At 42.7% G+C, this 144,179-nt stretch overlaps 4 protein-coding genes across 9 annotated transcripts in view; 3 read left to right on the top strand and 1 right to left on the bottom strand.

The window, feature by feature from the left end:
• The window catches only part of MAU2 (MAU2 sister chromatid cohesion factor), a 23,998-nt gene extending 16,895 nt beyond the window's left edge, over window positions 1–7,103 (top strand). For both annotated transcript variants that reach the window (XM_072155792.1, XM_072155798.1), the window contains 3 exons: window positions 189–279; window positions 1,484–1,611; window positions 2,422–7,103. In XM_072155792.1, coding sequence (XP_072011893.1) covers window positions 189–279; window positions 1,484–1,611; window positions 2,422–2,496 — 294 coding nt within the window. In that variant the 3' untranslated portion in view covers window positions 2,497–7,103. The remainder of the gene's footprint in view (window positions 1–188; window positions 280–1,483; window positions 1,612–2,421) is intronic.
• A 59,552-nt stretch (window positions 7,104–66,655) lies between these two features.
• On the top strand, window positions 66,656–109,826 carry GATAD2A (GATA zinc finger domain containing 2A). 5 transcript variants are annotated; one of them, XM_072155758.1, is made up of 12 exons: window positions 66,656–66,994; window positions 93,049–93,302; window positions 94,894–95,011; window positions 96,967–97,107; window positions 97,216–97,332; window positions 98,404–98,592; window positions 98,966–99,227; window positions 100,251–100,540; window positions 102,706–102,741; window positions 102,846–103,029; window positions 104,087–104,155; window positions 108,038–109,826. In XM_072155758.1, exons 2-12 carry the CDS (start codon window positions 93,058–93,060, stop codon window positions 108,163–108,165), a joined length of 1,779 nt encoding a protein of 592 aa, XP_072011859.1. In that variant the 5' UTR covers window positions 66,656–66,994; window positions 93,049–93,057; the 3' UTR covers window positions 108,166–109,826. The 5 variants fall into 5 exon arrangements, with proteins under 5 accessions (XP_072011859.1, XP_072011878.1, XP_072011883.1 ...); XM_072155777.1 differs by lacking the exon at window positions 66,656–66,994 and adding an exon at window positions 67,015–67,036; XM_072155782.1 differs by lacking the exon at window positions 66,656–66,994 and adding an exon at window positions 67,957–67,981.
• A 12,058-nt stretch (window positions 109,827–121,884) lies between these two features.
• On the bottom strand, window positions 121,885–126,334 carry TSSK6 (testis specific serine kinase 6). The gene is made up of 2 exons (XM_072126551.1): window positions 125,598–126,334; window positions 121,885–122,190 (listed from the first exon to the last, which is right to left on the bottom strand). Exons 1-2 carry the CDS (start codon window positions 126,138–126,140, stop codon window positions 121,921–121,923), a joined length of 813 nt encoding a protein of 270 aa, XP_071982652.1. The 5' UTR covers window positions 126,141–126,334; the 3' UTR covers window positions 121,885–121,920.
• A 4,909-nt stretch (window positions 126,335–131,243) lies between these two features.
• Window positions 131,244–140,430, top strand: NDUFA13 (NADH:ubiquinone oxidoreductase subunit A13). Its single transcript, XM_072126550.1, has 5 exons — window positions 131,244–131,400; window positions 133,011–133,089; window positions 135,755–135,826; window positions 139,132–139,201; window positions 140,250–140,430. Exons 1-5 carry the CDS (start codon window positions 131,307–131,309, stop codon window positions 140,367–140,369), a joined length of 435 nt encoding a protein of 144 aa, XP_071982651.1. The 5' UTR covers window positions 131,244–131,306; the 3' UTR covers window positions 140,370–140,430.
• Window positions 140,431–144,179: the final 3,749 nt, after the last annotated feature.

Here is a 144,179-nt window from a genome sequence, read left to right as displayed (position 1 = left end):
TTTTTTAATTGCACTGATTTTTTCTAATGAAACATCTTTTCCAGTGCTGAGTATCACAAGTTCTCATATCATAACCATTCATTCTTAAAATGTAACTTTAAATAAATTACACATCTGTAAAATGTATCAGTCAGTACATAAACTGCTATCTATAACTTTTTTTTTTTTTTTTTTTTTTTTATCCTCAGGAGAGCAACAATATGGTTGTACCAGCCATGCAACTGGCTAGCAAAATCCCAGATATGTCTGTACAGCTCTGGTCATCAGCACTGCTTCGAGGTAAAGTTATACCCTCTCCAAGGCTTGCAGATACATATTACTACTTATTTTTTCAGATCAGATAATCTCAATTATTAGAGGCTTATGGGGGGGGGGGCTGATATATTTTTAGTAGAAATGGATATTTATGTAGCCTCACAGATAGATAGATTTTCCATTTTTTTGTTTTATTACTTTTACCTGGGGAAGAAGGTAGCAGGGAGCATTTCATGTTCTGCATTTCACTGCTGTTTTTATACACAGATGACATGTAGCAGTAATGATATCAGCCCATTACCAGTGATCTGTACACAGACCTGCAGAGAGCATGCACATGGCTTCTGCCATACATGTCCGTTATATACCCTGATTTAATCTTTGGATTGACCAGAATTGGCATGCACAGCACTGGGACAGGGCACTGATTTGTCAGCCCCCTCTCATGGTACAAGATCGCACCATCAGTGATTACACCAGACAGGGATGTTTCTAGGCTATTTGGTTTACCAACAGGGCTGCTTACAATGTTGATAAACTTTATTACATACTGCAAAACCTCCTTATAAACTCAGCAGCCGCCACAGATGTAAGATGGGCCACAAACATTGGGACAAAGCCGTTGCTTGTGGCCCGCAAAATGCACACATATTCATGTGCATGTGGCCTAGTACTGAACACAAACACATGCAATACACTCGACACACAAAAACTGAACATACAGTCACGTGCAATACAATACATATAATCCACTAATAGTTACTATACCACACCTGTGGTGGAAACGGAGATCTACTAAATGGTTGCCAAATCCCACAAATGTCAGTAAAGGTGTCTGTACTGTAAAACAGAGGAGGCTGCAGAGGAAGCAGTGTCTCCACTATGTGACCCAGGCTGACATGAGACCTGTGAGCCCCTAACACATCTGAGCTCCAGCAGTGTCTGAGGCTCCCTCCCAGCAGATGTGCTGTTTGGTTATGTGACCGAAGCATTGTGTGTAAACATTTATATCTGCGGTGTGGCCAGGGCTGCCTAAGGTGAAAAGTACAACTGCTTGTCTCCATCCAGTACCTCTGGTGTCTTAGCTAGTTCCACACACATATACACACACACACACACCCCTCCCCCCCCTAATATCTGTAACGGTAGTTTCCGTGAAATCCTTTTATACACAGAAGTGAAATCCTTATTTATGCCTTAAGTTGAATGCTTTTTTTTTATCTTATAGACCTGAATAAAGCATGTGGAAATACAATTGATGCCCACGAGGCTGCACAGATGCATCAAAACTTCTCCCAGCAGCTCCTACAGGACCACATAGAAGCCTGCAGTCTTCCGGAACATAATCTCACAACGGTTAGTGTTTTTCATGTGCTCTATTCAAGCAAGAACTGCTTCACCCCCATTGAATTCATTATAAACCATTTGTTGATGACACTACATGGTTGAAGCTGTATGCAGGTAGCTTGTAGAACAAACTTTAGTGCATACGTTGGCCCGCACACCTTGCCCAGGATGGGAGTCCCTGCATCATACAGAAATATAATGCAAGGGCTTCATGTTTCCAGGCGTAAACTAAGAACTACCAATGTAACCGTTAACACAGTGCTGGCGCTGCAGTTTGGCAGGCAGACAAGGGTAGGCTTTGCTTCAGATTTCTGTATGGTACATGTGCAGTCTGTGGTGGGATCAGGCCAACAAATAGGTCAATCTCCAGAGGCTGCACATGTTCGTGTGCAGGTAGCCTTACAAAAAAAAAAAAAAAAAAGATTTAATTGTCTGTATGACTACAGCATCTTGAACTGGCCTCCACTAACCTTCATAAAGAATAAATTCTTGGGTATTACATTTGTAATGCAATTGTTTTTTAGAAATATAAAAGGTATGAAGGTTTTCCATACCACTGTAAAGCAGTGATCATTTTTCGAGAGTCTAAAGAAAACCTTATTGAGGTAGCCATTTTTACCACACTTTGAAAAGCTTCTTCAATGGATAGTGCAGTACCAGAACATGGTAATGGTGCCTGTTCCGGTGGAACACCAAGTGCATAGTTGTTTTATCACTTGTTGGACCACCACCAAATTGATGTTATTGGTAATGGTATAACTTTGTTCATAACAATTCAGACAAAGAGTTCACTTGGAATAATAATTGTTTACTTTGCAGTGGACAGATGGGTCACCACCTGTACAGTTTCAGGCTCAGAATGGACCTACTACCAGCCTGGCTAGCCTCTTGTGAAGAAAACAAAGCCCTTCTTAAGAACACCATGGATAGATCCAGCACTCACTGTAGAGGATTAAACTTTCTGCATCCAAAACTTTGGAGGGTCTTCAACTGCAAGAAAATGCACAATGCAGTTAATGCCATCTATGGAGACGGAGGGATTTTGTGTTCTGGACAAGCTAAAGGATGGAGGGAATTCAAAGTCCTCAGTGACTCCAAAATTTGGAGACCAATCGATCTACTTGCTGCAAAATGTTGACACTCCCTTGTAATATCTACTCCCTCCCCATGTGTACAGTGCGTGGAAAAGGTCAGACTTTCCCTACAGCACGATGAGGGGTTAAATTACCTTGGAACAATATTTTTGTGCTATATTTAATAACTGCCTTCAGCTTTGTTTCCCTCTACTGAATAGATTTAACAGAGAAGGGCATTTTTTAAATTTTATATCCATAAATATTATATATATATAATACTTAAGTTTATCAATGTTTTAAAACTTTTTCTGTGCACAAAAATACGGTTTTGTTGGGGTAGGGGAGATTAATTTGTTCCCTCTTTCATTCCCCATTTTGGATAAATTATATTTTCTCGGGAATGGTTTTGATATTTGATATAGTTTTGTAGCCAAGCATTACACAGCCCCTCACTACAGCAAGGAGGTGGCCAGAGGATTAGCCATTAAGTCATGTGATGCAACTGAAACTGATGTAGGCATGTTGTCTTTTTAATTCTACAGAAGTATTTTAAAGCATTTTATTTTTCATGCTAATATTCTAAAGTATTCATACCCAAGCCATGTAGAATCCTCCCGGTCCTCCACACACTAGTAGCTATCCAGATGAGTGTATTTGATTTCTAGGCTCTCTGCCCCCGGCACAGTTTCAATCCCTCGTTTGCCTAGAATAAGATGTGTACTCTTCTCAATATACTCGTATATCAAGTGATGACTTGTGCATAATAAGCTCAGTTGGTAGTATGTTTTTATTTTCTTACTATTCTAAAGGGGTTTTCTCCTCAAAGCAAGTTGGGCCCTATCCACAGGATAGGGCTTAAGTTTCTTAATGGTGGAGGTCTCTGTGATGGGCCCCTCACTGATCACAAGAACAGGAGTCTGATGATCCCAGATCGTGCCTGTGCGGGCTGCATTGTTCATCTTTATGGAGCTGACAGATTGCTGAGCATGGTAATTTCCGTCAGGTACATGGAGACAAACATGGCAGCCCATGCATATGCGACAGGGGTACACTGGACTTGTGATTTGTGAGGGTCTCATCACTGAGACCCCCACCAATCAGCAAGTTAGGCCCTATACTGGGGATAAAATAAATTGATACTGGCTGAGAGTTTGGTGAAAGCTGCAACAAGTCCTATAGTATTTCACTGGTTAGAGTGGTGCCCTTATTTTCCTCTATAGAACCCATGTACAATACTGGATTAACCCTTAAGGTGAACACCTTTTCAATATACATAATTTTAGTATAGCTGTGTGTGGCATTCAGGAATGAATCTGTAGCTCAATGGACACACACACCATTATATATGGACTCCGCTTGCAACTTATAGTTTCCATTGTTGTTTTCTGTAATGGGGGCAGATCAACAAAAATGAAAGTAATGCCAGATCTTTCCCAAGACTGACCATGTAACTGTTTCCACCAACCTTATTGTGTTATCTGCCCTAGCAATGTTTTTATGCCTTTAGACTTCACTTTACACCACATTCCCCAGTAACACTACATACATTTTGAGGGACTTTGCTAATGTTTTGCTTTACTTGTCTATTAATGATTGACATCTGCCTGTATTCATATTTGGAGTTGTTTCCTTAAACGGATTTCCCTGACTTTTTCTGAAAACCCCCTGAAAACTTTCCAGTGTGACTTCTGATTGATAATGTGACAGCTGGCACAATGTGTTGGGGTCTGTGGGCATGTGTCTGCTGCGGTCAGTGGTTTTCTCAGCTTCAATCTAGACAGTTTTTAAATGAGGCCAACGGCACTGGGGGACGGGGGTCTCAATAGTTTCTCTCCTTCTTTCTCAGCAATCTTGTTCACCTTTGTGTATGAAGACCTTCATGTTTCCTAACAAGTATACCTTAAAGGGGTTGGCCACTACAAGACTCTGATAGTCACCCATGTTGTACTTGCCCTGATAAAGTTTCTCCTTGGTCTGTAGCATTCTGACTAGCAGTAAGACTCAGAACTTTGTGTGATGTCCTATATTCTTTTGGTGGATTGAGGGGCCTGTGCAAAAAATGTTGGGATAATCACTCCCATCTCCAGTGCTTGGAGGAGCGTGCAGATGTCATATGTCCTAATATGGGAGTGGTGGCGGAGATGGCATGCATACAGTAATGCCCCTTCTACGCCTCCATCCACTGGAAGCCTGCAGGACATGGGTCTTCTAAGGAATCCAGAGTCCTGCTGCCAGAGGGTCTGTAGACTGTAGACTAACTTTACCAGGTAATTACAATTTGTGTGACACTTAGGGTTTGTATTTATGCTGTAAAGTTGGTTTTTTTTTTTTTGTGTTGGTGACCAACCCCTTTAACTTTACTACTCTGCTGGCGGGAAAGAGATTACTAACTGAGCTTTGGATATGAATAAAGAAGAATACAGAGTAAAACAAAAGCATAGTGTTTGGAAAGTTCCTATTCTAGAAATAGATTTCATCATGGGAAGTTTTGTTGTCCAAGCATGTACAAACTATTGAAATATGTCAAGTGCCTTAAAGAACTTTAGGCACCTCCAGATTGTAATTGCATCCAAAGCCCATAGGAAAACGGCTGTGTTAGACACATAAGATTTATTTATTACAAATGTGTGGAACCTACAGTCCCATGTGAAGTGAGATTCTTTTGACTGATGTGTGACGCCCCAGAATTGGCATTGCCTCCCAGGCACAGCCACTGTAGACAACCTTTTTGAATCCCATGTGACTGCAGTATATTAATTTATCTTGCATTACCTTAATTTATAGCGCATGGACGTAGTGCAAGTTTCCAGGATAGTGTTACTGTATAGTGTGTGTATATAGTCTCTGCTGTACCTGCCCACTCCTGGCTGAGTCTTTCTGCTCAATGAATAAGGCCTATACTTCAGAGAATCTTGCTGGGTCTGTTTGATTTATTCTTGTGGCTCTCTATGTAAGTTCTGCAGCTTTTAGAGTGTAGTTCTAAAGGAGCTTATAAAGGAGTGTATATGTTTCTGGAGGGTCTTAGGGCTAGGGGCAGAAGCCTTCCTGGATGTGTGGGTGCATACATATAGCGTGCATATTGATTGCCATTGATGGTACTGTGTGTCAGCAGATGAATGCACTGCAAGGCAGGACATTTTGTAGATATGTTCTGTCATCTGATATAATAACCTCATGATATTAGGTTGGTCACAAGAGAATACTGTACAAGTTTTAACCCTGGCCGCCACATTTTATGCCTATGTACATAAAGTAGACAAATGTATATAAACCAATTTTCATAGGAAATGTATTTTTATAAGTCATTACTTTTAAATAAGTGCTATCTATGCTTCAGGTTTAGTCTGTACAAGAGATCCTAACTCACTTCACCTACATTTGTGTTTGGTGAAAATGGAATTGCAGCAGGTAGGACACAGAACTTTGTAATATTCTTTCTGGCTCCTCAAAAGACAAGAACTGCAACATAAACCTGCACAATAAAACCATATCACAACTAATAGTTTTGATGAGAATGTGTGAACGCACCCATACAGGTAGTAGGTTTGGCTCCTCTTGTTTAAATAGGAATGGGGTGGAAGCCAACCTAATATCTCTAATATGTAAATGGAAAGCACTCTCCATCCTAACACTTAGAAGATCATAAACACACACTAGATCAGTGATGGTGAACCTTTTAGAGACTGAGTGCCCAAGCTACAACCAAAACCCAATTATTGATCTCAAAGTGCCAACATGGTAATTTTAAGCAGTTAGTAATTGCTACCTGCTCTGTCACAACTTTCAATCGTACCGGCCTCTTGAAGACACCCATGCAATTAAAAGATGAAGGGCAAATTTGGATTGTTGTAGATTCTCTCCAGGCTCTCTCTCTACAGGAAGAAACGTTATCCAAAGATAATCCACACCCTTTCTAACTTTCTGTAGATCCAAGCAGTTAAGGATGTGTGTCTTTAAACGGTGAGGGCAGCATATCTTGAGTTGCCAGCAGGAAGTCCTGTCGTGTGAAATTGATGGCTTAGGTGCCCATAGAGAGGACTGAGTGCCACCTCTGGCACCCGTTCCATAGGTTTGCCACCACTGCTCTAGATGATTGGCTAACCATTTAATGTGTATACAATAAAGTAAAAGGAGGAAGTGCAGGAGGAATCTGTTGGCCATATAAAGTTATGGGCACTTCTAAATGAGGATTAGTTTTTCTGGTGATAAGTCGCTCAATGGTTCAATGACAAAGAATAGTCTAAAGGGTTTTGGCAGCTTCGCAGAGATTTAAATCTGATCAAAATTTTTGATATGTAAACCAATCCTTATTGAATAGAGCAGAATAATTTGGGTGCAATGTGTATTTCAGCTACAATAATTGGTGCAGACCTGCCACTGTAAGTGAATTTGTTTGCAATGCGTAGTTCAGCTACAATAATTGGTGCAGACCTGCCACTGTAAGTGAATTTGTTTGCAATGCGTAGTTCAGCTACAAAAATTGGTGCAGACCTGCCACTGTAAGTGAAATTTCACATCTTCATAGTCTTAGTTCACTTTCATGTGCTCCTCTTAATTAAATCCATTGAAAGGCTGATTCTGGATAGAAATTGGGAATTTTTAAGCAGAAAAGTAAAAGTGTAGTAATACTACCCCTAAGCTGCTACCCATTGTAATATAAGAATAGAATGTGTTAAAAAATTCCTTATTTTGTAGAAGTAAACTAAGGGCATATCTGATACTGGAGCCATACATTCTATGACCGGAAGAAGATCAGAACTTTCCATGGAAAGGGGCTTTGATGTTAGTTTTTTTTTTTTTTTACCATTTCCTATTAATGTCACACAACTCTTCTGTACAGAAAGAAATTATCTAAGGGGGCATTGCCTGACTTTGAGATTTGCTGTTGGTTTATAGTGTACATTCATAATGGGAAGTTTTTGTGCATCACAGGTGCCATCAAGAGGGAGTCTACCAGCTTTAACACCACTAGGTGTGTAGGGACTTAATAAGCTTTCCATGCATGCCTTTCCACAGTTTTCATCTTTATACAAACACACTAAGTGTAATGGCCACAACTACTGGTGTAGTGCCATCCCGCACCATCACAATTTGCCTCTCCTCCAACACAGAGAATGTGTACTGGACTGAATCTGGACAGAACAAACCTGCTTGTGTGCAACCTGCCTTTTTACATGACCTCTATATTAAGAAAGTTTATGAAGTTTCCACAAAATTTTTGCAGGATCATTTAAGCGCTGGTTGACTTCCTTAAATATTCTCCCTTTTTAGAGGTGACACATTAACAAAGAAAGCAAAAATTAGCAACCTATTCTTTTTTTGTGGATGGTCTTTTTAGTGCCATGGCATCTGCTCATTTACTAGCCATGAATGTCCTGCTAGATCTATTAATATAGATACTGCTAGACCACATACTCTTCAGAAATGTTTATGCTCCCAAAGCATCAAAAGAAAATCTGATAAATCTCATAAAAAACACCATTGTGAACAGAACCTAAGTGAAGAACTGGTCTTGGAAAGAATCCTCCTTTCAGGCGGTAAAAATGTGTAAAATGCACTTGCACTGTCTGTAACTTGCCGATAGTCCCCCCTCTATCTGCGCCTGAGGCAGCTTAGAAGGTTTTATTTGGTGCAGACCTTGTACCTACATTGTTTGCTTCTGAAGACTTCTGTGCACAGCCTACTACAGTATTCAAATAAAGCTAGACATGACGGGGGTTACTACATGCAACCATGATGTGGAATTATACTGAACTGTACTTTTTCATAAAATTTTTATTTAATAAAACTTCTGTCCTTCCTTTCTGTACAGTTTGCATTTGTCATTTTTCCTTTAGTGCTGTTATGGAATGAAAACTATATTTTCTTCTGTAGATAGTGTAAAGATGTTTGTATAGAAAATAAAGATTAAGTTGTATCTTTAACTTGCCTTGGTGTTCATTTATATTACAATGTGTTTTAACCTCTGTTCACCACTGGATGTACCTGTGCATCATTTAGACAATTGTCATAGGAGCCTGTGTCAGGATTGTCTCTAATATTAATACTGACAAAATAAGGAAAGGCCACAGCATCCAATGTAGTTTAGAGAAGGCTGGACGCCTTTATTCACATGGGAATGAAAAAAGCAGCAACGTTTCGATTCACCATGAATCTTTGTCAAGCAATCTTTGTAGTAATATTAATACGGTTCATCTGAACACTATGGATGAGGAGACTTCTTCCCCATTGGTATTTCCTGCACTGCGATCGTCATGATAGTCGGGTCGACAAAAAAGGCTACCATCATGGCTGCATTTTCTGCTAGGCACTGAGATTGCAGTGCTTAGGGCGGCTGACAAGAAGCTGGGGAATTTTTATTTGCCCAAAATAAAAATATTGTAATTTTTATTTGCTGCTACTAATACTGGAATGACCCCTTTTGGCTTGAGTGTACATGCACACTTTCTTTAATGGGATGGTGGTCGGTTCAGGAGATTTGGCAAACTGCGGGTATTATGTGAATAGTACAGAACCTGCTGCTGCGTGGGAACATTTGTTGCTGTGCTCCCTCCCCCTGACTGCACTGTCTCACATGTGCTCCCTAACATTTACAGGCAGTCCCCGGGTTACATACAAGATAGGGTCTGGAGGTTTGTTCTTAAGTTGAATTTGTATGTAAGTCGAAACTGTATATTTTATAATGGAAGTTCTAGACAATTTTTTTTCTTTTGCCCCAGTGACAATTGGAGTTTCAAAATTTTTGGTGTAATTGGACCAAGAATTATCAATAAAGCTTCATTACAGACACCTTACAGCTGATTACTGCAGTCTGGGACTATAGTAAAGCATCCAGAGAGCTTCACCAGAGGTCACAGTGGGCAGAGGGGTCTGTCTGTAACTATGGGTTGTCTGTAAGTCGGGTGTCCTTAAGTAGGGGACCGCCTGTACTGCTGTTTCTTGATGTAATGGCTCTAAATTCATTTTGAGCTTGGTTCTGTCACCATATCTATACGATAAGCTTAGTTATGTTTTCCTATCCAATAAAATAAACTTTATAGATCGTAGATGGTTTAATTGCTTCAGGTCTTTTATGATAGTGTGTATTAGGTTGAGGGGGTCACCAGATGCCAATTTTCAAACTGCAAATCACTGTCATAGTATACTCGAATTTCAAACTACTTGTGATCCAGCAAACAGGACACTCTGAACCCAATTTTTAGATAAAACTTCATGCTTTTATTTCAAGACCATAGTCACAAATTTCCAGTTCCCACATACACTCACCGGCCACTTTATTAGGTACACCCGTCCAACTGTTCGTTAACACTTAATTTCTAATCAGCCAATCACATGGCGGCAACTCAGTGCATTTAGGCATGTAGACATGGTCAAGACAATCTCCTGCAGTTCAAACCGAGCATCAGTATGGGGAAGAAAGGTGATTTGAGTGCCTTTGAACGTGGCATGGTTGTTGGTGCCAGAAGGGCTGGTCTGAGTATTTCGGAAACTGCTGATCTACTGGGATTTTCACGCACAACCATCTCTAGAGTTTACAGAGAATGGTCCGAAAAAGAAAAAACATCCAGTGAGCGGCAGTTCTGTGGGTGGAAATGCCTTGTTGATGCCAGAGGTCAGAGGAGAATGGGCAGACTGGTTCGAGCTGATAGAAAGGCAACGGTGACTCACATCTCCACCCGTTACAACCAAGGTAGGCAGAAGAGCATCTCTGAACGCACAGTACGTCGAACTTTGAGGCAGATGGGCTACAGCAGCAGAAGACCACACCGGGTGCCACTCCTTTCAGCTAAGAACAGGAAACTGAGGCTACAATTTGCACAAGCTCATCGAAATTGGACAGTAGAAGATTGGAAAAACGTTGCCTGGTCTGATGAGTCTCGATTTCTGCTGTGACATTCGGATGGTAGGGTCAGAATTTGGTGTCAACAACATGAAAGCATGGATCCATCCTGCCTTGTATCAACGGTTCAGGCTGGTGGTGGTGGTGTCATGGTGTGGGGAATATTTTTTTGGCACTCTTTGGGCCCCTTGGTACCAATTGAGCATGCTTGCAACGCCACAGCCTACCTGAATATTGTTGCTGACCATGTCCATCCCTTTATGACCACAATGTACCCAACATCTGATGGCTACTTTCAGCAGGATAATGCGCCATGTCATAAAGCTGGAATCATCTCAGACTGGTTTCTTGGACATGACAATGAGTTCACTGTACTCAAATGGCCTCCACAGTCACCAGATCTCAATCCAATAGAGCATCTTTGGGATGTGGTGGAACGGGAGATTCACATTATGGATGTCCAGCCGACAAATCCGCGGCAACTGTGTGATGCCATCATGTCAATATGGACCAAAATCTCTGAGGAATGCTTCCAGCACCTTGTTAAATATATGCCACAAAGAATTGAGGCAGTTCTGAAGACAAAAGGGGGTCCAACCCGTTACTAGCATGGTGTACCTAATAAAGTGGCCGGTGAGTGTATAACAGCTTAAAAATAAATGTGAATCCGCAACGCGTTTCAAACGCAGTATGCATCTTTCCTCATGGCTGTGTTACAAACAATAAATCTACACATTATAGTATACATAGGGGCTGTTAGGTGTTCTCAATTGTAACACCTGTTCACTAACATTAAGCCCTCTTTTTCATACGTCTCCAATAGAAATCATTATACTAAAAGCAACACTGTTACTATTGTAAAAACAACAAAAATTACCAACAAAGTACCTTTTCCAAAAAAATATACATATAAATACTACATCATGAATATTATTTCATTTCCTCACCAACACCATGGTCCCTGTTCACACACAAGTTTCCGTGGATTATCATTTCTTAAATGAACCATCACCTCATATAGGGCTATATATAGCGGATACGAGAATAAAAAAAAACTGTATATCAAAGAGGTTGTATGGTATTTGTTAGATCATAATTATTTTTTATTTGACAAGTATCAGGAGTATCTGTGGGGTCTAAGTTTGCACCGTCCCTGGCCAATTTGGTCATGGCTTTGTGGGAGGAGTTTACCATCTACACCAGGGGTCTCAAACTCAATTTACCTGGGGGCCGCTGGAGGTAGATTCTGGGTAAGGCTGGGCCGCATCAAGTTTTCCACACAAAATGCGCTTACAAAATATCATTATTCAGATTCAAATGTCATGGCGTCTCCCAGCGCAAGGAAAGCCCCGAGCGGGGAGACGTGTTCTCTCTATGAACGCGTCCTGTGCACCGAGGGGTCCCAAGCTCCTACCGCACTGAGCCCAGGACACTCCATCCCCCCCTCCCCCCCGGTACCTGCCTCCCATCGAAGAAGATGAAGTCGCCGCTCTGACCTGCACCAAGGGCGTTCAGAGCGGCGACTTCATCTTCTTCAAGTACCGGAGGGAAGGGGATTAACCGGTTACGGGCCCTTTCCTGTTTTTTCATGTCCATTTTTCACTCCCCACCTTCAAAAATCTATAACTTTTTTATTTTTACACGTAAAGAGCTGTGTGACGGCTTGTTTTCTGCGTAACAAATTGCACTTCATAGTGATGGTATTTAATATTCCATGCCATGTACTTGGAAGCGGGAAAAAAATTCCAAATGCAATGAAAATGATGAAAAAAACGCATTTGCGCCATTTTCTTGTGGGCTTGGATATTACGTCTTTCACTGAGCGCCCCAAATGACAAGTCTACTTTATTCTTTGGGTCGGTACGATTAAGGGGATACCAAATTTGTTATAGGTTTATAATGTTTTTTACAAAAATTAAAACCTCCTGTACAAAAATTATTTTTTTGATTTTGCCAACTTCTGGCGCTAATAACTTTTTCATACTTTGGTGTACGGAGCTGTGGGTGGTGTCATTTTTTGCGAAATTTGATAATATTTTCAATGATATCATTTTTAGGACTGTACGACCTTTTGATCACTTTTTATAGATTTTTTATATTTTTCAAAATGGCAAAAAAGTGCCATTTTCGACTTTGGGCGCTATTTTCCGTTACGGGGTTAAACGCATTGAAAAAACGTTATCATATTTTGATAGATCGGGCATTTTCGGACACGTCGATACCTGATGTGTTTATGATTTTTACTGTTTATTTATATTTATGTCAGTTCTAGGGAAAGGGGGGTGATTTGAAATTTTAGGTTTTTTTATTATCATTTTTTTTTTTTTAACTTTTTTGTATTTTTATTTATACTATTTTTCAGACTCCCTAGGGTACTTTAACCCTAGGTTGTCTGATCGATCCTATCATATACTGCCATACTACAGTATGGCAATATATGGGGATTTTCCTCCTCATTCATTACAATGTGCTATCAGCACATTGTAATGAAGGGGTTAAAACGAAATAGCCTCGGGTCTTCGGAAGACCCGAGGCTACCATGGAGACGGATCGCCGCCCCCCGATGACGTCACGGGGAGCGGCAATCCCAGGTAAGATGGCGGCGCCCATGCGCCGCTATCTGTTTGAGGCTGCCGGCAGCTTTGCCGGCAGCCATCGCTATGAAAACACCCGCGATCGGTACTAACACCGATCGCGGGTGTTACCGGTAAGCCTTTGCTGCAATATGCAGCAAAGACTTACCGGCTATGGAGGTGGGGGCCGCAAAATATTGTCCCGCGGGCCGCAGTTGGCCCGCGGGCCGCGAGTTTGAGACCCCTGATCTACACAATCGATAATCCGTTTGGGGGAGACATCTTCTGGTACGGCAGGTACATCGACGACATACTGATAGTGTGGGTCGGGCGATGTGCCTGCCGTACCGGAATTTGTCTCCTACCTCAATAATAACTCCATCAATCTCAAATTTACTTATAACACATATCAAGTATGTAAATGAGAACAGAGAACACTTGCAGGGTGCGTTCACCTGTCCAGTTTTTCAAATGCAGTTTTTGATGAGTGGCGAATCGCAATGATATGTTCTCAACCCATTATGATCCAAACCTGCTTTTGACTTTAACCCCTTAACGCTCTACGCCGTAGCTCTACGGTGCAGGGAATGTATGAAGAGGGCTCACGGGCTGAGTCCTCTTCATACAAGGGTGGGGGTTGTTGCATATTGCAGCAAACCCCCACCGCTAATAACCGCGGTCGATGCTTGCACCGTTTCCGTTCCGCCGGCAAAGTCACCGGCGGCATTTAAAAGACGCCGGCATGTGTGCGATTGGTTGCCATGGTAGCCTTGGGTCTTCGTTTGACCCGAGGCTACATGGCTTCTGCAGATTCGTTACAATGAGCCAGTGGCTCATTGTAATGAATGAGCTGCAAAAATGCCATATATTGCAATACAGAAGAATTGCAGTATATGGTAGGAACAATCACCCCCCTTTCACTAGAACTGATATAAAACATAATAAACAGTAAAAATCACAAACATATTAGGTATCGCCACGTCCCAAATTGCCCAATCAATCAAAATATAAAAACGGTTAGTGGCGGCGGTGACCTCCGAGACGGGAAATGCCGCTCAAATGTCCAAAATGCGACTTTTACACCTTTTTACATCACATAAAAATGGATCAAAAAGTGATCAAAATGTCGCACAGACCTCAAAATGATAGCAATGAAAACGTCGGCTCATTTTTTCAATTTTTGAAAATGTATTAAAACGCAATAAAACCTGTATAAATTTGGTATTTATACCGAACCAACGAATAAAGCTGAGGTGTTATTTGGAGCGCACAGTCAAAGACGTAAAAACTGAGCCCACAAGAACGTGACGCATGTGCGTTTTTTAGAAAAAAAATTCCACATTTGGAATTTTTTTCCAGCTTTGCGGTACACGGCATATTAAAATAAATAACATTATGGGAAAGCAAAATTTCTTACGCACAAAATAAGCCCTCACACAGGTCTGTACATGTAAAAATGAAAAATTTACGGATTTTTGAAGGTGGAGAGCGAGAAATGAGCGAAAAAACCCAGCGTCCTTAAGGGGTTAAAAACTGCATCTGAAAAACTGAATGTGTGAATACACCCACCAATGCCTGCAAGTTATTAGCACCTGATGCTAATTTCCTTAATTATCTACAGTCATGGCCAAAAGTTTTGAGAATGATACAAATGTTAGTTTTTACAAAGTCTACTGCATCAGGTTTTATAATGGCAATTTGCATATACTCCAGAATGTTATAAAGAGTGATCAGCTTAACAGCAATTAATTGCCAAGTCAATATTTGCCTAGAAAATGAACTTTTTCCCCCAAAACACATTTCAACTTCATTGCAGGCCTGCCTTAAAAGGAGCAGCTAACATTGTTTCAGTGATTACTCCAGTAACACAGGTGTGGGTGTTGATGAGGACAGGGCTGGAGATCAATCTGTCATGATTAAGTAAGAATCACACCACTGGACACTTTAAAAGGAGGCTGGTGCTTGGCATCATTGTTTCTATTCTGTTATCTCTAAAGAAACACATGCTGTCATCATTGCACTGCACAAAACTGGCCTAACAGGGAAGAGTATCGTAGCTAGAAAGATTGCACCTCAGTCAACAATCTATCGTATCATCAAGGAATTCAAGGGGAGAGGTTCCATTGTTGCCAAAAAGGCTCCAGGGCGCTCAAGAAGGACCATCAAGTGCCTGGACCGTCTCTTAAAAGTGTAGAGCTTGCTCAGGAATGGCAGCAGGCAGGTGTGAGTGAATTCAATTGTGAATTCTTTCAAAATGGGAAGGAAACCATCACCCTTTACATTGGCCGTTAGTAATTCCCTCAAAAGTGAAAATGTCATTAAATTGGTGGAAGAATCCCAAGAACCTATAGAAAGGAGTAGACTGGGTACAGTAGCACAAAGGTGGGGGCAAAGAGCTGAGGAGTGAGCACCACAGACAAGTCACATGTAGCTTTTTGAAATGCATCTAAACCAAAGTCCAACCCCTGGGACTAACAGATGATTTTGTCAGAGTGCAAGGTAAGTTATAAAACACAATTATATTGTAATGCAAGTGCTTAGAAAAGGCAGAAAGGCATATTTGCAATGCCTGTGATGGGCTTCTGTAACCTGTCTTTAGTGAAAATGAGGTCCCTGCTGACAGATTTCTTTTGACATCATAACAATTACAATATCTGAACAAATAGATATTCATTGTAACATGTCATTCAGCCACTTCACTACTTTTTCACATTTTATACTACCGAGACCCAAGTCCGAAATTCAACTGAATCCCTGAAGGATGTCCACGGGAGCCATATAGTATGAAACTTATAGGCTGCTTACACTCTGTCCCATCGATAGCTATCATCTCTTCCATGCACATGATAAACCCCAGCTCCTCTTCCCAAAGCCTCCTGGAGGAAATAACCCTCAGTGCCGCTATCACAAAATGTCTTGCTAGTCCTCTCTTCACAGATCTATATATCCCTGGGAAGATAGACAATAAGGCCACCTCTGGTGTACACAAAGAGAATACAGCATTTCACAAACGATTGACCAGTGGAGACTCCCATCATATGTGTAAAATCAATTGGCTGGCATCTAGGCATCTGAGGGGTAGATGCTATGCATGAATTTAGGGGTCCTATACCATCTCTGCAAAATCTTGTAATTTGTTTCCTTTAACTGACAGGACACTGAAATTTTGTGAGTGAATATATAAGCCTTTTCCCATTCATGCTCAGAGAATTGTTTCTCCGCTCCCTCTTCGAAGCCTTAGAAGATGAGCAGTCAGTCGATATCATCTCTTCCTTTAGCAGCAACCTGTAGATTAAAGATATAAGATGCCGGGAGGATGATTAAGAGGCACACCATTTCTCGAGGAGTTTGCATTGCATTGGTAATGTAAAGCAATAGAAAATCCCCAAAGGCTAATAACTTACTTAAAACTTCAACACCCCCCACCGTCTCGTTCGCTAGGGACTCTATTGTCAAGATTAATAAAATGGGCGACATCCCTGCTAATGTTAATTGGACGCAACAGTAACCCATTAACCCGAAATTGAACCTGAGAATTGTCATATAGTGCCATATTTCTAGATAACATCTATCCAGCGGAGGGTAGCTCCGAGATAGCCTCACCCCACTCTGTCGAATGCCTTTTCGGCATCGATGGTTAATAGACAAAGAGGGATATTTCTAGTTTGGGCAAAGCTGATAATGGACATTGTTTTGATGGTATTGTCTTGTGCCTCTCTACCAGGGACAAACCCCACCTGCTCCTTGTTAATCATGTTTGGTATTAGGGATCTTTTCCTTAAGGCTAGAAGCTTGGCGTACAGCTTAAGGTCGATGTTAATAAGAAAAATCAGCCTAAAGTTTCCGCAATGGGTGGAGTCCCTCTCCGATTTCATGAGCACTGTGATATGGGGTGGGGATGCTGAGCCCCTGGCTATTGCATTAACAGCAGCTAACAAGGGTTCCTGTAAATTGTGGCCAAACCTCTTAAAGAACTGCGGCGTAAACCCATCCAGACCCGGGCTTTGACTTTCTAGCTATTAAATGTAGACAAAAATCTACAAAAAAAAATGTTCACTCTATGCCTTTAACCCCTTATACGAGGTAAATATGACCAGGGGCGGGAGGTCTCAAATCCCTCAATTCCCCCCAGCCTCAGCGTACTTCGCCTAACACTAACAGACTAATGGGTTATACTGAAGGAGGACTGGTGGCAGCTTTATTTGGTTTGTTAAGATTCTTATGCTAAGCACATACACTCATTTTTGAGGTATGTGGACGATATTTTCGTCATATGGTCAGGGACAGAGGCGCAATTCCAGGAATTTATTACCTATATCAATAATAATAACATGAATATGTTTTTTACATTCAAAACCTCTAATACAGAATGCGAATTCCTCGACGTCCTAGTCCGGGTACAAAACTCTGCACTAACCACCACGGTCTTTAGAAAGAGTACTTCGACTAACAGCCTTCTACATCATAACAGTTATCACCCTCAACATGTTAAAACAGCGGTCCCGTACGGACAGTTTGTACGTCTTAGACGGGTTAATAGTGAAGACGATGCCTTTCTGTCTCAAGCGGAGGACTTAAAAATAAGGCTATTTAAAAGGGGTTATCCCCCTCAAACCATTAATGAAGCCTTTCAAAAAGCAGCTGCCCTCAAACGCGAAAATCTTTTGCACCCCAAACATACTAGACACAGACATAAGAACCACGAGCGTTTCACCTTCACTTTCAACTTTAACCCCATGGCCCAAAGAATTAAAAATGCAATTTATAAAAATTGGTATATGCTGACCGAAGATCCAGTGCTTAGGGACTTAATCACTGCACCCCCCCCCCCCCGATCTCCTTTAGGAGAACCAAAAGTATCAAAGATCACTTAGTACGCAGTCGTCTACCCCCCATACAAAAGAACTGGCTTGATAGAACAATTCCAAATGGTAATTACTGCTGCGGTCACTGCAAATTTTGCCCCCAAAATGTTAAAAAACGTGAGCTGAGCATCGGAGGGGTCAGAATAGCTCCGCGACAATTTATCTCTTGTAAATCACAATATGTGGTGTATGTGGTTCTCTGTCCCTGCGGCCACTTTTATATCGGTAAGACCATTCGCCCCTTGAATATCAGATTTAGCAAACATTGCCAGTCAGTAAAAAGCGGCAGGGGTGCCCCTAGACTTATCGAGCATGTCAATAGGGCACACGGAGGAAATACCGGCATTCTCCGCTTCGGTGGCATTGAATATGTTCCGGTACCACCTAACGGCGGGGATCGCCACAGGGAACTCCTCAGGAAAGAGGCAAGATGGATTCTGAGAACCAATGCCATGGGCCCCCTAGGACTAAACGATAAGAATGACATGGGGGTGTTCTTGTAAACCTATTTTTTACCCTTTGTAATTACCGTTTCCCTGCGACTGCGCATATTAGCGCGCACACTCTGGTTCATCTCTCTGCTTATATCAGGCCAATTTTATGCCGTCATCTTACCATATGTTTCTTTCTGTGTTTTCTTATGCATGATCCAGTAGAAATATGTTTACCAGTAGAAATATGTTTACCGTCTGAGTAAATCCTGCTATGTGTTTTTTAACTTTGTATATGTTGCCTTGTCCGCACAGCGCCTTAGTGCATAGTTCGGCTCACTTCCGGCCGCTATGCCTAACAGCGTCCCGGTTGCTGAGCAACGGGGGGGGGTGACGTCTCGCCGGCCGCATTAAGAACCAGGTGAGGACGCCACACCCCACAGGCTAGAGAAAGCACCAGACGGCGCGAAACGGCTGTCGCCTCTTTTTGACCCCCTGCTCCTACCTCTGCCCCACTTTGGCTGTATTATGTCGGACTGATCTTATGTGAAGACTACAATAAAGAAGAATTTTAACGGGTGAGTGCTGCAGATGTCTCTTTTTTCATGTTATCTTTGTTAAGATTCTGTTTCACTGAGGCTAGTGATATGGGTCTTATTGCCATTCAGGGCTGTGGACAACTTTAAATCACTTCCTGCGCCTCTCAGAACCCATGCGTTCTGGGAGTGTCTTAAAAAGGGTAACTAAGTGACCTTGCGTACCCTTCAGGGGTCCAAAACGTCATGGTTTCATTTACACCAACCTCATATACAGAGACCAGGTGCAGTAATCCTTAAGGCAAACCCACGCAGGGTGGGCTTGGGACCAAAGATGCTCCAGGGCATCAGACATCTCTACCGTGATCCCACAACAAGAATTCAGACTAACAGATTTCTTTCTGAACCCTTCCCCATCACTAATGTAACTCAACAAGGGTTTCCTTTGCCATCATTTCTTTCCCTCTTGGAGATGGAAATGGCTGGCTACCGCCATTTATCAAACTTCCAACATTCATGGCCTCAACAACCCACCACAAGCTCTCACTATTTGTGTATGACCTCTTGCTGTAGGTAGGTGGGAGTGCACACTGTACCAAAACTTTGGCACTCCGTTTTCCAACAATGTAATGATATTTGTCAGCAATCCAAATTCCCATCCTCAAGCTTGGCTTATCGCTCACGTTTCCTTGTCCCTTCAGAAGTATATAACTATATAAAGCAGATGGAAGAGCTAAAAGTTTAAGATAATATTTAAACACTTTCATGCTATCTGGTCCTCCTAAACTACATTTAGGTTGCTTTCAAACTTATGATCATGGCTGACTGCTGGCAGCCCCAAGTGCTAATATACACTCAGTCTTTCCCAGTGATCTGTACTTTCTCCCTATCTTTCTTCATGTGGTATCCCCTCCGTCCCACCCCAGTTGTTAGTTTCCTTAATATTTTTTTTCTGCTCCCCTGTTAAACCCATGTGCTACTTTGATAATCATGTTCACTTGGTCAAAAGGTGAATGCACACACTGGATCATTGCTCATGGCCTTTATTTTAACAGACCGTGGGACCAATACCCTAAAGCAGGGGTCCCGAAACTACAGCTCGTGGGTCACATGCGGCCCGCGGACCGTTTCTGTCCGCCCCCCGTCCCATCCAGCGCTTGGAGCGCCGAGCCCCCGGATCCGGAGGGCTCCAGTAGAGTCAATGATTAGGCCTTCGGCAGTCGGGCAGGGGCCTCTGTCCGTACAGAAAGCTCCTGCCAAGAAACGGCCGCTCGAGCACTATTATTGCATGTGGAGTGATGTGGCCAGAAGACAACCGTGGCGCACATCGCTCCTTGAACCTGGATGCGCGGCCACGTGATTACGTCATCACGCAGCCGCCCACCCCTTCCTGTCCGGCAGCAGCCAGAAGAAAGAAGACACGGGAGCCAGAGGTAAGTACAGGGTTTTTATAAAAATTTTTTAAACAGCAGTAGAAAGATTGTGGTGGCCCTAATATATGAAATAATTAATTATGGGGCCATTATATGGGTATTCCAATGAAGACAAGTTTCTTAAATATAGTCAGGATCAGGCTTGGCGCCAGCACCCAGCTTACCCAGGCAAGTGCCGGGAACCACAAAAAAACAACAATAGAAGCACAGTGTAACAGTGGTAGAATCTAGTGACAGTAATATCGACCAATGTAGCCAAAGGAAGGCCTCTTACTGATGAACTACAAAATACCAAATACATGAAAACAAGAGGAAAGGACAAGGCTTCAATGTAACAACATAAAAGGGAAAATCTTTATTTAATAAACAACAATAGGAATGCATAAAATATACTGAGAAGCATCTCAGAACAGATACAAAAAAAGCATGCCAGGTAATATGTCCTAAAATACATGAACAAATGTAGAATGTACCGTATAAGGGACCCAGACATATAATGAACAGTAATGAACGACAATGGGTGTAAAGTAATAATGAGGTAGAGCCCTTATGTAGCTGACAGGTATACTATAATAATAACAGGGGTCACGGACGCCAAATGATACACATGGATAAACACATACAAATAGTGCAAAATAAGTGGAGGCTAGTGTGACCAAGAAGAGGACATGATATTACCTGGTGTGCGCCCCGACGCGCGTTTCAATCGCAACAGGTCTTTGTCAAGGGATGACGCCAGGAAGTAAGAGACTGGTATATATGCAAGGAGGGGGCCAATGAATGGTGCGGGCTGGAAATGAGCCACAGACACTCACCTGTGTGCACAGCACATTTGCAGACAGTGGACGCCAGCAACAGACGGAAAGGGGAGGGGTCAGGACACCAGGAGGGTGTGTGCGATGGCCAAATGAAAAAAAAAATTCTAAGGGGCTGCTCCCCTAGCACATCGGAAGGAGGAGCAATGTGGAAACAATAAATGTGTGTGGCAAAGTCACAAACCAGAGGCGGACCCGGGAAAGCACATGACGTCACAGGGGGCTGGGAAGGTACCTCCCATAAGTGACGTCAGGGGTATGACCGCGGCCGCAGCAGAAAAGGAAAAGGCAGTGTTGCCTGTAATAGCATAAGTTTGAACGCTGCCATAAAATAGTGGCCAGTGAGCGTGACCCTAATCAAGTATGATGGGGAAAGGAGGATGCCGGTACCCTGAACTGGGGAAGGAGGGGGCAGGGAAAGAAGAGCCAACCCCTGTGTAGACGTAACAACAATATGCATAATGGCAGTATAAAAAGTGTGTATACGCTAACAATAAATGTGCATCAGTATCATGTGACACAAAAAATGAATGGTAATAAATAAATAACACATAATACATACGAAATGGGGGGATATTTTGGTCCCAACCCTGCAATGGACTGTATTGGAAACGAGGTGATAATAGCAGGATGCTGAGAAACAACATGGTAAGTATAAAGTGTAATGATAATTCTTACATACAATAAATATGACAATAAATGGGGTGAAAAATAACTTAACAGATGATGCATACCGTACAATAGATACACAATTTGATAATGACAAACCCAAATATATAATAAAAGTAAAAGAGAATAAATGAAAAAAAGGGGGAAGGGTGAAAAAATGGTGACACATGCAGTGCAATGAAGAAAAAGTGCAAGTGCAAAGTGCTGGTGCAAAGTGACAAGGTGATGGAATAAGTATTTAATACAAACCATGGAAGATATCATACGATGAGAAGTATAAAAAAATGGTCTAAAAATGCAGCATTATAGTGTTAATACATATTTATAGATAAGTACACAAAAAACATGGTAGGACCACACCCCTGAAAAAATGTTTTGTTAACCTGAATAACCGTAATGCAAAACAATTGAAAATGCCATAATAATGATGCAATAGCAAGACTCATAAAGTGCCATATATTAGTATAAGTACTGAAGGGGGGGGGGAGAAAGGGGGGAGAAACCCAATACATAGTATGTCAGGGGTACTAAAATAACAAAGGTTAAAAATACAGTCGATGCATAAGCAGCAATAGTGAATAATAAAATATACCAGACATATAATGAAATATGTATAAGAGCAACAACATATACATTTATCTATATACATATGTGACACACAATAAAAGGATGAATGATAAAAAGGAAATAAAAAAAAAAAGAAAAAGATAGCGTCAGAATGTTCATTGGTGAGGCCAAGAAGAGTAAAAGAGGCAACTCGGCAAATGGTGAAAGCTACAAAAAGGAGGCAAATCCAAAATTCTCATTGAGTCCGAGTGGATGAACCGTATTAAGTGTCCAAGTCCATCTTGATTCTGTCTGAAGTAATTTTTTCTTTAGTGCACCGCCTCTCATAGTTAGATCGATATGGTCGATGCCACGGATTTTGAGCAGATGTGGATTAGAACCATGGTGTCTCCTGAAGTGGCGAGGGATAGGCTTAAGTTTATCAACCTGTGAAGGGTCAACAGATGAAGTATTAATGATGTCATTGACGTGTTCTCTAGCTCTGATGCGCAGTTCCCGGGTAGTCATTACTATATAAATTTTGGCACAGGGACAATAGGCATAGTAAATCACTGCCTTGGTGTCACAAGAGATACTCCAGGTAATCTGAAATTGTCGACCACCTCTCAGGTCTGAAAATGTTGTCACATGTTCAATGTTAGGGCATGCGGGTTTTTGTGCCCCAAAAATCAATGGTTGAGATTGAGTTGGCGTCAAATAACTCCTCACAAGCATGTCCCGCAAGTTGAGATCTCTCTTAGGAGCAGTCGCGGGATAATCGGTCAATATCTGTTTGAAAACAGGATCAGAGAGTAAGATTGGCCAATATTTACTCAAGATGGCCATCATCTTATTCCATTGGTCATGAAATGGAGTGGTATATAGAGGTGGCTGTGGAGGAGCCAATCTTACCTGAGGGTGTAATAATGTCGAATGGCTCGTAGCACGTGCTCTCCTGTAGGCTTTCTTTATAGATCGTGCAGTATATCCATGAGCAAGAAAGCGTTGACGGAGCTCAGATGCTCTTTCCTCAAACTGATCGTTAGTAGAGCAGATTCTACGGATTCTTAGGAACTGCCCGATAGGGATGGCGTTGACAGTACGTCTGGGATGTGCTGAGGAAAAATGAAGGTAAGAGTTGACAGAGGTTGCTTTCCTGTAGATATCTGTGGAGAGACAGCCATTTACTCCACGGGTCACAAGAATATCAAGAAAATTGACTTTGCATACATCACATTCATATGTGAGTCTGATGTTGAGAAAGTTGGAGTTAAGTCCATCAATGAAGATACGGAGATCTTCCTGGCTGCCCCGCCAAATGAAGAAGATGTCATCAATGTACCGGACCGAAATGGGGATCCGGCACAATGATGCATCGTCAGAAAGAAACAGCTCCCTCTCCCACAGCCCCAGGAACAGGTTGGCATATGAGGGTGCGCATGCAGCCCCCATAGCCGTGCCCTGGAGCTGCAGGTAGAAGGAGCCATCAAAAGTAAAAAAATTATGGGTAAGAACAAAGTCCAGAATGGAAGAAATTAAACTTTGTTCTTGGATAGAAAAATTGGTTATGTGCAAATAGTAGCGGACAGCCCGTAGACCATCTTGGTGCCTGATAGAGGTGTACAGCGATTCGACATCGCAAGTGACCAACAGGTCATCAGACTCTAGGTGAATGCCATCTAGTCTCCGTAACAGATCAGTAGAATCTTGAAGATAAGATGGCAAACTCTGCACAATAGGTTGCAAAATATTGTCAATGAATTTACACACGTTGTCCGTTAAATTACATCTTCCTGCGATAATGGGTCTTCCGGGGGGTACCGCTGCATTCTTGTGGATTTTTGGGAGTAAGTATAGTGTTGAGATAGTTGGGTCCTATTCGGGCCCCTGGATCAATTGTACTAGTGTCGCTGAAAAACACTGGTACAAATGAGCACCATCCGGGAGCAGAATCCTAAACTCACCTTTCCTCATTCCCCCAAAGCAGCGCTCCACACTGCATGCGTCAGCTCTGAAGGCGACGCACATGATGATGTCATCACATCGCGTGGGCCGGCCTTCTTTCCAGGAGGAGGGTCAGTGTCACTACAGGGTAGGGGGGATCCAGTGTGGCTACAGAGGGAGGGGGGGATCCAGTGTAGCTACAGGTGTAGGGGGGGATCCAGTCTGGCTACAGGGGGATGCAGTCTGGCTACAGGGGGGGGAGTGTGGCTATAGGGGGAGGGGGGGATCCAGTGTGTCTACATGGTGAGGGGTGGGATCCGGTGTGGCTACAGGGAGAGAGGGGATCCAGTGTGGCTAGAGAGGGAGGGGGGGATCCAGTGTGTCTACATGGTGAGGGGTGGGATCCGGTGTGGCTACAGGGAGAGAGGGGATACAGTGTGGCTACGCGGGGTAGGACAGTGTGGCTACGGGGAACTACGAAGAGGCCCACTAAAGCTCTGTCACCCAGCGGTCTACTAAAGCCTGGAGCCGGCGCTGCTCAGGATAACAAAATAACATATTCTATAATTCACTAATTACCATATATACTCGAGTGTAAGCCGACCCAAGTATAAGCCGAGGTACCTATTTTTAACAAATGGAAAAAACTATTGACTCGAGTATAAGCCAAGGGTAGGAAATGCATTGGTCACAGTCTGCCTCCAGTATACAGCTTGCAGCTCCTGCCCCCCGAATATATAATCTGCAGCTCCTGCCACCCAGTATATAGCCTGTAGCCCCTGCCCCCCAGTATATAGCCTGCAGTCCCTGCCCCCAGTATATAGCCTGCTATACAATATAATTATATATAGGGAAATGGGTGATTTTTGTACAGTTTTTTTTTAAACTTTATTTTTTTTTACTGTCCCATTAGGAGATCTCCCTGCTGGACAGATGCAGTAGGGACCAGGCTGGACCCAGAAGACAAAATAGATTGTCCAAATGCGGCAACAGGTTTTTTAAACAAAATTTGAAAATCAACCACAAGTGTTTTACAGCACAAATGTATTTGCAAGGACATCTCTTGAGAGCAGTTGGCATCAGCTAGATATCCGAATAACATGTTGATGTATAGCAAAGGCTTTGCAGGAATAGCAAAACACGAAATAGATTATCCTACAAACAATATTGTATATATGAAGAAAACCTTAAATAGGTTCACCAGCTGTTCCCAACAACAGTCTTTTTGTAAATAAGCTGCTCAGAAAACACACATGCTCAGTCCTACCTTCATCTCTGCTCCTTTTGGTATACCCATTTGAGGTCTCAAGCTGTAGTGTCTTTGCAGATTTTAAAAGGACATGCTAAACCAATGACTAGTGAGCAGATAAGACGCTTCAGCTTCAGTAGTGTGCATCTCACTAGAGATCCCTGAATTATCGGAGGGATCGGAGATAAGGGAGAGAAAATCAAGAATGAGTATGTCTACATTGTCACCTTTACTAAGAAAGACTAATGAAAAGAAACAATGATGGTGAACTGTGTCAGAGGTGCCACTCAAGGCCCTCTCAGTCTGGATTCTGGAGTTGATATTCATTTACTGCTCTTATCCTATTTGTAAGTGTTGGCTGTTGAGGTCACTAATCTCATCTGAGTTAGGGTTCCCCTGACTACAACTTATTTAAAATAATTTAACTAGAATTTTATCCTTGTTGTGATGAGAGCCCAACCCCAATACAATAGAAGAAAAAACATCTGGTGTGGGTGGTGCCAGTGCGGGTGATACATCCTGCAATATAATAGACTGGCTGAATATAGACATGATCCAATCTAGCTCAATAAAATAAAAGTATACTAGGCTCCCCGACAATACACACCAGAATTCTTAAATAACTCAGTTATGATATTGCTGTGCCGCTGTCTAAAATCTTCAGAGATTCCCTAGTGACTGGTGCAAGGCGAATGTGGTGCCAATATTTAAAAAGGGCTCTAGAACTTCGCCAAGCAATAATAGGCCTGTAAACTTAAAGGGTTTTTCCCTTGAAGGAAGTTAGGCCCCCCACTAACTTGCTCAACAGTGGGGGTCTCAGTGCTGAGACCCTTGCAGCTCGCGAAAACAAGGGGTTCGTCGGATTAATGGAGCAGATGGAAATTGCTGAGTGCCGCACTCCAAAATCTCTGTCAGCTCCATTGAAATTAATAGAGCAGAATGGTTATGTTCGGAGTCTGCTCCATTAATCTGACGGAGCGACGATGGGTCCCCCGAGAGCCCCACCAATTGTATATTATATTATAAATATTGGAACGGTTGGTAAAAGACTACATACAGCATGGGTTTACTAAGGATAAAAGTTGCCAGAGTAACCTTATCTGCTTCTATGAAGAGGTGAGCAGATGCCTGGATGGAGGAGCTGCTGTAGATATTGTGTTCTTGGACTTTGCAAAGCCATTTGACACTGTCCCTCATAAATGCATGATGGGTAAAATAAGATCTATTGCTTTGGAAGGAATCATTTTCAATTGGATTGAAAACTGGCTGACGGATCGTATCCAGAGAGTTGTGGTGAATGATTCCTACTCAGAATGGTCACCAGTTATAAGTGGTGTTGTTAGAGTAGGATTTAAGATATCCTCTTTTAGTGTGCGTTGGCTGTGTTTCAAATGATTAAATTATTGCATGTGTGCATGGTCGCAAGTAAATGAATCAGACCAACGCTGATACAAGACAAGCTCATGCCATTGCCCGGGGGAGATCAGCACTGCGCAAGCTTTATTTGGTTTCACAAATCTATATAGAAAAATAAGAAAGAAGCAGAAGAGGGAGGAGAGTTCCCAGCTTATGAAGTCTCTTGATTGGAGAACTTCCCTGCTGTCGCACATTGACGTCATGCCCACATTCCTTAGCTTCAAAACTTTGAGGTGGGGTCTAAGCTCTCGGCGATATCTTGAGTTCATTGTTTTTATTACAGTATATTTTAGGAAAATAAGACAAGTAGAAATGACAGGATTTGATCTATCAGCTAGGTTTACCTTAACAGTGTATCCCAGAGTTTTGTGCTTGGTTCACTACTATTTAATTTATTTATTACAGTAATTGGTTTTTTTTTGGTGGGGGTGGTGGGGCGGGTGGGTTGGGTTTTATCGTTATAATCTATAGAAGATCGAGATAGATAGCAGTAGGAATTAGATATTGGGGAAAACAGTGGCCAGACACATGAAATGAAGAGGTAAAACAAAATATAGATATGTAATTAATATAAATGTAATATGGTTCTTTGAGATATAATGTGGAGATGTTGGTATGAGCTTGTTTGGTACTAGCTATCAATGTATATATGTGGTATAAATTGTTAATTGACTATATGATTTAAATAAAGTTTTAAAACCCAAAAAAATATTTATTAATGGTATGGAGGTATCTATTTTTGCAGATGACACCAAGCTATGTAGTGTAATACAGTCTATGGAGGATGTTCATGGGCTGCAGGGTGACTTGGACAAACTGAATGTTTGATCATCGACTTGGCTTATGAGGTCCAATGTGGATAAATGTAAGGTTATGCACCTGGGGGCTAATAATCCACATGCAACATATGTCCTTGTTGGAGTAAATCTGTGAAAGTCTCTCGTTGTGAAGTACCTGGGTGTACTAGTAGCATAATAACATCATGCAATGTCAATCAGCTGCCTTTAAAGCTAGCAAGATTTTGTCATGTATGAAAAGTGATATGGACGTATAAAAGTGATATGGACGTATCGTGATAGGGATGTAATATTACCACTGTCCAAGGCACTGGATCAGGCCTTACCTTTAATATGCCATCCAGTTAAAAAAATCTAAAAAAAATGTCCCCCAAAGGGACATAAAAGTGACATATAATGGAAACCCCACATATAAGGGTTACGAGTGCCCCTTTGACCAGCAGTCTCACTCACCTCTCCACAATCCAGCAGTGAGGCATCCTTGTTACCTAATGCACGCACGCCGTCTCTGCGAGATTTAAAGGCCCAGCTCGCTGATAAATGGCGCTGGCCACTTGTTAATTTAATAATTAGCCAGTCTCTTACCACATTCCCTGACGGATCTTTGTGCTCTCTTGAAAAAGCTGTGTCGCTTGCCTTGTGCATTTAGACTGATTTCCTGTTGTGACCCTGGTTCTGTTCTTGATTCTGCTGCCAGCCCGTCTTTGAGGAATCAGCCCAGGCCTTCAATACTTGAGATGGGCACTGAGTACCTTGTTATGCCCTTTGGATTCTGTAATGCAACAGCAGTGTTCCAGGAGTTTGTCAACAACATTTTCAGAGACTTACTCTATACCTGTGTCGTGGTCTATCTTGATGATATCCTAGTGTTCTCCACGGAACTTGAGTCCCATCGGGCCTACATACAGCAAGTTCTCAGACGCCTAAGGGCCAATCGCCTATATGCCAAGCTCAAGAAGTGCCAAATTCATCAGAAGAGTCTTCCGTTCCTAGGATACAGTGGGGCACATTTACAAAGGGTCCACGGACCGCATTTCCCTTGGGTTTCACGACTATTTCCATTTTGCGCCACATTTAAAAGGGGTTTTTGGCGCACGCGATCGAATTTTGGCGCAATCGCGATGATTTTCATGAGACACAAATTGGGGGCATGGCCGTCGGACAACCCGACTGATTCGGACTAAGCGCAGGATTTAAAATTCAAATTTTGTCGCAAGACATGCACTCACATACACCGGGAAGAAGGTGAACTTCAGCAGACCTGAGCGGGGAAGCGACACATGCGGGATCTCGGGCGCACACAATCTTTTGAATCGTGGCAGAGTTCATACTCGTCGGACAACGCACCTCGGGGATCGCTCCCATTGTGCTGCTGACCAAGAAGAACTCCAATCCTAAAGTCTGGCCTCCGGCGGCTGAAGAAGCTTTTTCTAAGCTGAAGTCTGATTTTTTCCTTTTCTTCTGTTCTTACCCGGCCTTATACTGAGAAACCATTCCTGCTAGAGGGTTGATGCCTCATCCATCGGCAGGGCCGCCGATAGGGCAGTACAACTGGTACTGCCCTATGGGGCCCGGACTCTAAGACACTAGGGGGGGGGGGGGAGTGCGCAGTGCGCTGCGCAGGGCCGGCGCCAGCACCCGGCAAACCCGGGCAAGTGCCGGGGCCCCCGGCCGCTGGGAGGGCCCACTCGTGGCCAAACCCCCGTCCAAAGCGACCTGGCCGTGCCGGGTGCTGGCGCCGTAAAGCGGCGCTCTGTGTGCTGCATGGCCGCGGTCACTGGCTCCGCTAGCGTCGCGTTCATAACGCGACGCTAGCGCACAGGGGGTGGGCCGAGGCCCACCCCCTGTGCGCTAGCGTCGCGTTATGAACGCGATGCTAGCAGAACCTGTGAGGCTGCCGGAAGGAGAAGGAAGACGGAGAGGGGGAAGCTCCGGACCTGAGCAGAAGGCTGAGGTAAGTATTATTCTTTTGATAGGGGCTGTTAGTAATGATTGGGACATGAGGAGGGCGCTGTATGTAATCCATATGGGGAAGAGGGCTGTATATAATGTGAAATCTGATGGGGGGCTGCATATAATGTTTTGGGGGTGATTAGGGGGCTGCATATAATGTATTGGGGCTGCATATAATTTATTGGGGGTGAGGAGGGGGCTGCACATAATGGGGCACATTTACTTACCCGGCCCATTCGCGATCCAGCGGCGCGTTCTCTGCACAGGATTCGGGTCCGGCTGGGATTTAAGATGGTAGTTCCTCCGCCGTCCACCAGGTGGCGCTGCAGCGCCGAAAATAATCTTAACGCCCCGGAATGCACCATCCCATAGAAGGTGAAGGTGAGCGCTCCCCAAGCGACACATTTGCGGTTTTTAAATGCGGCGGTTTTTCCGAATACGTCGGGTTTTCGTTCGGCCACGCCCCCCGATTTCTGTCGCGCGCATGCCGGCCCCGATGCGCCACAATCCGATCGCGTGCGCCAAAAACCCGGGGCAATTCATGTACAAGCGGCGCAAATCGGAAATATTCGGGTAACACGTCGGGAAAACGCGAATCGGGCCCTTAGTAAATGACCCCCAATGTATTGGGGGCTGCAGATAATGTATTGGGGGTCAGGAGGGGGCTGTATATAATGTATTGGGGGCTGCATATAATATATTGGGGGCTGCATATAATGTATTGGGGGTCAGGAGGGGGCTGTATATAATGTATTGGGGGCTTGGAGAGGTGTGTATTGCTCTTCGGATTTTCACTACCCTCCCACTTTCAGTGGCAGAAGGAGAGAGGGCATTTAGCAAACTTTCATTGATTAAGAACTATCTGCGTTCTACAATGAGTGAGCAACGTCTAAACAGCCTAGCAATCCTCTCCATTGAACATGAACTTGCGAGACAACTCTGTTATAAAGATTTGATAAAAGATTTTGCAAATCTGAAAGTAAGAAGACTGATTGCTCCGTGAATCTGAATTTGCGGTTACTTTGCCAAGATCTAGCTGATGTGGCTTCAGGCCAGAGTATAGTTTGTAGAACATGGTCCTTGCTGACCGCGTCACAAGGACTGCACCCTAAGCCAGTTATAATGCAAGGAATTCCACAGTGCTTGGAGTGGCAGTGCACTGTAAAGACAAACGATGTCATTACAGTTCACTGCAGCTCCAAGTGCTCAGAGCTCCCTGCATCATATATGGGTTATGATGTGAGAAGTGCAGTCCTTGTGATGCAGTCAGCACAAGGACCATGTTGCACCAACTGTACACTTTTTTGGAGCTGCTGGGACCAACTGTTTGTTGCAATAGAGGCTCAAAGTGATTTGAGTTGGTTTAATTTTTTGTTTACACCTATGGTGAAGTTTACATATATTTATAAACATTGTTGCATTTACTTTATCCATTGAATGCTGATGCTTATTTATTGGCATTCTTGTGACTACACACTTATAGATGCATGCATCTAATAAAGTTATTTTTATAGTGTGGTACATGAGTATTTTGTCTTTATATATATCCCTTGTTTAAAGGGAATCGAGCACCAGGTGCACAGCATAGTACCTGAAGGTATCATGCTATGCACCTGATGACCCTGACTTCAGCACTGTAAGTTCCATCAAAATGGCCTCTATGGTTATCCTTTAATGCTTTTATAAAGAATTATGTTAATTACCAGCTTAGGAGCAGTGGGAGTGCTCCAGTGCACCTAAGGGCTCCTTATGTCACCCAGCGGCCAGTCCTGCGGTGATCCGAAATCCCGATACCTGTGCCTGCTCAGCAGCCTCTGTGAATCAGTGTGCAGGTGGTGGGACTTTAGGTTTCCTTGGGGCATGCAATGAACGCTCCTTCTTTTCCTTCCCATTGGTTCTGAGGAAATATGAAGTCCTGACCCTTATGCAGTGATTCACAGAGGTTGCTGAGCAGGCACAGGTACCAGGACTTCAGATTACCTCAGGACTGGTGGCAGGGTGACGTAAAGAGCCCTTAGGTGCACTGGAGCACCCCCACTGGTAATTAACACAATTCTTTATTAAAACATTAAAAGATAGTGGCGGCCCTAGCAATTGCACTTTATAATGTTATATTTGTTATATGTTGTCTGTTAAACACTTTTATATGTTTACTGTTCACCATGCTTTAGTTTTTGATGCCATATTTGCACTATAATAAATATACTTGACCAAAAGTATGACTCCTATTGGCAATCTACCAGAAGAGTGTGCCTTGTCGTAGCAACAGGCCTCAAACCCTGTTTGTGAAAGGTCACTGCGGGGGGCAGGAGGCTTGTTCGGTTTTGGGGTGTGTTGGGGCCCAGACACTTTTGCTGTATGGGGCCCCGAATTTCCTGATGGCTGCCCTGTCCATCGGTGCTGGTGCGTGCGTTTTACCAATCCATTATAGGCTAAGTGTGCATGAAACAGGTATAGGTGAAGATACTGTGCTATATCAGTCATTATTGTCAGAGTATTGACTCCTAAAGCATACTACAATCACACCACTTATTAACACATAACTTGTTGCTGGCTGAACGGTATTCAAAACGTTCCAGTCACACAACTGCCTATCCTCCCTGCCTGATGCATTTCAACATGGACTTTTGTTAGGCCATGTGTCATCAGAGGCTATAAGAGATCTTTCTAGGCTTAAACATAGAAACATAGAGGCAGACATAGAAAGCTGGCTTTTTACATTGGTGAACCAGTCTAGCTGTGTCTGCCATTCCGGCACTGTGGCAGCCGTACGCTTGTAACTGATTATTTGAGGATCAGGCCCCTGCCCACAAGGTCAGTGCTGCACTGCTCACCACCAATCTGAATTATCTCTGTAACGTGATGTATCTCCTCACGGCTCCATCTTCTGCTCTCCTGGCCTGGAGATGAGGCAGTGTCGCGGAAGTGGGACGTCATAGTTTAAGGCCTGTGTGTTGCATACAATATGATGTCACGCCGCGTCATCCTGATGCGCCCGGGCTGGAAGAGCAGAAGATTGAGCTGCAGAGCCGGGGGAAGAAGCCAAAAGGTGAGGACAGATTTTTATTTTTTTTTCCTCATATAGTTTCTGAGAATGGGGAATTTCATAGGAAAACAGGGGAGCCCTTGAACACAGTCCCACTAGAACCCCATGATGCCAAACCTGCTCGACAGGCTCACTCTTCTTTTCTCGTTTCAACTTCTTGATTCACTTTTGTCCAGCCGAGAAGAATGTCATAGCTGATGCCCTCTCATGTGCCTCATGATCTTTGCTGCTGCTGTGGACCTACGGTAGCTTCTTCCTGGCAAGACTTATGTCTGACCTGCTCTTCAGAAGATGATACTAATTTGGGGACATTGCTCTTGTGTGGCTGGGTACCCTGGGTTGCAGAAATCTGTCGCTCTCATATCCCGTCAAGGATGTATAAGACTTTGTGAGCACCTGCACTCCCTGTGCCTGAAACAAGTCATCTTGTCTCAAGCCTGCTGGTCTACTCCTGATGTTGCCGATACCCAGCTACCCATGGTCTCATGGATTTCCTCAGCACATCGTCTCAGACCGTGGGGTCCAGTTTGTTTCCAAGTTCTGGCGTTCGATGTGCAACCAACTACAAATAAAGCTGTATTTTTCTTCTGCATATCATCCACAATCTAATGAACAAGTGGAGTCAATCAGACTCTGGGCTGCTACCTACGGAACTTTGTCTCCGCTCGACAAGAAAACTGGTCTACATACGGTCCGGCTAAAGATTCCCAACTCGGTTCTTGTTTTTTGGGTCCTTTCGAGGTGCTGAAGTTCATCTATCCTGTGGCCTATAAGCTTCTCCCCACCATGCGCATCCCAAACTCTTTCCTTGTCTTCCTTCTAATTCTTCCTTGTTAACAGGACACAAGTGCCAGCTCTGCAAGTTTTAAATGGCCAGCGTGCTGCTAATTGGCGCTGGCCACTTGCTAATTTAATAAATAGCCAGCCTCTTCCCACATTCCCCGCCTGATCTTTGTGCTCTCATGCCATTGAAAAGCGGTGTGTCCCTAGCCTTTTGCGTTTACACCGACTTCCCATTGTGACCCCAGTTCTATTCCTGATTATGCTTCTCTGCTGACAGCCCTGAGCTACTTCTTTGCCTTTGACCTCTATACTGTGCTGTCTGTCTGGACCTCCTGTCTCTCCCCAACCACGATTCTGCCTCACAACTCTGTACCACGCCTTGGCCCCCATCATGAGCAAAGTCGCGCCTGTAGAGCGACCTGTTTTATCCCGTCACAGAAAGTCCAAACCGCTTTGCAGTGGGCTCTGGTGAAAACCGAGTGCCACTTAGACTCCGGTCCCAGGTGTCAGCTTACGGTCATCGCTTGCGGTGGTACAGTGGGTCCATTACCCCTGGATCCTGACGATATGGTATCAGCACATTTCATAATGACCTGTACAATAAAACTAAATTAATTAACTTGCATGATGAAATTTTTAAAAACAACCAAAATGTATGATATTCACTTCACTTGTCCAACAAAGGGACAAGATCAGTAATGGAAAGAGTGGCATACGAACCATATAATACCTGGCATCCATATGTATGAACGCCAGGTAGAGTATGGTCCCTATGCCACTCTTTCTCTGTCTGTTTTATATATAATGTTCAGTTATTAACTTGAAGTTATGTTCTAGCTCATTAATTTATTAGCATTGATAACTTGTGGACACACTACTTGTAATGTCCCCAGTGTCTTACCTGATTTGTGATACATACTTTTAATGATGTGTTTTTAAAACTATGCATTATATAAAGATTTAATTTTATCAATTGAAATGCTGTTCTCCTCTCAATTCTTTTTATTTGATAAGAGTTTCTATAGGGTAGGTTTATGGTCATACATATGGCTACCAAAAGGTTGGGGCAGTGTTTAGAAATTACTTATTAAGTGTTTGTAGCTTTCTAGTTGTGGGACCATAAGGGCTGTGATTGCCTCCCACTGCTGGTCCTTCCGCCACTATCCTATACTCTTCCAGTCTCTTGTCCCACAAGAAGAGGTGTTCTTCCAAAAGGGCAATTAGGTGTTCCACCAGGCATGTTTTCTTCAGTCACCATGTGTTCATGGGTTTTTATATGGATGTCTCCATTCTCCTGCACACCCCTGACTTCATTGAGTCTCATGTTTCGTTCAAGATTTTGTGGTAAATGCGAGCATCAAGTAACAAAGAATCAAATTAAGTGTGTGCTAGCCATATATTCCTTGTTTTTATGCTTCATCTCTGACAACCCAGGTAGAGATTGTGCACAGGTAGAGACTGTGCACAGCTTGGACATGAACCTGAAAAAAAACTCTATTACTGAAAATAAGTATGCTGACTGCAGAGTCTTGCTTTTGTCTTAGGGGGAGGAATCCAGAATTATCAGTGTAAGGTTCCTTTCGGGTAAACTTGCACCAAGGAATATTGATCCTTGATCAATAAGATTGATTTACTTTAAAGGGGTTGTCCACTTTTGGCAAATAATTGATATGCTTTGTGTAAGGAAAAGTTATACAATTTTCAATATATTTTCTAGATCTCTACTCATGTGATGCAATGGTTCTTGAAGGTTCTTGTGTCCTCACAGCACGGGTAGAGGTGCGTTTTAGGTCTCTGCCGCACGTCATAGGAGATGCGTGCAGTCAGAGAGCATATAGGCGCCTCTGCCTGCGCTGCAGCGAATCTGGCGACACTAAAAGCCAGGGCTGTGGGGTGAAGAGGAGAGCTGGAGGTAAGTGTTTTCTTTATTTTTATGGGGCTTCTGCTGTGGACATTTTATATTGGGGGGAGCACTGCTGGGGATGTTTTTTGGGGGGACACTGCTGGAGACATTACATTGGAAGGAGCACTACTGGGGGCTTTTAATTGGAGGGCTCTGCTGCATACATTAAATTAATGGCAGGGAGGCTGCTGCAAACATTATATTAGCGAGGGGAGGTTGCTGCTGAGACATGTTATTAGTGAACGGAGGCCACTGCTGGACTATTATTAGTGAGGGGAGGCCACTGCTGGACATGTTATCAGTCAAGGGAGGCTGCTGGTGGACATGGTATTAGTGAGGGGAGGCCACTGCTCAACATGGTATTAGTGAGGGGAGGCCGCTGCTCAACATGGTATTAGTGAGGGGAGGCCGCTGCTCGACATGTTATTAGTGAGGAAAGGCCACTGCTGGACATGTTATTATTGAGGGGAGGCCACACCTGGACATGTTATTAGTGAGGAAAGGCTGCTGCTGGACTTTATATTGGTGAGTGGAGGTTGCTGCTGGAACATTTAATTAAAGAGTAGCAGCTGAATTTCCCACTCTAGGCAGATACTCAAGGTAAATTTTATCCATTTTTTTCATTGTAAAATTAGGTTTCACGGTTTTACACTCAGGTCAGTTTATACACGTATATGTGGTATGTAAAATTTTTTCCTCACAGTAAAAAGCCGAAAGACAAGGGGACTTTGGGGCACATTTACTTACCCGGTCCCTGTGCGATCCCCGACCTGGAATGTCCGGCGAGGATGAACTCCGCGGCAATTCACTAATATCATGCACCTGATATCCTGCATGTGTTGCTCAGGTCCCCCGGAGTTCACCATCTTCTTCCTGGTGCATGTAAGTGCTTGGCTTGCGACACAATTTCAAAGTTAAATACCGCGCTTAGTCTGAATCAGTCGGATTGTCTGACCGCCCGCCGCTCCAATTTGTGTCGCATGAAAGCCGCCGTTGATGCGCCAAAATCCGATCCCGTGTGCCAAAATTCTCTGCTAAATGCGGCACGGATTGGAAATCGACGGATTATCTGACCAAAGTGCGGCCACAGGGCCCTTTAAAAGGGTGCTACATATATGGTTAGATATGGACTATTTGCAAGGCACACAATTTTATTTTCTAGGGACCATGGTAAGAGGGTTACACGGCCCGATCCCTGGTAAAAAAAAAAATTCTTAGTTAAGATATATTACAAAGTCTCTTCTAGTCAATAGATCCTTCACTGCATAGGCAAATAAGGGGGGAAATATATCATAGATTCATTCAAAACTTTACTAAAGATACAGCGGTTAGCAATGGAGTCAAATACTAGGGTAAAGACTATACTTTGATTTGCCACTAGGTGTCTCCCTATCACTCTGAATTGAGTTTTGGAAAAAGCTACTACAGTATATTCCAGTGATGGGCAACCTTTTGAGCTTGGTGTGGCCAGATTGAGACAAAGTGGGGCCGCAAAAGAAAACTATTTTATGAATAGTCACAGTCAGTTACAGGCTACTTTTAATCCTGCACAGTAATAACACTTCGTAGATTACAAACAATAGTATGGTAAGGCATAATGTGTAATCTGGGAGTGTAGGAGAATTTTAGAGGAGATGACAGATGATAGGTAGATTGATGATAGGAGCTAAATATGAAAGATAATATAGAGTTATACATAGATGATAGATTTATAGATGCACTTCCTCTCAAAATTAGAAATTAATCAAGGTTTCATTGTATTTATGTGTTTGATGATATTATACACAATTTCACAGCTAGGCCTACACATGCCTGCTGTATCTGCACTCATAGCAACAGTACACGTCTGCCGCTGTATGCTAATTATATAAAGTAGACTCCTCCCTCCCTTACAAGCTGCACCAATCAACCAGTAACAGGCAGGGCAGTTTAGCTGCTGGTGTGTCCCAAAACCACGCCCAGAAGACCTAACCACACAAAGGGGCCAGGACATGGGTGGATACAGAATCGGCACACACACACCCCCAACCCCCATAGAGGAACAACGGCCTCACCTCTATCCCGCAATCCCGCACACAATCCAGCAACCCAGGCCGGTGCCCCAGGTCAGTGGGGAGAACGCCCTGTCAATATTTAACACCTACCAGGGGTAGAGAGAGAGAACATCCACCTCACTAATCCGCCATAGACTGGGGTGGGACCAACCAAGGATAAACCACTCCAGAAAAAGAGACATGGGCAAACACACACCTGAGGGTAATAATGTGACAAAACAATAAAACCCATAAACAGAGGCCGTGTAGCTTCAGATAATGGGAAATGTCAAGGAAATATTAATCTTGAATGTGTAAGATTTGTTTAACTATAGGGCAATTACAAACTTTGTTGAAATATATGAATTGGCAGTTTTTTATGACATCCTGGAGTCTTTACAACCTGATAAACTCTGACCAGAAGACTTCAAATGGCATGTGGTCAACCACCCAACCCTCCTGAGCTCTTATAAAACAATATGAGATACAGGAAATAGCGTTCACTCTATGGGGGCTGCTAAGACAAGTTGGGGTGTTCCAGATTTCTCCCACCTCCAGGGAAGCAGGATTTACTTTAAATTGTACGTTTCTGTTAATGTTATCCCTTTTTCTTTTATAACTGTTTTGCTGTGTTGTGTGTCATTTTATTTTGTAATTCTTTTGTAATTCTTTTTTAACATCTTTTTTGGATTATAAACTTCACTTTAATTTTTGTCCCTGTATGGTCTGCGAACTCATAGCCTGGTAAAGTGTGGTTAGCTGTGTGAATGCTAGAGAGCTGAGCGTGCATGTCTAGTGGTGTAACAAGGTGACTGCTTGAGAAGCAAGAGTGGATGTAGAGTGGGATACTTATGGCGGTGGCAGCAGATCGGGAGTGCTGTATGAGATGTGATTTATGCTCAATTTGTGTCCTGAGTTAAAGGTGAGCGCAAGTTACAGTAGGCTAAATTAACCTGTACAGTCGCACCCCAAGTCACATGACAAGGCAGCGGCGTCCTAGCCGTGACAGAAAAGTAGTAAAATAAAATTAGAAGCCTAAGACACCGGTCCAGAAATGGGCCCTTATGGGCAAACTACGTCTTATCTAGAAAAAACACGGATGGAGTGTAATGGCCAAGGAGGTCAGATATAGATGTATATTCAATGTCATAAATAAGAATCACAATATACATAAGATATATATAAGGACAAGAATATTCCTATCTTTTAACAGAAGAGTTTGGAAAGAGACCCCGCATTGACAGAGACAAGCTGGGGGCTTCCAGAGAGGTAGGAGGCATTAAATCCCCAAGGTTGCAAATATACAGAGTGCTTAGCAAGGCTTGGTTATGGGGGACAAGCACATATTCTGACTACAAGTTGGAATCAGCATTTGCATCCCTGTATTCCCCATCAGCCCTTTTATATGCCCCACTGTCTGTAATACCACCTTCCCTGAAACGGAAATCTATTATATGCAGAGACACAATTACGACATGGAAGTGCCTTCAGAAGAAATTTGGAGTCTCCTTTTAGATCTCCAAGCACTTACTGTTATGAAATTCCCCAGCTTTCCAGCAGAGGTGGAGGGGAAGAGGTGGTGAAAAAAGTTCTTAAGGGTGTCTAACCTTGAGGACGGCAGTGTTGAACGAGGTATGGCGAGTCACACAATACTGCATAATTCATAAAGCTATTTATGGTTTCAACCTGCCACCCTCACCACTACACCTAGACAGATTAACAAGGTGTCCGAAGTGAAATGTGCCAAGCACGGATTTATTTCATGGCTTTTGGACGTGCCCAAAAGTAGTCGACCTATGGGAACAGGTCAAGCTCCTATGTTCCTTACTGTGAGATTGGGAACTACCACTGCACCCCATGGTGTATGTGTTTCCTTTTAGGGGGGTAGACTATGGGTGATTGCCCTGGTTATCTACCCAAACTATTCTATGTGATATGCCTGGTCACCAAACTATGTATATTGCAGTATTGGTTACAGTACACAAAACTTGACTGGTGTGGGCAAAGAAACAAATACCATAGGGCAGTGATGGCAAACCTTTTAAAGACCGAGTGCCCAAACTACGACATAGACCCGCTTATTTATCGCAAAGTGCCAACACAGAAATGTAATTTGTGATTTATACTCCCTTCTCTGTCACAGTTTTCATTGATACCAGCACCTGAGGACACCAATAAAGCAGAAAATAGTCCCAGGTAGAGCTGTCACTTTAATATAGCTCTGTGTACAGCAAGTCCTGGGCTGTCTGGGACTGCAGGAAGATACCTGGAGTCATCTCTGGTGATGGCCTGAGTGCCCACAGAAAGGGCTCGGAGTGCCACCTCTGGCACCAGTGCCATAGGTTAGCCATCACTGCCATAGGGTGTTATAGATAATACCGACAATTTGGACAGCGCAAGAGATATAACACTCAGAAAAATATACAACAAGGTAATCCTTTATTGAAAATTAACAAAAGTTACACATATAATAAGGCAAAAAATAGGACAGACTACAATGAATTAAAACTATGTGCGTCAGATATAACGGCTAAAAGCAAGCTTAAAGGTAGGTGGAATAGTCATATGTAGAGTATCTAAAATGATTCATTCATTGTAATGCAAAACTAAACAGGATGCTAGACAATGACCATACATAAATAAAGACTGAAGCATGCAAATAGACTAATACCATACCAAACAGGAGACCACACATAGAAATGCCCCGAGAAGTGTTTCGCAATGGCGCTTTTTCAAAGGGAGTCCCTTACCTGACATCGCCTATATGTTGCTGTATCCAAGTTCCAAGTGAATCCCTCTTGATTCCAGGAAAAGTTGAATTATTCTCACCCTTAATTCCTTTTCCATTAGTTCACCATGACGGCCCAACTTGGAGGATGACCCATGACCCTGCAGGGACAGGAAGCAGAGAGGTTAAATAGCCCCCCCCCCCCCCATTCACATACCAGTGGCTTCCAATAAAAACTCTGGCAGTGGATACAACCCATTTATTGTATGTTAAGTTCACATACTCAATTTCATGTATTATTACTTGTGGTATATCAAATCAAAATCAAAAATTTACATGGGCCGTCATGGTGGACTAATGGAAAAGGATGTTTGGTTGTTTGTTCACTATACATTTTTTGGGAGGATGAGCTGTTAGTTCCAACTTGTAGCCATTCTCCAAGATATTCAGGACCCAGGCGTTTGTCGTTATCTGGGACCACTATTGGTAGAATCTCAGAAGTCTGCCCCCACTCTGGCATCAATGTTTTCTGAATGGCTGTGTCGCATTGCTGGAGCCAAGCAGGAATCCTCTTCCTCCTTTTGGATGACTCCATCTTCCTTGTTTCCCTTTCCCTTTATAAGAGATTTAGATTTGGAATGGAAGTCACCACTCCATTGTCTCAACCATAATGTATGCCTGGTCGAATAAGAAAGCACCCCTTCTTTTGCACTAAATCTCACGCATTCCACTATAAATGCAGTAGCAGACTGGTTGGTGTTGTGTCCAGAAGTACTTCTCTCTGGGTTCCATCTCTGATATGATTCTCCAGCTCTGTCAACCAGAAAAACATTGTGCGAAACGCTGATGTTGTAGCTATATTTGCTTTAAGATTTAGCATACTATCTGCTTTCCTATCTAGCGGATCCTTCAATTGTATTGCATCTTCAAACAGGAGGACTGTCTTTTTTGCAATTTTTGTCACTTGAATATCCACTTTAGGGGGATTGTTCCATAGTCGAGAATCTTGTTAGTCAAAAATCAATCTATTTTTCAACTTTTGGGACAATGAAATTCTATTTTCTGGTTCCCTCCGCTCTTCTAGAATTAACTCCTTCAATGTCTCATTACCAGGAAAAACTTTGTTCTTAGGATGCCAAAGAGTTCATCCTGAGCGGACTTTGACTCCTCAATATCTTCAATCTTGAGAGTATCCTTGAAAGCCTTAAGGAGTGTTTCTAGATCTTCTGAAACAAACATGTATCTAGACTCTTAGTCGCTGCTGATGAAGGAGGTGATTCGACTTGGATATGCATGAGACATAAAAGCCTGTTCACCGTCAGATTCAGATTCTGACAAGGATTCTATTAGCCTTGGTTTTTTACAGGGTGGTTGTATTTGAGGAATTAATGCAAAAACAGATGAAGTTACTGAATTTTGCATATTACATCTTCGAGAACATGTTTTCTTTTTCTCAACCTCTTTGTCCACATTCTCTTGGTGGCAGCAACATGGAAAGCCACAGAGTGGTCAAATGACAGTGTGGAGGTGGCAGCAGCAGCATCAGTAGCAGCAACAGGAGGCCACAAAGTGGCACAATGATAAGAGCGTGGAGGTGGCGGCAGCAGCAGGAGCCCACAGGTGGCAGTAACATGGAAAGCCACAGAGTGGCACAATGATATAGTGTGAAGGTGGCATCAACAGGAGCCCACAGGTGGCAGCAACATGGTGACAGGAACATGAAAAGCCACAGAGTGGTCCAATGACAGAGTATAGAGGTGGCGGAAGCAGCATCAGCAGCAACAGGAGGGCACAAAGTGGCACAATGATAAAAGTGTGGAGGTGGCGGCAGCAGCAGGAGTCCACAGGTGTCAGCAACATGGTGGCTGCAACAGGGAAAGCCACAGGGTGGCACAATGATATAGTGTGGAGGTAGCATCAGCAGCAGCAGAAGCCCACAAAACCCACAGCAGAGGAGGCCACATTGTGGTACAACGATGAAGTTTGAAATGAATTTGAATTCGAAGTATTCAATGTAAATTTTAATTTGTAGATTTGAGACGCTACATCCATTATACATTACAGTTTTCCTGAAAAAATCTGGTCTTTGACAAAAAAGAACTCCAAAGGTGGCACCAGCAGCATGAGGTCAGAGGTGTGGAGCTGGCGGCAACATGGTAGGCCACAGAGTGGCACAATGATATAGTGTGGAGGTGGCATCAGTAGCAGCAGGAGCCCGCAGGGTGGCACAATGCCTTAAGGATTGTTTCTAGATCTTTTGAAACAAACATGTATCTACACTCCATCATAGTCGCTGCTGTTGAAGAAGGAGGTGGTTCGACTTCAAATGGATCTGCATGAGATGTAGAAGCCTGTTCACCGTCCGATTCTGATTCTGACAAGGATTCTATTAGCCTTGGGTTTTTGCAGGGTGGTTGTATTCGAGGAATTAATGCGGAAACAGATGAAGTTACTGAATTTCGCATATTACATCTTACATCACAAACACATGTTTTCTTTTTCTCAACCTCTTTAGGTTTGTCCACATTCTCTTTGGCCTTCTCCATCTCTTTGGCAGGATCCTAAAGAGAAGGAGATTAGAAGACCTCAGAGGAGACTCCTGGAACCCAGGAAGAGGATGCCCAGCACCGATCGTGCCCCCCCTTAGAACTCCCCCATTCAGTCCCACATGGAGGAGACAGGGAGAGAACTCTCCACTCCCTGCCCCGTATAGAGACAGGAAGCCACTGGTATGTGGATGCGGGCGGGGGGGGGGGGGGAATTAAGGTTGGTGGGGGCCCCGGGGCACAAAACTGGTGGGGGCCCACATGGAATGTAGCCCAGACAAGGAAAAAAAATCGCTATACACAGGATCCCAACAATAGCTATATGCGGTTCCCCAGCAATCACTATATACAGCTCCCCCAGCATTCACTATATACAGCTCCCCCAGCATTCACTATATACAGCTCCCCCAGCAATCACTGTATACAGCTCCCCCAGCAATAAATATATACAGCCCCAGTAACTACTGTATACAGCCCCCTAACAATAACTATATACAGCTCCCAGTAATCACTATATGCACCCGCAGTATTAACTACATACAGTCCCCCTATAACTACTATATACAGACCACTATAATAACTATCTATATACAGTCCCCTATTAGAACTACATGCCACCCATAATAACTATATGCACCCTCAATAATAACTATATACAGTCCCATTATTATAACTGTATGCACCCCCTATATTAACTAACTATATACAGTTCCCGTATATACACAACACCCCCTATAATAACTATATACCCCCTCATAATAACTATATGCACCCTCTATATTAACTAACTATATACCCTCCATAATAACCATATGCAACCCTATATTAACTAACTATATACCCCCCGATAATAACCATATGCACCCCCTATAGTAACTATATACAGTTCCCCTATTATAACTATATACACAACACCTGTAATAACTAACTATATCCACCCCCCCAATAATAACTATAAAATAATAAAATGATACTTCACCTACCTTCGTTCCCCCCATGCGCGCCGTCCTCGTCTTCTTTCGTCCCGGTTATCCTCGGAGGTGTCTCAAGATGGCGGCGCCGCCATCTTAGTTTGATTGTCAAATGGCAGAGCAGGGAACTTATTGTTCCCTGGCTCTGCAATAAGCTTAAGTCAGGGCGCCCCATTTCCCGGCCCGGTCAGCTCAAGTACACAGTGGGCGAATCGGGCGGTCATTTGGTGGGGGCCCCTTTAAGAGCAGAAGTGGTGGGGGCCCAGCGCACCCCCCTATAATCAAGTCTTGACAGGGCCTCACATCAAGCCTATCCAGCCATACATCTGGATCCACCGTCAGTCCCTTATATAGGAGGGAAAACCTATTACAAAGGGACACCGAATAACATAAATATACATGTTGATGTTCTGGGTCAAACTATTGATCCCTGAAACTATGGGTCTCCCCAGGAGAGAATTTTGGGGAGCCCAAAGAAGCACGCTGTTGTAGGATACTGAGGGCACTTTGAGGGCATTCTTAGTGATCAGACCAGTTAAAGCTTCTCCGAGGATGACTTTTAACTCATCCTTGAATTCGGATGTGGTGTTGAAAGTCAGAACCTGATAGCATTCTTCATCATGAAGAATGCTTTCACACATCTTTACAATCAGCACGACTCATTATGACAAGGTTCCAGTCTTTGTCCGATGGTTTCACAATGAGCCCTTTTGCTTGCTCTAAGTTCAGTGGTTAGTAGTCCCCTTGTGGGAAACCTTCTAAATCCTTCAAATCTGAACTGACTTTATTCACAAAGATATAAATTTTACTAGAGCCACCTATGGATGCCATTTTTCTACTGCAATTTTTAAGATATATGAAAGGGCCTTTTCCTTCAATCCTTTCTGACTCTACCATAACTGATTGTAGGGCCCTCAGGTTCTCCATGCTGTCAATTTCTAACCCCTGCTCAAGACAGGTCCTTTTATCATGATGTTTTAAATACTTAATTCATTTCAATTTGCACGTTAATAAATAGATATCCTTTACCCAGGTGAAAGAATTGAACAAAAGATAGACCCGTCCTGAGTATGCTTAAAGGGGTATTCCGGGAATATGAACGTCTGACACAAAATCCCATGATGATATAAATAAATGAATATAACAATACTCAATGTCATTAGTCACAAAACAGAGCTTAAATAATTTGATTTTATGATTTACAAAATGTATAGCCTCTCTAAAGTAGGTGGAGTTATCACTAAGATGTCCGCCACTGGAAACAAGTTCCATGATCCTTTAGTTCTCAATAACTCCTCCTACTACTTATGCTCTGCTCCTAGTGATGATCTAACAGGTTTTCTTGCTCTGTTACCATAGTAATGATGCATAACTGCCATCACCACAACACTGACCATACTGGATGCACTGCAACCAACCGACTACAGCCAAACATAGTGGTGATCACATGACCTGCCCAGGCAGGTACAGGAAATGTGATGTGGACATGTGACCAGCGGCCATCTTCTGTCCTGCAACGGACCGCGCGGAGGAAATTAACGGACTGATTAAAGGGCTGGTAGCATTTTAATTCTTCATTACAGTCTATGTCACCAGCATTTTCTGCTAAGGGGAGCAAAATTTTAAATAACAACTAATTACATATAAGCTTATATTTTGAGTGCCCACTTGTATATGAATTATGCTGATTCCTGGAATAACCCTTTAACTTGTCTTGGGTAAGCACATGATCAGTCATATTAAAAAATAGTGTGATGTTTGAGATTGTTTAATTTTCACAGAAATCAAAGGTGCGCCTTATAGACCAGTGCGCCTTATATATGAACTTTCCTGCACCTTCCCACACAGTATACATGGTCCCTAGCTTCTGAAGTGCCCTGGCACCACAACTAACATTGTGCCCATCCTGCCCTCCCCTAGCATGGAGCTGCCATAGTGCCGACCACAAAGCAATCATCATCAGCAGGCCCGGCGTCAGCACCCGGCTGACCGGGGCAAGTGCCGGGGCCCACCACGACGATGTGGCGCCGTATTATGGGGCCCAGGTTCGCAGCTGATTGCAGAGGTGGGCGGAGAGGTAGTGGGACGGGCCCGGGGGCAAAGTATAATTCACCATCCACTTCCGTCCCGTCCCTTTACCTCCCCTGACTGCCGCTGAAGATACTTAGCAGCCACGGCCACCTCGCATGTTACCGGCCCGCCCTGCAAACCCCGGCCCAGCCTGCGCTCCCCATCCTGCCCACTTCACCTGCGGCCCGGCCCGCGCGCCTTCCGTCTGACCCTGCCGAGCACCTCGCATACAGCCCGGCCTGCCGCCTCATGCCAGACCCAGCAGAGCGCCTCGCGTCCGGCCCGGCCTGCGCGCCTGATTTCCGACCTGACCGCCCTCTCCTACGCAGTCCACTTCACCTGCCACCAAGTCCCGACCGAGTGACATCCAGCTGGGGTGAGTAGATTTCTACATATGTAAATGCATGTATATGTGTGTGTGTGTGTGTATGTATGCTGTATATACTGGATGTGTGTGTATATATGCTGTATACCAGTGTGTTTGCTGTATATTCTGGATGTGTGTGTATATGTGCTGTATATACTGGATGTGTGTATATATGCTGTATATCTGTGCGTATGTGCTGTATATACTTGATGTGTGTCTATATGCTGTATATCTGTGTGTATGTGTTGTATATACTGGATGTGTGTGTATATATGCTGTATATCTGTGTGTATGTGTTGAATATACTGGATGTGTGTGTATATATGCTGTATATATGTGCGTATGTGCTGTATATACTGGATGTGTGTATATATGCTGTATATCTGTGTGTATGTGTTGTATATATTGGATGTGTGTGTATATATGCTGTACAGCTGTGCGGATGTGTTGTGTATATGTGCTGTACAGCTGTGCGTTTGTGTTTTGGCATTTTAAATTTTTGTTTTTTTAATGTGGCTACATAAGTTCATTGTTAAGGGGCCCACTGAGGCTCTATCGCCCAGGGGCCCACTGAAACTTGGAACCGGCCCTGATCATCAGTAAACAATCACCCATACCTGACAGTCCACAGGGGAAAGAGAAGGAGCCACAGGGAAGCCCACAGGAATAACACCCTGGCTGAGGAGGGAAGGAGAAGGGGCAGAGGGACACCGCTTAACCCCTGCTGCATCACCCTGCATTAACCCCCAGCAGCCCATACCTCTGAGATCGGAGCTCTCTGACACGCTGAAGACAAGTTTCCCGGGAAGTGTAGCTGGCTTGAACTGTGCACAGGTCTGCTGTCCACCTGCTGGTCATTTTTAGGTACTGCATTTGATCCTGCGCCTTATATATGAACCTAGATGTCTCAGCAGGCATTTATTAGAGGTGCGCCTTATACGCCGAAAAATACGGTAAGTAATGATTTATTGGGAATTTAGCACAGTCCTGTTGTGAGTGTCAGTAGTAGAGGAGTGCAAAAAAACAGGACCTTAAATGATGTCATGCTTCAAGTTGTCCAAGTACAAACATTCTGGCTTCAGTGCCCTGAGCTGATGTCACAACCAGGAAGAGCCTACCCACTTCAGGAATATTTGAATCTGATTTAATAAGAATTGATGTTAAATATACCAGATTAGGTATACCAGAATATATCAGGTTAGCAAGAAGCCAGCAGCATGAAACAGGTATTGTTGGAATTGTTGTCAAAGACTATCTCTGCAGCTGTGCTAAAACTATTTTATGTCAGTAAACTAATGATGGGTAACTGTGCTACATATTCTTCAGGGTATTCCAGTGGGGCTACTGCCACGAGGGGCACAGTCACAGCACTAAGAAAATAGTGCCCAGTATTAGGTCTCCTTTTCTTAGTGCTGTGACCATTTTCATTAGTACTCGATGCGCGTAGTGTTTAAAATTGACTTCTTTAAGACACCCGGACAATTAATTATAATAGCAGCATGTACAGGTTATTTCCACAGCTAAGAATGACGCAAGTTGTCCAATGGATTCATTGCATCATGATGGAGCAAGTGCAGAAGCACTAAAGGAGAAACAGGGATTCCCAATAATGAATTATTTTTATTTCACCCCTAATAGAGTCCCTTTATGATCAATATACAATGATGTATGATAATATACACTGGAGATCAAATTTGGAGTACAACACACAATTTCCTAAATGCCAAGGCCAATGTGTAGACCACAGAATAAAATTGTAATTGATATTGTAAAAAAACACTTATTAAAATATGTATTTAGCACTTTCTGCTACCTGCAAGTTGGTGTTAATCTGGAACCTGGTAATTATTTCCTTAAATATATGACAAACCCTATTTTACCCCTTACCAACATTTGACGCAATAGTACTGTATGGCGGGAGGTGCGTTCCCGCATTTTGCAGCTTGCAGTGCATTTTGCAGTCTTGTGTAAGGAGCCAGCGCTAGAAGCTTGACGTAATAGTACTGCAAAATGCGGGAACGCATCTCCCGCCATGCAGTACTATTGCGTCAAATGTCGGTAAGGGGTTAAATAGGGTTTGTCAGCCAGAAGCTGCAGGTGTCGGCTGTATATTATAGCCGACACCCGCCTCGAACACCCGCTATGTATCTGGGTAGGACATAGAACGACAGTGTCTTTTTGTGCATAGCACCAACCTGCAGGCACAGGGGCTTGGTGCGGTACTGGACCAAATCTCGGAGGATCTGCCCACTCACTGAGGAAATGACCAGCAGCATTTCTAGACGAACCATACTAGATGAACAAATGATGCTGGGAGACCAGGGCAGCATCCACGAAGTTCCTTGCAGAGCCAAAATCCAGGTAGGCTGAAGCTTGAACCTGGAATGAATACCAAAAAAAGATAACCCAGTACCTCATGTACTCCTCCTAATATTAACAATAAGCATGCAATACCAATGGAAATATATAGGATACCAAAGTAACTAAATAGATAATAAATCATGTAATTTCGTACTCAATTCGTAAATACAATATACAGCTTTATTTAATCGGCCATCAAAGACATACGGTTAAAAAAACACACCCCCTAGAGGAAGCGACGGCGAAACGTGCGTTGGGGTGCTGTGGCTGTGGTCAGAGTTACTACTTTTAACCATTTTTGGCTACATACTACACCCTGGTGGGTAATATCATTTGATTACAGCCTGATTTTGTATACTGCATTTGTGTCTGATATTCTTGATTTATTTAACATGTATTGCATTATTTGAGACCACCGCCACACTTTTTGTGTTTTTTTAAGTGTGTTTTTAACCGTAAGTCTTTGATGGCTGATTAAATAAAGCTGTATATTGTATTTACGGATTGAGTACGAAATTACATGATTTATTATCTATTTAGTTACTTTGGTATCCTATATATTTCCATTGGTGAAGCTTGAACCTGGCCACTTGTTCCAAAGCTGAGTAGAATTTGGATATACAGGAGTATAGAAGCTATGTTCTCCCATGAACTCTAGGTGCGTGCGTTGCCCGAACGCGGAGAACGGACTGGACCAGTCTCAAGAAAGTGTTCCGGGTTAGCATAATAGAGGCAGAGATTCTCTTGTCTTCGTCTGGAACGCTCTTGGGGTGACAGACAGGCTCTATGCATGGGCTCCTCTGCAGCAGAGACGAAGGACAGCAGAGGTGGTTTTTGGAAGACAGGAGCCAAACAAGGTAGTCGATGAGTCCTGGTCTGCTTTTGTTCAAGAAGCTGTTTCTCCAAGCAGTCTGAAAACTGGATGTAAATTCGGGTGGCCAGGGAGATGAGGCCACTCAGAGAAGATGGCATGTCTCTTGCAGACAGGAGGCCTTTGAACTGTCCAGAAAGCCCTTTTTTTAAAGGAGGTGTCCTAGGCTGCTTCATTCTAGGCTAGCTCAGAAGCTAGGGTACTGAACCGAATAGTTACCAACAGACAAGTCCCATTGGTGCAAGTTCAGCAGGGCGGTCTCAGCGGATGACACCCGGTCTGGCTCCTCAAAGATGGACCAGAATTCAGTGAGGAATATGGTGATATTAGCTGTAATCAGGTCGTTCCTGTCCCAGAGGGGAGAAGCCCTTGCCAGGGTTTTCCCGGAGAGAAGGCTGGTCATGAAAGCCACTTTAGACCATTCTTTGATGAACTGAGTAGGCATTAGTTAAATGTGCAATGTTCACTGGATGATAAAACCACTACACAACTTTGCGTCCCCGTCATGCTTGGAAGACATGGAAAGTCTCAGCCTAGGCTCTGCGGAAGGTAGATTAACCGGTGTAGCAGGAGGTTTTGCAGAAACTTGACACTGCTGCTGAGTAGCAAACAATTGCTGCAACATGGTGGTGACCTGTCCGAGTTGCTGGGTTTGCACCGCAACTGATGGGACTGCTGGGCCACAATGGTAGTATCAGCCAGTTCAGGATCACTGTACCACCGCGAGTGATGGCGTAAGCCAACATTTGGGAGCGGAATCTAAGTGGCACACGGTTTTCACCAGAGTCTGTCGCAAAGCAGGTTGGTCTTGCTGCGGTGGGATACCACCAGGTCGCTCCACAGGCACGACTTTTCTTGCAGTGGTGACCAACAGAGTTGTTGAGCAGATTCAGGCAGGATATTAGGAGAGACAGCACAGGATAGAAGACAATAGCAGAGCAGAACGTCAGGGCTGGCAGCAGAGGAGAGTAGTCAGAAATGGAACCAGGGTCACAACGGGAATTCACAATACAAGCATAGGACATAAGGAACAAGCTTTCTCTAGGGCTCGAGGCCGAAAGATCCGGCAGGGTAGCCGGCGGGGAAGGCTATGCATTAAATTAACAGTGCGGCTGGAGACAGGAAGCCGTCCCTAGGAGACATCTTTGGAACGCGGGCAGATGAGATGCTAGGGAAGAAAGGAGTGCAAGGGTCGCAGGAGATCCCATGACACAATGCTTGCTGATAAAGGGTTACAAGTCCTCCCCATTTCACCTAAAATTAGCTGCCAGTGAGGCACTGTACATTAATTACAGACGTTTTTCTGATATGGAAATTGTCTCATGTCTGGTGTTAGTGACTCTTCTCTCTCCCAGTCTGACAGTGAACCACGCCTCATTATCCTGACTGACAGCTCTGTGTCTCTTCAATCAGATATGGGAAATATTGGGTCACATTAACTTAGCCATCCCTTGCGCGATCCCCGCTGTGTGTTGTCCGAAGATGATGGATTCCAGAGCGATTCACTAAGATTGTGTGCCTGATTTCCTGCTTGTGTCGCTTCCCCGCTCAGGCCCACCGGAGTTCATCATCTTTTTCCCGGTGCATGCAAGTGCATGGCTTGCGACACAAATTCAAATGTTAAATCCTGCGCTCAGTCCGAATCCGTGGGATCGTCCGATGGCCCGCCCCCCGATTAGTAAATGAGCCCCATTGTGTCAATTTCTTTACACAGAGCCTTGTGTTACATTCATGACATGTGACCAGACTGACATCATCGCAGGTCCTTTAGCCTTCTAATAATAGCAAACTGTACACCATGTGTGTGATCACAGTAACCTCCATGGAGGATGGAAAGGAGTAGAAGTCCATGGAGGCAGCTGTGACCTCTTGTAGTCAGATACATGCATGGGGTACAGTTTGCTATTGTTAAGAGGCTAAAGGACCTGAGATGATGTCACTCTGGTCCCATGACATGAACTGTGACCAGTAAGGAGGCATGGGGTTGGGTGTATTAGATGGGAGGGGCCAGATGAGCAGGACATGGTCTCTTTGATGCCAGATAACATAAGATAAAAGATGATTTATGTGGATCAAAGCTAAACAACTTTTAGCTAAAAAGGGTGTCAGTTAATATGGCTCTATAGGAATGTGTCACTGGCTTTGTATGTGCAAATGTAGTGACAGGTTCCCTTTAAAGAATTAAAACCTTTAAAGAATTTTTTTTTCATTTTGCCCATTTCGAAGCGAATAATGTTTTCATACTTTGGTGTACGGAGCTGTGGTAGGTATGATTTTTTTGTGGAAGGAACTTGACTTTTTCCATCGCTAACATTTTGGGGACTGTACGGCTTTTTGTTCACTTTTTATTCTTAAATGTATATTGTAAAACAACAAAAAATTGCCAATTTGGATTAGAAGGCACTATTTTCCGTTAAACCGTCCACTGCCAAGAATAAACTTTTCTGATTTTGATACATTGGGACTTTTCGGACACATTGATATCTCACATGTTAATGATATTTTTGGTTTATTTTTATATGCATTCTAAAGAAAAGAAAATATTTTACTTTTTAAAATTTTTAAAATATTTTTTAAAAGGTGTTTTCATTTTTATTTACTACTTTTTTAGGTTCCCTAGGGTGTTTGAGCACTAGGGGGTTTGATCTCTCATGCAATATATTACAATACAACTGTATTGCAGTATATTGTGAATATACAGTGGGAAAAAAGTATTTAGTCAGCCACCAATTGTGCAAGTTCTCCCAGTTAAAAAGAGATAGGCCTGCAATTTACATAATAGGTAGACTTCAACTATCAGAGACAAAATGTAAAAACAAATCCAGAACTACACATTGTCTGATTTTTAAAGAATTTGTGGTGAAAAATAAGAATTTGATTAATAACTACAGTTCATCTCAATATTTTGTAATATATACAGTGCTTTGCTGGCAATGAAAGGTGTCAAAAGTTTCTGTAAGTCTGCAAAAGGTTTGCACACATTGTTGGTGGTATGTTGGCCCATTTCTCCATGCAGATCTCCTCTAGACCATTGATGTTTTGGGGTGGTCACTGGGCAACACAGACTTTTAACTCCTTCCAAAGGTTTATTATGGGGTTCACTAGCTGGTCCACTCCAGGACCTTGAACTGCTTCTTACAAAGCCACTCCTTTGTTGCCCTTGCAGTGTGCTTGGGATCATTGTCATGCTGAAAGATCCAACCACGTTTCATCTCCAAGGAGGTTTGCAGTCAAAATCTCAAGATACATGGCCACATTCATTCTTTTATCTACACAGATCAGTCTTCCTGGTCCCTATGCAGAGAAATAGACCCTCATCATTATGTTGCCACAGTAGGTATGGTGTTCTTTGCAACTCAGCATTCACTCTTTTCCTAACATGTTTTCACCAAACAGTTCTACTTTGGTTTCATCTGACCATATGACATTTTCCAAATGCTCACTACTAAAGTTCAGACTGGCCTGGATATGTACTGGCTTAAGCAGGGGGGCTTGTCTGGTATTGCAGGATCAAAGTCCCTAACAGCGGTAGCCTTTGTTACGTTGGTCCGAGCTTTTTGCAGATCATTCATGTCCCGGCGTGGTTCTGGGATTTTTGCTTCGAATATAAACAACATGGAATGCAACCAGTTAAAACTGTGGAACAGGTGTCATTGATCAATCAAGGAAAACCTCTTTTACTTAATCTTTTATTGTGTCATTCATCAGTCTTCTATTTGTTAATATACAGGATAAAAAATGTTCTACTGACTGGTTAAGTCCATATATAAAATTCCACAGTATGCAGACTCGGACAGCACTCACCGAGACCAACATACTAGAGCGATGTTTCCAATGCTCTGTCTCTTTCCTCGGGCATGCGTAGTGGCCATATCAGTAAGTATATATACACCAATTTACCCTTACAACAGAGTATCTATAACAATCTTAATTAGTGTACAATACATTAAACCAACAAGAACAAACAAAGCAAGACCTCACAACAATAATACATAAAAATACAGCAAAATGACACTGTTCATTTAACTCCTGCAGGCATAACAAATGCCACCTGAAAGTACAGTATACTTCTCCTTGTGACAACCTACTCCGAACGGACTCTTCATCCACACCCATAACTTGCTCCAATATTAGCCATCTCAGGTCATAAATTACTTGTTTCTTTTCCTTAAAATGGCGTGCCACAGTCTCAAGTTTCATATTCGTGCTTGGCTTATTTTTAATACTTTTATCTCCTTCTTTCATTAACAAATGCATTTTATTGACTGATTTATGTTTTTTTAACCATATTTTAATACTCTGAGACGTCTGTGCGACATACACCACACAGCAAGGGCATTTCAACATGTAAAATATGTTATGGCTCTCATATGTATAAAACCCACCAATAGCTATATTATACCCCTTGGTGGTATTTGAATGGTTCCCCTTTTATTATTGAAGAACAATGTCATGAGAGGCACACAAAGGTTGCTCGTTTTGGGTTTTCAGATTAAAAGGGAACCTGTCAGGGCGATTATGGACCTGTAGTTTATTGTCCTGAATCAGTCTGTTCCCAGGCGGGGGCAGTAAAAAAAAACAAAAAAAAAAAAAAAACATTAATACTTACCTTCTCCGATGCCCTCGGCGCGGCAATGAAACCGGAGTTGCACACCATGGCATCACTGCAGATGCGCCGTGGGTGCAGCACATGCAAAATGAATGCCGGGGTCGTCTCCTGGCTTTATCATGCATTGAGAGAGGAGGAGCGTGTACACGAGAACTTAAGATGTGAGTCCGATGTGCCTAATCAGACTTGCAGCTAATTAAATAACTATGTTTATTTTTTTTTACATTGCTCCCACGCCCAGAGCTCATAAAGGCCATTTTGGGACCCTAAACCACAGGTCCATACGGACCTGTATTAGGTTTAAGGTCCCAAAACAGTTGACAGGTCCTCTTTCACCCCTTACCGATGTTTGACTTAATAATATGACACACGTTGACTCCGGCTAAATGAAAATATTGCATCAAACACCCACCGGTAACACCAACGGTTGGTACTGGCACTGATTGCGGGTGTTAACCATGTAAATGCCCCTGGCAAAGGTCATCGGGGGGGGGGCGCGACCGGTTGCTATAGCAGCTTTGGGTCATACAAAGACCCTCATCAGTAAAATTGATATACATTAGCTATTTTCTCCAGGCTTTTATGTGTATATCACCTATTGACAACCGTTTGTACCATATTTATACTATGTTTGGAAAACTCATGGATCAGTATTACAAATAAAGCCTGTTTGCCTCAGTTGTCCTTTCGGGATTAGTAGGTTTAGAATATAATGTAGTAATAAATTGTTTACTTTCTCTATTCCTTTTCACTGCAACATCTTGATATTAACCGGTTCTTGACCGCTCGCCGTGTATTCACGGCGGCGGTCGCGTTCCGATGCACGGAGAGGGCTCGCGGGCCGAGCCCTCTCCATAGCCGGTAAGTCTCTGCAGCATATTGCAGCAAAGGCTTACCGGTAACACCCGCGATCGGTGCCGGCACCGATCGCGGGTGTTTTCTTGCTGATCGCCGCCGGCAAAGCCGCCATCTTTCCGGGGATCGCCGCTCCCCGTGACGTCATCGTCATACTGTAGTATGGCAGTATATGGTAGGATCGATCAGACAACCTAGGGTTAAAGTACCCTAGGGAGTCTGAAAAATAGTAAAAATAAAAAAAAATTATAATAAAAAACCCTAAAAATTCTAATCACCCCCCTTTCCCTAGAACTGATATAAATATAAATAAACAGTAAAAATCATAAACACATTAGGTATCGCCGCGTCCGAAAATGCCTGATCTATCAAAATATAATAACGGTTTTTCACTGAGTTTAACCCCGTAACGAAAAATCGCGTCCAAAGTCAAAACTGGCACTTTTTTGCCATTTAAAAAAAAATTAAAAATTCTATAAAAAGTGATCAAAAGGTCGTACAGTCCTAAAAATAATATCAATGAAAACATCATCAAAAGTCGCAAAAGATGACATCACCCTCAACGCCATACAAGAAAGTATGAAAAAGTTAAGCACAAGAAGACGGCAAAATAAAAAAATAAATTTTGTTCATGAGGTTTTAATTTTTGTAAATGTATGAAAACATAAAACCTATACAAATTTGGTATCCCTGTAATCGTACTGACCCAAAGAATAAATTAGATGCATCATTTGTGGCGTGAAGTGAAAGCCGTAATATCCAAGCCCACAAGAATACGACACAAATGCGTTTTTTCACCATTTTCACTGCATTTGGAATTTTTTCCCCGCTTCCCAGTACATGGCATGGAATATTCAATGCGATCACTATGAATTGCAATTTGTTACGCAAAAAACAGCAAGCACACAGCTTTTTACGTGTAAAAATTAAAAAGTTATAGATTTTTGAAGGTGGGGAGTGAAAAATGGAAATGAAAAAACGGGAAAGGGCCCGGTCCTTAACCGGTTAATACAATTTTTTTTCTATAGCAAATTGTATTAAAGGGTGGCACCCATTAATATATGAAACAAACGCATCAAACGTCGTCTGATCTCCTCTACAATACACAAATATCATCCACAAGTCTCAAAACTGGACATATACATATATTACACAAACCAAAAACAGTGTGTCATACAATAATAAGTACGGTAAATAATCTAACAATAATATATACCAGAAAAGCCTCTTAATCTAATAAAATACCCCCAAAAAAATAAAAAAAAGAGGAAGCAGAAGAAAAGGCTACAAAATAAATGATGAAAAAATGGTAGTCTATTACATTTCAAAATCATAAAAGGTATAAACAAAAGATAAATGCATCACAGGACAAGATACATAATGCACAGGTCATAAATAGAAGAGATCTACAAGAAGTAACACAAAATAGTGAGTGATATACAGTCTCAGAAACAATTATAGTATGGCAGGAGGTAGCAAACATTATGTATGCTTTTAACCCCTTAATGACCGCCCTATCGGGTTTTTACGGCGGTCATTAAGGGTACTTCTTCTGATGCGACGCCTTTCTACGGCGGCGCATCAGAAGAAGTTTTCGGGACACCGGGTCTCGCTGGTGCCGGTGTCGGGCTGTGATATTACAGCCCAGACCCGGCACTAACACCCGGGATCGGAAAAACTCTGATCCCGGGTGTTTAACCCCTTGCACGCCGCTGTCAAGCATGACCGCGGCGTGCAAGTGTGTCCCCCGTGGATCGGACCCCCCCGGTGTGCTTACCGGGGGATCCGATCCCTCCTGCCGCTGCCCCGGGTTCCGACGAGTGACCCGGGGCTGTCGGCTCCTCTTCTCACCGGGTCCTGCCTTCCTGGCAGGACCCGGCTGTAAGTAACTGAGAATGCGCAATACAAGTGTATTGCAGTGTAAAGGCTTGAATAAGCGATCGGATGATCGCTTATTCAAGCCAAGAAGTAGAAAATGTAAAAAAGTAAAAAAAAAATAAAAATTAAATCTTTTTATAATATAATTAAATAAATAAAATAAGTCCCATAATCTCCCCAATAACACATAAAATGCAAATAAAGTAAATAAAACACGTACATATTTGGTATCACCGCATCCATATTAATCTGTACAATAAATCTAAATCAATATTGAACCCGCTCGGTGAACTACGTAAAAAAAAAAAAACTCGAAAAACTTCCCATAATATACAATTTTTCATCAAACACCATCATAAAAAATGTTCTAAAAAGTGATCAAAAAAGGTTACGGTACCTAATATGATACGACTGAAAAGAACAACTGTTTTCGCAAAAAATAAGCCCTCAACCAGATCTGACAACAGAAAAATACAGAAGTTATGGCCCTGAAAAGTTGTCAATAGTAAAAACAATGCGATTTTCTCCAATATTGGTTTTGCTCAGGAAAATTGAGCAAAAATAAGAAAAACTATATAAATGAGGTATCACCGCAATCGTAGTGAACCAGAGAATAAAGATAAAATATTATTTTTACGTTACGGTGAGCGGGGGGAAAAAAAATGCTAACAATCCAAAATAAAAATTGATGATTTTGTTTGTGTCCCCCTTGAAATAGTTAATAAAATCTCATGAATAAGCTTTAGACTCCCAAAATAAATTTATACATTGTATCTCATCCCATAAAAAATAAGCCCTCATATGATCGCATTACCAAAAAAAATAAAAATTTATAGGTCGTACAATGTGACAATACAAATCTGTGAATGGCGCCTCCATTCATTCTATACTCGGCCGTGCGCCCGTACAGCAGTTTACCACCACATATGGAGTATCAGTACACTCGGGAGGAATTGGGCATCAAGCGTTGCAGTGCGTTTCATCATTTAATTTATTCTGAAAATGTCAGTTTTGGCCTAAATGAATGTATTTCCAAAAAATTCTAGTTTCTAAATCGCAGTTCCATATTTTTTAACCCATGTGAAACACTTAAAGGGTTAATGGACTTAATAGAAGTTGTTTTACATATGTTGAGGGGTGAACTTTCTATAGTGGGGTAATTTATGGGGTTTTACTATTATTTAGGCCTCTCAAAGTCACTTGAAAGCTGAGTTGTCCCTCAAAATGTGAGTTATGGCAATTTTCATGAAAATAAGAAAAATCGCACCTAAAGTTCTGCGCCTCATAACATCCTAGAAAAATGACCGGAAGCATAAAATATCATCCCAACATAAAGCAGATATTCTGTAAATGTTAATTATCAGACTTTTTGGGTAGTTTTACTTCCTGTCTGGAAACCAGAACATTTCAAACTTGGAAAATGAAGAATTTTTACAAACTTTAGCCAAATTTTCACTTTTTTTCAGAACGAAACGCAAAACTTATCACTTAAATTTTATAACTAACATGAAGTACAATGTGTCACGAGAAAAAATTCTCAAAATCACCAGGATATGTTAAAGCGTTCCGAAGTTATAACCAATTATCGTGAGACATGTCAGATTTGAAAAATCGAGTCTGGTCATTGAGCTGAAAACTAGTGTCGGTGTCGGGGGTTAAAGACATGAAGTAAGAAATGTGCGATTGCTGCCAACAATTGTAAGCCCAAAGTCACAGAAACGCAACACAATGAGTAATGAAAAAATATATAAATGCCTAAGAGTGGCGAAAATAGCGTTAGGGTGACAGAAAGGAGGACAACCTATTACCTGGCGTGCACCCCCGACGCGCGTTTCAACCACAGCAGGTCAGCTTGCTTTGCTACCTCCTGCCATACTATCATTGTTTCTGAGACTGTATATCACTCACTATTTTGTATATCTGTTCTATTTATGACCTATTACCTGGCGTGCATTATGTATCTTGTCCTGTGATGCATTTATCTTTTGTTTATACCTTTTATGATTTTGAAATGTAATAAAGATTACCATTTTTTCATCATTTATTTTGTAGCCTTGTCTTCTGCTTCCTTTTTTTTCTTTTTTGGGTATTTTATTAGATTCTTTAAGAGGCTTTTCTGGTATATATTATTGTTAGATTATTTACAGTACTTATTATTGTATGACACACTGCTTTTGGTTTGTGTAATATATGTATATGTCCAGTTTTGAGACCATATATATTTTCAACTATAGTTTTGTAGAGCACATACCTTGTGGATGATATTTGTGCATTGTAGAGAGGAGATCAGACCTTTTATGATTTTGAAATGTAATATAGATGTATATATATATAAGCATAACTTGGAACCACCTTCATGCCATCTAGAAAACACTTCTTGAAAACACAAAACCTTTGCGTGCCTAATGACAACATTGGGGCTCATTTACTTACTCGGTCCCTGCGTGATCCCCGATCCCGACTGTCCGACCAGGATGAACACTGCCGCGATTCATGAAGATTGTGCGCTCAATATCCTGCTCAGGTCCGTCGGAGTTCACCTTCTCCTTCCCGGTGCGTGTAAGTGCTTGGCTTGTGACACAATTTTGAAGTTAAATCCTGCGGTTTATCCGAATCTGCCGAATCGTCAAATGGCCCGCCCCCACCGATTTGTGTTGCATGAAAGCCAGCGCGATTGTGCCAAAATCTGATTGCGTGCGCCAAAAACCCCTTTTAAATCCCTGTCCCACCGGCGCAATACAGAAATCGTCGGGATGTCAGATGAAAGCGCGGTCCGCGGGGCCCTTAGTAAGTGAGCCCCATTCTTCTTCTATAATAAAAGGGGAAACATTTAATTATACCACTAAGGGGTATAATGTACACTCACCAGCCACTTTATTAGGTACACCATGCTAGTAACGGGTTGGACCCCCTTTTGCCTTCAGAACTGCCTCAATTCTTCGTGGCATAGATTCAACAAGGTGCTGGAAGCATTCCTCAGAGATTTTGGTCCATATTGACATGATGGCATCACACAGTTGCCGCAGATTTGTCGGCTGCACATACATGATGCGAATCTCCCGTTCCACCACATCCCAAAGATGCTCTATTGGATTGAGACCTGGTGACTGTGGAGGCCATTTGAGTACAGTGAACTCATTGTCATGTTCAAGAAACCAGTCTGAGATGATTCCAGCTTTATGACATGGCGCATTATCCTGCTGAAAGTAGCCATCAGATGTTGGGTACATTGTGGTCATAAAGGGATGGACATGGTCAGCAACAATGCTCAGGTAGGCTGTGGTGTTGCAACGATGCTCAATTGGTACCAAGGGGCCCAAAGAGTGCCAAGAAAATATTCCCCACACCATGACACCACCACCACCAGCCTGAACCGTTGATACAAGGCAGGATGGATCCATTCTTTCATGTTGTTGACGCCAAATTCTGACCCTACCATCAAGGTGCTGGAAGGCAAAAGGGGGTCCAACCCGTTACTAGCATGGTGTACCTAATAAAGTGGCCGGTGAGTGTATATACGTCATGGAGCACAAAAAAAAACATGAAGAGGGCTCACAGGTAATACCTGCGATCGTTGCTAGCACCGTTAATCCCTTGATTCCCCACGATGGCATTTCGAAGACACAGCGCATGGGTACTGAGGTGAGCCGGCTCATTCGCTAATGACCCATCACTAATGTCTACAGTTGTTCTGTTCTACATCAGTTCGTTCTGGAATAGATACACTGGTTTATTTTAATCCTGTATCAGGTCATAAGGTCATGCTTCATGTCAAGGGACCTACCAAAAAAAATAGCTAAAAGAGGAGTGGTTTTTGCAAAATACCGCAGGCCTTACTATAAACAGTTGCAACATCCCCCACCGGGGCCTAGCCTTTTCTCGGGGCCTGGAGTCAGCCGGGGCCCGCAGTACCTGAGTGGCTGGCGGTTGCGGCCTAGGCACGCTAGTGTCACGGTGCTTGGTATGGGGAACCGGAGGGCTGTCCTACAGCCTGGCAGGTCTCCAGCAGGGTGGTGTTGGCAAGAAATGATGAGGGAGAGGCTGCTATAGCGGTTCTCCCTGGGGCAACCCTTTGGTGTCTAGAGTATAAGTCTCTGTGTAGTGGACAGGGTGCCTGTGATGGTGACAGCCGTAGTAGCAGGGACCAGACGGAGGCAGAGGTTGAACAAAAACAACTTACAGTTCTTTATTGGAACCGACAGGAACCGCAGCAACGTGCCTTTAACAGAGTAGTGGAGTGCTGAGGAGGGAGCCACAGGAGGTAGATCGCCAGCCTGGATGCAGTGGCAGGCTGGGAGGTAGCTGTGTCCTAATAGGAAGCTTCAGCTTGTCCTGGAGTGCTTCAGGTATCACCCTTGAAGGTAGGATGATACCCCTTTCCTCACTAACTCTTAGCTATTAGCTCCACCCTTCAGGCAGGGGCTAGGCTCTTCCTGCTCTGGTCTGGTATGCTAGCTGTATAGAGTTTAGACTGGGGTTACTCCAGTCTGCTTCTGCAGACTCCTAGGTCTGGCTAGAACTGCTCTCTTCTCCCTCCAGGGAGAGACTACTCACTTCTGGAAGTTTCCTGACAGGGTCTTGTAACTCCCCTGGTCAGGTGGTGGCTACTCCTCCAATTACATCTCAGCTTACAGAAGACAGAGTGTAATACATGTGATTGGATGACATCTTACATCACACAAAACAATTAACTCCTGCCTTGCCAGGCAGGATCTACTACTGCAGTGTTCCCCTGTGTCCTATAAGGACTATGTAGTGTGATGTAGTGACATGCTGTGGGGCTAGTCAGACCCTACACAGGCTGCAAGCTACATGGTGGGACGTATTCGCAACCACTCCTCCGCCTTGCGTCGGCGAGGGTGTTGCATACCCCCAGGGCAATTGAAAGAGCCGCCCTCGGTGCGACTACAGATGGTTGGGGCGCAGAGGTAGATAAGGGCACTTCTGGGAAGTGCAGGCTACATGATATGTAGGGACAAACTGCCCATGGTCCTGGAGACAGGCACCTGGGTTGGTGTCGGACTAAGACAAAGACATGTAAATGCGAAGTATGACAGTTGGTCGCTAACACCATTAAACCAAACTGTACAGTAGGAAAGGTGTGGTGTCATGTACTGTAATCCACTCCTTGCACCAAGGCCTGTATATTTGTTATGTAAACACTTCTTCCCTGGCGACAAATATATAGTGTGTATATGCATTACATTGGCATATGTGACACAATTAGACATTATACAAATGTATAAGTACCTGCCGACTGACATTCTTACCCTTGTATGAGTGGCATCCAGGTGCTATCTCTGCAACACCCCCGGTCCCCTAAAGACCCGCAGTTTACGGACTACCCCCACGTGCAAACCTCGGTTTGAGGGATAAGGTAGCGGTCAGGGTTTTACATAGAGATGGTCCGACACAGTCACACTACAATCGGAAAAGCCTATCAAAGGTTAGTGCAAACTACTGACATAAATTGACAGTGTGCAAACATGTTGTAAACTCACATTGGCTTAGGAGCCCAATGGGTACACATCTTAAACGTTACAAACGTTACATAGGTAGGCTACACAGGGTAGCAGAATAAAATGTCTCTTTACCTGAAAGGAAAAGGCATAAAAGTGCAGGCATAATGTCCATACCTAAAAGGAAGGCATTAAGTGCAATATAAGAAGTCAATAAAGTAGCAACTTTTCCTTGGAGTTGGCAAAAGTCTCACAGAAGGTCTTTAATGGCAAAGTCCATCTTCTGGGTACAGCCCTTGAGGTGGGGAAAAGTGCAATAAAGATGCAAAGGGTCTCCTCTATGTGTAGAGGGACAGAGTCCTTTGAAGGAATCTCTGCTGTGGCAGAGGAAGGGGTGCTATCATAGCACATTACAATGGGCAGTTCAAGATATGTCTCTTGACTGAGATAAATAAGGGTGAGAGTCTCAGGAAAGTCTCTGGCTCTATAGGGTTAGCGGAAATAATATTTACAATAGGCACAGTACCTGAAGAGGGCTACAGCCCATCAGGGGTTAATCAGATGCATCCTCACTGGGTTCAGCAGGGACAGGATCCAAAGTAAGCAGGCAATCCTGTGCATCCTCAGCGGAAGTAGGAGCCGGCTGGGGACACCCGGTGGCAGTAGCAGGTTCAACAGCAGCCTCCGGACCTTCAGGGGGAGGAGCACTGTCGCCCGGGGTGTCGGCTGTTCCAGCCGGGGGCTCAACAGAGCCAGGGACCACGGAGGGGTCCAGAAATAAATAAATGGGATCCTGCGGCAGAGCCGCGGCTCCCTCCAGCTCCGATTCTTCTGGGGCCGGGTCGTCACCCCACTGGTAACCGGCAGATGGAGATGAGGGTCTTGTTGGAGCCTCCGGATAAGGCTCACCAACCGGGGTATCCTCTCCCACAGAGGAACTGCGGGGTCTGGCAACGCTCCCTGCAGGGGAGACGGTGGGGGTGGCGCCCTGGATCATGCCCGGCCCATGAATAGCAATGGGGCCTGTACTCACAATCACCGTGGATGGAGCATTCACGTGGGTCACCGCCCGGGGACTCGCAGCCGAGGAAGAAGATGTGTTCGGAGACTCCGGCCACTCGTCGTCCTCGTACAGCTCATCACACGATGGGTAGCAGTCCTCATCAGAGTCCGGGATCCGGATCACGCCAGCTGCCCACGGCCCTCGAGGTCCTTCCTGCAGGGAAAACTCAATGCATTCCCCCGGCCTCAGATTATGGAGTCTCTCCGGCAAATCAGGCCTTTTGACGGACCGGCGGGGAATAAATACCTCCCGTCCGGTATAGTCCTGAGTGGCAAAGCCATAGCCACGCTGCCGGTCGAAGTACCGGACCATGCCGGTGGTGCGGTTCTGCTTCACCCAGGCTCCCGCTGTAGACCGGCCGGCCATGTAGCGCTGGGCCTCTTTCTCCCGGCGTCGCTGTTCCGAGACAGCGTCTCGGAGTTGCTGGCGGAGGGCCTCACTTCGACCTCGAGGCTGCGGAGGTGCCGGAACTAGAGCAGGAGCAGCCGGAGGATCAGGAACCACCACAGGGGGGCTGGCAGGCTGGTCGGCAGGAGCAGTAGACCTCGGTGCAGGTGGCACGGCAGCAGTAGGCCCAGGCGCTGGCTCGACAGGAGTCGGGGCCTCCCCACGTGGCGACTCCATGTGGGTCCGCGGTACCAGCATGGTAGCCGGGAGAGGCACTAGGAACCGCCCGGGTGGTACTTGGCGCTCCGACACCGCCTGGAAGTACGTCCTGGTGACGAAGGCTCGGGTCAGTCCACGATGAAGCCGGTGCCCAGCGAAGGGCCTCCGGACCGGCTGAGCAGAGACCACAACCATAGTCTCTAGAACCTCCAAGAACTCGGGTTGCTCCACGGAAGGGAATGGCCGAGGACCCCACATGGTGCTGACCTCACTGTCCAAGATCCAGTTCTGGCGTTTCGTTGAGGCGGGGCAGGAAGTCCGCCTCGCGCCAGAGGGAGGAGTCCAAGTCCTTCCCGCCAAGAGCTGTGGCGGGCTCTATTTTTTTTCTGCGCCACAGGAGGCGGGGTTCGCGCCCTTCGCGTTTGGGTGGAGCTTGGTGTGTCATCTGGGTTTCCCGCCAGTGAAGGTTTTGGCGGGCTGGAATTACTTGCTGCGCCACAGTTTCTGAGGTAAAATCTTCAGGCGCGGCAGCGCCGGATGTAGCAGAGCTGACACAGTTCTTTGCAGGGTTTAACCTCTTGAGTGCTGGAGCGGTGCTCGACAGCACGTGGCAGCAGTAATACAGTTCAATGCAGAAACACACAATCACTTGGGCCTAAACCCGAATGGCAGCAGGGTTAGGCAGCACAGTCTTCTCAATAAAGGATAGTCTTTAGTGCCAGAATAAGGCACAGAAGTATAAATCCTGTTCGTGACGCCACTTGCAACATCCCCCACCGGGGCCTAGCCTTTTCTCGGGGCCTGGAGTCAGCCGGGGCCCGCAGTACCTGAGTGGCTGGCGGTTGCGGCCTAGGCACGCTAGTGTCACGGTGCTTGGTATGGGGAACCGGAGGGCTGTCCTACAGCCTGGCAGGTCTCCAGCAGGGTGGTGTTGGCAAGAAATGATGAGGGAGAGGCTGCTATAGCGGTTCTCCCTGGGGCAACCCTTTGGTGTCTAGAGTATAAGTCTCTGTGTAGTGGACAGGGTGCCTGTGATGGTGACAGCCGTAGTAGCAGGGACCAGACGGAGGCAGAGGTTGAACAAAAACAACTTACAGTTCTTTATTGGAACCGACAGGAACCGCAGCAACGTGCCTTTAACAGAGTAGTGGAGTGCTGAGATGCAGTTGGAGGGAGCCACAGGAGGTAGATCGCCAGCCTGGATGCAGTGGCAGGCTGGGAGGTAGCTGTGTCCTAATAGGAAGCTTCAGCTTGTCCTGGAGTGCTTCAGGTATCACCCTTGAAGGTAGGATGATACCCCTTTCCTCACTAACTCTTAGCTATTAGCTCCACCCTTCAGGCAGGGGCTAGGCTCTTCCTGCTCTGGTATGCTAGCTGTATAGAGTTTAGACTGGGGTTACTCCAGTCTGCTTCTGCAGACTCCTAGGTCTGGCTAGAACTGCTCTCTTCTCCCTCCAGGGAGAGACTACTCACTTCTGGAAGTTTCCTGACAGGGTCTTGTAACTCCCCTGGTCAGGTGGTGGCTACTCCTCCAATTACATCTCAGCTTACAGAAGACAGAGTGTAATACATGTGATTGGATGACATCTTACATCACACAAAACAATTAACTCCTGCCTTGCCAGGCAGGATCTACTACTGCAGTGTTCCCCTGTGTCCTATAAGGACTATGTAGTGTGATGTAGTGACATGCTGTGGGGCTAGTCAGACCCTACACAGGCTGCAAGCTACATGGTGGGACGTATTCGCAACCACTCCTCCGCCTTGCGTCGGCGAGGGTGTTGCATACCCCCGGGGCAATTGAAAGAGCCGCCCTCGGTGCGACTACAGATGGTTGGGGCGCAGAGGTAGATAAGGGCACTTCTGGGAAGTGCAGGCTACATGATATGTAGGGACAAACCGCCCATGGTCCTGGAGACAGGCACCTGGGTTGGTGTCGGACTAAGACAAAGACATGTAAATGCGAAGTATGACAGTTGGTCGCTAACGCCATTAAACCAAACTGTACAGTAGGAAAGATGTGGTGTCATGTACTGTAATCCACTCCTTGCCCCAAGGCCTGTATATTTGTTATGTAATATATATTACAGTCTACAGACAACTCTGTATGAGCAATACGGGACACAAATTAGGGAAAGTGCTCCTGTGTTTGCACCCGATATTGGACAGCGCCACTCACACCAACCATGTCCACAGGAAACGAGAATGCATTCTTCCTCACCATGCGCAAAAATGCAATGAATGCTGCTGCAAGGGTATCCTTATTTAGCAGGTGTGATGCTGCACAGGAAAACATCATAGTTACTTATTATGAAGAGCGACCAGCTAGCTCAACAGAAACATTCTGAAGATTCACGGTTGGAACTCTATCCAGTTCGGCATTACCACTTTCACGTCATAGCTTCTCAGGGTGCATTATGGGACAGCCCTTGTTTGCCACTTTAAGAATCCCTCAACATCACCAACTTTATCCCAACGTCACGAAAAAGGGCGGCAAAATGCTTTTTTTTTTATAGCTCAACCGCCGCCTCCTTCCCGCCCACGAGACGAGTCAGGCCTGACGACATCACCCATTCGCTTTTTCATTGGATTGAAACGGTCTAGTGGAATTTTTCTAATTGGGAAGCACATGAGTGCCGTTGAGGCTCCTCCCAATGAATGGCGATACAACTCCGGAGTGGAGCGTTCGAATTGGGCGGGGCTTGAAGCGCGCAACTGAGCGGCGAATATTCTAATATGTGGTAGTACAAACCAGACGCTCCGCCCACATACGCAGTTCCAGGGCTTAGTGTAATAGCTCCATGGTTGTTCATAGCTCTCGCTTAGAGTGGTTGGTTCTCTTTACTGTCAATCACAGAGCAGCTACACGGAAGCGTGGCGCCGGTGCAGTTTTCTGCCTAGCAACCGTAAAGCCGGCTTTAAAGCGGTAATTTCGGCTCGCAGGAGTGCTCTATCCTTGGCTTTAGAAGTTGCGGTAAAAGTTCCAGCGTTGTGAACTACTCTATCAACCCTGGCTTCTTTGGCCCGGTCGAGCCCCGCGTCCAGCACGGAGTCCTTCTTACGGCCGGACTCGGGGGAGGAGCCAGGTCCCCCTGCTGAGGTGAGGTCTGCTGCTGGGAAGGGGTTACCGCCGCTGTGGCACGTATGTACGCTGTATAGCCGTGTCTGGGTCCATACATGTATCTATGTGAAGTGTTTCTACAATACGAACAGGGCGGTCCAGGACAATAGTTGTGGGCTCAGCTAGTTCACGGTGCCCCCTGACTTCTGAGGCCTGGTCTGCGCACTAGTGACCAGCATGTCTGCTAGCCTATGTGTCCCACAGTCACAATGGACGCGCCCTAGTTGTAGAGGAGAGAGGTCACATCACATACCTCCTCTTATACAAGATGATCGCTGTACTAGTGTTCGAGAGCAATGATTCCCGTGGTTGAAGAACTTACACTTTTGTCTAATGGTGCTATTAAGCCTGCATCCTAAAAATGGGTCACCCCTGTGTGGGAGTAATGTCGGTGACCCCTGTAGTTACAGTGGAGTGTTCTAATGCTTACATCTCTATAGCACCAGCTACCCCTTTTCAGCATTGGTCAGTGCATGTGGCCTCTATTCATTGAGTTCTATTGTTATTTATTATGTGTACACTGGCCAGCTCATCCTGCCCACCTTTGTTACCTCAAAGACCCCATTACTGTGCGCATGTGTTTGCTGATGGCAATCTATGCAAAGTTCTGGCTCTCTGTAGAAGTATCCCGTATCCAGTGTGAGGGGATGCTCAGAAGTAATACATAAAAGCAGTGCTGTAATGGTCTCTGAGCTCAATGCTGTTCACCGCTAATTGGCAGTGGAGCTGTTAAATGGGGGCTGGCACAGCCGGATACTTATAAAATGGCTGCAGTCAGTGACGTCTGTCAGAAGGGTTAATGTGCTTACTGTACAGCTAGGTGGCTTCTGCACAAATAGTCACAGAGGATGTTCCTGGCAGCTGAAATGCACACACAGGGAGAGATGTACCATACTTCCGGTATAGCCTCGCTGCCTAAGCTTGACCCTTTTGTAGCTGAGACGCTGAAGTCTTCCATATCTTTAGGTATCGGTATCAATATCTGCCCATTGCTTTATGGAATTGTGAAATGTCTGATGTGTTTGAGAATACGCTTTATTCTATGCTAAATTAATATTTTTCATCGGGGAGAACTATAATACTTGTTATTGGGGAAGGATGCAACTAACCCAGATTAAGTATATGGTTGACAGGATGCTCTGATAAATATATAATGTTAACCATTGCAGACCCTTTTTTTTTTTTTTTTTTTTTTTTTTTTTTTTATTTAGGTTTAGTTCAGCGGATATGGCAAGCGATAGATTACAATTCTCTGCTTATATATAATGTGGTGTATTTAACAATGGAAGAGTTCACAGGTGGCCCATAGCTTCTATAAATCAGAAAATCCATGAAAAAATAACTTTCTTTGGACATTACACATAGAAGGGTAAAGTAGACCTGCCAGAGAGCTAATCTAATATCATTATTATATATAATAATTCTTTATTATTATATATTGGTGTTATAACACCTCCATAACACTCGCTACACACAACCAAGAGGACTGAAAGGGCCAACAAACAAGTTGTGCTCATTATGAACTTTTAAATTTGGCTAGCTGCAAAGATAAATCCAGAAGTGGATTGGCATTTAACTTGCTTCACTTGGTGGTTATGGAGCTAAAACTAGAATATCCAAGTCATGACATTGATTGAAAATTTTTTTTCTTGTGTTTGCATGCCATATGGAATTTCAATAAAAGTATTGCATCCATCTCCAGCCTCAGCAAAGCGTATACTCTTGGACAGTGAAGGTGAACCCTTTGGAGATAATGGGGGACATGTATCGCTCCTATTGCTTTCTTTCTTTTTATTTTTTATTTTTTGTACGACTTTTTATAGTTTGCGACTTTTTATGTACAGAATAAGTAAGAGCAGTGAGACTATGGTACTCCCTGCTGCAGGAGGTTGTTATAGCGGACTCTATGTACATGTTGAAGAGGGGACTGGATGCCTTCCTGGAGAGAAAAAAATATTACGGGTTATGGGGGAAAAAACATTTAATTCTTAAAAGTTGGACTAGATGGACTTGTCTTTTTCTAGCCTTGTATACTATGATACCTTGAATTCAGAGTGTCGTATTTATCTTTGTATCACAGATGTTTAACTATTTAGGGCTAAAAAGTCACCCACCACAAAAAGTCTCAAAAGTGAGACTAAACAGTCAACTCATCACATGCATCACAAAGGATAACAACTTAAATGGCATCTACCACCAGGATGAATGACTATGCAAGTGGGGCTTCAGGCTCCATAGGTGTTAATGGAACCTGGAGCCCCTCATTTGCATAGTCTTTCATCCTGGTGGTAGATGTCCTTTAAGATACATAGCAATGATTAAGATGGCCGACTTCAGGAAACTTGGAAAAAGTGGCAGCCGAAAAACTATGATACATGACACAAAACCCATTAAATCTTTCTAAGGTGTCAACATGGCAATATAACCATTAGCTTAACATATTTCTCCCTTCTCTTACGCAGCTTATAATAGTATCAGTGTCCATTAAAAGAAGATGGGGCCCCTGAACAGGAACAATTGTGGGGCTGTAGCAATGGCTCCAAACCAACCCTGTCCCAACCTCACTATCCCTACTGTGTCGAGCAGCCCAAGATGGGTCACTTAAAAATAGCTCAGCTATACCTGAACTGTCTGGGACAGCCCGCGTGCCCACAGGTTTTTGAGTGCCACCTATGGCGTGGGCGCCACCACTGCTCTAGGAATTCCCCAGTGATGTGCATGTCCATAACAACATCACTGGGGGAAACTTGTTGATCACTGGCTGCGGATGATTTTCACTCCTACTCCCGCTTTAAGTTGAATAGACCCATATAATAGGATGTATTGTAAGCATACGTTAGGAATCCAGCCAATATATCCTTACAACTGAGGGCTTAAAATGTGGTCAGAATGTAGCTTATTGTGTATGGGGAAAATCAAGACTTGCCACCGGGGTTGAGAGATGCCCCATTTATTGAGGTGATGGTTGGGCCACCACTTAATGCCCCGTTATACTCTATCCTGAAGGGGGGGGGGGTTCCTCCATAGTGATCAGCTGAAAGGCACTTTAATAAGAGTTTAGCTGCAGTTCCCTGTGCTGAACACTATACGCTTAGGGGCTGGTGGCACATGCGCGCCTGCGCAACTTAGCACGGCCTGTTTCCCCGTGCTAAGTTGCGCAGGCTCGCGAGTGCCGGAGAGCTCTGTGACGTCACCGGCTCTCCAGCACTTTGGAATCCGGCGCACGCATGGTGCGCCGTGCCCAAGTGCGGTGCGCTGAGTTATAAATTAAATCAAAATAAATCTGCGATAGGGGCTTTGTTCCCCTAAGTTATATTAATTTATAACTCGGCGCACCGCACTTGGGCAAGGCGCACCATGCGCGCACCGGATTCTAAAGTGCTGGAGAGCCGGTGACGTCACTGAGCTCTCCGGCACACGCGCGCCTGCGCAACTTAGCACGGGGAAACAGGCCGTGCTAAGTTTGCGCAGGCGCGCATGTGCCAGAGAGCTCGGTGATGTCACCGGCTCTCCAGCACTTTAGAATCCAGCGCACGCATGGTGCGCCTTGCCCAAGTGCGGTGCGCCGAGTTATAAATTAATATAACTTATAAATCTGTGATACAGGCTTTGTTCCCCTAACAAAAATATGCTCTGGCACCAGCTCACCCTGAGCTGGTGCCATGTATATGTGTATAAAACTACCACTTTTAAGTGGTAGGTTTCCTTTAAAGCTTCCTGTACACAGGACACTTTTATTTTATAACTGGGTGCATCCTGTGCGCTCACCCGCCAAAGACAATAATTGATGACTGCACCGGCCGCAATACAGGCAGGAACAGGACCTACCCTATCTTTGCAGCCCAGGCAGTTGGTTCATGCACGGAGCTATGGAATTCACGGCGTGTGAATGAGCCCTTAGAATTGAAAATACGGCAAGCACACAAACAAAATTTCTAGTTGGCAAAGGTATTGACTAGCTCTGGTTCAAATGCTCGAGGTTGATGCTCATCTCTTCCAGTTCTCCTTCTACACATTCACACTTATTTCCGATGCTTTTTGTATGTATCTGAATGAGAACAAGCTATAAAAGCTGTTGACAGGGGTGTCTGGCTTTGGCTTATGTTCTCAACAATAAGAGGATTGGACATGTTGAAATCAAATATGCCTATTCCTCCTTTCCTCCAACAGCTGGAAGCAAAATAACAGTGCCCCCAGACACAGCTGGTTGAAAGGTTACACTGACATACATCTAATTTGTATAAGCAACTTGTATAGTTGTCTAGTTGAAGATTTGGTGTGAGCATGGGCATCAAAGAATAGCTGTACATCATTTTGCCAAGGCTAACTGTTGTAAGTGAAATCAAAGTAAACTCTGCTCTAAACAATTACATATTCCAGTGGTGAGGCAGGTATCTCCTCTACATTGGCCTTTAGTGTTCCCTTACCACTAGGCCCTGTGCCTTGTCAGGGATAATTTAGCTGTAGGAATCAGGAGGAGCAGCTGACTGAAGGTCGATAAGCCAAACCTCCGATTAATAGATGGGACATGTTAGTAGTATGGCTTTTTATCACCATTATGATACAATAATTAACATAAAACATGTATTGGAATACAACCTTAGAACTATAACTTTAATAAGGAACTCAAAGGAAAAGCAAACTAGAACATAAACTGAACAATCCTGCCTTCATTCAGTTTTCCTGATCACTCTAGCAGTTCTAAGACCAATGCAGACATTCCTTCCCTCTGATTCTGAAAAAAAAGTATTCAGCACATGCTGCTTTGAACTAATTTTAACAATTTGTATTATATATTTATAGTCTGAGTCGATCCAGTTTATTCCACGACTCCACAGCCGTGTCTGGAACTACATGCGCATGGCGCTTATGTTCTTCAAACATTCCACTACACACACTTCCGATATAGATATGGGCAGCGTTAGGAGCAGTTTTACCTCTACTGTTCCTTCAGTCGGCCCCTGCTTCCTTTCTCATTCTCTTCCTGTACCTCCACTGTGATTATTTCTCACCTGTTTATTTATTTATTTATTTATTTATTTATTTATTAGTTTTGTGTTTTTTTTTTTACAACCAAAAACAAACAAACAGATGAAGTAACAGAGATGTGAATTGGCCCTAAATCTGCCATTGGAAGAGAGTTCAGACCATGTCAGGCTGCATTTACATGAATGTATGCCCGGCGGGCATACGTTTGTTGTAATGGAGAGGGGTGGTGCTGACCCCTTCCCCCCTCCATAGTGATGCACGGCACTGTAACACGGGGAAGAAAGTACATGTCCTATCTTTTCCCGTGTATGTGTGCCATCGTATCGCTCCATGCACCCTTTGTCGGCCTATGGGGACGGGAGGGCGTATGTACGCCCACAAGCTTGCGGACGTATATATATGTCATGTCCCCCTAGGGTTGTGTTAATGTAGCCTTAGATGGTTGGACTGTACTGTTTTTAAACCCTTACCACACCAGCCTTTTTCATATACAAATAGCAAACCCACACTGCTAACTGTTAAACATTTAAATGCCGCCATATTTGGCCTGATTGTTGGGCCAATCCGTTGCTATGACTACCAGAAGTCAGAACCCCAGGCCTGTCATTTAGCCCGATCTTTAACCGTTTAATTGCCCTGGAGGATATAAAAATACATTTTAAAAAAAAAAAGTAAAAATATTTAGCATTTTAGTAAAATACTGAAAGCTACAAGAACCCCCCCCCCCTTCCTTACAACTGATATAAAAATAAAATATAAATGTTTTGGGCATCATCACATCCCAAAATTCCAGATTTTTCAAAATTTTTAATCCCAGCAGTGAACCATTTAATAGAAAATAGCATCTAGATGTCCGAATGCAATTTTGCATCCCATGAAATTTTTTTATCAAAAAGTGACCATAGGCCATAGAGTATTTTTTTTAGATCTAGTAAACTATAATAAAACCTATATTTGGTATCTTCCCACCACAAGCAATATTAAATACCATCACTAGGAAGTAGAATTTAAGTAGGAAACAAACCCTCATACAACTCTGTACACTCTGGAAAAATACACGCAATGGGGTACATTTATGTTTCTGCCAGTTTTGTGGCACTCTCACTGCATGTTCTGCTCTCCGACCTATTTATTAGCTGGCGGCGCTATAAAAAATATTTTTTACGCATGCTCTGACTCTTCTCTGAAGAGTGGCGTGGCTTTGGCGGAGTGGAAAATCACACAATCGATGTCAATTCCAACTGGACAAGCTTTCAGACAGGGTCAGCCACCGATGCATTGCCACAGTGGCCATTGCTCCGCTCTAGGGCAGTGTTCATCCTGTTCTCCAACTGTTGGACACATTTCTGGTGCTCAGTCACATTTTGGTTCGTGGGACAGAAAATGGTCTTGGCACCAGAAATGTCTGCACATATCCACAATATTAAATGTGTATCTCCTTTCCAAGAGCAAGCCGGTAATAAAGCCAGTGCAGACATGACACTTTATGTAAATGTATCCCAGTGAGACTCCACTGCATTTTGAAAGTCAATGGGGCCAAAAATATGCACCTGTGAATGAGGCCCCCTTTTTTTTTTCTCTTGCCCTGGTGCCACTGGAAAAACCTTTAATTCTTGCATGTATCATAGGCTTATTTGACCTGTTGTCACAACAGGATTTGTGGTCAAAATTATTGTTCCCTATGATACTGCTAATTCAGGTCATTAAAATCACACTTGGGACAGGATTTGTTGATTTAGTACAGCTCATATAAGAGTTGTGACTGTCTTGGTGGATTCAAACAGCATTTTATGGATCAGGTTTTAAGATGAGCCCAGGAATATTTCCTTTAGTAGTTAATTTGATCTATGCTTAAAAGGAACCTGCCATTTAAATTGACTCACCCCAAAAAAATACTTCATATTAATACATGATTAAAAAGCATTTCCTTTATCCATAAATGGTCCCTTTCTATGGCTGCAAAGTAAAAGGAAACCTACTACCGCGGATCTACCTATTAAGGTAGATCGGGTGGTAGGTGCCTCTATTGTACTTGAGGATAGCTCTTTTGAGGGTTAATCCTCACATCCCCTGTATCTGTTTCTACCTTTTTTTGCACTAATATGCTAATTTTCTAAAGGGGCTACTGGGGCGTAGCCTCTTTGACCCTCCTACCCAGACATCTTCGGCGCGCAGCTATGAGGAGCTGCGCGCCCTAGTCCACGAAGCCGGAGTTCTGCACATGCGCAGTAGCTCCGGCTTCGGAGCAGTGACCGTGCAGAACGCCGGCTTCGCCGACAAGGGTGTACGGCTCCCCGTAGCTGCGTGCCGAAGATGTGTGGGTAGCAGGATAAAAGAGGCTACTGGTGTGTGGAGTAACTGCGCTGTGTAGCCTCAGCTCCGGCTACTACACGCCCCAGAAGCTTCTTTAGAAAATTAGCATTTTAGGGCAATAAAAGTTAGAAACAGATGCAGGGGACGTGAGGATTATCCCTCAAAAGGGCTATACTCTCGTACAATAGAGGCTCCTACCACCTGATCTACCATAATAGGTAGATCCGTGGTGGTAGGTTTCCTATAAAAAGGGGAAAAAAAAATCAGTTTGTGAACTTGTATGCATTTGACCAGAGGAGAGTCCAGTCACACGGAGTCCTGCGTAGGGTAATGCAAGTTAAATTATCTCCTTGTTTCTGATTGACAGGTCTCTACTGCTAGAACATGCTGCTGTATGGAACTCTTACTTGGGGACTGTCTGCCAAAATACAACTATAAACCTGGACCGCTCTGTTTACTTTGTAAGGGTGGAAAATGCTGTGTCAGATGTTTTACACATTGCCTTGCTAAAACTGAGAGAGTTCTGTTACATCGTTGAGCACGTCATGTCATGTGGCCAGCATGATATAATTTATCCTCTAACATTAACATCTACCTCCTGTATGTGTCTGATCACATGAAAACACAGCATGGCTTCATGGTCTTCCACTCCTCCCCATCCTCCATGGAGCCATACCATACATACACAAGGTAGATGTTAATGTTACAGGGTAAAGGACCTTAAATGACATTACCCTGGGCGCATGACATGAAGTGCTGAATAGTGAGGAGGCATAAGACATGGTGACGTGGTGATAGATTCTCTTTAACATGGTCTTATAGGTGTTTTTCAGGCTAAAACTATTGATAACATTCACAGAGTCGGTCTTCATTTATTACATTGTGGGTCCTACACCCAGCAACCCCCACAGATTAGCTTTCCAAAGTAAGAATATGGCACATGGTGGTTCAGACATTTTCTGTTATGGGGTTTTCTGCCAGGAATAACAGTTTTTGTATATTGATAGATCTGGACTTTTTGGATACTATTTTTATTTAATTCCAGGGGGTCCAATCTAATTTACCATAAACTGCCAAACAGTATAGCAGTACATGACATTTCTGCACATGATCGGATGCTATATGCCACTGGCACATTGTAACAAATCTCTAGGAATGGAGTCTTTAAAGGAAATCTACCATCAAAATAAAGTATTTTAAACCAGGGACACCAGTGTGTCATAGATCCAGGCATGGTGACTGTGGTAATCTTCTTTATCAATTACTTCCTTCTAAAATCATCTTTTAAAATTCTGATAATGAGCCTGAAGGGTTACTGGGACGTTACCAGAGCCTGCTTCAGATTAACAGGCTGCTAAAATGAGCAGAACATGTGTCAAAACCTGCTTGCTCTCTCGTTCTGTGTAATCTAGCAGCAGCAGGGGAGACTTGCTGTTATCATAGCCCAGTGATGGCTAACCTATGGCACTGGTGCCAGAGGTGGCACTCGGAGCCTGTTCTGTGGGCACTCAGGCCATCACCAGAGATGACTCCAGGTATCTTCCTGCAGTCCCAGACAGCCCAGGACTTGCTGTGCACAGAGCTATTTTAAAGTGACAGCTCTACCTGGGACTATTTTCTGCTTTATTGGTGTCCTCAGGTGCTGGTATAAATGAAAACTGTGACAGAGAAGCGAGTATAAATCACAAATTAAATTTCTGTGTTGGCACTTTGCGATAAATAAGCGGGTCTTTGTTGTAGTTTGGGCACTCGCTCTCTAAAAGGTTCGCCATCACTGTCATAGCCTGTGAATCTGCAGCACGAAGGGCTCTGGTAATGCCTCAATAGTCCTTCAGGCTCATTAGCAAACTTTTTTAAAAGTTGATTTTAGAAGGAAGGAAGTCATGTATAACAAATAATGATACCTGCTGTTTTCTGCAGTTTTGCTATATTTTCCTCATTAATAATGAGAAGCCTGCCCTTGTCCATACATTACAATCCTATCTCTAGGCAACTGCCCCCTACCTCTGTTTTCAGTTTTTAGTTTTGAGGATCTATGTAGAAGGTTATTGCCATGTCCCTACACGGACAATTTAGGTCCAGATCTGGAACAGGCCTGGCTAGTCTTATAAATTACAGCAGATGTCACTTCCTTGTGGAAACGCCTTGCTGGATTATTAACCCTTGTATTGCCTGTATCAACTCCACAACTTGGTGATTAGAGAAGTATGGGGCAGAATGATGTAAAAGGCTGCTGCTCCTGGTTCTCGGGCACCAGTGTATATCTGGTGTATGTAGGTGGGGTGCAGTATTACTAGTACATATCTACTATCCACAGTTTCTCTGTATAGGTTTGTTCCGGTGGGTGGGAGCAGTGAGCCTGTTCCTGCAATGTGTGTTCTGCCCACATGTTTTCCCGGGCACACTTACTCCCGGCGCTGGTTTCCTTTAAGACCCCACTCTCCTCGCCCAGTTTGGGGTAGTGTGGATTAAAGGGCCGGCTGCGCATGCGCGACAGGAGGCGGCTGGAGCCTCCATGTGTAAGAGGCGCATTATTTGGCAACGTGAGCAGAGGCCAGGACTACCGGGGATCCGTGTGTACAGGGACCCGGCGACAGAGGCCTCAGCCGGTCTGGCCCCTTTGTACCGCCCTGGTGACGCTGTAAGTGGGTTACGCCGGGACGGAGGCAGAAAGTTTGTGATGTGTGCCTGTTCCGGGCTCCGATTGAAAAGTTGTAGTATTATTATTTTATTTAATGAGTCAGATGCTCCTCCTCACAGGTGGGGGAGGGGAGGAGAAGGCTCATTATCCCCCAGTTATCACATAAGAGCGTCCGGTAAGTGCCGGCCTGCGCCCCTCTCCCCCAGGATCAGGTAGGTCTCCCGTGCGGGCTCTTCCTTGAAGACACAAGTTGCCGGGGATTACGGGATTGCATTTAGTTGTGAATGTCGCTTCTCTTCCGGTTATCCTATTATTACGTGGGGGAGGGGAGCTGGTCAGCACGATCCCCGCTACCTATTTACTACTTTCCTCAGACTGCAATTGCGACCCCCCCCCCCAATTCGGGGTTGTCGGGGTTAAACGGCAGCAGGAGGAGGGGGCGGGTGTTGCTGGGAGAGGAGATGCCTCTGGGGAGGTGGGAGATGCCGGGGACTTGTCCGTGTGTAATGTCTGATCCGCCGCCGCACTGCACACTAGTTTTCTCTATGCCCCCGATACGCTGAACCCCATTTTGTGGAGTTTGATATGGGGCAGAGGGGTCTGCAACCATACACGGGTGTCCAGTGCTCCGGGCATGATGAATGCTGTGGGGAAATTGTTGCTGTTTCAGCTGTAAGGGGGGGGGGGGGCGTTGTACGCTTATAATAGGTGTCTGGGTGTTGTACGTGGAGCTCAGCCCAGAGGAGGACAGGCCATCTTAATATCTTACAAGATGCACATCTGTGCCTGGAACCCTGCTCACTGTCATAATAAGAGTCCCTCCTCCTCTTCCCATGTATCTGTCCTTCCTGCTGTGAAAGGTGCATTAGGCTAAAGGGTTGCGGCTTGTAACCAGCAACTACTGTCTATAACATGCTATCAGTCATACATTCATTAATCTTATACTGCAATTGTCTCGCCTAACCCTGCATGATCTTCAATGTGCACTAGCTAGTGCTAAACGTTTAACTCTTCATTTCTTTATAAAGTACAAATCGGGTCATATGTAACTCCTACTGAAGCACTGTCTTTAGACTTCACCACATTACATGACCCTGAAAGTTGTTTCTCTATTCTTACAGTGGTTTCTAGTCCACGTTTTTAAATACTTTCTGTAAATGCACCTTAATTAAAAAAAATGATCTTTTTATTTTTCATGTTTTTATTTTTGATGTTCAAGAGGCCTGGATGCCTTTCTGGAGGGCAAAAATATCATGGGTTATGTTTAATTCTTAAAGGTTGAACATGCATCTTTTCCAGCCTTATATACTATGTTACTATGGCTGATGGGTTGAAGTAATGTACAACTGAAATTCTGTTCCATGAATGGAGTGAGCTCTTCTGCAGCATGTGCATGGGGTTCTTTAAGAGGTTCTGTCAAACATTACAGACAGAAGTCCTTCACGCAAAACTATTTTGTCTGGCAAAATGACAAAAACCTGACATATTCTGTCATATAATGGATTGGTCAACATCAGGATTTCAAGATTACCATATAGTAAGATAAGTCACTCTGAAATTGCAGAGATAAACTTGTATGTGCAGACATAATAGTAGCCTCTAGTGCTCTTTGAAATAGACTTGTTACATTTTGCCCCCCAAAAAAATCTGTACTCGGATTCCATCCCACCTTAATCCATACAAAAAAAAAACCTCATCAATTTTGACTAAATTGCATCTTCAAGGGGTTTTCAGACCTTAAGGCAAGCAGTATCTCAAAAAAGGTGGTGGTGGGGTTTAGTTCAGCTTTAGGCATCTGTAGAAGGTTGAAAATATGACAAGCTGCAGCCTATTTCTTGTTGAATCAGAGTTCAAGTACCACACACAGCTGCTACAAAATGTACATCATTTTCTAGGAAACATTGAGATCACACTGTGTGAATTATGGGATCACTTCACAGTGATCCCACATTGATGATGTCCTGCAAAACTTCTTAAATCTGGTCTGTCATGCCCTATTCTGGCAGTCATCGGCTTGTGATGTCCACTCACACCCCAGATGATGACTGAAAACACTGACAGGACGGTAAACGGACTGGCTGCGAGTTTGTGCTTTCACCAATATGCTCACAGACTGGGTATTAGAAATGAATTTGTCACTGTATTCTTTGAATTGATTGGAAGCACATATGCAAAACAGTGTTTGTGTGTTTGTGCAGGTTCACTTTTTTTTTTTTTGTTGTAAGAAACAACATGAAGGTGAAGTGTTAAATATGTGATCACCAATATGTACTATCTTTTGACGTGTGGGTGATGTGAGAAAGTAATACTTGGTAGAACAGGTGGTGTAGTCATGGGATGCACAGCCAGCACAATGAGTAGGTGCATTATTTTGCATGATTTAACAAATTGATGAAGAAATCTAGTGAATAGAGTGAGGTTGTTTTGAAAACCAGACAAATCTAAATATTTTGATGTTTTCTGAATGTGCACTATGTTTTTCAATTTTCTTATTCTTATGCTGTGTTATGGGTATTTTGTTTCATTTGGAGAATAATGCGAATTACAAAATTGACATTGTATTACCAATATGCAAATGCTAGTTATTTGACCTTTCAAAGGGTTAGGACAGTGTATGGATCTCATTTTCCAACTATATGTAAAGTTTTTGCAGGCATCTGACACTGATGCAGATAATACAGGGACTGGGAAAACCTAACTTTTGTGGGCCAAGAAAAGTGTAAAAGAGGCTGTGGCTGGGGGCATACGACCCACAATCTATGTCCTCTGCAGCGATTTACAGTACCAGGACAATGGGTAGGAAAGATCATTTCCCCCTCAGTTTCTAGGTTATTTTTCAGTTTGCACACAGGCAAGAATCTCTGTAGGGCCCTTACTGCTTGTCTTTATGTAAACTAGATTAAAGGTGACATTGTGATATAGGTTCTCGGTGGTAATGATAGCTGACATGCTTTCAGGATTTCTGCTCAGCAGCACTGCTAGGTGTTTCTTGTGTTGCTGAATATATGTTAACTGCTCACCAGTTAAAACAAAAGTGATGCTCTTATTCTGTATTCTTCAAGTGCTTCTAGTGGGCAGACTTGTGAAGTTTAAGATTTCTGTGTGTCATATAAAGTTGTTACTAACCAGAAGACTTTGTCGACAATATTTTGTACTTTTATGTCCCTTGGTGTGTCTCAGTGTATGCTCCTGGGAAGCCTGCATTGTTAAGGCAGGTCATTGGGTGGAGGTGGGTGTTTAACCCTTCTGCTGCACATTCATTTTACTTTTTGTTTTCCTCTTGGTAGCTGTACAGTTCCTTTTGTCACTTGTCACCCCCCCCCCCCAAATCCAGCTGCTGCTTGGAGCATGCTGTACCCCACCCCCTTGGGCCCATCCCCACCCACCCTTTCTGGTCTGTGTGTCTGTCTGCCTGCACTGTCACTTCCTGGAAACGCAGGGCCTGTCCTGTGTGAGGGCAAAGGATGCTGGGTAACTTAAACTATGTATTGTAGAACACAAGTGTTTTCACTCTGTATCCTGTTATTCCTTCTGGGTGGAACAGGTTAAACCACCTTCAAACACCTTCATTTACACCAGACATTGACCTGTTTTAATAGGATTTGGGGATCTTTGACACTTTTCAGTTCCTAATGACTCTTGACAAAGCAATGCTTACATTTTATATTCAGAGTTGGTCATACATATGTATTTCCTTAAAGGACCCTTTCATTACCTGGGTTAGCTGTACATTCCCTCTACACTACCCGCTTTTAAAAAGGACCTGTCGACCCTTAAAAATGGCACTAGGCGCTGCTTTATTAGTAAGCAGCTCCAAGTGCTAAAACAGATGCAGCAGAGTTACACTGCTAGCGTTATTGGAAACCTCTGATAACGCTAACAAACAGTGCTGTGCTGTACGCTAGAAACGCTGGGCCGCTTTGAGACCGCATATTCATGAGGCGGTGGGTTTAGGGGTGGTGAGTACCACATGACGCCCGGCAGTCGCCGCTGGCCTATGGAGTGGGCAGGGCGGTCCGGGTAAGAGGCAGCATCTCAGAACGCCCCCTCATGAATATGCCGTACCGCTTTGACAATGGTAAATCGTTTCTAGCGCAGCGGTGTTTGTTAGCGTTATTGGAGGTTTCAGAAAACGCTAGCAGTGTGACACTGCTGGGAGGGTTGTAGCTCTAGGAACTGCTTACTTAAGCCCATGCGGAAACCCATCACCATGACGGCCTTGGGTCTGTCTCATTTTAACCCCTTCATTACAATGTGCTATCATGGCCTGGACCCTCTTCATACTCACTGGTTGTTTTCTGCACAATGCACTGGTTACTTCATCCACATACACTACACACAATGGGTAAGCACATTTTTAGAAAAATGGATAGTATAGATAATTTGGAAAAATTACTTTGATCGCTCCCTCCATATACAGCCATACTACATATAAAAATGTGACGAACAACCTAGGGTTAAAAAACCCTAGGGAGTCTGAAACATAGTAAAAGTAAAAATGAATTATGATAAAAAAAAAACAATATTCAAATCAACCCCCTCTTTCCCTAGAACTGATATAAATAAACAGTAAAAGTCATAAACATATTGGGCATATTCGGACACGGCGATACCTAATCTATCAAAATATAACTGTTTTTCAAGTGTAATTTGTTACACAGAAAATAAGCCGTCGCACAGCTCTGTACATGGAAAAATTAAAAGTTATAGTTTTTTGAAGGTGGGAAGCGAAAAATAAAAACGCAGAAACGAAAAAGGGCATAGGTGGGAAAGGGTTAAGGGTGACGGGTCCTCTTTTAATTTGTTTTCTAGACATCTATGGTTAAAGTAAGCCATTCTGATACATTACTATTTATACACATCATGTACCTAGTTTGCCATGAATGTATGGTAGAAATGGGCCATAGAGCCATAAATGGCGTATAAGAGTTGAAGATTTAAAGGGCTTCGTCAGTGACAACAAGTTGACCCCTATCCACAGAATATGGTCTAACTTGCTGATCAGTGGGAGTCTCAGTGATGGGGACCCCCACAGATCATAAATGGTCCATTGTACCCTCAGATGAACAAAGCAGCCGGTCACGCATACGCTTGCTGCTTTAGAGCGTTGTGCCTATCTCCATTAGTGTCAGAGATGACACTGATGGAGCTCCATTCTCGTAATCCGTCCCAATCATTGAGACTGCTGCCGATCAGCAAGTAAGCCCCTATCCTGTGGATCGGCTTATCTTGTCACCAGAAAACCCCTTAAACTTTTTCTAAAACGTATCGCTTTCTGGTTCTACTGTTATCATTTGTGGCCCGAGTTTGTTGTCCGTTTTTTGCAGACTGTCATCCGAGTGTGAGCTCGTCGGTAAAAAAAAGACTGCTTGAGCACGAATAGGACCTGCTCCATAATTTGTGGCCTGGGCAGTTGGTTTAAATATGGGGGGCCAAACCACAACTGTGTATACGGACCCATGATAGCCAATGAAACGGCTAGCACATGACCAAAATACAAACCTAAGACTGTGATCCCATCGGCAAAATGCCGTATCTAACAGGCTTTGTCTGGTGTCAAGCTATGTATATCTCTGTATATTTATGTACATACAAACTTGTTAACCTAATGTTTTTTGAGATTGCTGTATTTTATTGTTCTTGTATAGTATATCTACCTTCATAACAAGCCAGCAAGGTAACATAAGAAGTTGTGTGTCCCCCCCCCCCCCCCCCCATTGCTTCCCATTTCCATTAAGCTACAGCAATTGGGGAAGCAACCTTTTTTTTTTTTTTTTTTTTTTTTTTTTTTCTATTAAATGTTAAAGGGTCATACATTTTATAAACCTATATAAGTAAAGCTGATGTGTAGTTTCCAGGGGTGTCTGACATCTGCCATGCAAACAAAATATTGGGTATTGTGAAATCTGACATGCCAGACTTTTATGCCAAATGTATTTTAAGGCATCCACCTTTAACTTGGTGCATGTTGAAATAAACTAATAAAACTATAAGACCATTTTAACTAGGTATGCCACAAATATCCCTTTTGCATCTTTCACTGGGTTCTGTATGTAGGCATGTCTGGAAAATAATTTAGCTAATGTGTTGGCTTAAATGTGTGAAATAACCGCTCACCACTGTATATCGTTATGCTGAAAAACATCCTGAATGCAAGATGGTACTTTGACATTTTTCCTCTCCCTCAATATCACTCACACTCACACTCATCATTACTTTTGGTAGGCCAGTGAAGAAAACCTGTAACTTGAGAATGCCTCTTGGTGTTTGTTTTCATGTCCATCTGTGTCACCAGGAGAACATGGCAAATTCAGGATTTTATCCTACTGAGTTATCATGATGCACCTTATCCCTCCCCCACTGTGGCCTGATCAGTCATGTAACCATATCCCTGTGGAGGCTAACTTATACCTCACAATTTGTGTACATTGGTCAGTTTAAAGATCACTGCACTTCTAAAGTTTATTCAAGAGATAAATTTGGTCTTTTAGAGAGGCAGTCTTCTCAAAGGAGTGGCCTTCTGGAAAGTTTCACTGGATGAATTGTAATTAAAAGACCTCCATCACCAGATCAAGGATTATAAACCAAACATGCATACATACTGTTTGTTTCCCCTCTGGCAGAATCTGCTGCTCTTTTAGCTTCTTATGCCCTTGTTTTTAAGAAAAAAGGGCTTTCAAAATTATGCAAATGACCCTGAAAGCTCCCGGTTCCATTAACTCCTATGGAGCTTGGAGCCCCTCAGGCTCATTTGCATAATATAAGCTTTTTGTCTGTAAAAACAAGGGCATAAAAAGCTAAAAAAAAAGAGCAGATGTGTTTTAATAGTAATGAGAAATTTGCTTTGCAGCAGACCGGTGACTTGTTGGCATTCTGGTTGTAAGCATACTGTGGCTGGTTATGTTGTTCGTAGCATCATGACTTCCTTACAGGCACTCAGAAAATGGTATATGACAGCAGTGTAACAGAGTTAATAAGACTATAGAGCTTTGTTTGCGATTCTATAACCAAGAACTGGTTACTGGGTACAATGGGGCAGATGAAAAGTAAGACTATACACAGTTTGGCTTCTGCTGCTCTACATTTACCACTAATGCTGGGTTATAAATCTGCATACGCACTGTCCAATCATACTTTGCAGTTCCTGTTAATCGACTTTAGGTGATGCCACACTTGGTGTTTTTAGTTCGTCTTTAAGCATGCATTTTCAGTCAGTTTAAAAATGCATCTGTATTTTGTCAGTTTATCCCAATGATCTTAAAAAAAAGGCTGCAAGCAGCCAAACGCATGGTGAGCAGTTAAAAACTGATGCGTTTTTTTTTTTGTTTTTTAATGGACTGAAAACGCATGCTTAAAACGGACCAAAAAACGCCATGTGTGGCATCACCCTTGGTTTACACCAGAAACCTGAAGCAAAATTCGAGCTTATTGGAATCCATTTTGGTGCACAGACTTTTCTCCCCTTAACCATGTCTACTTTTTCCATATTGGTTATAAAAGTATTTAAAAACTGCCTTGTACCTTGTGGTGTGGTGCAGACAGTTTTTGGGTGCAGTTTTTAATAGATTTATGTCCCATTATCAGTTATCTTTTCTAATTGTGATCCATTTTTATTAGTTTAGCCTCGCACATTGTATAACTGGCCCCAGAAAGTGTTAGAGCGCACGTAAATGTTTTATATTATCTGGATTTCCATGGGGTATATACACAATGTAATAGATTAGCATTGTAAAGCATGTGAAAAATCTGCAATGGCTTTCTGATCTGCAGCTTGTCATTTAAAAGAAATCTGTCAGCAGAAATCTACCTTCAGTTCAACTGATGCTGGTCTGTGACGTCAGAGGGCCGGGGTGTGGAAGGGAGGTGGTGACGGAATAAATTAAAACCTGATAAGAGGCACTCGGGCAATGTCAGCCTGAGCACCTCCGGCTCATTTACACATTTAGTCATTGGCAAACGTGCACTAAAAACAGTCCCACTTGGTCCATCAAGAAATGAGCATGTAATGCTGGACATCTAACATCAGTCAAACTGATGGTAGATGTCCCTTTAACAACCAGTGTGTGGGCAAGCAGATTACCCCCTTCCAGATCATGTTTCTTTGATGGTCCACTTTGGCAGCATCATCCAGTAAATCAACTTTAGGCTGGATTCACACGACTAGTGCCCGCCGTACCGTAGCACGGCGGGCACACGGCAGTGCGCGGGGAGAGGAGGAGAGCGCTGCTCACCCCCGCCCCTCTCCATAGGGATATATTGTGCATGGCACCGTATGTAAATAGGACATGTCCTATTTTTTTCACGGGGCACGGAGCAATAGGGTGCCGCACTTGTGCTGCACCGTACCGCTCCCGTAGGGCGCCGCGCGCCCATTGCCGTCTATGGGGACGTATCAGCTGTATATAGGTCCCCCTTGCGGTAGTGTGAATGCAGCATTAAATTGAGAAATAATATGCTTGTATAAAGTAAGGCAGTAGACTGGCAGTGAAGCTCAAAATGTTTCCTTCACAATAACTGACTGTACCTGCATCTAGGTACATAATAACCACGTCTCCAAAAAGAGGCGTAATTATCAATCACAGCAGAGGTGATGTTCTGAGGCTGGGAAGAGCTTCACTTTGTTAAACTCTCCAACTCCATGACTTGTACAAACAATTTTACATATCACTTCTACGTTGATTTTCTGAATGATGCCACAACACTCAGTCAAGAAAAATTACGGTATGTGGAAGGTGTAAATCTGGCTGCAAAAACATACCAGTAGTGATTTATTCCTGCAGAAAGGATACCCTTTAATTGCTGCAGATCATGGTTTAAAATTTATTGATCTCCATCTCCCAGCAAATTCCCCCCCCCCCATAACATTTTCATTTTACGTTTATTTTTTGCTACCTACCTTAAATCCATTTAGTTTTTTTCACTTAGCTGTATTTTATATTTCCAGCCATAAATTGGGAAGCTGTACATTCATTGTGTTTTGAATTTATTTTCAATTGCGCCATTTTCTTGTGGGCCTAATTTTTACGCCTTTCAATATGCAGTCCAAATGACACCTCTTCTTTATTCTGTGGGTCAGTCTTTACACAAAGATATATAGATTTTGTGAAGGTGTTTAACCCTTTAAAGACCTGGCCCTTTTTTTTTTTTTTTTTTTTCTATTTTTCACTCCCTACAATCAAAAATCTACACACGACACAACACACACACACACACACACACACACACACACACACACACACACACACACACACACACCACACACCACACACCACACACCACACACCACACACACCACACACAACACACACAACACACACACAACACACACACAACACACACACAACACACACACAACACACACACACACCACACACACCACACACACCACACACACCACACACACACAACACACACACAACACACACACACACACACACACAACACACACACAACACACACACACTTGTGTGACGGCTTGTTTTCTGCATAACAAATTGCACTTCATAGTGATGGTATTTATTACTCCAGGCCGTGTACGCAGAAGCGGTGAAATTGGTGAAAAACCACATTTGCGCCATTTTCTTGTAGGTTTGCTTTATTCTTTGGGTCGGTACGATCACAGGGATACCAGATTTTTTTCAATGCTAGCATGTTTTGGACTTCACAACCTTTTTATCACTTTTTATTGTTTGCCATTTTGAAAAAACCATAGCGCCTTTTTCAAATTCGGGCTCTATTTTCTGTTACAGGGTTAAACAGAGCAATAAAAAGTTATATTTTGATCAAACTTTTTATTTAAATAACTTTCTTCTATTTTTACTATTTTGCAGACTACATTAACATTTGCAGGTACATTAACCCTAGGCTGTCTGATCAAACCTATCACATACTGTCATACTAAAGTATGTAATGAAGAGGTGTAAAACCCAATATACTGCCAATGTGCAATCAGCACATTGTAATGAAAGGGTTAAAACGAGACCGCCTCGGGCCTTTGGAAGACCCGAGGCTGTCATGGCAAAGGATTGCGGCTCCCCGATGACGTCACGGGGAGCGACGAACCTTGGCAAGACGATGACGCCCATGCGACGCCATATTTTTATTTTATTTTTTAAGGCGGCGATCATTGGGTTGCCATCCGCGATTGGCGCTAGCACCGACCAAGGGTGTTACCGGAAAGACTTACCGGCTATGGAGAGGTCTCAGCCCATGAGCCCTCTCCATGCAGCCAACCCGTGCTATGACGTCATGGGTCGCTAAAGATGGCCAACCTCCTCAAAAACATTTAAAAAAAAAAAAAAACCCCTATTAATGCTCTCCTCTGCCGCCCCTTTTTACCTTGATCCTAGCACCGTCTGTCGCTAATGTTGACATGCCGGGATCACCTACGAATTGGTTATAATTGGCAGCGCGGGGCCCAGTGTTACAAGCTGCTAATTATGCACCCTATCCCACCTCCCTTTCCCATGCTGGGGACATGGGACAGCAATGGGACGTCATGTGAGAGATGTGAATTTGCCTCCCTCTCCCAGCATGGGGAGAAGAAGGTGGCGAGGGTGTGCATAATTGGCAGCCCGGAGCTCTGGACATTTTGTCCAGTTTCTTTTCTAGGTGATCCTGAAGTATCAAGATTATCAACAGACAGCAGCCGGATCAAGGTGAAGAGGAGCAGGGGTGAGTATTAATAGGGCTTTTTGAATGTTTTTGAGGTAGTTGGATTCCTTTTAACACCTAGTCCCCACTATTGGCATTCGCCGCTGTGCACCGGAGCTGAGCCGGCATCGGGAGTCGCGGGGGTGTCAATGGTTATCTGCTGACACCCAGATTTAACACCTGGGTTTGACGTGAGCTCTCATCATGGGTGTTAACCCTTTAAAGGCCACAGTCCAGCTGAATGTGGCAGCGCAGCATATTTTTGGGGGGTGGGGGGACTTGGATGCTGATCGTTGTTCGTGTCCTATAGTGGGAGAGGTGAAAGTGACTTTTTGATCACTTTTTTACTAAAACTTCCTTGTATTCAGAAATGGCAAAAATGTTACATTTGGGTGCTTTTTTTCTGTTATGAGGTTCACTGCCAGGAATAAATATAAATATATATAATATATTAGCGAAATGAAGACCGGCAGCACTCCAAAATAGTGAAAAAACAAGGGTGTTTATTCCACCTCCCGCAACGTTTCGGCTGTAGTCTCAGCCTTTGTCAAGCTACTCTTACTGGTGAGAGTGAGGATAGCACCCATCAACTCTTTTTCTCTCAAAGACTGTGCTGCTTTTTTTCTTTTTTTGTGTGTATGTATATTTGTAATATATATATATATATATATATATATATATATATATATATATATATTTTTTTTTTATAGAGCTGGAGTTTTGGGATGTGGTGATAACGACCTATTTATTTTTGTGTTTTGGGGGAAGCGGACTGGTTTGAACTTTTTAGGGGGTCTGGTCACTTATACGATATACTGCTATACTACTGTATACGACTCTACCTGTAAAAGAGCCTGCTATGATAGCCGTGGAACCCTCTGTTAGGGACTGTCATGGCAACTGGCTGGCACCAACCAGTGGCGCTTCACGGGTTGGGGAACTGGGCACTTGCTGAATCCAAGATGGCAGTATAGTCAAGGGGTTAACACTCAGATTTGAGTGTTGCCTGCATAATGTCCATGAGCCAGCTTCATACAGGCTTAACCAACATGTGACATACAGATATGTCAATGTCGATAAGGTGCTAATTACAGAAGCTAACAAAGTGTAACCTTCAGTACATTTAAGTAAATGGGAGTGAATGGAAGCCCTACAACATAGTGTAGCCCCTACCCAGGTGTGAGCTGGGCCTTTTGTAACCTTGTTATACAAAGTTTCCAATGTTTAAAAAAAAAATGTATATACAACAAAGTATCATTGCTGTGTAATGGGCAATGTTTGTGTGTGGGGAGGCGGTTGAAAATGTAATTAGCATAATGATAACTGTTATTCACGGCTCCCTTCCAAAATGAACTAATTTAAGAAGCTTACCACAGTAGGTGTCTGGATCTGAGTGAGTGTCCCTGGTTTACTTCATTTTGATGCTAGATTTCCTGAATGTCCTGTAGCAGAAGCAGAAGGCCTGGGCCCTCTTCATACTCACCAGGTGTTTGCTGCACACTGCAGCAAACACCTTAAGCAAAGCTGCTGGCGGTGCGTGGGTGCCGCCATCTTGGCTCAGATTGTTGCTCCCTGTGACATCATTGGGGAGCGGCGATCCGTTGCCATGACAGTCTCGATTTGCACATTTGTAATGGGTGATATGCAAAATCCCCATATACTGGCTTACTGTAGTATGACAGTATATGGTAGGATCAATCTGACAACCTAGGGGTCCAAGAAATGGTAAAAAAAAAAAAAACCCTAAAAAATTCTAATTCCAACTTCTCTAGAACTGATATAAATATTAACAGTAAAAATCATAAGCCTGTTAGGTATTGCCACATCCCAAAATGTCTGATCTACCAAAATATAACGGTTATTCCCTTCGTTTAACCATGTAGTAGAAAATAGTGGGGGAAAAAAAGCTACTCTTTTTGCCACTTTGCAAATTCAATAAAGTGGTTAAAAGGCTGTGCTGAAAAAATACAACAAACAAAATGGTGCAAATGACATTTTTTATTTTTCCATTTTCACTGCATTCAGAATTTTTTTTTCCCCCAGTACACGGCATGTAATATTAAATACAGTCGCTAGGAATTGCAATTTGTTATATAGTAAGGATTCATAAGGCATGGGGAGGGGACACGCCCCTTTGATGCCAGGTAATACATGATAAAGGTGATTTATGGGGATGTGAGGGGAAGCAATTTTTGGCTAAAAGAAGGGTGTCAGTCAGTAATTAGAGCTTTATAGGAACCTGTCACTGGCTGTATATGTGCAAATGTGGTGACAGGTTCCTTTTAAATCCCAAGTAACAACCTCTGGTAGGAGTCCTAGAAGTCTCCCAGATTATACTACCTTTTTTTTTTTCTTCATTCATCACTGTAAACCCCATACAGAATGTTCTATAACCAGCATGTCTTGTGTGAATATCCCCTTCTTAAGAATAGTAGCACAATAATGGTCCCCCAAATCCTCACTCTAGTACTGTTGTAATAGTTAATGGCAGTTTGCGTTGTAAGTTGGGTGAAAATAGTCACATTTTATCTCGGTGAGGTGGTTTTCCTTGCCTTGTGTTGCCTCTTGTAATTGTGGTTGTAAGGCAGCGTTGAATTGTAAACTTGCAATCTCAATTAATTTCATGAGACGTTTTCCATCTTCATGATAAGAGAAATGCTGCAAATTGTGCAGTGGAGCCCTTCCTTCACTGGCTTACTGCTGGAGGGGAAGGGTTAATGACTTCCATTTTACTCTGTAACACTGTTAATGGACATATCAGTGAATGACACCAAAATGGCAGAGCTTAACCCATTGTGCTCAGGCAGACAGCTGTAAGCTGGCCGATCCTCAAGAGCTGCTGTATTGCTGCGTCCCTTTTCGTCTCGCTGCTCCCACTGCTGGCTTCACACGGCAAATTTCTTTTGCTTCCCTGTGTGTGCATGTGGGGTTTTTTTTTTTTTTTTTCTTCTGCATTAGCATTTGTTTTGAACATCTTGGCTACATTTTATATTTCTGCCATCTTTTGCAGTTTATGAAAAATACTCAATTGAAAGAACAGGCATGTTTCTACCAGTCACTAGTGTCTTGGCTGGCATAATGAAGACTTCTATCTCGGTTACTAGCTCTAATGGACACTGTACAGTCTTGACCCTTTGACAAAGTACAGATTTATTTCTCTTGTCTGCGCCCTAATTTATTAGTGATCCCTTTACCATTCAGGAGCTTAAGAAAGCTGGTTCCAGTTGTTTAAAGTTTTCTATAGGGTATGTGTTCCCTGAACTAGTTAATGTGAATAGAAGAGTTAAACACATGGAAGGAAGTGTGCTGTATTACAAGGAATTAAGGGCAGAGTTTTTCGGCCAGTGACCTGTAAGTAACCCATTAAGTGCTGATAAGTGGGCATCTATGAAGCAGTGTGTTGCCTCATTCAGAATGTTTTGCATACTGAACTAATCAGTAGGTGTATTTCGGTAGCACATACAAAGATAAGGTTTCTGTGTCCCTATTATCCTCTGGTAAGATAAAGAACACCACATCAATTTGCAAATGTAGTGAAACCTCTTTGAGACCCCAAAGGTGGTCATCTAGGTTGGGGGGGGGGGTGTTTTTAAGTTCAGTCTCTAAGGCTGCATTCACACAACTGTTGAGGGACATGTATATACGACATGTCCTATCTTAACCGCTGTGTCATGCATCGCTATGGAGAAGGGTCAACTCTCTGTATGCCGGCCTGGCAGGCATATGTTTTTGTGAATGCAGCCTAACATATAGTGAGCCATTTCTTTAAAAAAAATTTACTTGGAAAGTTTTCTTGTGAGGGTGCGTTCACATGTGGTGTTAATACATGCGTTTTTGAAGGCATCACAGCAGCTGAGTAGGGGGGGATTTACTTAATGTTGACAGCAATGTAAACTCAATTACATTGCTGTCAACATTAACACATGACGTTGCTGCATGCATATTATAAACACAATGTTAACGCGGCGCCTCGTGTGAATGCACAGCAGAGAAATGACATAATGTAGACTTTAAAGTTTGCAGCTGATGTCCATTTAAGTTCAGCACTTGCCCTCCAGTCTTTCTGTATTCTTTTCATTAGGTGTTTCTACAGTACTACATAGATTTTGTTGTGCTGGTAACTAAATTCCCAACTGCGCCATGTCAGTCCAGGATGCAGCTGCCTTTTTTAATTTTTTTTAATTTTTTTTTTCCCGTTGCCAATTACTGGAATATGGCAAAACGGATATTCTGAATATGTATCTATGGGGAACCAAAGTCCTTCTGTGTTTCTCTTGTCCTTTTACATAACTGAAGGGCATAATGGGAAGCTGGGCCTTACCAAGGGCTGAATTTTCCACCTTATACTATGTATACTGAACATTTTGAGCGATTTGTTACATCAAGCTCTAGAACTATGGCTAAGATTTTACATGACCCTGGGAAACCCCTTGAAGAGTTTACTTCTACACCAAAAATAGACTTCATGTGCCTATAGTCATTGAAGGTTTCCTGCCGTTACTTGAGAATGTAAGTTCTTGCCTGAATCTAATGGGGACCTTGTGTTATCACATTGTAAGGACTACCTGGGCCTCCCAGAGATATTTGTTACATCTATTGTAGTGAGAATAGAATGGTTTGTGTTTCATATGGCCACATGTCATCCTTGTGAACTGGACTCAAGGGCTGTGACTCGCATATGTGAGGTTTTACACTTGTATGCTGACTATTTTGTAATGTTTCGTTAATAAAGCTAATAAGAGCCCTATCGGTCTACAATGAGATAATATTAGCATCAGTGTGTCATTCTTTCACTTTAAGAATGATGCTCTTTTGGACTCTACAGGAATGCTAGAAGCAGCAGGCCTTGAAGAGGAGGGGGGTTAGGGGGAGGCGGGTGTCAGTGTCACTGCAAGGGGTTAACGCCACTCGCAGCTCTTGCTGTCTGGAACCAGTTCAGGCCGGTTTTCCAGAAAGTGCTTTTGTGTCTCCAGCAGCATCCTGGGAAAATAAAGGGGTCACGTGGGGACTTGATGTCACAACGTAATGCCACCTGGGGTTTGCCGTTCCCTTCTCAGAACTTTATAAAATCTTAACCTATACAGGAATGAGTAATTCTAATTGAAACAACCTTTACATTACATTAGATAAATGTAGGCAAGAATATTGTTCCAAAGCGATCTTTGGGGTTATGATAGCATTTTAGTCCAACTACTGTAACTAGTTTACTGGAGCTACAAACTCTTGATGGCATATAGGATACTCCACAGCTTATGTCAGATTGTGCCCATACAATGAGTCTGGTGGCTGTATAAGCTTCTTGGTGGAATTGAACTCCTTGGGGCCACTTTGGCAAATTTGTGAATTTTACCAGAATTCGGGGAACATGCATGAAATTGAATGCATTTTATTTTTGTACTTTTAGAATCCTGAATTGTGTGTTTTTTGTTTTGAGCAGTCCGACGATATGGCGGATGAAGCGTGCCGGACACGGAGTCAAAAGAGGGCACTGGAGAAAGACGTGACACAGAATGATATTGACAACAAGAAGTTAAAACTGGAGACGGACCTGTTGGATGGAGAGCTTGTAATGAAGGCAGAATCTGAGTCTGGCAAGATGCCTGGACTTCTGAAAAGTGGGGAAGTGAAAGCCACCATTAAGGTGGAGGTACCAACAGGAGAAGAACCAATGGATATGAGTACCTCAAAGAGGTGAGCTTATGTCAGTGCATCGCTGTCTGCATTTGTTCATGTTTCATGGCATGGATTTAATGTGATCTGTCCAAGGGAATTGTGGCAGTTATGGACTACCCATACCACCAGTGAGATGGTGGGCGGGTAAGAACCCAGCCTGAACATGGCAGTATGTATGTTCTCCTATTTCTTTAATGCACTCTCTACTTGAATAATTTACAGTACAGAAACAGTACATGGTTTGCAAACTTTTTATCTATTGTATGAAAAGGAGCACTACTATACTTTACTAAGGTCCCACGGCCGCATTTTCCGGTTTTCGGGATCGTGCCAGGGATTGCGTCAGACGCGATTGGATTGTGTCGCAATCACGCTGGCTTTCACGAGACACAAATCGGGGCCCGGGCCGACGGACAATCCAAATTTCAAATTGTGTCGCATCCAATGCACTTGCATACACCGGGAGGAAGATGGTGAACTCCGGCAGACTTGATCGGGGAAGTGACACATGCAGGAAATCGGACACAGGATCTTCATGAGTCGCGGCGGACAATGCATTTAGGGGATCGCGCAGGGACCAGGTAAGTAATTGTGCCACATTGAGTGGAACACCAGTACACACCATTCACTATTCAGAGTCCTCATTCAGGGCCCTGTGATGAATGTCCTAGTGTTCTCATCAGTGGGACCCATGTTGATCAGACTTTAATTGCCTATCCTGGAGAGGTGTGATACTTGTCAATTGTGGGTCGATGCCACTTATTGCCATTGGTAAACTGTCACAAACATTTCCTAGAAAACTGGCCTATAAGGAATGCACAAGGATGCATAATGAACAGTGCTGTGACAAGAATATACTTATGTGCTTCCTTCTAAGGTGTAACACTAATCAATTTTGATCACATTTTGTGAATATTTGCACACAAGGATACGCAAATCGAAAACCATCAAAATTTTGGTTGTTTTGGACATGGTTTTCTTCTGTATGATATGCTCATCATCATCCTAATTAAAGTGTTTATTTCCTATGATAGTTAGTAGATGCATGCCATCTAGTGGTAGCTCTAATAAATGTACCTCCTGTTATTACCTTTCCGTTTTGGTTTGGGAAATGTTTTGCAGGTTCTGTATGCAGCTAATGGCTATGAAATCTTGTGAATATGAGAATAAATTTAATTTGGCATAGTAAGAATGAAGGACTTTTCCTACGAATGCTATGGGTTGGATATGAATGTCTGATCGCTGCAGCAGGACACACAAATTGCTGAGATGCTGGGGCTCCCAGCTGTCGGAGCAGCAGCGATCAGAGTTTATTGTATGGTTAGGATAGCCCACTTTCAGAGGAAACACTCCTGTCTGTTATATCGGAGGCTATTTAAGCAATGTTGGGGAAGTAGCCGGTCAATTATTTTTCTACAGTTTAAAGCAAAATTTTGAACGGCAAGTGCAGCCATATTTGTTGTTTCTTTTTACTACTACATACTTTGATAGTACATTATTAAGTGGAGTACCCCGAGATATGGATATATATTTTATGGGTCATGTTTATACTTATGATTAATGCCCACAGGGGTAATAATACTTTCATTTATGTATTTGTTTTGCCCAGTGAAACAAAGCGAGAGAAGAGGGTTCCTTCTCCAGATGTTATAGTTTTATCTGACAATGAACCTTCTAGTCCACGGATGAATGGTTTAGCAAAGGAGCCCACTTCTGAAACTTTTTTGGTAAGAACATTATTTTCTTTTGTATTCTAGTTTTGTTTTCCATTGCTTTCATTATTCTATCTGTAACACACATTCACTATTCATATGTCTTTTAACTTAAATGAACCTGTGCCGCACTTGGGGCCGCTTCTTTCAAAACAGGCAATTTTGGCTTCTGTTAACCCCTTAATGACCGCTGTAAAAAGCCGATACATCGGTCATTAAGGGGTTAACAGAAGCCAAAATTGCCTGTTTTGAAAGAAGTGGCCCCAAGTGCGGCACAGGTTCAGTTAAGTTAAAAGACATATGAATGTACTTCTTCTGACGCATACGCCTTTCTACGGCGGCGCGTCAGAAGAAGATTTCGGGACATCGGGTCCTGCAACTGCCGGTGTCTGGCTGTGATCTTACAACCCAGACCCGGCACTAACACCCGGGATCGGAAAAACTCCGGTGTGCTTACCGGGGGATCCAATCCCTCCTGCCTCAGCCCCGGGTTCCGACGAGTGACCCGAGGCTGTCGGCTCCTCTCTGCCGGGTTCCGCCTCCTGGCAGGACCTGGCTGTTTTGTAACTGAGCTAACAATCCAAAATAAAAATTGATGATTTTGTTTGTGTCCCCCTTGAAATAGTTAATAAAATCTCATGAATAAGCTATAGACCCCCAAAATGAATTCTGTATACATTGTATATATTTACATTGTAAATTTATAAATTTATGTACAATGTGACAATACAAATCTGCAGTGAATGGCGCCTCCATTCATTCTATGCCCGGCCGTGCACCCATACAGCAGTTTACCATCACATATGGGGGTATCGCTACACTCGGGAGGAATTGGGCATCAAACGTTGCAGTGCGTTTCATCATTTAATTTATTCTGAAACTGTCAGTTTGGCCTAAATGAATGTATTTTCCAAAAAAATTCCATAGTTTCTAAATCGCAGGTCCATATTGTTTTAACCCATGTGAAACTCTTAAAGGGTTAATAGACTCAATAGAAGTTGTTTTACATACATTGAGGGGTGAAGTTTCTATTGTGGGGTAATTTATGGGGTTTTACTATTATTTAGGCCTTTCAAAGTCACTTGGAAGCTGAGTTGTCCCTTAAAATGTGAGTTTTGGCAATTTTCATGAAAATGAGAAAAATGGCACCTAAAGTTCTGCACCTCATAACATACTAGAAAAGTGAGAGAACACATAAAATATCATCTCAACATAAAGCAGACACTCCATAAATGTAATTTATCAAGCTTTTTGGGTAGTTTTACTTCCTGTCTGGAAAGCAGAACATTTCAAACTTGGAAAATGAAGAATTTTTACAAACTTTTGCCAAATTTTCACTTTTTTTCAGAACGAAACGCAAAACTTATCACTTAAATTTTGTAACTAACATGAAGTACAATGTGTCACGAGAAAACATTGTCAAAATCACCAGGATATGTTAAAGCGTTCCGAAGTTATAACCAATTATCGTGAGACAGGGCAGATTTGAAAAATCGAGTCTGGTCATTGAGCTGAAAACTAGTGTCGGTGATAAGGGGTTAAAGAAGTTGTAAAATGACTTTGGGCATGAGTCATGTAATGCTACACCTGGACTCTTTTGGTATCTTATTTTATTTGACTACTTGATGTTAAAGCAGTTGGTTTTCACATACACCTATACCCTGGCTTCTTAGCAGCATGTTGGTGGTTTATTGCTCCCAAACCAGTTTCATCAGATGGAAGCAATGGTCTTGCACTTTATTTTTCTTTAGAACCAAAAATTACATGGAATTGTTTTTTTTGTTCCTTTTATTGAAAAGACTGCAGCACATACTTTTTCTTCAAATAAAAGTTGGTCATATTACTCTTAATTATCTGTCATGTTGGACTCTCACGTAAAATGTTGATACATTGTTTAGCACTTTACAGAGACACATTGCTTCTTATTCTGAATCTGTGTCTATCTTTTGGTAATATTTTTTTCGCCACAGCTCATTCAGAGAAGCAGCCCCGAAGAAAGAGAGCGACTGATCAAGCAACTAAAAGAAGAATTACGGTTAGAAGAAGCTAAACTGGTGCTACTTAAAAAGCTGCGACAGAGTCAGATACAGAAGGAGACTGCGCCACAAAAGGTAATTTTTATGTACTTTGTTTAAATTTTTGTGATAAAAATGCCTTTCTACCAGTATACAATAATGTAGAATAATTTTCGTTCAATTAATTTTTTGGTTTACTTTCAGGTACCATCACGTATTGGTGGCACTGTTATTCCTCCTCCTTTAGTACGTGGTGGACAACAGTCTCAAGCCAAGCAATCTACACAGATAGTTATGCCGCCACTTGTAAGAGGGGCACAGGTAAGAATTTTGTGCTTGTGTGTGTAGGTAATGGTCGTCCCTACTGTTAATGTATCATTGAAGAGTTATCAGAATTAAATATATATTTTTTATTTAACCCCTTAATGCTGGCCAGTAACTCAAAGAACTTGTCAAATTCACCACCCAAAACTAAATATATTTTCATAAACTGCCATTAGAATGAATATGTATCACTACATAACCCTCTACATGTTTATAAATTTAAACAATCGGGTACTAAAGCTGTGTGCAAATTACCTGAGAGAGGTCCAATGAATCATAATATTCAGCTGTCCAGCTTATTCATGAGTGGGAGCTACAGCCACACCCCCAGTGCTTGACTGACAGCCTGTATAATGTTACACTCCTGATGCTGGCTCCTCCATGTACTTCCTGATTCTGCCCCTCATGCCTCCTGCGGCCTGTGTGTGTATGAGATATTTTTCATATACACATGACTGCTTCCTGGAGCCATTGTAACAGCCTGACATGCTGCTACTCCTATACGCTACTTGTGTAGCTGATGTCTGTCTCTCACACAAACCCTAGCAATGCTTTACTATACATTACACACAGACATGAGCAGGGGGAGGAGAGGGGAGGAGTAACAGGGGTGACATCACTTTCTCCATTTGCTCAGCCTCATTTTGCATAATGAAGAAAAGATGATTTTTAGAATGGTTAATGTATGAACTGACTAGATAAAGGCTGGGATGGGATCCTTGTGAGCTGCTCCAACAGGTAGTGGCGACAAATGGTTACAGAGACCTGATGACAGGTGTCCTGGCCCAACAAATGTGCTGGATCAGAAGCACTGGTTTAGTACACTTTTATAATGTTACCAGCCTGCGTGTGGGAGTTTTAATTAAAATTATTTAATTTAAAAAAATTACTTGGACAACTTTTTAAAGGGGTTAGAATTTGTTAGGTAATTTTTTTTATATCCATGAATGTGTGTGAAAAACTGAGTTCGTGTCTAATTTATTTTTGCTGACTTTCTGTAATCTTTTCTTTGACACGCTTTTTTTTTTTTTTTTTTCTCTCTTTTCTTCCCCTCTCTCCCACCATCAGCCCATTTCTGTGTCTCCTCAGCAGATGCACAATATTAGGCAACATCCAAGTACAGGTCCACCACCTTTACTACTTGCTCCTCGAGCATCCGTGCCCAATGTACAGATGCAAGGTCAGAGGATCATCCAGCAGGGATTGATTCGCGTAGCCAATGTGGCAAACACAAGCTTGCTGGTCAACATACCACAGGTTGGTCAATACAGAAAGTGAATAACTTCTTGAGTTTCACATGTACTAATGTTTCTTATGAGGGCATAGTTAAAATGCCCATTAAAAAGTGATGCCTGTAAAAACTGTTGCTGTATACATCTGCCTAAATGTGTTCCAACCGAATGTAGCTTAGGAGATAGAGAGTCTTTAGTATATGAATGTTTGCTAGACGTTAAAGTAACTAGATCCAAAAACTGGGTAACATCATTAGGCCATTTATTAAAATTTTCTAAAAGTAAGCTGGTCTCCTAGTCAAGGTTGTGTAAATTACTTGATCTACATATGTTGTAATTTATATACCTGTTACTACTGATGAGAAATACGTTTATGGCCAAATATATTTTTATTTAAGGCATCACCCACTTCTTTGAAGAACTCTGGGACAACCGGAAATGCCACCAGCATCTCAAGTGGAAATGCTAATGATTCTCCTGCAAGCCGACAAGCAGCTGCCAAGCTTGCCCTTCGCAAGCAATTAGAAAAAACTCTGCTGGAGATTCCACCTCCCAAACCTCCTGCACCAGAACTTAACTTCCTTCCAAGTGCAGCCAATAATGAGTTCATCTATCTAGTAGGACTTGAGGAAGTAGTACAAAACCTACTGGAGACCCAAGGTAAAGAATATTTTATTATTTTGATATCAAAAGTGTGGATGGCTAAGGCTGCTATTTTATTACGTAACCCATTACAGATGTGTGACCTGTAAGTTTGTCGTAGGTCGGTTGCGGGTGTATTGAGGTGGCTCATGGGCTGAGGGTGTTGGCTGCATATTGCATACAAAGATCTGAGGTTGTCTGATTTTAGCCGATTTACACATTGGGGATTTTGCACATCATCCACTACAAATACTGTAGTATGGTGGAATCAATTAGGATCAAGTACCATAGAAGGTCTGAAAAATTGTGTGGAGACTATGAACTGTATATATAAAGCGGCACATGTGAACATAATAAAACATAGCCTTTAATAAGTTACAATTAAAAGTGGATATTAGGTCCTGTATTCCAATATAAGTAAAAAAGCTGAATGACGCTGCACAGCCATAAAGAAATATGATCACTTGAAAAAGTATTGAGACCTCTGGGCAAGTTTACCAAGTGACAACTGGTACATGTAGTCCTCTGGGATATACAACAGTAAATACAATGTTATTTATAGAAGAAGCATATGTTAATGATCAGCATAACCACAAAATTTATAGGAAGAAATTGGAACACTCTCACCAAGTCCTGAAGTGGGCTCGATCACCAATGAAACCGACAGGATAACAGGAGATGTCCAAGTCCCTAGTATAGCTGTTCTTATGCCCCAGTCAAAGTTGCTCCCGCCCTAACAAGGACGGTCCCATGCTTGCCCTGGTCCCTATACTGTCCCTAGATGTATCAGGGTACAGAGATGTATCCCGGGATACATCTCTGTACCCTGATACATCTAGGGACAGTATAGGGACCAGGGCAAGCATGGCAAAAATGAAAACATAAGCTCATTCCGGAAAAAGTTACTTGGCCACTTCCGTACTCCTAAGTATAAAAAAATTATTGGAGTCAGAATATGGTAAAGTTGTGTTTTTTGTTTTTTTTTTTTTTTTCCTACAAAAGTTTTTAATTTTTGGTAAAATCTGACATTTCTTCTTGCAGGTAAAACGGTGGCACCACCTACATCTCATGAACCTTATAGCTGTGCCCAATGCAAGACTGACTTCACCAGCCGCTGGAGGCAAGAAAAGAATGGGACCATCATGTGTGATGTGTGCATGACTTCCAACCAAAAGAAGGCCTTGAAAGCGGAGCACACCAACCGACTGAAGGCTGCCTTTGTCAAAGCTTTGCAGCAAGAACAGGAGATTGAGCAACGAATACTGCAGCAGAGCTCTTCCCCTGCACAGATTAAGTCAGAACATCCGGTTCAGCACCACTCTATTAAACAGGTGAGTGTCAAGGAAGAAACTAAAATTGTGGAGAAAGCCCTTAAAGGGGTATTCTCGTCTGGGCATTCAAATTCAGTTTAATGAATGTGATATATATACACTCACCGGCCACTTTATTAGGTACACCTGTCCAACTGCTCGTTAACACTTAATTTCTAATCAGCCAATCACATGGCGGCAACTCAGTGCATTTAGGCATGTAGACATGGTCAAGACAATCTCCTGCAGTTCAAACCGAGCATCAGCATGAGGGAAGAAAGGTGATTTGAGTGCCTTTGAACGTGGCATGGTTGTTGGTGCCAGAAGGGCTGGTCTGAGTATTTCAGAAACTGCTGATCTACTGGGATTTTCACGCACAACCATCTCTAGGGTTACAGAGAATGGTCCGAAAAAAAATCCAGTGAGCGACAGTTCTGTGGGCGGAAATGCCTTGTTGATGCCAGAGGTCAGAGGAGAATGGGCAGACTGGTTCCAGCTGATAGAAAGGCAAGTGACTCAAATCGCCACCCGTTACTACCAAGGTAGGTAGAAGAGCATCTCTGAACGCACAGTACGTCGAACTTTGAGGCAGATGGGCTACAGCAGCAGAAGACCACACCGGGTGCCACTCCTTTCAGCTAAGAACAGGAAACTGAGGCTACAATTTGCACAAGCTCATCGAAATTGGACAGTAGAAGATTGGAAAAACGTTGCCTGGCCTGATGAGTCTCGATTTCTGCTGTGACATTCGGATGGTAGGGTCAGAATTTGGTGTCAACAACATGAAAGCATGGATCCATCCTGCCTTGTATCAACGGTTCAGGCTGGTGGTGGTGGTGTCATGGTGTGGGGAATATTTTCTTGGCACTCTTTGGGCGCCTTGGTACCAATTGAGCATCGTTGCAACGCCACAGCCTACCTGAGTATTGTTGCTGACCATGTCCATCCCTTTATGACCACAATGTACCCAACATCTGATGGCTACTTTCAGCAGGATAATGCGCCATGTCATAAAGCTGGAATCATCTCAGACTGGTTTCTTGAACATGACAATGAGGTCCCTGTACTCAAATGGCCTCCACAGTCACCAGATCTCAATCCAATAGAGCATCTTTGGGATGTGGTGGAACGGGAGATTCGCATCATGGATGTGCAGCCGACAAATCTGCGGCAACTGTGTGATGCCCTCATATCAACATGGACCAAAATCTCTGAGGAATGCTTCCAGCACCTTGTTGAATCTATGCCACGAATAATTGAGGCAGTTCTGAAGGCAAAAGGGGGTCCAACCCGTTAATTTCTCATAAATGTAGTCATATGGTCTCTTAGAAACGAGATGGCTTCCTCGGATACGGCCACCTCTGCTGCAGCGATTGCACAAATACACAAAAGGTTTATATATATATATATATATATATATATATATATATAATATATATATGTGTCCAGGAGTTACTGCAGGACCCCCAGACGTCCTGTGGTAATGATCGCTGAATCCAGGCGGTCAGGAAGGGCTCAATACTGCATGTCTGGCCACTGCTGCCAAAATGTAAGGTGGTCCTATTCAAGGAAACGATCTAGTTTCTAAGGGACAACATGGCTACATTTATGAGAAATTATCTTCACAAAGGAAATTTTCTTTAACAAACCTTTTACTGGTGGATGCACAGGTGCTGCCACTCATCATCTGTATGGTGCTGTCTGTAATTGGTGAATGAAAGGAGTACCAGGCCACGCCCCACAATTGTTTACCGGTGGAAGTAGTTGGTGAATCTTTCTTTCCCTGCAAAACGGTGTCACAATGTGCAATGGCACCCTTACATGTGGATGGAAGTCTCTGTCCATTTCCATGTGAGTTAGTGGCCCATCACAAGACACGGTATGGAACCAGAGGAGAGGGGATAGCACACAATTATAGCCACTGGTAAGACAACCTTTAATCTACTTCATGTCTTTCTAATGGGCCACCGAATCAAAATGTTTTCATGGCGGTGATTAAAATTTTAAGGCATGTTAACACAACCAGTTTCCAATAATTTTGAGGGGGCATCTTTTTATATAACTGGAAATTTTTTTTTTTATTATTTTATACGAAGGTGTTGCTGTTTTTTTTTTTTTCTGAAATGTAAAAGTAAAATGTAGGGACAAATGGTCAATGCTTAATTGTTTGTATTTTGTTACCATAGAGACACACGGATCAACATAGGAGTAGATATAATATGGTAAGATAAGACTTCTAGTAAAGTGGTTTTTATATGCATTTGTACTTAATTGGTGGGTATTGGGTGCATAGAGGACATTTGCTTAAACAGCGTTTTTGTTTTAGAGCCCCACACCAATATCACGTGGATTATCTGGGACCACCCGAGGTGTGCTGCATACGTTCCCACCTTCGACCAAGCTGCCTAATGCAGCCACCCTTGCCAACCGTTCAGCAAAATCCGGAGAGCATCCTGTGAACAAAACTAATCTTGCACCTGGAAACTGGAAGAAATCTTCAATTAATGCAGGTATGTAAGGTTAAGAGCCATTCTTTGACCTTTTCACCCCGCTGTCCATGTAACTTGTAATCACATTCTAATTGTATTACATATTAAAAGCTTCAATATTAGGCTGGATTCGCACTACCGTTGCCCGCCGTACCGTAGCACGGCGGGCACACGGCAGCGCGCAGGGGGAGAGCGCTGCTCACCCCACCCCTCTCCATAGTGATATGATAGAACGTGTCCTATTTTTTCACGGGGTACGGAGTGGTACGTTGCCGCACTGCGCCGTACCACTCCCGTAGGGCACCGTGCACCCGTTGCCTTCTATGGGGAACGTATATTGGCCGTATATACGTCGGCCGTATATACATCCCCCATGCAGCAGTGTGAATGAGACCTTAGGCTACATGCACACTGCCGTGTGCCCGCCGCACTGTAGCACAGAGCTTTTTCCAGGCTATGGAGTGGTACGTACCATGCAGTGAGCCCATAGAAGTATATGGGGGATGTATATCGGCCGTATATACGTCCCCAATACATGTGTGTGATTGCAACCTTAGCCGGTATATGCATACAGAAATACAAACTATCCCAGGGTTACGTAAAAGATAGGATCCGTAGGTTTGTTCTTAAGTTGATTTTGTATGCAAGTCGAAACTGTATATTTTATAATTGTAGATCCAGAGAAAATAAAATTTGCCACTGGGCCAATTATAGCAAAAATTTTGAAACTCCAATTGTCACTATGATTATCAATAAAGCTTCATTACAGACATCTTGCCACCAATCATTGCAGTTTGGGATTATGGTAAAGCTTCATTAGAGGTCACGGGGCAGAGGGGTCAGTCTTTAACTAACTAGTGGTCGTCTGAAGGTTGGATGTCCTTAAGTAGGGGACTGCCTGTACTCCACACCCCCTTGAAATGTATCATTTCTTGAAGACCACTTTTCATAATGTGGATTGTAATTGAAGTCACACACTGGTACAATTTTCTCCTACAGTTTTTAGAAATGTTATTGGATTTGTATCTTCTTCTTGCCGTATCTCATGACATCACATGGGTGTAATTGTTTTCTATAGGGCAAACTTCTAGTCAGAGAGTCATAGCGACACAACAATCAAAGAAACAATCAGTGGAGATGCACAGAGGTAAGCATTATGGGTAAATTTGTTGCCTTAATCCATCATACACCATTTACACATGCTGTGTTTTTTTTTTTTTAAATAGAATCTTTGCTTTTTTGTTTTTTTAAAAAAATTTTTTTTGATCACAGAATAATATAGGTTATGCGCTTGTGTGTGATATAGATTGTTACGCACACACAAGAAATCAGTTTCTCTTCTTTCACCACTATAAAAGTAAATAAAAGAATATCAAAAGATTTTTAAACACTCTTACCCCTTAACGCTCTGCGATGTAGCTCTACGTCGCAGAGGTTACAGGGAATGTATAAAGAGGGCTCACGGGCTGAGTCCTCTTCATACAAAGGTGGGGGTTGTTGCATATTGCAGCAAACCCCCACCGCTAATAACCGCGGTCGGTGCTTGTGGCCATTAACCCTTTCGTTGCCAGCAGCATTTAAAAGATGGCGGCGATCGGTTGCCATGGTAGCCTTGGGTCTTCGCTTGACCCGAGGCTACCTGGCTTCTGCAGATTCGTTACAATGAGCCAGTGGCCTCTTGAAGTCCCAGGACCCTAGAATGAAGCTACAATGATAATCCAAACTTCTTCTCCTTCTTTCTACTGTATTGGTGTCCTCAGGGGCCTATACTATTTAATCCTGTGAAAGAGCAGGGAGTCATAAGTTACTGTTTAAATTGACGCATTGGCTCTTGCAAAAAATATGTGTGTTTTGGTTATAGTTTGGGCACTCAGTGTTTAAAAGGTTTGCCATCATTGGTCTAAGAAATAGCGAAAAAAAAAGTTTAAAAAAAGAAAAAATAAAATATTAAAAATTCAAATCACCCCCCTTTCCCTAGAACTGATATAAAACATAATAACCAGTAAAAATCAGACACATTGGGTATTGCCGCGTCCCAAAATGCCCGATCTATCAAAATTTAAAAATGGTTACGGTCGGCGGTGACCTCCGAGACGGGAAATGGCGCCCAAATGTCCGAAATGCGACTTTTACACCTTTTTACATCACATAAAAAAATGGAATAAAAAATTCCATTTTTTATTTTTTTCCACATTTGGAATTTTTTTCCAGCTTCGCAGTACAAGGCATGTTAAAATAAATAACATTACGGGAAAGTAAAATTTGTTATGCACAAAATAAGCCCTCACACAGCTCTGTACATGTAAAAAAAAGTTATGGATTTTTGAAGGTGGAGAGCGAGAAATGAGCGAAAAAATCCTGCGTCCTTAAGGGGTTAATGGAAATCTACCATCAAAATACATAATGATAAACCAGGGACACTTGCTCATTTATAATCTTATATTTGCTATTCCTTCTAAAATCAACTTTACCAATTATGTATTTGAGGGGCTCAGGTCTGTGTATCCAGAGCCCCTCAGTGCTGCAGGCTATTAAAATGAGCAGAACACATCTCCTCTCCCCTTGCTCTCTCCCTCTTACCTTTGCCTGTGTAATCTAACAGCAGTGGGAAATGGAGGGGAGACCTGCTTTGCTCATTGTAACTGCCAGTAAAAAGACATCACTAAGGGGCTCTCAAAAGGAAAAAAAGGGCATAACATAAATTTAAAAGTTGATTTTAGAAGGAAGAAAGCCAAGGATAACATGGAATATAAGCAGATTACCAGTGTCACGGTTCCTGTATCTGAGCAAGTGATTCATCATTGATTTGATTTTGATGGTAGATTTTCTTTAATTTTACAGCAAAGAGGAGAACAAAGGGAAATTTCTCCAACTGATGGTAACTCCATGACCAGTTAAGGGTTTTCTGGGATCAGATTTTCAATGGATTGATTTCCTGAGACGGTCAGCCTAGTTTTGGCTCGATTAACTTCTTATTCTTGGCATCACTGTCTGGGGCTGCAGTACTCCTGCAAGTGCTATAGCCCCCTCATCGTGTATGCTTGCAGTATACTAAATGGTGACACTGCAGAGTATTGTAGTAGCATATGCACCGCGACTAATTTATATTGACGCGTATCAAATAACTCATGAGTGGGAACCCACCAATCTAATATTGATAGGTTTAATGAAATTTAGATAGGATATTGATAGTCTAACTCCAGAAGAGGATTCTTAAAGGGGTTGTCAGAGTTTTGAAAAAAAAAATATATGTGGCCGGGAGCGGGCTGCCTAAAACAATAAAGCTGTACTTACCTTCCGGTGCCCTCTGGTATCCAGTGCTGCTGTCGCTCCGGTCCGGGCGCCATGTAAACAAAGCTGCATTCAGCTTCCGGCCGGACCCCGACAACCTTCCGGCCCCCATACACAATGCTGTGTATAGGGACGGATAGGCGTACCCGGCCACGGCCGGGTACCGGAAGGTAAGTACAGCTTTATTGTTTGTTTTAGGCAGCCCGCTCCTGGCCACATAATATATATATTATTTTTTTAACTCGGGCAATCCCTTTAAAACAAAATGCTCCAAACATGGCTTTAATGTAAACTCTAAAATCCTGCAAAATCCTTGCATAAAGATAGGCTCTTTTTTCCTGAACTCCAGCATTGTAAACACCTGCCCTTGAGACTAAAGCTCTGTTATAAAAAAAAAACTATTTCATCTGACCTTATGACCTTTTCCCAATACCCAAATGCTCTCTTGCAAACTTTATAGGGGCCTGGACACTTCTGGCAGTACAGGATCTGGCGGTGTAGTGTGTTACTGACAGTAGCCTTTGTTATGGTGGTCCCAGCTTTCAACAGGTCATTCTCTAGGCCCCCAACAAGCCCACAACCCTTCCCAATGTGGTTCTGTGATTTTTTTATTTTTATTTTTTTTTCTCACCATTCTTGTGATCATTTTGATGGGATGAGAACCTGTGTGGAGTCCCTGATTGAGAGATATCAGTTGTCTTTTATGTATTCTATTTTCTAATTACTGCTCCCACAGTTGATTTCTTGACAACAAGCTGCTTGCCTATTGCAGATTCAGTCTTCCCAGCCTGTTGCAGGTCTAGAATTTTTGTTTCGGTTGTCTTTCAACACCTATTTTCGTCTTCACCATAGTGGATTTTAGAGTGTGACTGTTTGAACTTGTTATCAGTATGAAAGACACCTGTCCACAACCTTAAACAGGAATAATGAATTGCAAAAAACAAACTACAGATACTCACCTGTGCTCCTCCTCCTGATCCCGGCGGTGGTCTTCTTTAATGTTGGGATATCCGGTGCTCTGGGCTGCTAATTATTTCCGCTTCCTGCGTGACATCACCTCCCTCTCCAACATGGTGTCAATAATTAGCAGCCTGGCGCGCCAGAGATCTGGTCTCCGTGCTGCCAATAAGACTTTTTTTCATGATGGGATCATGATGAAGAGGAACACTGATGAGTATCTGTAGTTTTGTTTTTTGTTATTCGTAATATTTTCCTTTTTAAACTTTTTTTAGGTGACTCCCAAGCCAGCTTTATGTGACCTATTTATCTAAAAAGGGGCACATTCTGATTTCAGAACTTCAGATTTCTCCATGCACAGCTGAAGCTTTGAGTCACAAGCATATTTTTTGGATTTTACTGTGCATTTCAAGCATACCTTTATGCTTATGTATTTCAGGCATTCCCTTTCAACAAAAATTACACAAATTGGTAATCCAGAGTGTAGATTTGGAGTAACAAAGTTTTGAAAAGTTGAACTCTTATTAGCATATGTTCTCTCTGCATTCTAAGTTTGCAGTGCACTTTTGGCTAATAGGTCGGAGTTCCCTTCCCCAATGAGCTTCTGTCTTGCAAGGGTGACATCAGTGTGGAAAAGCAGATGAGGGAGGATTTCTTACAGTAACTAACTTTTCAATAAGCTTTGTATAAAAAGTGCAAGAGACTGATTCACAACTGAGTGCACTTTACTTTTGTGGTGCAATTATTATTCTCTAAAACCTATGACTTTGTTGCTTTGCAGGAGGGACTTTAACCTACGTAAACCCTGGCCTCTCTGTGCATAAGTCAGCAGCTGTGGATCGCCAACGGGAATACCTCCTAGATATGATTCCTTCTCGCTCAATCACCCAGTCCTCTACGTGGAAATAATGAATAATATGTCCTTCAACAATGACACAAAAAAGACAAAAAATAAATGCAAACTTAGAGAACACAAGGAAGCAAGAAAAGACTGTTTCTGGATTAGTTCTTTCCCTTACAGGAGAGGAAGGATAACCCTCTCTTCACTTTTCCTTTGTCATTTTCTACTACACATGGAAAGCTTGGTAGTTACCTGCAGATGAGGTGTCTGTTGTGCTTTCTTTCGCAAAGAGGAGTGCTCAGGAAAAAGGAAGCCACTTCATTTCTCCCCCTACAATGTTTTCATCTAGACTGGCATGACATCTAATACTACAGTTTGCCATGCTTCAGATACATACTTTTCTGCATCAGGTCTAATTTCCCTAAATAAACTATAATTCCCCATACTAAGGCATCAGATTTTTTTCCAGGGTGTGTTTTGAAGATGTAACTGGATTTTTTTTTTTCCCTAATTATTATAGGCATTGGTATTTCTCATGACTGCATTCATCAGGTCCACTTCTGATTTGGGGACAGAGCAGGTCCAGTCAGAGCAAAAGCATTTTGTTAATGCAACAAATATAGTTATATTTAAATCTATTGAAATATTACATTTAACCCACCTGGTTTCTTGCCGTGGGGGTTCCAGCTACATGGAAATTAATTAAAGGATGTTTCCTGGGTAATACAATGTCCTCTTGAGCCCAGTTTGTATGGTTCTCATTGGACGCAAGTTTGTAAAAAGGTTAGGCGATTAAAAAGAAATATGAGGTGAGTTGTATACCTCATGTTTAGCTAAATGCTGCATTGTTAAATACTTTTTTTGTGTGTATCATTGGCTTCCCCCTTACTGGCTTTACAGAAAAAAAGATAAAAAAAAAAAAAAAAGAAAGCCAAGATCGGACAGTCTTATATTTGCCGTCTATCCACTTAACCCTAACAATCAACAAGTGTCCCCTTATTGTACCAGGCTTCTATTTCAGGAAAGTGGAAGCAATGGATTGGTGGAAGGGGGGAAAAATTCCACCTGAGGTTTAATCCTCACATTCCCCTATAAAATAATGTTCTCATCCTCTTTCTGTTGTGTGGATATCAATGTTTAGATACTTTTTGATATATGCAGTTGCTTAGGGGTTAGGTTATATATAATTTGTTTGTTTGTTTTTTTTGTGGGAGGGAAGGGAGACTTTGTTTGTATAAAAGAAAAATAGAATTTAAACTTGAGACTTTGTGTGTATGATAAACTAGCCGAATGAGAGAATATTATATATATATTTTTTCCATTCCAAAATGTACGGCTGTTTTCAGGGGAAGGTTGTAATTTGTAAATTTTCGTTTCTATTTTTCCCATGTACTCGAGAGCAGGCATAATTTTCTTTTTTTGTTGTTTTTTGTTTTTGTTTGTTTTTCTTTTTTGTTTAATTGCTCTTGGCAATAAGCATCCATTTACTTTAATTATTCAGTATATTTTGAAATGCCCGATAAACTTGGGTGTTTTCTGTTGGGCAACTGTTTCTTCATAACAAGTATATATTTATTAAATTTTTCCAATAGGAGATCTTCCCCTTGAAGTCCACTTTTGCACGTCTCCTAAACCATTTTGCCCTTGTTTTTGGAGAATCAATTTAGATGATCTGGTCTGCATTTTTGAGGTTAAGACATCTTTTAGAGGATTTTTTTTTTTTCTTTTTCCAGTTTTGTTTAAAAAAAAAAAAAAAAAAAATGTACACCTAATGCTAGGTTGTACATGTATTTTTGACTGTGGGCGAAAAGGCATATTTTATTTGATCCTGCCAGAATGTCTGGGATCTGGGGGTTGCCCCATCACTGATAGAACTAGCCGTTTCTATTTAATCACACTGGCCAGAACCGCATTTCTGAATAATATTAATAAATAACTAAGCCAATGACATTTTCTTTGTGTTTTTGTTGCATACGATGCCTTTCCTATCTTGAAGATTTTGCTTACTCAATGGGGGACATTTATTATGCCTTTCTGAAAGTGGATGGGGAGTTGTTGATGCCCTGGCATGCCTTATTGACTATAGTTTTTACAGCTGAAATCTCTGGATTATTTTTCGGACTATAAAATACACCCCAGATTTTGCCATAAAAAAAAAAATTTCCACCAATTAAAAACCCCTGGCGGCCAAATACACAGCCCTGCACACCTCTGCTCTTAACTCCTTAAAATGCCCTCAGCTTAATATCTACCATTCTTGCCAAGTCCCCCTCTACCTTTCAAAGACATACCATGAGATCTCAACCCCTTATAATTCCCCACGTCAGTTTTTTGTCCCCTCCTTCTTTCAGTAAAATCTCTTCTTCCCCCTCTGTATAACATCCTCCCCATCTCCACACAGCTCCCAGCCTGCTGCTGACAGCTGTTTATATGTAGCAGGAGCCTCTGCTTCTGGGTAATGTGACTTGACACACAACCCATGTCACATCAGGACCTTGTCTGTGACAGCTGGAAAACCGCACTGCAGAAACTCTGCTGTCGGAGATCCTGTGAAGTGCTTTACCCAGTCTCTGGGACAGCAATCTGCAGGGTCTGGCAGTACTAGATCCTCTTAAAGGGGTTTTCCCATGAAAGAAAATTCTCACAAACCTAATCCCCTAGTGATGTTAACACAATATAGATAATTTTAATCCCTTACTTTAAAATGTTACTCAGTTTTATTGGAGTTTCAGCTCCTATCACTCTCTATGCTGCTCAGTGTAAAATCCCAGGGTGTGGGCGGGGACTCTCTAGTTTTGTGGGGTGACAATATGGTTACATTATCAGGGTACAAGGTATATATACACTTTCAACTGGCTGATATTGTACTGACACATGGGAGAGATGAGACAGACCATTACACTGTTACTGTGAGCTTTGCTACATCTCACTGACTTGTGTCTACATTCCCCTTCCACTGGATAACTTATCTCCTCATAGCTTGTAGTTTGCAGCCTCTCTCTGCTCAACATGTGCTGACAGGCTGTTAATCAGTGAGCGTCTGTGAGCGCGTGCAGGGGGTGTGGCTAACAGCCACATAGCAGAGACAGTCGGCTCCACCATCTCATCCAAGATGGCCACCATCCGACCCCAAGAGAAGTTACAGGGTCGTGTCTAGGGTAAACTGAAATTGTGTACAGCAGGACTGATAGAGACAGGTTGGACTTGTATATGTGAAATGCTGCATTTTTGTTAATAACAGTGATTTGGAGAATGGTGTTATTTTGTTATCCTAAGTACATATAAGAAACTTTTTCTTTGTGGGAATACTCCTTTAACCTTCAGACTATAAGAGGCAGGCACTTTTTAGCAAGGTTTCTCCTGCTAAATAATGCTATAGTAAAAAATAAAAAGTATATAATTGGTGTGGGAAAACTCCTTCCCCAATGCCTTTTTTGGCAGATTTATAAAAGTCTGTAATCCTGTACGCCATATTTATAAAGGTTTTGGATCATTTTTGGCCACTTTTCTTTCTTGTACAAAAAAAAAAAAAAAAAAGTATGGCTTTGGATGTGGCCTTTGCAATGACAACGCAATGATGGCGCAAACATTTCCTCAAATTTGTAAATGAAACTACAAGCAAAATCATCAATGTCTGATGTCCCAAAGGCAGTTTTGTTTTTTGTCTTGAAGCAGGATTGTTTTGGTAGAAGCCTTCATTGACTATATAGACAGTGGGGGAATTTATCATAAAACGGCACTTGTGTGTGATAGAGGCCCAACCCGCCACTAGCCCACCAGATACATTAAGAGGCTGTTGTATCCCACGGGCGGACACTCCTCCCGGAAAAACTATGGCAGTTCGAACCTGACATAGTTTTGTGCATTAACTCGGTTTGCAGGTTTTTATAAAGTATGCAGGACCTCCACTCTGCTGGCGGCCAGACCCTTTCAACGGTCATGTGGTGTCCATGCTCATAGTCACATATTCATGCAGTGCTGGCGTTGCATGGGGGATTTATCCCTGCTTCAAGTCTATCTGGAAAGTTTACTTTACATTTTAATTTTACAGTAAAAAGGAGTGATGTAGGAAGTGAAGTCTAGATGGCATTGACCCAAGATGTTCAAAAACGGAAGAGAAGGCAGCCGCACTCCGTTGTCCTAGTCCAAAATGTATTTATTCACATGTGGATACAAAGCTACGTTTCGGCTAGCTCAATGTAGCCATTTTCAAGCAGACTGCTTGAAAACGTAGCTTTGTATCCACATGTGAATAAATACATTTTGGACTAGGACAACTGAGTGCGGCTGCCTTCTCTTCTGTTTTTGATGCCACTGGATCTTGGGTCAGACCAAAGCAGCTAGCACCCACACGGATTGAATCCCTTGTTATATCTCACAGTGCTGACCTCCTCTACTACACCTGACCCAAGATGTTCCCTTTACTGGTATGAAGTTGAGACTATTTTATATGTTAATCTCCCTGGTAAGTTTTGATAAACACCTTTATTTTTAATTGGACTGTTGTGGACATGCACAACTCAAGTTTTTATCCAGAGCAAAGTTATGACTGCACCCCACCCACCCCACTGTACGAGAGGCTGTTAACTGCTGTTTTAGATATATACAGGCAGTCCCCTACTTAAGGACACCCGACTTAGACGACCCATAGTTACAGACTGACCCCCTCTTCCCACTGTGACCTCTGGATGCTTTACTATAGTCCTAGGCTGCAATGATCAGCTGTAAAGTGTCTGTTATGAAGTTATTGATAATCCTTGGTCGAATTACAGCAAAAAATTTTGAAACATCCATTTGTAGAGCCAGACAATTTTTTTTTTTTTTTTTTTTTTTGGCCCAATGACAATTATAAAATAAACCGTTTCGACTTGCATATGAATTCAACTTAAGAACAAACATATGGAACCTATCTTGTATGTAACCTGTGGACTGCCTGTAACGTGATACTTGCAGGGCTTTTTAACTCCTCGACATTCACAATTAATGTTGAGTGTGTGAGCTAAGGAACTGAGGAGAAGCTTCCCTTTCTAAACTCACCCCCCCCCCCGCCAACTTGATCACTGGGTGCTTGAAGTACTGCGGTTGGATGGATGGATGTATACCAAGGAAGGAAAGGAATTTAGGGGAAACAATTCTATATAACAGTCCAATGTTATTTAGGCGTAAAAAAGGCATCTAGACCCTTCTTGTAACTCTGTGCTGTCCCTACTGTGGCCAGCGCCTGAGGCAGGCTATTACACAGATTTACAGTTCTCACAATAAATAAGCCCTCTCGCCTTTTCTGATTAAACTTTGTTTTCTCCAGATGGAGACGGTGCCCTATCATCTTTTGATTTGATTTAATCTGGAAAAGTTTTCCACCATATTTTTTGTAGGGACCATTCATATATTTATATAAAATAATCATGTCCCCTCTTAGTTGTCTACTCTCAAGACTAAATCAATCTAGTGGTTTTAATCTTCCCTTATAACTGAGACCTTCCATACCCCTTATCATTTTTGTGGCCCTCTGTTGGACCTCTCCAGCTCCAGAGCATCCTTTTTATGGAGTTGTGCCCAAAACAGGACAGCATATTACAGATGAGGTTGAACGAATGCCTTGTACAGTGGTAATATTACATCCCTATACGAAGAGTCCATACCACTTTTGATAAATGACAAGATCTTGCTGGCTTTAGAGGCACCTGATTGACATTGCATGCCGTTTTTTAATCTGTGTTCTACTGGTACCCCAGGTCCTTCTTAACCAGAGAGACTCCCAGATTACTCCCCCAACGACATACGTTAGATGTGAATTATTAGCCCCCAGATGCATAATCTTACATTTATCTACATTGAACTTCGTTTGCCAAGTGGATGACCAAAAAAAACTCCAAGTCACCCTGCAGTCTATGAACATCCTCCATAGACTTAAACTTCAGAACAGATGAGGTCGGCACTTTTTGTTTCACCGGAAATCTTGAATCCTTTATTTAAACATAGTGACACAGCAAGTTACAGATATTAACACATAAGTGCAGAAAAAAAAGCATCTTCTTACGCGTTTCTGACCAATATGGTCCTTCTATGACTAATGACCTTATTGGTCAGAAACTCGTAAGAAGATGCTTTTTTTTCTGCACTTATGTGTTAATACCTGTAACTTGCTGTGTCACCATGTTTAAATAAAGGATTCAAGATTCCCGGTGAAACAATGTGCCGACCTCATCTGTTCTGAAGTTTGTTTGCTTGGGAGAAGAGAAGTACTCTGTTTTGAGCAGGTTCGTTTGGTGTGTATTCACACACAACAGTGATCCTCCATAGACTGTAATACACTACACAGCTTGGTGTCGTCTGCAAAAATAGATACAGTGCTATTAATTCCTAACTCTATCATTAATAAATAGTGGGACAAGCACATAAGTGGTTTTAAGTGTACCCCAGGGTTCTAACTAGTGACCATTCTGAGTAGGAATCATTGACCACAACTTTCTGGATACGATCCTTCAGCCAGTTTTCAATCCAATTGCAAATGATTCCTGCCAAACCACTAGATCTTATTTTACCCATCAGGCGTCTGAGGGACAGTGTCAAATGCCTTTGCAAAGTCCAAGAACACATTGCATGGCAAGGTTCTGGAGCCTTTTCAAATATTGGCACCACATTTGCCTTGTGCCAGGGAATCCCTGAAGATTTTATACAGAGGCACAGCAATACCAGAACTGTGTTCTTTAAGAATTATGGGGTGTAACCCATCTGGTCCAGGACTCATTGATTTTAATGAGCGATGATTGGATAATTTCTACATTCAGCCAGTATAGTATATTACAGGATGCATGACCGGCAATGGCACCTTCAACGTCAGTTCTTTCTTCTATTGTATAAACGTAGCTAAAAAAACCCATTCAGTATCTCCACCTTCTCTTGGTCTCCAGTCACCAATGCACCAGTTTCAGAATATAGGGTCCAACTATTGCTGACCCATTTTTTCACATTGATATACTTAAAACATTTCTTAGGATTTGTTTTGCTATCTTTGGCCACCAGTCTTTTATTTTGTATTTTGGCTGAATTTTTTTTCCTCCTTACAGATTTTGGTAAGTGTTTTTGTAATTATTGAAGGCTTCAGGTGTCCTGTCAGTTTCATATTCTTTTTGAATGCCCTCCGAATCAACATTCGTATCATCATGTGACCGTTTCTGATCCCAATAGTACAGCCCTGAGTTACGGGAAATTAGCCGCCTTAAAATTAAATGTTTTTGAATTTCCCACATGTTTTTGAATTTTACAGTTTAAGAGGAAAATTGTTATGATCGCTGTTCCCGAGGGTTTCCTGGACAGTGACAATTTGGACAATTTCCACATTGGTGGAAATCACAAGGTCTAACAAAGCATCACCTCTTGTGGGATATTCAAAATGTCATAGGGAAATGGCGATCGGTTGCCATGACAGCCTCGGGTCTTCGTCAGACCCAAGGCTGCATGGCTTCTGAAGATTTGTTAAAATGAGCCAGTGGCTCCTTGTAAAGAATCCTATGTAAAAACACCATATACTAAAATACAGTAATATTGCGGTATATGGTAGGAATGATCAGACCATCTAGGTTTAAATTACCATAGACAGTCTAAAAAAAAATAGCAATAACTAAATAAAATAAAATAATGAAAAATAACAAATTCAAATCAGCCACCCCCCCCCTTTCCCTCGAACTTAAATCACGAAAATGTTGGATATCGCCATGTCCCAAAATGCTTGATCTATTAAAATAAAAAAACTGTTATTGCCGGAGGTGAACCACATAACTGCAAATAGCGCCCAAATATCCAAAATGTGACTATCACCATTTTACATAACAAAAAAATTAATAAAAAGTAATCAATAGGTTGCATAGTCTAATACAAAGGGGCTTTTACAAATGTAAAAAAAAAAATTATTGTGAGAATACCGTTTGACTTTTACAGTTCATTAGGCATCACCACGACGGTGCCTTTATCTGCCATCCTAACTATGGTATTTGGGTCCTCTTGTAAGCTGTTTAGGGCTCCCAACAGTTTCTTATTCATATTTGATCTTTTACACTTTTTTTTTTTTTTTTTTTTTTATATCTCATAATTTTTTCAATTATCATTCCATGGTATTGTGAAATGTATCCATGGCCTCCACTCTAGATTCTTTAGGGTAGAAACTAGGGTTAGTAACGTTCCATGTAGATTCATTGATATTATCTACATGTCCCTCATCCCAGCTCTGCAATAACAGTACAGGCGGTCCCCTACTTAAGAACACCTGACTTACCCCTAGTTACAAACAGACCTCTGGATTTTGGTAATGTATTGTACTTTAGTCCTGGACTACAATAAACAGCTTTAACAGTTATCAATGGTGTCTGTAATTAAGATTTATTGTTACTCCTGGTTCTTATGACAACCCAACACTTTTAAAAATCCAATTGTCACAGAGACCCAAAAAATTTTGACTGGATTTACAATAATAAAGTATACGGTTCTGACTTGCATACAAACTCAACTTAAGAACAAACCTACAGAACCTATCTTGTATGTAACCCAGGGACTGCTTGTAGTGCTAATTGTTCACTATATCGCAACCCCTCAAAACAATTGACCTGAGTGTGTACATCCCTGGAGTCCCCCTAATCCAAGTCGTCATCATCACCATTAACAAGAAAGTGCCTCTTAACTGGAATTTCCCTTAAAAAAATGTATTAATGTTCTTTAAAGTTGTAAATAGATCAGTCACACGTCGGGCAGAAATTGAGACCTAAAGATAGAACCTCAATTTGCTCTGGGGTTAGTGTAGTATCTGAGAGGTTTAATATATCCAGGTCAATTCTTATACATATTCCACATTTGTACAATGAAGAGATTATGCTCAATATATAAGTGATGGTCATATGATTAAATGCGATATACAGTTATCAATGGTACCACATTTTTATATCTTGCCTTTATATTTATAGCAATGTTACAACAGTCACATTCTAAAGAATAGGTAAACAATAAACATAAGTTTAAACTCAGAAATTAACTTGGAGGGGGGGGGGGTATATGTAGGGTATTGATCTCCCATCCCTTTTGTGGGTTAATAATAGTAACAGTGGTGGCATCAGTAGTCATAGCAATGGTATACCTCACTATATCTTTCTCTTAGGTTCAAGTGTTAGGATTGGTGTTACTTGAGTGAACCTCCAGATTGTTATTATTCTGGGTAGGGGCAGGGGGCGGTTGCCCTTCCACGTACCGTCTCCAAGGGGACCATATCTTACTGAATTTAGCGTGTGCTTGGGAAGACCAACTGGATAATTCTTCCATTCTGCATAATTGGGAAACTTTCCCATCCCATGTAGGGATGGATGGGGCTTCTGTTTGCCTCCAGTAAAGGGGGATCATGATATATATTGCGATTATCGGTCATATTAGCTGTACAGGAATAAACTTGTAAAAAGCCAGTCGAATCAGAATAATGGCTTCAATCCAAAACACAGCAAACGGTCAATAAGTGAAGTGTGCGCTCGATCTATAGCATGCAGGTAGGTCCTTGCTGCTTGTAGCGGGAATATGAGCGATTGCCGCTAGATATGGAACGGTGTTCACACACACAGATATGTTGCAAAGGTAACAAGATAAAAGATGACTCAAATAATTAGGAGTGAGAGCTATCACCACGGTGACGACGGTAACTGTAATGGATGAACTAAGGGAATCTGTATACAACCTAAGAAATACTGGTAACCAAAGCCGAGAAACTCCTAAAATATCAGGGAAAACGATAGCGAGTTATGATATCTGACAGGGAGTATATTATGGTTGGTCAATTGTTTACAACAATATTGTTGGTATTAAGCTGTTACACATTGGATTTTATGGCTTGACTACGGTCCACGAATAAAACGTGAAGTATTACTTTTGAAAATTATCGGATGAATGTGTCCTGTTTGCTGGATCAAACACCCTTGATATTGGAAGTACGTTTTTCCTCATGAGTTTATGCCTTTACTGGTATGGGATTGCGACTATTTTATGTTAATTTCTTTTAGATTTAGTTGATCAAAACTTATCAACAGGAAGATTTTAAATTCCTTGTAGATTTCCTTTTGCATTTGCATGCAACCCTTTTAAGTGTACAACCACAAATTTTTTTTTTAATTAAATTTTGTGTGGCCCAAATCCCACATCCCCTTTCAGTGTACGGAGCTGTGTAAAGTGTCCGATTTTAAACAATTGGTGAGGGCTGTTTTAGTACATCACAGTGTTCTATCCCACTGTTGTGTTTGAACAGGCTCAGAAATAGACTATGGTGGAGATTTATCATTAGGCAGGATTTTGCGCAGATGTCTGTGTTAAACTGGCGGGCTTCCGACAGTCTGGTGTTTGTGGAGTGTTAATTGCCTACAGACTTGTGTGTGCTCTATGCGTATAGACTGCACCAGTCGCACATATGTATAAAGTCTGTGCAATTTCTATCTTTTTGCGATATTTTTGCACAGGCTGCTGGCAGAGTGTCTGTCCATCTGAAATATTCAGGTCAAAGATGTGCCAGCACCAACCCTACAATCCCCCTCCATGCTAGCAATCACCCTACAAGCCGCAGCCGTGCTGTCTCCCAGCCAACCTCCACCAACACTTCCAGTCCAAACACTACAAGCTGCAGCCACACTCCCACAGCCCTACCATTCATGGCCATGCCAACAAGTCAGCAACCGCCGGCCATTATTTCACAAAACCTAGCTACAGGGCCCCAGTATCTAGCTGCAGGTCCCCGAAGGTATATAGCTCCAGCCCCCCAGGTTATTTTATTCAGTAGGGCTTCACTACGGCATTAATAAAAAAATAAAACTGTACTTGCCTTTCCCGGCGTGTGGCATGGCATCCTCTTCTATCACGTGACCTGGACATGGTGCCCTTGTTCCCCAGTTTGTCGCGGCTCATCGTTACATGAATCATGTCAATGGTGCCATGCCACCTCGTCAATCCGTATTATGGATCTTCACATGGGTTCAGAGCGTTGGAGGCCCACGGCGCCGGGCACCCACCCACCCATACTGGCCACCATGACATGGCTCTTTGTTATACACTGCATGTACACTAATAATTCCTTATGAACTTTAGTCCATGATGAATGACTTCATGCGTTTAGAACCTGTGATATCTCTCTTAATTTTTGCAGTCCTTGTAGATAGATGCAGAGATTGCTCTCCAAACCTTCCTGTTTGGCCATTTTAAGGGGCGTAAAAAGGAGAGGTTGGGCCCCATAGTAGATGTTATAAATTACATCTACAAGTGGGTGAAGCTTAAGGTCTAATTTGCATGGTTCCCTGGCATAGGTGCACCCCGGTGTGGGGAGGTTTGTGACAGTAGATTTCTCCAAGGGCCCCCCTTTCCCCTTAAAAACATATATACATATTTGTACACTCATATATGTACACATAAAGTTTTATGCATTCATATATACATTTATACATTCACACAGTATATACAAACTCATACAGTATTTACACACAGCATATACACACATAGTATAGACACATCACATAAAATACTTGCATATAGTATATATACACACCATATACTTAGACAATATACACACAACATATATACACATAATTGCACCAGTGTATGATGCTACCGTCTTCCCCTGGCACTCGGCAGATCTATTAGAAGGCTCTGGCCTCCTGATAAATCCGGGTGGCTGGCAGTGCAGTGATGCACTGAGCCGCCGGGGCTCTCATGCCAGGTCTGACTTGGTGCAGAATTGCGCCTGAGCCTAATGGCGCATAAATCACAAGCTGTGTACAAGCTGTAATAAATATGCCCCATGCTGTGTATACATACATATAGCATGTAAACATATACATACAGTACATACATCATATACACACATAGATATACATTCATACAGAATATATATAAACTAAATACACACACAGCATATACACGCACTCACAGCAGATATATATATTAGAGATATATCTATGTATATACACCCAAAGGTACATACATTTGCGATTGTGCTGGCAGGTGGGCCAAGTGGGGCCACAGATTTTTCATGTGGGCAGGCGGGCTACAGATAAACCGATAGGGCTGGGGGGTGGCCGCAGATGAGGCCGGAGGCCAGTGGCCCAGGTGTCTTCAGATAAATGGGCAGGACGGGTGGTCGCAGCTGAAACGGGCGGGACGGGCAGCAGAAGACCACAGAGGAGGTGACAGAGGGATGGCACGGGGGCCCCTATTACTGCCCCATGTCGTCCCAGTCTGAAGGGAAGGGCCTGGGAGAACGACATTCATAAATGTTTGTTCTGCTGTCTATCCCAGTCCCTGAGCCATGCGGGCCTCATAGCAACCGCTACGACTGTTGTTTACGTCCCTGGTCATTCTATTGTAGGTGTTTGTATATTTTTCACTTTGACCACGTGGAAAAGCCTTGCCCAAGGCCACGGCTCAGGCCTGCATATTCTGTGCAGCACAATATCATTCTCATAATGTACGTAACACCAATAGTCATTAATCATAACTCTGGTCTTGTTGTAGGGAACATGCTCCACATTTTCTATACATGGCTTATATGTAGAGACACAATAAATGGGCGGGCGGGCAGTATGAAGTTGCTCAAAATTGTGGTTAATTTGAAGCTCCAGTGCTTGATGTGTACCAGTGCCAACTACAATGTATTATTGTGGGTACAGTCAAATTTCAAGAATTTCAAGGGCTACTATGAACATACATCACCACCTTACACCTGATGTAGTAGCGATGGACCCACATAACCTCCTCCTATTTGGTGTAGTTTTGCTTTTAAATTTGCGTTCTTTTGAAAATTCTTCGTTGATGTATCCAGTGTTGCACACCCAAGTAAGCATGACTTTCGAGTTGCGTTTCTTTCTCACAAAAAAACCCCAGCAAAAACAATGTCTGCACAAAAATTATATGTCAAAGAGCTACATCCGACTAGTGATAATCTCTCCCCGATGTGTTCATAATTGGAGTCGGCAACATCCAACCGGAGCAACCGCACTAGGTGTAAACACTGATTGTGACCCTTAGATTAACCCCTTAGGTGATGTCTATATGGCGACAGTGTCTACACATTGGCAATCCACTACACCACGATCGGTGGGCACTAATGCATTGCCATGGCAGCCGGGGGCCTAGTGAAGGCCCTCAGGTCTACTATTGTTAGGGGTATTCCCATTTTAGCAAATTAATGTTAATGTTTTTATGATAATTATACAATTTTTCAGTATACTTTTTATACCAATTCACAGTTTTCTTCTTCCTATCCTTCTATAGAAAGCTATGTTTGGCTCCAGTGGACAGAAATCGAAGACGGTAATCAGAGCTGTGTGACCATTTCTGTTCACTGGAAGTAAGCATAGATTTCTATAGAAGGACAGCAAGCGGAGATCTAGAGGAATTGATGCAGAATGTATATTGAAAAATTGTATAACTTTTTCTAATACAAACAATAACATTGATTTGCTGTAATGTGACCACCCCTTTAAGTCCTGTGTTCTTTGGAAAGGAGGGGGGTTATTTGACCTATTATTATACATATTACATATTATTACATATAACATGTATTATTTACATACGATTACTGTAAAATTTACATACAAGCCAGACTGCACAGAAACATGTTCAACCCGTGAAAGCGGACCGATATGTTTGATCCCGTAGACATAACACATTATGCAAACATACAGGTCGGTTTCCATGATCTAATGATGTAAAATTTCCTTTGTTCAGTGGCTTCCTCTTTTTATTTTTTTTAAAGATTTCTACAAATCTAATAATTTAATGGTACTCAAACCTTCTCTTTATTGATAGGTTTACGCTGTTAGAAGCCAGACATGCCGTATAAGTGTGAAGATATCAGGACGATCTTTAGGGTTGTATTGCAGCATTTCTTCGATGAGACACTTGCATTTTGTCTCCACTTCTACAGATTTTGGAAAGTTCACTCCTTCTTTCTGAATTTTTGGCAGTGCTTTTAAGTTTGAGTCATCAAATGGCTTTTTACCAGTCACCATTATGTAGAGGATCACACCCAGGCTCCATATGTCATATTTCCTTGGATCATAGGGAATACTCTGCAGCACCTACAACAATAGCTCTGTTACACCAGAAAATAAGTAGCTACCTCTACTTTCATTACAGTAAATATCCAGTAATTGCAACTCCATTTACCTTGATATACGTATAGCAGTTAAAGTAATGAACTACAGAGCCCTTGCCATTGCGCATTGCTGTTAGATATTAGAGGCAGAACTGCACCCTAGCTGGCAACTGAGCCAGTGCAGGCTATAGGCCAGGGGTAGGGAACCTATGGCTCAGGAGCCAGATATGGCTCTTTTGTTGGCTGCATCTGGCTCTCAGACAGATCTTTAATAAATAGTGATGGCTGCTGTGTGTGTCTTAGACTGATCACTGGACAGGCTAAGCCTGGGTCAAAGAGAAGAGTGTGGGAGCAATGAGGAGCTGGCTGCAGAGAGCACTGGGAAGTGAATATTCATTTTTTGTGCTGTGCTGTGGCTACCTATCTCCCTGGGGGCATGTGCTGTGGCTACCTATCTACTGGGGTTTGAGCTGTGGCTACCTATTTACTTAGGGGCATGTGCTGTGGCTACCTATTTACTGGGAGGATGTGCTATAGCTACCTATTTACTGGGGGGGTATGTGCTGGGGCTACCTATCTACTGGGAGGCATGTGGGGGGGGTGTCAGGATTTGGAGTAGTGGACCACCACAGACGAGGATGTAAGCAGACACCTGGGACCGGAATCTAAGTGGCACCCGGTCTTCACCAGAGCCCACCACAAAGCAGTATGGTCTTGCTGCAGTGTGGTACCACCAGGTCGTTCCACAGGCGCAACTTGTCCACGGTGGCAGCCAAGGTCGAAGTACAGGATCACTAGGCAGTATCATGGTCAAGAATAGGCAGACGGTCAAGGCAGGCGGCAATTATGTGAGGTCGGGGAAGGAACAAGAGGTCAGGGCTGGCAGTAAAGGAGCAGAATCGGGAATAGGTCTGGGGTCACAACGGGAGGTCAACACTTGGGAAGGAAACACTGTGGAAAGCTTCCTTTAAATCTGCGAGTGCCGGCGCGTGCTAGCCAGCCCGGGGCAGGAGCAGGAACATGGAGAGGTGAGTGAGTTCGGAAAGGGGCGCAACCACAGAGATGGGCACGGGTGTGCCTGCATTACGAGACGTAGATCACAGGGGCACCCGTGACACTGAGACTACCTATCTACTGGGGGGCACGTGCATATTGTACGGCTTTTACATAATAACATTTTAAAATATGTGGTGTTCATGTCTCTCTCAGCCAAAAAGGTTTCTGACCCCTGCTATAGGCAGTGCCTAGGTGCCGGGCAAGAACGCCCACCACTGGCCCACTGCACCTCTCAGCCAGCACTGAGGGAAGAGTAGACACAATTCCTGGCCTCTGCACCAGAAATTGTGACTAAATCACAGTTTGTATGCCTGTTTTTCAAGTGTACAAGCTGTAATAACCCCCACCCCCCAGGTGCGATGATGTAACTGCATCGCAAAAATAGATCCATGCTGCTTACTACAGTGGTTTGGAGTAGGAGGCGTGATGTAATGTGTGCTTTGCGTCTTCCAACCAAGATGGCACATGAGAACAAAACAAGTGAGTATTGTTTTTTTTTTTTTTGTGCAGTGAGGGGGGTGCCATACTGAGAGGAATTTTGTGTATTGTGAAATTAAGGTGGTATTGGATGTGAGAACTCTCATTTTGATGTGCTATTATTTAGTGTGGGGCATATTAAGAGGGTATTGTTAGGTAGGAGAAGACTCATTTGGAGGAATTATTGGGAGGGTCCCACATTGAGGGGCTATTATTACATGGGGCCCCATCGAGGGGTCATTATTGGGAGAGGTCCACATTGAGGCGCCATTATTGGGAGCGGTCCATATTGAGGCGCCATTATTAGGAGAGGACCACATTGAGGGGCTATTATTGGGAGAGGACCACATTTAGGGGCCATAATTAGGAGAGGACTACATTGAGGGGGCATTAGGTTGGTAGTGCTCATTGTGGGGGACATATTAGTAAAGGTCCACAATCTGGGAACATTCATTGTAGGGGACTTTCTTTAGCTTGAGGGTAGTGTTATTGGGCTATATATCCATAGGATATCTCATAAATACACTATGGGCCACATTTATTAAGCAGTCTGTGCCAGTATCGTGGCATAGACTGCACATAAATACATATGCCAACTGCTTGCACATGTATTTATTTATAAGGCGTTTCTGCCAGCATTGTACCGTGGCATGCATAGCGCCACAATACTTTGAACATAAAGGGGTGTTCCGGTACGTATTCGCACAGTGCACCACATTTATGTTGGAAGTCCAACATAATTGTGGTGCAAGCCCAGTAAACTTGTGGTGTATGCCCAAAGTGCATAAACAAAGTGCACCAGTTTTTTCTGGTGCACTCCGTTTATGCGCTTTGGGCGTCCACAGGGTGCGCAGATTCATGAAGACCAGTTTTGAATTTAATACAATCTGCATGCTGCCTCACTAATAATAAATGTGGCCAAATAAGTGCCTTCCTTATAAATGACTTCATTCCAGCAGAGGCCCAAATGGTGAGTGGATCAGTTTTCCATTTGTGTTAAGTGAAGCACTGAAATAGTCTATTTGGACAGCTATTTATGGTGCTCCAATAGACTTCCCATTCCGCTCTGCTATGGTAAGCAGGTTAGTGGACTCTAAGGCTATATTCACACTGCCGTTGCCCGCCCGTACCGTACCGTAGCGGGCAACGGCAGTGTACGGGGAGAGGAGGAGGAGGTGAGCGCAGCTCACCCCCGCCCCTCTCCATAGCAACCTATGGCGCACGGCCCCGTATTACGGGAAAAGATAGGACAGGTCCTATCTTTTTCCCGGGCACCGTACCGCTCCCGTAGGGTGCCGTGCGCCCATAGGAGTGTATGGGGGACGTATATCGGCCGTATATACGTCCCCCATACGTTCGTGTGAATATAGCCTAAGATAGGAGCATGTATTGTGTATATGTCATTAAAACTATACATGCAAATATTTAAGTATGAGGTGTGCAAACAGGGGGCGTTAAAGGGGTATTCTAATCTGGACATACACATTAAGGGCTCATACAGACGGGCGTGTCGGGGGAACTGCTCCTTTCCAGCCCCTCCCATTGGGCAACTGCCTAGTCACACAGCGGATGCTAATGAAAGGTACAATATAACATATCTTTTTTTCTGTATTCCAATTTTTTATACAAAAACACTTTGGCAGTGTATGTACTATGCTCTGTGGGGACTGGGGGAGTGCTAAAAATGGGTCTCCTGGTGACAGGTTCCCTTTAATATAGCCCTCACACTGTATAAGTGTATGAAGTCATATACTGTGTTGGGCTGTAATGGGGGGGATCACCTTTAGCAGTGATGGTTCCACACCCCAAAATGCAGCCCTATATACCTATAGTACAACATGAAACTAATAAACTCACCTCAGGGGAAGCATATGCTGCGGATCCACAGTATGTGGTACAGAGTTTTGAGCCATGTGGAAATGTGATACCAAAGCTAAAGTCCGTGAGCTTGACGTTGTTATCTGAAGTAATAAGTATGTTCTCGCACTTTAAATCTCTGTGTGCCACATGTTGCTCATGTAGATACTTGATGGCCTTGGTGATCTGCTTGAAAAGACTTCTGGCTTTTTCATCTGAAAACCATCCTTTATTCTGTATTAATTCCAGAAGATCTGTGAGACACAGTTCCATTACTATAAAATGTAATCCATTACTTATCTCAATAAACTCAAAAGTAGTGACGATGTTTGGATGTCGGGAATTTCTCAAAATGTCCAGTTCACGGGGTAGAAATTTTCTGGTGTATTCAGCTGGGATCTTTCTCTTGTCTATAACCTTAATAGCAACTTTGCAGCGGTGTTTGCTTGATTTTGCCATTTTGACTTTTGAATAGGCTCCTTCACCGATTGTACATAATGTGCTGTAACCCAGGTCCTTTAACAGAAGATCAACAGTGGACATGATGCCAAGAAGAGACCAACCCCATAACAAGCCTCACCTTAAAGCATGATCAATAGCTTGAATAGTGATGGGAAGGATCCTCTGTAGTTTTAATGATTGTAAAGGAAGGATTCAACCTGTAAAGTTGTGTTATGTTTAATAGCTTCCCAAATATTCTTTACTATCCCTATTGACATTAACTTGCAACACTGCTCAGGTAACAATAGGCTTATCTATGACCTTTGTTTGGTTGCCATGGTTATAACTGGCAAAGGATGTGTTAGCAGTGTAGCCTGTACTATCCTTCTGCAACGGTGTGCTGTGCTACTGTACTCACTACCAAAGAGTGCATCATTGGATTGAGAAAGTAGGATGATTGGGCCAAACAGAGAACTCATTGTTTGATCTTCTAACAAGTGTTCACCATCCAGACAAATGTGTCACTCTTATTACATACCTATCTCTGGCCTGGCTATTACAAGGGAAATATTTGGTGTCTGCTTAAATTACATGTCCTGTGAGCCACTGTCTCATGGTTCCTTGGGTTTTAATAATAATCTTTATTTTTATAGCACCATCAAATTCCGTAGCACTTTACAAATCATAATGATGATTGCTTTTATTGTGATGTGTCTGACTATCCCAAAGGCATTGTTTGTAAATTCCTTACTATAAGGCTGCATTTAGATGAACATATGACCCCAGGCCTATTCTGTGGAATATTTTGGTTGATTACAGAAGCATGGTAAGACAACCTCTTGGGTGCTCTGGAAATTAGACACAACTTTATGCAGGAAATTTCCATCAAGTTTGAGAGTTATTCTATCCTTCGAAACCATAAGAATGAGTAGAGTTTGTAGTTTGAAAGTCAAAAATCTAATACTGTTCATGGTGTTTGGTTCATAAGATTCTTTGGTCAAGGTGTTCAGAACTATAGTTAGATCTCACTGAAGGGCGCATGCTTTTGTTCATTCATTTTTCGCTCCCTACCTTCAGAAATCTATAATTTTTCAATGAACAGAGCTGTAAGAGGGCTTACTTCTACATTAGAATTGTACTTCTCAATGATGGTGGTTAATACATTTTAAAAAATTTAAAACATCGTGTATGAAAAAAATATTTTTAGTTTCGTCATCTTTTGACGCTAATAAATTTTTCATATTTCAGTGTACACAGCCGTGTAAGGTGTGATTTTTTTTTTTTTGCAAGATAAGCTGACATTTTCATTACTACAATTTTGATGGTAGTTTGATCACTTTTTGTAACATTTTTTATATTTTGCGAAATGGCAAAAAGTGGCTTTTTGGACTTTTGGACCCTACTTTCCATTACTAAGTTCAATGCTGGAAAAACATTTTTATACTTTGATAAATAGGACATTTTGGGACAGGATACCTAACATGTTTATGATTTTACTTGTTTGTTTCTATCAGTTTTAGGGAGAGGGGGGTGATTTGAACTTTTTAGGTTTTATAAAAATTTTTTTATTTTTTTTAAATATTTTTCAGAACCGTAGGTTGTCAGTATGGCAGTATATATGGATTTTCCATATCATCTATTACAATGTGCAAATAATAGATTTACTAAAACAAGACAGCCTGTCATGGCAACAGATCATCGCTCCCCAATAACATCACGGGGAACGACATTTAAAGACGTCAGTACCCATGCGCCGTTGTCTTTGAAATGCCATCGTGGGGAATCAAGGGATTAACGGTGCTAGCAATGATCGCAGGTATTACCTGTGAGCCCTCTTCATGTTTTTTGTGCTCCATGATATATATACACTCACCGGCCACTTTATTAGGTACACCATGCTAGTAACGGGTTGGACCCCCTTTTGCCTTAAGAACTGCCTCAATTCTTCGTGGCATAGATTCAACAAGGTGCTGGAAGCATTCCTCAGAGATTTTGGTCCATATTGACATGATGGCATCACACAGTTGCCGCAGATTTGTCGGCTGCACATCCATGATGCGAATCTCCCGTTCCACCACATCACAAAGATGCTCTATTGGATTGAGATCTGGTGACTGTGGAGGCCATTTGAGTACAGTGAACTCATTGTCATGTTCAAGAAACCAGTCTGAGATGATTCCAGCTTTATGACATGGCGCATTATCCTGCTGAAAGTAGCCATCAGATGTTGGGTACATTGTGGTCATAAAGGGATGGACATGGTCAGCAACAATACTCAGGTAGGCTGTGGCGTTGCAACGATGCTCAATTGGTACCAAGGGGCCCAAAGAGTGCCAAGAAAATATTCCCCACACCATGACACCACCACCACCAGCCTGAACCGTTGATACAAGGCAGGAGCCCATCTGCCTCAAAGTTCAACGTACTGTGTGTTCAGAGATGCTCTTCTGCCTACCTTGGTTGTAATGGGTGGTGATTTGAGTCACTGTTGCTTTTCTATCAGCTCAAACCAGTCTGCCCATTCTCCTCTGGCATCAACAAGGCATTTCCGCCCACAGAACTGACGCTCACTGGATGTTTTTTCTTTTTCGGACCATTCTCTGTAAACCCTAGAGATGGTTGTGCGTGAAAATCCCAGTAGATCAGCAGTTTCTGAAATACTCAGACCAGCCCTTATGGCACCAACAACCATGCCACGTTCAAAGGCACTCAAATCACCTATCTTCCCCATACTGATGCTCGGTTTGAACTGCAGGAGATTGTCTTGACCATGTCTACATGCTTAAATGCACTGATTTGCCACCATGTGATTGGCTGATTAGAAATTAAAGGGCACCTACCACCACAAATCTACCTATAAAAGTAGATCGGGTGGTAGGTGGATCAATGGGACGTGAGGATAGCCCTTTTAAGGGCTAATCCTCGCGTCCCCGCACTTTTTTGGAAACTTTTATTACCCTAATATGTAAATTTTGTTATGTGGCTACTGGGGCGTGGAGTAGCCGCATCTGAGGTTACACGAGGCGGCTACTCCACGCCCCGGTAGCCACTTTACCCCTCCTACTCACCATCTTCGGTGCGCAGCTGCTTGTAGCTGCGCGCCCTCGTCCGACGATCCTGCCGTCTGCGCATGCGCAGAACAGCAGGCCCGCGCCTGCGCGGTCACTGCTCTGAAGCCGGGGCTGCACAGGCGTCGCTCCCCCGAACGTCATCAGGGGCGGCGATCGGTTGCCATGACAGCCTCGGGTCTTCGTCAGATCCAAGGCTGAATGGTTTCTCCAGATTCATTACAATGAGCCACTGGCTCATTGTAACGAATCACATGCAAAAACGCCATATACTGCAATACAGTAGTATTGCAGTATATGGTAGGAACGTTCTGACCACCTAGGGTTAAAGTACCCTAGATGGTCTAAGAAATAGTGAAAAAAAAAGTTTAAAAAATTTAAAAAATATTAAAAATTCAAATTGACCCCCCTATCCCTAGGACTGATATAAAACATAATAAACAGTAAAAACCACAAACACATTAGGTATCGCCGCGTTCCAAAATGCCCGATCTATCAAAATATAAAAACGGTTATAACCGGCGGTGACCTCCGAAACGGGAAATGGCGCCCAAATGTCCTAAATGCGACTTTTACACCATTTTACATGACATAAAAAATGGAATAAAAAATGACATATCACACAGCTCCGTACCCCAAAGTATGAAAAAGTTATTAGCGTCAGAAGATGGCAAAAAATGTTTTTCTTTTTTTGTACACAGTCATTTAATTTTTGAAAATGTATTAACACGCAATAAAACCTGTATAAATTAGATATCACCGCGATCGCACTGGACCAAAGAATAAAGTAGAGGTGTTATTTGGAGTGCACAGTCAAAGTTGTAAAAACTGAGCACACAAGAATGTAACGCACATGTGTTTTTTAAATTTTTTTTCCACATTTGGAAAGTTTTTCCAGCTTCCCTGTACACGGCATGTTAAAATAAATAACATTTCGTGAAAGTAAAATTTGTTACGCACAAAATAAGCCCTCAGCTCTGTACTCATAAAAATGAAAAAGCTATGGATTTTTGAAGGTGGTGAGCGAGAAATGAGCGAAAAAACCCTGCGTCCTTAAGGGGTAAAGGGTGAGGCCGCGGTCACACGTACTGCTAGACGTCGTTTATAACGTGGCGCTAGCGCACAGGGGGAAGTCCTCGGCCCGATCGGCATACCAATTGCATGCGTTTCCCTGGAAACGCATGTGCGTTCGGGCCGAAGACCTCCCCTGACCGCGGCCTGACATGTAACGCAGCATATACTATGGGGACGGGCCTCGGCCTGATTGCATTTGTGTTTATATGGAAACACATGCGATTGGTAACCAGAATCCGCTGTCCTGCATAAAACAATGCAAGACACTGGGGTTCTGGTTACCGGTCATGCATTTCTATAGAAAAACATATGTGATCGGGCTGAGGCCAACCCCCGTATGTTAGTGCTATGTGACCGCACCCAAAGAAGTGAACATTTGCCATTATGTCCTTCTATTGCTGCAACAAAAGTTGGGAGATATGGGGTGGGAGCAATGAGGGGTGCAAAGAGAGGCAGTTTAGAGGGCCATAAAGCTGGTTACTATACTGTTGGGAGTACTACGGTAGGAGGTGAGATAAAGGGTGTAACTTTTGTGTAAGAAAAATTGCGACACAAATTTTTTTTCCTCCAACACAAAAGCTAGGTGGTATGGTTATGCATTCATTTAATAATAATAATAATCTATATTTATATAGCGCCATCGTTTCTTGTAGCACTTTACAAATCATAGGGAACATATACAAATGTAACATTACATTACAGAGTAAAAAACATTAGGAGTGAGGGCCCTGACCACAAGAACTTACATTCTATGAGGAGGATGGGGTGTATTGGTTATGTTTTAATACCTTCAAAAGATTGAAATCTTACAAAAAAATCTTTATTCTGTAACCTATAACTTTTTGAAGGCACTATCCTTAGTGGTAACCTATCTACAGAGCCATGGAAATGAATGCTAAAGGTTGTGGTGAGCGAGCAATAAGAGAAAAATAACTGCACATGGCCAGGCGTCTACGTCATCTACATGAGACCCGGCTCATGTGTGGAACGCACCATAGTGCTGAGGACTATACTGTCTGTGCCACACTAAAGATGGCGGATACGCGAGGACGTTCTTTCCGTGTTTACGTAATATTCGGCGCAGGCTTTTCTGCACAGGCTTCGGTCTGGGGTTGGGGACTGGAAGATGGCGGCGTCCAAGGTGAAGCAGGACATGGCTCCTCCTGGGGGTTATGGACCGGTGGACTATAAGAGGAACCTTCCCCGCCGTGGATTCAGTGGTGGGTGTGTGTGAATAAGCGGGCGGGGGAGTGAGGGCTTTATCTCATGAATATTTATAGTGGCCGGTGCAGACTGATCTGATCCGTGATGTCTGTCTGATGTCCTAATGCTGGTGGACAGCACGACAACTAGAAAAATCCCGGGAAGATGTGAAGCATCAAATTCACTAGTCAGTTTAGGAAGCTGGAACCCATCTCTGCTCATACTAAGAATATTTCCTGTCATCTGACTAGAGGGACAGCCAGCAAACTGACAGGTGTCAGGATCTGCATAGAAATAATGGGAGTTTATTATATCTGAAATGTGCCCTCTGATGCCCCCTCCTATGTGATGGGGTAGTTGGCATATCTTGGCATTGGATAGCTTCACATGTGTGGTTGACTCTGTTCAATCAAATCTTTAGTAGTTTCCCCTATTTATTAGTATGTACGAAATAACAATGTTTAATCTTGGTCTCTGTTCACACCACATTGTGAGCCTTCATTTGGAGGTACAGACAGGTTTGTTCTTACCATGAGATTACCTGATGGTAGATGTGTACCACTCACTTCCCCCATCCCGTGCCCTTTTCCAGCCATCCATTTGTTATACCTTAGAGCGGTGATGGGGAACCTTTTAGAGACCATGTGCCCAAACTACAACCAAACCCCACTTATTTATTGCAAAGTGCCAGCACGGCAATTATAGTAGTCCTCTATTACTATCTGTTCCACAATAACTTTCAATCGTACCGGCCTCTTGAGCTCAACAAAACAGTTGAAAGAAGGACACATTTGGACTATCTTTGTAGCATCTCGCAATAGTCCCCCTGTACAGGTAGAAACTTGGGACCAGCAGGAGCTCTAAAGGTAATCCGCCCTTCCCACATGTGAAATAGAAGAGAGCAGCATTTCTTCAGTTGCCTGGAACTTCAGAATGTTTCTCATAGCACTCTGTGCTATGTTGATGACTTGGGTACCCAAAAAGAGGGCTCTGAGTGCCACCTCTGGCACCCGTGCCATAGGATTGCCACCACTGCCTTAGGGCAACCCTTTTTTTTTTAATATGCCAATTAGCTGCAGAGGTAATGGCCCATTTTGGGCAAAATAAAAGTTTTTAAAATATGCTTAGCGTCAGATGCTCTGCAGAGCACCTCTAGACTCCGCTGCAAACTAAATTGTTCATGCCTTGGTGCCTCCTGGCATCGCCTACATATGTTGCAGATGTTGACCCGGGGACTTGAACCCAGGTCCCCAGCGCTGAAGGGCTGTAATGCTAACCACTAAGCCACCGTGCGGCCCTACTTTTTTAAAATTTTTTTATTGAATAATATAGTGTCTAGGGAAGCCCTGGGAAATGTAGAGATCCATATATGGACAGATGGTGATATCTCCCTGATGATGTGGTCCCTGCTCTGCCACTAACCCGAACACATCTATACAAAGGATTCCCTGCCCAATGTCTCCTCTGGGGAATCCAGCTACTAGGAGTCTATAAAACAGTAGAAGTCTTTCAGTACCGCAAGTGACAGAAATCCGCTATTGAACCGTTCTGACCTTGAAAGTATCGCACAAGTACCGATATTTTAATGCAGCATGTAACCCTAATATAATGTTTGTTTTTGTTTAAGGCTATACCATGTTTGCTATTGGCATTGGTACCATGATATTTGGCTACTGGAGAATTGGCACTTGGAACAGAGAAAGAAGGTAAAGAGCAGAGATAATAAATATTTACAGCTCTTGTAAAGTAGCACACAAATATAATACCAACCTTGGATGTTTAACGGCGAGTGGGTGTCCAGAGGTGCAAGCAGTCATGGTAGATAAATCCAGAAAAGCATGTCTCATCAATCCATAGAAAGTCATTTCAAAAACTTTATTTTAAAGAATTATGAAGATGCTGATTTCCATACTTAACCAGCACTGCATTCATAAGGAGGACTAATGGGCCCTTGTAATCGTGTAATAAAACACATTTTAGAAGGGTAACCATTTAAAAAAAAAATGCCTCTATCCCCTCTTATCAATCCACTCCTTTCTAATAATAATAATATTAATAATAATATAATAATAATAATCTTTATATAGCGCCATCAAATTCCATAGTGCTTTACAAATCATAGGGGACATATACAAATATAGTATTACCCTGCTCGCAGGAGCTTACATTCTATGAGCATGAAGGGGGTTACACAAGAGATATAAAAGCTTGTATAATTGTCCAGCCATTCTTTATAAGGGAACAATATCAAGTAATTGAATAAGTAATTTAATAAATAAAAATTCTGCTGCTTGAACCAGCCATCAGCCGCCATCTTATTACAGGGTCCAAGGTGTGAAAGACTGCAGAGAAGCCTGGAACTTGGTATATATCTGGTGTATGTCAGATAACAGACGGGAGATGGGACATAGGATGGATTAGTAAAGGGAGAGTTAACATGAGGTGTTTCTAGATATTTCTATAGTGGTAAATCTGTAGATTAAGGCTTGCTGCAGACGAACACGTGTGTGTTTTATCCCACAGTTCCATGTACTGCACATGTATAATGCAAGAACTCATGGCAGTCTGGATCTGTAACTGTGTAAAAACATAAAATAAAAAACAAAAAATTCTAATCACCCTCCCCACACTTTTCCCTAGAACCGATATCTAATATCTAAAGCTGTGCGTGTAGACGAAAAGTTTGGACACGCCTTGTCATTCAAAATTTTCTGCCTTCACTACCTTTTGCCTTCACTCTGTGGTCCAGCTCACCCCCAAACCATCTTGATTGGTTTCAGGTGTGGTGACTTTGGAGGCCAGGCCATCTGGTGTAGCACCCCATCACTTTCCTTCTTGTAGGGTCATTGTCCTGTTGAAAAATATGATGGTGCAATTTAATGCAAACTGGATGGAATAGCACGCAAGATGCTGTGGTAAACATACTGGTTCATTATACCTTCTCCCAACAGTATCACCAGCAAAGCAGCCCTACACCATCACACCCCCTCCACTATGCTTCACAGTGGGAACCAGGCATGTAGAGTCCATTCCTTCATATTTTCTGCGTTGTACAAAGACACGGTGGTTGGAACCAAAGATCTCAAATTTGTACTCCTCAGACCAAAGCACAGATTTCCACTGGTCTAATGTCCACTCCTTTTGTTTGGGCTAAAGAACACATCTTTTCTGCTTGTTGCCTGGCCTTAGCAGTGGTTTCCTAGCAGCTATTTTACCATGAAGGCCTGCAGCACACAGTCTTCTCTTAACAGTTGTTGTAGAGATGTGTCTGCTGTTGGAACTCTGTGTGGGAGTGACCTGGTGTCTAATCTTAGCTGCTGTTAACCTGCGATTTCTGAGGCTGGTGACTTCTGCACAACATAACTAACCCCATTTATAAGGCAAGAAATTCTACGTATTAAACCTGACATGGCATATCTGTATTGTATGCCCTCGGTGTGAATCTACAATTTGTATAGTGACAAAAATACAGAAAACTCTTTGAATGAGAAGGTGTGTCTAAACTTTTGGTCTGTACTGTACATACACACACTTGGCTTTAGGTATTGGATATTGGGGTTTACAATAAGCCAGTTTTGCAGAACTGATTTTTCACTTTGCACTTTCTAAAATACACTTATTAACTACCATATACAGGAGCCATTGTCTGATGGTGCGGCATTTGGAAGCTGAGCCGTGATTGGCTAACAGGTGATTAATATGAGCTCTGAGCTATGATTGTTTACTATAGGCAATGAGCATAAGCTTATGTGTGAGGTAAGATGGATAGGGATAGATACAGAGAGGCAGGCAGCGAGAGTGAGAGAAAAATATTTTTTTGTTTTGTTCTAGCTAAGAGCAGGAATTTACTTTCCCGGGCAACGTCGGGAGCTACAGGTAGTATAAATATACAAATAACATCATACGTCTCAAAAGTCCTGAACTATCAACGTATAAAAATGACACCTTAGACTGCCCTGTGCGCCAAAGTATGAAAATTAAAAAGGAAAATTATTAGTGCCAGAATAGCGCAAAATGAAGATTTTTTTTTCCTTTACAAAAAGGTTTAAAACCTAATAAAATAATAACTGTGACCACAAGACAATTTAATTGCCTATGAAATTTTTTTCCAGCTTCACAGTAACTGGCATGTAATATTAAATGCTGTCACTAAAAAGTACAATTTAAGCACAAAACAAGCCCTAATACAGCTCTGTTAACCAAAAACTAAACTAAAACTAAACTTTTTTTTAAAAAGGAGTGAAAAATGGAAACACAAAAATTTGTGACCTGATCCATATAGGTTTAAGGCTAATTAACATAATGTTGTGATATATAGTCCTTTTACATACAGTGCATTGGTGTCTTTATATTTTCTCTGTTTTTCTTTAGACGCCTGCATATTGAAGACTTAGAGACACGTTTGGCATTGCTTCCCCTCTTCCAGGCAGAGTCAGATCGGAGGTGGGTCATTAGATTCTTGAACAATTTTACACTTTTGATTAAACTGTTAGTACTGTAATTTCTCACAACATACTTTTACTTCTGCAAAAGTATTTTACCAATGGTTGACAACTATATTGAACATTTATATGAGGGTTATTATGATGTTCTTTGATGTGGCAATATCACTCAATAAAAAAAAAATAATAATAAATACCGTATATGCCGGCGTATAAGACGACTGGGCGTATAAGACGACCCCCAACTTCTGCCCTAAAAATATAGAATTTGGTATATACTCACTGTATAAGACTACCCCTCTCCCAAATGAAAAAAAGTCTGCTTAAAACTTTGCAAAACAAACAAGAGAGCAAGTGCCTGGTGATCATAACTGTAAGCTGCGATATTAATGAAGATCCGACATGTAAGTGCCGCCTGTGACCCCCAGCTCTGTGACGCCGACCGCTGTGACAGGGCGGCTGCATTAGCATACAGCGCGCCGCCCCGTCAGCGCGTACTAAGCCTCTTCTAATGACTGTGAGAGGCGGACTGCCGCGCATGTCCCAGGAAGCGGCTCTCTGCGCGCTGACGGGGAAAAAAAACACCTCACACAGTGCGGCCCCCGTATATCTGGCGTATAAGACGACCCCCCACTGTAGCCATTATTTTAAGGGGTTAAAAAGTAGTCTTATACGCCAGTATATACTAACCTGAGAGAGTTTTGCTAAATAGCAGAGTTCTTGGTGGAATTGAAAATCGAGCTGGAGCCTTTTGGCAGCCTCTAGCTGGAATGAAGGTTGAAACACCGAGAAATACCCTTTCCCAACAGGCCCTTCTGAATACAGTCACAATTATAATAAAAGTTTTATATAATGCAATTGATTATCTAATTTTCAACACATTTTAATAATAAAAACCGCCTTTAATGACTGTTCATTTTTAATAAATTTGCAGACATAGTTTTAATGGCCATAACTTTTTGTGTGCGTTACCTTAAAATATTTTGCTACATATCAAAGGATTTTGTTTTCATTTTTGTTGGATGAGCGTTTCCGACAGGAGATGGGGACTCGGTTCGTTTGCAAACACATCCCAAGGACTCGCCTTGTGAATATTTAATAAATACATAACAAAAACATGTTTGTAAACTGCAGTACTGTGTCTGTGCCAACCTGTCAAGGGCTAAAAAAAGGCCTTCTGGTGACAGGTTCCCTATAATGTCTTTTGTTAGATCTATTTATGTCAGAAGGGAGTGTATAAAGCCTGAAAATGCAGCAGGTTCCAGCAGTGTTCCGAATCTATAACTTCTTTCCAGGATCAAATAATGCACATCAACCCCTTAACAACCTTTTTGATTTTAACTCCCCATCTTGCAGAAGTCTCTGTAAATGGACGAAAAAAAGTTTTTTGGAAGACGGGAAGTTAAAAAAACAAAAAATCCAAAAACTAAAAAAGGCTTAGGTTGTTAAAGTGAAATGTTAACGGTACCAACAGGAAATACAGTTTGTCCCACAAAAAACAAGCTCACATACAGCTATGTAAATGGGGGGGGGGGGCGTGGAGTTATTTGTTAGACAAATTGTATTTCTTAGTGCCACCATTTAACCCCTTAACACCGTGCATCATACTAATTTGTAGGGATATAGGAGCTGAGCACACTCTATACAGAACGGGCGTTTGCTGCATAATGCAGCAAACACATACTGCTAACACCTGCGAAAAGCATGCCGATAATGGATGTTAACTTTTTAAGTGCCGCAATCAAAGCAATTTCAGCAGTTAAATGACAGTGGAGCGTGGGTGCCGTCATCTTGGATTGGATCTTTGCCCTCAGTGAGGTCATCTGGGGCAGCTTATCAGTTGCTAGACAGCCTTGTGTCTCTGAGACTCCCAGGCTATCATTCAACCTGATCTGTAACTGTTGGAGGTCAGCAATATATTTACCATATGTTGCAATACAAGACCCCTTAGGGTTCAAACTACTCTGGGTGGCCTAAAACCTATTGGTAGTAATAAAAACAAAAAAAATCCCCCGGTATCCCCGTGTCCCAAAATGCCCAATCTATCAAAAATGTAAAAACTATTATTAATAGCTGTGGACCAGCAATTGAAAACATCCCAATGTCCGAATTGCCACTATTTTACCATTTCGGCACACATAAACATTTTCATGAAAAATGGTCAAAAAGTGGTACAGTCCCCAAAATGGTAGCATTGCAAAGGACAGCTAGTCCCACACAAAACGACACCTTACACAGCTCTATAAACTAAGTATTGTATAAAATATAGACCAGTAAAACTGAACTATTAAAATGTTATTAATCCCATTAGGTACTGTATATACCAGAGTATAAGCCAAGTTTTTCAGCACAAAAAATGCGCTGAAAAACCCTAAATTGGCTTATACTTGAGTAAAAAAAAAAAACGCCCTCCCGGCAGGTGCTCTTCTATCGATCGATTCTCCGGTATCTTCTCCGTGTCCCCACGCTGTCCGTCGCAGGGATCGTGATGTCAGCAGCTCGCTGACATTCTACTGTCAGCATCAGCACACAGAATGAATCAGCAAGCGGCTGACATCACGAGAGGATACTGGAGCATCGATCGAAACAAGAGGACCTTGTGTGGGGGTCAGTTGCGTCAGAAGGTGAGTACGCTACAGGGACTAGCTGGCTTTGTACTACAGGGACTGGCTATATACTACATGGGGCTGGCTGGCTATATGCTGGGGAGGCTGTGACCAATGCATTTCCCACCCTCGGCTCTTACTCGTGTCAATAGGTTTTCCCAGTTTTAAAATTAGGAGTCTCGGCTTGTACTCCGGTTGGCTTATACTCGAGTATATACAGTAAATGCCATAAAGAGGTAGGTGCCAAATTTGCTATTTAATAGTGGTGTTCTTTTGGATGCTTAACACTTATCAGTTTGGCCTCATACACTTTAGGTGACTCAGAAACAAGTTACAACATCACTGTTGTAAACACACAGAACTAGTGAGACCTCTAGAGGCCATAATAGCAAAAAACATCAGGAACTATAGGTAGTTTATTGTCCCAAATCCTCCTTCCATCCTACAGAGAAGCCTACTGGTGAGCATGAAGGCATCTCTCAACGAGGGCCGTGGCTTCTGATTTTATGAAGATGGTGCAGAACTTTTTCTGAATATATATTCCTGGATTAGTCAATTTTGGAGTTTTGATCAATTTTGTGTTTGGATTTTTAAAATTCAAGTGGTACAAAATTAATGGATGAGGAATATCATTCAGCATTTTTTACTTGGTGACCGGTTCTTCTTGCCTATGTAACCTTCATTGTTTGCCTTTCAAAAGGTCATTAAGAATTCTGCGAGAGAACTTGGAGCAAGAGGCCATTATCATGAAAGATGTCCCAGGCTGGAAGGTAAGAATATCCAATATTAAGAAATTGATATTGAGCTATGTATTTAGATTGTCAGCACAACTGATGCAAAAATGCTGATTTGAGATGCGTAAATGAGCCCTTAAAGAGGACTTGTCACCCAATTTATTGGCACTAGGAGCTGCTTACTAAGGTAATCAGCTCCTAGTGCTTGATCAAACGCCCCAGTGTTAGAGTGCTAGCGTTACCGGAAACCTCCGGTAACGCTATCTAACACTGGCGGGGGCACAGTGTAATTGTCGGACAGCTCGCAAAGCGGTCTGATGTATTCATGAGGGGGCGGGGTTGGGGCGTGGCTAGGGGGCAGTCACTGCCGGCCTATGGAGCGAGCAAGGCAGTCCAGGGAAAAGGCAGCGCCTCGGACCGCCCCCTCATGAATACATCGGACAGCTTTGCGAGCTGTCTGATGATTACATTGTACTCTGCCGCAGTGTTTGATAGCGTTACCGGAGGTAATTGAGGTGACAATTTTCTGATATTCAAACCTCACATGTTTGAAGTACTGGCATGTATGTGTAAATGGGAGATTACTGATCTATATCAGTGTTTATATAGTTTCATAGTTTATACGGTTGAAAAAAGACACTTGTCCATCAAGTTTAACCAAGGAAGGGAAGGGATTGGATGAGGAAGGGATTTATGGGAAACAATTCTATATAACATAACCATCAATGTTATTTAGGTTTAAAAAGGCATCTAGACCCTACTTGAAGCTCTCCGCTGTCCCTGCTATAGTCTATTAATCGCCGAACCCCAATGCATTTGATGTAGACATTTCTTAAAGGGATTGACCTGGATCAGAGAACTACCAAGACTGCTGTCATCTAGAAAGAGTGCCACACTAGGACACTGGTTGTATGTGGTATTGCAGCTAAATCATGACAAAAGAACTACAGTTAACAGACCCAATCTTTGAAACTTTGTGCTGTTTTTGGAAGAAAGCAGTCACTTGTTTTTTTTTTTTTTTTTAAGCTTTATACTACTTCTGTTGCAGTTTTCTTTTCACAGTTTTTTTTGTCTTGTTTCACAGGTTGGAGAATCTGTCTTCCACACGGACCGCTGGGTGTCTCCTACACTTAATGAACTTTTCAACCTCCGTCCACGGGAGGAACTTATCAAGGCAAATTATGATTTCAAGTGGAATGTTTAAGCTACATTTGGACTGTGTATTTGAAACCATAAATAAAACCTTACTAAATTTTCAAGATCTATATCTTACAGTCCACATAATTTATCCCTTCCCATCGCAGACAGTTTTGGCCTGGCAGACATGAATTTTTCAAATCTAAAGTTTGTCACTGCATTTAGTAATAACTTTAAAACCGATCATTTTTATTTTGACACATTGTAATTTCAGATTGGTGAATTTTGGCTGTAAGGGCATAACTAATATTCACAGACGCTTACAAAACTGCAGTTCTCCAGATTTGTAATGAAATTTCCAAAGTCAGTTTTTTTTAATATCTTATTTATTAGATGCATTGCAAGACTGTCAATTTAACCTCATTCCTTCCTTCTTTTAAAACAAAATGGAGATAAAATGCTGGTTTCAGAAATTTTAAGAGCTTAATGAAGGTATTCAAATTCATACATTCACATAGGGTAAAAAGAAGAAAACACTTCTGGTGTTTTTTTTTCACAACTTACTCCAAGCACTTCAATGCCTAACGTTTATGAAGGAATAGTTTACAGGCACCATGTTTGCTAATGCTTTAAGCTTACAGAACACAGGAAAACCCTAAGGAAAGACACAATTGTATAAACTAAACTGTCTAAAGTGATCATTTTATCCCCACAAATGTTTTATAGAACTTCAACTGGCAGTTTCTCCAGAGTACAGTAATACCCCATATGTGTTAAGTAACTACTGCAGGACTTGGAAGACAATAAGGCCTTTTTCACATTAATGTATGATTTCTCCTGTCCTGTATTTCTGTGCCATTTGTATCTGTATATACGCGACGTTTCCACTTCGTCCCCCATGACGGCCCACCTGGAGCATGCCCCTTGACGTCTATAGGGACAGAAAGAGGAGAGGTTAAAAGGTCCCTCCCACAGCCTCCCTCCAGTGTTCTTCCTGTCCCTGCATCGGTCAGGAGGAGAGAGGTTCTCTCTCTCACCTTCCAGGTGGGGGGGGGGGGGGAGGGGGACTTGGGTCCAGGTTCACTCCGCTCCTACCTCAAATGGCCCCCACGCGGGTTTTTCACGGTACTCTGGGGAGTTATTTGGAAGCTATCCAAGCGCTCACTCGTGGGTCATAGTTGGCTTCCTTACAGCGGGTCTCCGATCTGCTGTTCCCTTCTCCTGCGGTGGTGGAGCACATTTCTTCACTGTGGAAGTGACCTAAGCCTGCTCCTGGGAGACAGCAAGGTCCAGTATACTATAAAATACATCCAGCAGGTTAGGCACAGTGATCTGAGGTCTACCGACCTGCTCTCAGGGCTTGAGCATGGCTGATGAGGCAGAACCTGCTCTAGTACTCCACCAAGCGATTGTAAGTAGATACTGTCTGGGATATAATTATGTGCTGGCATATGTGTATGTTTGAGGCTTAATCCAGCCCTCCTCTTTCTCTTAAAGGACATAGTTCCTAAAGAAAAAGAGAACATGAAAGACACAAAAGAACCTAAAACTAAAGAGGCGGTTAAAGGCGCAATCTGTGTAATTATAAATTGAGTCACAAATACCAAAGACCCGTATGCAAATACTGTCTGGACAGACTGGTTATGGAAGATAAATCGGCACTGATAGATTATTTAAAATCTACTCTTAAATCAGACGTCTCTCTTCATCTGCCAGACCCCCTTCCTACACCTCCTCCTCCCAAAATACCCTGACTTGCAGAACTTGTATCTGACTCCCCTTCGGACGACGACGATGCAGAGGTTCCCTCTGGTTCACATGAAGACTTTACAGGTCAGAATGAATTGTTGGAGGATTAACCCCTTTAACATATCCAAGTGATTTTGAAATAGTTTTTTCGTGACACTTTGTACTTCATGTTTGTTGAAAAATTTTGCTGGTATGTTTTGCATTTTATTTATGAGAAAATCATATATTTAGTGAAAATTTGGAAAAATTTTCAAACTTCCACACTTATTCTCTTATTTTTGTAGGATGTTATGGGGCTTTGAACGTTAGGTGCAATTTTTTTTTTTTTTTTTTTTTCCTTCACATTTTCATAAAAACCGCAAAATCCTGCTATTGTGGGACCTGCTTAGGTTTCAAGTCACTTTGAAAGGCCTGAATAAAAGTAAAACCCCATAAATTACCCCATTATAGGAACTACACCCCTCAACGTACATAAAACTACTTTTATGAAGTCTGTTAACCCTTTAATTGTTTTACAGGGGTTAAAACAAAATCGAAAGTAAAATTTTTTTGGCTAAATGAATGTTTTTCAAAAAATTTACAAATTCTCAGTGGATAAAATACCAAAACGCTCCACAAAATTTGATACCCAATCCCTCCCGCGTATAACAATACCCTATATGTGGTGGTAACCTGCTGTATGGGCACACGCCAGGGCATCGAAGGGAAGCTGCTCCATTCAGAGCAGATTATGCATTGTCACTTTTTATTGGCTATAAAATCTTACATTTTTTTTGACATATAAGGGCTTATTTTTTTGCGACATGAGATGCACTTTACAAATACTTCATTTTAGTGGGTCATTATCTTATTGATGAGATTTTATAAACTCTTGAATGTATGGGTGAAAAGAAAATTGTCCATCTTGGTTTCCTCCATTTTTGTATTTTTTTGGGGGGGTCGTACACCGTACACTAAAAATACTACCTTTATTCTACAGATCACTACGATTATGGTGATACCTCATTCATATAGTTTTTCATTTTATTTTTACAATTTTACTGGAAAAAACGAATATAGAGGAAATCTCATTTGTTTTTGCATTGCCATCTTTTCGGAGACGCAACTTTAAAATTTTTTGGTTAACAGAGCTAGTTTGGGGCTTATTTTTTTACTTGTTGAATTGTCCTTTTCAGTGGTACCATTTTGGCGCACATAACTTTTTTTTTATCACTTTTTAGAACATTTTTGTGAAGAGATTTTATGAAAAATGTACATTTTTGGCGAGTTTTTCGGGTTTTGTTTTCACAGCGTTCAGCGAGCGGGTCCAATAATGTTTGAGTTATTGTACGGATTGTTACGGACCCTGCGATACCAAGTATGTGGTGTTTTTTGGGGATTTTGTGTTTTGTTTTTTTACTTTATTACATCTGTATAGGGAATGTTTGTGTGTTAGGGGACTTTTAACTTTATTTAATTCTTTTTATTAAAAAATGTTTTTATTGTTTTTAACTTTTTTTAATTTACTTTTACAGGTTGGCTTGAACAAGCGATCCACTGATCGCTTGTTCAAGCTCTTCTTCACCTTAATACAGATGTATTACACTGTGTAATGTAACACACTGAGCATGCCCGGAAGAGGATCGCTAAGGAGCCGATGCCAGAAGCTTGACGTAATAGTACTGCAAAATGCGGGAACGCACCTCCTGCGATGCAGTACCGTATTTTTTGCCCTATAGGGCGCACCGGACTATAAGGCGCATTAGTCCGATGCGCCTTATATATGTAATAATTCCATATATAAGGCGTGGGGTCCGGGGGCGTGGCGGAGGTCCGGGGGCTGGAGCGGAGACCCGACGGGACGCGACGGGGAACGCGGGGAAGGTGAGCGGGGAAGGTGAGGGGGAGGTGGAGGAGGGCAGCGGACCATACTTACATAGGTCCCCGCTACCGGAGACAGCAGATCTCCAGCGGGAACTGCAGACCACGCGGCAGAAGTTGTTCGTGCCGCGTGGTCTGCAGTTCCCGCTGGAGATCTGCTGTCTCCGGTCTCCGGTAGCGGTGACCTATGTAAGTATGGTCCGCTGCCCAGCGCCATACATAGGGCGCACCGGACTATAAGGCGCACTTTGGATTTCCACGGAAATCC

Source organism: Engystomops pustulosus, chromosome 1, assembly GCF_040894005.1.
Source record: "Engystomops pustulosus chromosome 1, aEngPut4.maternal, whole genome shotgun sequence".
NCBI classification, from domain to species: domain Eukaryota; kingdom Metazoa; phylum Chordata; class Amphibia; order Anura; family Leptodactylidae; genus Engystomops; species Engystomops pustulosus.
Note: the sequence above shows the minus strand (reverse complement) of the source record. Positions and strands in the feature narration are given on the sequence as shown.

Bases quoted from the DNA above. Each gene is read 5' to 3' on its own strand.
- GATAD2A (XM_072155751.1), top strand. From the start codon at position 76,833: ATGTGTAAGAGGCGCATTATTTGGCAACGTGAGCAGAGGCCAGGACTA. The intron at 98,593-98,965 runs GTTGGTCAATAC...TTTTTATTTAAG, and splicing joins TGCTGGTCAACATACCACAG to GCATCACCCACTTCTTTGAA. The intron at 100,541-102,705 runs GTGAGTGTCAAG...TTGTTACCATAG, and splicing joins AGCACCACTCTATTAAACAG to AGACACACGGATCAACATAG.
- TSSK6 (XM_072126551.1), bottom strand. From the start codon at position 126,140: ATGTCCACTGTTGATCTTCTGTTAAAGGACCTGGGTTACAGCACATTA. The intron at 122,191-125,597 runs GTGAGTTTATTA...CTATTGTTGTAG, and splicing joins CAGCATATGCTTCCCCTGAG to GTGCTGCAGAGTATTCCCTA.
- NDUFA13 (XM_072126550.1), top strand. From the start codon at position 131,307: ATGGCGGCGTCCAAGGTGAAGCAGGACATGGCTCCTCCTGGGGGTTAT. The intron at 131,401-133,010 runs GTGGGTGTGTGT...TTTTTGTTTAAG, and splicing joins TCCCCGCCGTGGATTCAGTG to GCTATACCATGTTTGCTATT. The intron at 133,090-135,754 runs GTAAAGAGCAGA...GTTTTTCTTTAG, and splicing joins ACTTGGAACAGAGAAAGAAG to ACGCCTGCATATTGAAGACT.